This window comes from Siphateles boraxobius, unplaced genomic scaffold, assembly GCF_051911475.1.
Source record: "Siphateles boraxobius isolate OS27281-9 unplaced genomic scaffold, OSU_SipBor_1 37, whole genome shotgun sequence".
Classification (NCBI taxonomy): domain Eukaryota; kingdom Metazoa; phylum Chordata; class Actinopteri; order Cypriniformes; family Leuciscidae; genus Siphateles; species Siphateles boraxobius.
In genome coordinates this window covers 1604759-1748937 of record NW_027508997.1, presented here as the reverse complement: position 1 = coordinate 1748937, position 144179 = coordinate 1604759, and the positions used below count along the sequence as shown (strand labels likewise).

The window sequence follows — 144179 nt, the reverse complement described above, 5'->3', positions numbered from 1 at the left end:
TTTGTCTTGGCAAAGTTAAAGTACGATTAACTGAAAGAGAAATACAAATAAATTAAGCATAATAAAATATTTTTAAAAATTAATAAAAATTACAAAAGGGCATAACAAAATTACTACAACTTACTCTAAAATGAAAATGAAAACTAAAAATATAAGCTAATTCGAAATATTAATACTAATACTAAAAGAACACTGTAAAACACAGCCAGTATTAGAAGAAAATATCAAGAAGATATATCGAAATAAAAAGTCAAGTCTGAGAAATGAAGCCACGATTACCTTTACTTTTTGACTTTGCAGTGAATGAAGGAGACCGCTGTGGACTGACGGCTATATCAGTGTCCTTTTGTCCTTCTGATGGATGACACTCCAGCCGGGGCTGCTGTCAATCAAACCTCTCCCTTGAGCTGCGTGAGGTCACTGCTGCAGGTGCTCACGCCTCAGGCTATAGCAAAACTCAGGGGCTTCAGAAAGAAAGAAAGAAATGACACACACACCTACCTGTGTGAAGCCTGAATCCTAGAAGACAACTACAAAAATAAGAGAGCCTTGAAGTCCTACCTATTTCCTAAACCCATCCATGAAATATGAATTTTGCTTTAGATTATCATTATAATCAACGAAACTTGTCATTTATTCACCCTCATGTCATTTTTGAACCTGTACGTCTTTCTTTCTTCCATGAAACACAGAGGGAGATATTTTGTCCAAGTTGCTTTTTTGACCTATTTTTATTTAACAAAGTTCAGATATTTGTACTAGAAAACAATACAGAAATAATCAGTTATATTATCTTTTTTTAGCAGAGTATGATTCTAGCAGAAGGTAGGCAACATAAATTTACTTCTTACAGTACTCGACTACTAAGATACTTCACAGACACGAATATAGTTCAACCCAGGTGCGGGAGTTTTATTAGATCAGAAGCACTGGAGAAACAGGCAAGCATGGGAAAAATCAGAAGAGTTAACACAGGTAATAGACAGTCTTAGATAAATCACTTATCTTTATATCTTCCAGGCAACAAGAGACACAGGTAAGTCCTCTGAGGAGCAAAAGGTCAGTATAAGTAGCCTATCATATTTCAAGGCCAGAAAACAGAAGACTGTAAAAGAGCAGTACACACACACACACACACACACACACACACACACACACACACACACACACACACACACACACACACACACACACCGACAGTATGTCCAAAAATACATCCTGGTTGCAGTTTATTTCAATAGTCCACTTTAGACATTCTATATAAGTAACTTTGCAACTACATGTCAACTAACTATCATTAATTTGCAACTACATGTCTACTACCTCTCACTAGAGTATTAGTAGACTGTTAGGCTGTGTGTCCACCAAAGCGTTTTTTCACGCAGCTGGCGTAAAATTCCAATTGTTTTCAATGGGAGCGCCGCGTTTTTTAAACGCCATGAGCGTAACGAGGCGCTGAGCGTGTATTTAACGCTCAAGCGCTGAGCGCCCGGCGTTTTTTACTGGTCGCCGAGAGTTGAAAAATGTTCAACTTTGGGTAAAACGCTGCGCTCATCACTGTCACTTTTTACACAGCCGTCCAATCACAGTGGAGGAGGGGCGGGACAAATACCACACGACCAACTGTCACAACATTCTTTCTGTACAACGACGTCAACCAGCAGAGCTAACCGAACAAAATGGATGAAAAATAATTTTTTTGTATGAAACAAAATTATCTGCGAAATCAGTTACAAGTAAATTGTGCTGCGGATATTCTGTATCATAGCAACGAATCGTCTCAACTGAAAAAACGCAGCGCTGCCAAAACGCTATCAAGCGCCCACAGCTAGGCGTTTTCAGTAGAGCGTCCAGCGTTTTCTGCCGGCTAAAAACGCTTTGGTGGACACACGGCCTTAGGTTAGGGTTTGTAGAATAATTTGACCTGTAGTTACTTATAGTCCCTTAGAATGTCTGGTAGCATCAAAATAAATGATGTAGTAGTAAAGCAGTGTATTAAGCACACAGTCTATACTATAATGACTGCTATTGACATGTAGTTGCAAAGTTACTTATAGTTAGTGGTATGTCTAAAGTGGATTATCGAAATAACGTGTTACTATAAGTCTCTTGCAAGTTTTCCTCTATATTCTTGCAATGCCCCATTTAATTTAAAATGGATGTATTGACAGCGTTCTCAGATGCACGTACACATTATAGGCTCCTTTACTCAAGGTTTACTTTTACATTAGAGTTGCTGTAAATCAGGTCTATCAGTCCACCTCTCCTGTCTCTGTTATTGGAGATGGCTGCAAGTCAAACTTTCCTGAGCAGTGTGGTCACTTGTGGGATACTCCATCATTAAAGAACAGATTAACTTTAATTTGCTGACTGTTTTACGATGGCAACCTGTGGAATTCAACTTGGCCCAACACTTTACACGTTCTTAAAGCACTCGACTTCTCTCCGCTCCTGGAGAAAGAGTGCTTCTCTTTTACAGAGAACATGTGTGTGAATACAAGCCACTGAAGGTTGGTCTGGATAACTCACTCATGAAAGGATCTTGACGTTTTTATACTCACCCTTAAAACATAATCTCCCCAGGTAAAATGAGTTATATGACAGTCCCATGAAATGAACGAGTGTGAGAGCAGATGAGTAAACCTATAAATGAATAAATAAATAAATAAAAAGATGAGCGTCACAGCATCTGTGGAACTGTATGTTTGTTGAGCAGCAAATCATCATATTACATTGATTTCTGAAGGATCATGTGACACTGAAGACTGGAGTAAAAATGCTAGAAAATTCAGCTTTACCATCACATGAATAGTTTATATTACAAACATTTATTTTAAATTGTAAAAATATTTCAATATTGGTGTATTTTTTATTAAATAAATGCAGCTTTGCAGAGCATAAGAACGTCTCGGTTACGTATGTAACCCTGGTTCCCTGATAGGGAACTCGAGCTGCGTCAAGCTGTGGGAACGCCTCTGCGTGTGTGCGTCATGAAGCACGTATGGAATCAGTCCAATGGAGAGACGGAACGTCATAGGCGGGTGACGTCATCGACCAGGAAACTATAAAGCACCCCCAAAACACAAGCGCGACAGCTTCTGATAGGCCTGAAGGAAGCGCTAACGTGCATGCTGGGAGTATGGCAAAACGATGCAGCGTCTCGTTCCCTATCAGGGAACCAGGGTTACATACGTAACCGAGACGTTCCCTTTCAAGGGAAATCGAGCTGCGTCAAGCTGTGGGAATGCCAATACCCACGTCGCCATAGGAGCAAATGACCTTCATGTGGGAACTAGCGCACAGAGGACGAGAGCACCTGGGCCCCAGGAGTGGAACTTAAGTCCAATTCATAGAACTTAACAAATGTATGCAGTGAGGACCACCTAGCCGCATCACAAACATCACTTAGCGATACTCCTGACAACAATGCTTTAGAAGCAGCCATACTCCTAGTAGAGTGGGCTCGTACAGCCAAAGGTGAAGGCTGACCAGCCGACTCATAAGCAAGTGAGATGGCCTCAACCACCCACTTGCTCATTCTCTGTTTAGACGCGGGACACCCTTTCCTGGGTGGTCCAAAGCACACAAATAACTGTTATGATTTCTTCCACAGGGCAGCTCTGTGGACATAAGCGTCTAACCCCCTAACCGGGCAGAGAAGGTTAGGTTTCTCCTGATCTGATGACACAAAAGGAGGAGGATAGAAAGCCTGCAGCACTGTAGGTCTGACAGCATTAGTAGGGACCTTAGGGACATAACCTGGTCTAGGGTATAGAAAAGCCTTAACCATACCAGGCGAAAACTCCAGGCACGAGGGTGCAACCGACAGGGGCTGCAAATCTTCGATTCTCTTAAGTGAGGAGATTGCAAGCAGAAAAATAGTTTTATACGTGAGAAATTTCTCAGAAACTTCCTCAATAGGTTCAAAGGGGGCCAAAGAAAGGCCCTCTAGTACAATGGCCAAATCCCAAGTCGGCACCCTCGTACGAACTGCAGGCCTCAGCCTCAAAGTGCCACGAAGGAAGCGAGTTATAAGTGGGTGTCTCCCAAGAGAAACTCCACTGAAAGGGACATGGTAAGCAGCTAGTGCCGCCACATACACCTTTAGTGTGGAGGGGGATAACCCTGCAGAGAAACGCTCCTGCAGAAACTCCAGCACTGCACCCACTGGGCCGTTAACTGGGTCCTGCCGTGTTCTGCACACCAAGAAGTGAAAAGTTTCCACTTCAGGGCATATAACTTCCTCGTGGACGGAGCTCTGGAGTGAAGAATGGTCTCAACAACCTCGGTTGAGAGACCAGAGTTCATGAGCTGGGCCCCCTCAGAGGCCAAGCCCACAATACTGGGCGGGGGTGAAATATCATGCTGCCCGCCTGAGAGAGTAGATCCCTCCTGACCGGGAGCTCCAAGGGAGAGCCGTCCAGGAGAGAAATCAGGTCCGCAAACCATACTTGGGCCGGCCAGAACGGGGCTGCTAATAGTAGGCTGACCCCGATCCCGGCGAACCCTCTCCAGAACTCCAGGTAGCAGAGCAATCGGGGGAAAGGCCAACAGACGTGACCTCGGCCACGGCTGCACCACCAGAGGGGCTGGATGGCTGATGGAAAACCACAGATGACAATGCGTGGTCTCCTTGGAAGCGAATAGGTCCACCTCGGCGCGACCGAAACTCAACCAAAGGAGCTCCACCACCTCGGGATGGAGTTTCCAATCCCCCGGCCTCGGCCCCTGTCTCGACAGGGAGTCTGCTACCAAATTCAAATACCCAGGAAGATACATTGCTCTCAGAAATAGTAACCTCCCTTGGGACCACAGGAGGATCTGACGGGCCAACTTGTAAAGCCGGCGAAACCGCAGGCCCCCCTGTTGATTTATATAAGAGACCACCGATGTGTTGTCTGACTGAACTAACACATGATGACCTCTCAGGTCTGCTAGGAAGTGTTTCAGAGCCTGGAACACCGCCAACATCTCTAGACGATTTATAAGCCGTGATAGATGATGGTCCTGCGATAGCCCTTGGGCTGGACGACCACTCGTGATCGCCCCCCACCCTGTGAGGGAAGCATCCGTCGTTAGCGTTACGCGACGAGAAAGAGCCCCCAACACAGGCCCTTTGAATAGGAACCAGGTTTCTTTCCACATGACCAGAGCACGAAGGCAGCGCCGAGTGACTTTGATCGTGCGGAGGGGATTTCCCCTCGGGGAGAATCCCTTGGTCCGGAGCCACCACTGCAGTGGTCTCATGTACAACAGGCCGCAAGGTATAACGTTGGACGCTGCTGCCATCAGACCCAACAGTCTCTGAAACTGTTTTACAGTGAGTAGCTGGCCTAGCTTTACTTGTTTCATAGCTGAAAGAATCGAAGCGATGCGGGTCGGAGAAAGTCGCGCCCGCATCGAGATCGAATCCCAAATGACACCCAGAAAAGTAGTCTTCTGAGAAGGAGATAATACACTTTTCTTTGCGTTCAGCCTCAACCACAACTTTCTCATATGAGCGAGAACAACATCTCGATGCTGAACCGCCATCTGCTCTGTCTGAGCTAAAATCAACCAATCGTCGATGTAATTGAGGATACGAATGCCCTGAAACCTCAGGGGCGCTAAAGCTGCATCCATGAATTTCTTGAAAGTGCGGGGAGATAAAGCTAGGCCAAATGGAAGAAACTTGTACTGGTATGCCTCGCCCCCGAAGGCGAACCTCAGGAACTTCCTGTGTTGTGGAAGGATGGAAATATGGAAATACGCGTCCTTCAGATCTATCGTGACAAACCAGTCCTCGGATCTGATTTGTGACACGATCTGCTTGATAGTGAGCATCTTGAATTTTAGCTTCCCTACCGAGCGATTCAACAGGCGCAGATCTAAAATTGGACGCAACCCCCCATCCTTCTTTGGAACGATGAAATATCGGCTGTAAAAACCTGACTCCAACCTGGGAGGAGGAACCCGTTCTGTAGCCCCCTTTTGAAGGAGCGCTTTCACCTCTTGTTCCATTACCAGAGCCTGCTCGGGGCCCACCACTGTGGGCAGAACCCCTCTGAATTTTGGTGGACGACACCTGAATTGGATAGTATAACCCTTTTTTACTGTGTGCAGAACCCACTGAGATATTTTTGGAAGGCTTTTCCACTCTGCCAGAAATACTACTAAGGGTACCAGTCTCTCGAGACTGGCCTCTAGTGTAACTTGAGCAGCAAACACAGCGCCCTGTAACGGCGCACCGGCAGGGAACGACTGGCTTAACTGCTCTGAGACCCTCCTCAGAGGGGGCGAGCGTCCCTCGGGAAAGCGCTCGCTGGGACCATCTGTGCCCCGGCATGAAGGCGGGGTTGGCAGAACGGGCCCCTGAGGGCACCGAAGAAGAGCGGGCACCGTGTAATGCGGTGAACACCTCTCTCCCGCGGCAGGGACCACCCTCAGCACTTCCTCTTTCCCAAAGCCTTAGCCATAATAACTGTCCTCAGATCGCTGCCGACTGTTTCTTCTCTTCCTGAAATCTATCTATGACAGTATTTACAGAATCACCAAAAAGACCATTAGGAGAGAGCGGAGCGTCCAAAAGAAAAGCTTTGTCTTTTTCTTTCATACCAGAGAGATTTAACCATAGATGCCTATCTGCGGCCACCAGGGCTGCCATAGTACGGCCCATTAGCTTGGCCGACTCCTTGGTGGCGCGCAGAGATAAATCTGCAGCCTGACGCAGTTCGCGAACTACGTCAGTGCTGACCTCTTGAGTGTCACTCACATCCTTTAATAAGTCAGCCTGGTATGCCTGCAAGATGGACATCGTGTGCAGGCACGCCGAGGCTTGACCGGCCGCCGAATATGCCTTACCCACTAAAGCTGACGTACTTCTAAGAGGCTTAGAGGGTAAAAGGGGTGCTTTAAAAGAAGATGCAGCTTCAGCAGAAAGATGACTAGCAAGCGCCTCTTCTGCTTTGGGCATCGCCCCATAACCATGAGATTTAGCCCCCACAATGTTTGAATACGTGGAAGTTTGAGGGCTAAAAACACGATAAGAGACCGGCTTTTTCCACGATCTCGAAACCTCTGTGTGGAGATCAGGGAAGAAGGGCAAGCACCGGCGTGGAGGTTGAGAACGGGAAGGCAAAAATCTTTCATCTAATTTAGATTTTTCTCTAGACTCCTGCCTAACAGCTGGCCACTCGATGCTTAATTTAGAAACAGCACGAGTGAGTACCTCCATAAGCTCCTCACTTTCGGGAGAGCGAGATGGCGAATCATCGACATCTCCCGCATCCAGACTAACAACATCCAGATCCTCAGAACTGGATAGTTGCAATACTGGGGTCTCAGTTCGGGGGGAAGAAACCGCAGAGCGTGCTTCCGAACCCGAGACTGAGGCACTGGATCTAACAGGTAAGGGCTGAGATAGGGCAGAGCCCGTCTCAAGCCCCGCTGTTAGATCCATCTGCGATCCCCACGAATGACGTCGCCGCTCAGCCTCGGCATAAGCGGGACCCGATCCGCGGGGATCGCGAACCGAACCACTCTCCTCAAAGAGTGATCGGCGGGAGCGGAGCGTTCTAAGAGGCAAACTCCCCCTCGAGAGCTGACTGGGCATGCTGCACTCCCAAACAAACAACACATAAGCTGTGTGTATCCCCGCTCGTTAAATAGCGCGAGCAGGGAGGAACACACTTTTTAAATTATTGTTCGCTCGCCATTGTCTCTCAATATAATATATATATATATATATAGTTTTTTGAAATAGTGAAACTCCTGCTTAGTGACAGACAAAAACACTTGAGACAGATCCACATATAGCGCTTACTGAAGGCAAAGAAGCTGTCGCGCTTGTGTTTTGGGGGTGCTTTATAGTTTCCTGGTCGATGACGTCACCCGCCTATGACGTTCCGTCTCTCCATTGGACTGATTCCATACGTGCTTCATGACGCACACACGCAGAGGCGTTCCCACAGCTTGACGCAGCTCGAGTTCCCTTGAAAGGGAAACCTCTTTACAAGTCACCTTTATTTATATAGCTCTTTTACAAGATTGTTTCAAAGCAGCTTTACAGTGATAACAGGAAAATAATGCAACAAAGTTTGTTTCGGCTGTACAGATCTAGAAGAAAATAGTGTCATAAGTAAGTTCAGTGGTGGTTCATTTCTGTTGAAAAAAAGTTATTAATTTAGTTAATTTATCTATGCAGCCGCTCTGGAGAAAACAGTGATGTCATCGTTCAGTTCAGTTCTCATATAAAGATATCAATGCAGGCAGACCAATACTGTTGAGTATTAAGTGTCTCCAAATAAGCAAGCCAAAAGCCAAAGGTGACAGTGGCAAGGAACCAAAGCCCCATCAGGTGACAGAATGTAAAAACCTTGTGAGAAACCAGGCTCAGTCTCCTCTGGCCAACGAACGGACGGTGTATGATTATGATTCAGGAAGCATTACAGGTCAGAATTCAGATTGGATCGGAACATTCAGAAGATTTATCCAGTTCCATCTTTAAAAATGCAATTTTCAAAATGACTTTATTCATCAAATGATTCTGCCAATGTAATCTCTACAATCTGTTTATTGCAATCACAGATATTGTGCCCAATTCTGTGGAAACAAATGATCCTTCTCCTGCACTAAACAAACTTTTTGATTCTGCAAAATCACGAATAAACCAATGCAAAAAATGTCACGCCTGAGAAATACAGTGTACATCCCATGAATACATTTTCATAACCACTAAAAACAGCAGCCAAACCCAATTTTTTTTCTATGTGGTCACCAAAAATAGAAATGTTATTATCATTTACTCACCATTATGTGTTTTCAAGCACATATGATTTCTTCCTTCTGTTCTTAAGGCAACAGATGGCAGTGTTTGAAAATAAAATTATTTTCCGCTGATAATCTTTCCTTTTCATATCAGCTATTCAAACATTGTCAGATATGCAAAATAAAGACACACTGTCCAAGCTTTGACGTCAATGAGGTTACACTTTATTTTAAAGTGACAGTTACATTGTACTTACTCAAATAAGTACTGAATAATATTAATTAATTACATGTACTTACTATAGAGTTACGGTTACGGTTTGGTTTAGGGTTAGTTACTTGTAATTATGCATAATTTACTGTTATTACTATAGTACTTGTAGTGATGTGTAACTACGTCCCCTTAAAATAAAGTGTTACCATAAATGACCAAATGAGATGCTGCAAGATTGACTATACAAAAGTGTGAATGATAATTTGATGCTATGGAAGTCTTAAGACTGCTATAGCTTGATGTAAAGAAGAGCCTGTCATTTTTCATATGGTTTCAGAGGACTTGGAACATGTCACATGCACTATATTTATGATGCTTTTATGATGTTTTTTTTTTTTTTTGTAGCTTGATTGTCTTGGTCACTTTCAAGAGCAGACAATCTCCTTTTGTCTTTCACTTAAGAAAGAAAGTCATGTGGGTTTTGGACAACATGAGGGTGATTAAATGATGATGACAGACTTTTCATCTACTCTAGCAATGCTGATACGGTGTACAGTATATACTGTAATAGTATATAAGCCCCACATACCCTCTTAAAAGATAAACAAAGGGGAAATAATGTATTAGTAGTGACTAGCTGAGAAACATGATCGGACATGGTTCTCCACACACAGAAACACACACGGTTTATACATTAACAATCTGCATTGCACATTGTGTTGATGCCCTTGGCTTGTGTAGACATCTCATTGACATATCAGAGATGTTTGGCTTTGTTCATGCTCAGATGTGGTTTTGAACAAAGAGGATTGTGGGTAATGCCGGGCCTAACCACAGGAACGGGTGGACAGGTTTACTTTATGGGACGCCTTCCTTTCACTGCATGACACTTACAGCACTAATAAAATCAGAAAAATCGCCTCCACATGAGAGTAACATAACATAAGAGTAAACCAATACTTCTCAGACCTGTGGAAATAATTACGGTGGAAAAGGGCGGCCTTCAAGGGTTTGCCCTTTTTAATATTAAAGCCCAGTATTTGGACACTTAGAAGCAACATGAAATCAAAATTGACTTTCTTAATAAAAAGAAAAATGTGACTCCACCTCTGAACGACTTCTCAAACATCAGATTAAGGAGGTTAAATTGTTTGCAATAGAGAGCTGCAGTCCTGACATCAAAACCCCAAAGACTAATGCTATGAAGTGGTTCCCTCTGGATTTTCCAACAGGTTTTTATAATGAGGTTTTTCAATTTATGAGTAAAATACGGTCTGTGGTAAACATAACTTGACAATACTTGGACGTTCTTGAGGGAACCAGTGGCAAATTAGTCTTCCAGGTTTTGACGTCATCCCTGCATCACTCTATTGGCAAAAATTGGAATAATGTGCACAATAAAATCAGGAGTGCATTTTCGTGTTGACAATCAAACCATTATGTATACTTTTTAGTGGATATACTATATAAATATAAGTACACTGAAAGAAAGATGTGCTATAGTGTGTAAAGAAGCGTTTTTCTGTGAGAAAATGTTTGTGTGAGTCTCTCAGAGGTGCTGAAGGGATTCGGGAATGTTTTTAGGTAAAGAGAAATGTTCTTTGATGTCTGAAATCCCATATCTGTGGTTTTGTTAGTGAATAAAGCTCAGAGACTCAATCAGACAACCAGCATGGGAAACCCCTCATGACAGGAGACCAAACACACACACACACACACACACACACACACACACACACACACACACACACACACACACACACACACACACACACACACACACACACACACACACACACACACACACACACACACACACACACACACACACACACACACACACACAAGACAACTCCTACACACATACCAATTACTTCAACAAAATATTTTGAAGAACATGGGTAACCAAACAGTTGATGGGCCCAAATGCTATGGAAGTCAATGGGGTACATGAACTGTTAGGTTTAAGACATTCTTCAAAATATCTTAATTATGAAGCAGCAGTAAAGTTTTGTTCTTGGGTTACAGTAAGTGTATATTTTCACAAGAACAATCCACACTATACACCCAAACAAAACGTCTTATACACAGTATACACACCCAGGAAAATACCTTGTGCATGATATCAGATGCTGGTGGCTTGAAGGCTGTGATGCTTGCCAACGTGTGTGTTTTCTTGTGTTCATCACTCACTGTCTCAGCTTCACATATGACAACAGATTCCTGTTTACCTTTCACTCCCACTGCTGCAGTTCCTGTTGTTTGTGACCTGTCCTTTATTGCCTCACGAATACAGGTACACCTTATCACCGAACGCTCCTTTCTTCTGCCCTTTCACATTCTCTCTGAGCGGCATCTCTGTCTGTCGCTATGGTTGTGTTTGGAGGCCTTTGTGTTTCATTTGGACGGTTGCATTCATGTAGCTGGATGAGAGAGAATAAGAGATAAACAATGAGAAAAAAAATGACATGGAAAAATTGAGAAACATATTGAAGATAAAAGCATTGCATTAAGGAGTAGAGATGAAAACAGTTATCAAGATCTGTTACTTAAAAGAACATTGCTGTGCAACACGCCATGAGCAAAATCTTTTGGTGTCATTTTGTTTTCACTCCTATGGCAAGCCATTTTAGCTTAAAATGTTCCCAGCGTTACTTGTCATAATTGCATTTTTACTAAGAATTAAATTAGAGAGCTCTACAATTCAAAACAATTATGATTAGAGAGCTCTCTAATTCAATTATTACTAGTAGCAATTCCCATTACTATGGAAGCTTGTTTCTGCCACAGAAGGTAATTATGACCTTTTTATCTCACAATTCTGACTTCTTTTCTCTCGTAATTGCGAGTTATAAAGTCATAAAGTAATTTTGATTTATGAAGTCAGAATTGTGAGATATAAACTCGCAATTCTGAGAAAAAGGTCAGTCTTTTTTTTAATAATTTTGACTTTATAACTCACAATTTCGAGTTTATATCTCACAATTCTGAGAAAATAAATCATAGATATAGACTTGCGAGAAAAAAGTCAGAGGTGTGAGATAAAGTTGCAGTTATCTTTTAAATTGTTTTAAAGCAAGCTTCCATAGAGAACTCCACAATTAAATTTTTACTAGTCATATGTCTCCATTGATTTCTATTCATTTTTAAAAGCTCTACAATTGAATTTTTTAATAGTAAGAATTCCAATTCAAGAGCTCTCTGATCCAATTCTTAGTAAAAATGCAATTGCATAGCTCTCTAATTGATTTTTTTCTAGTAAAAAACATATTAAAGATATGTATAACTGCAGAGCGCTGTTATTGAATTATAGAGCTCTGCAACTGCATTCTTACTAGTCACAACTGAATTAGAGAGCTCTCTAATTTTATTCTTACTAATGCAATTACGACAACACAGCGAACATTTTAAGCTAAAACGGCTTGCCATACACTTCTGATAAAAGGCTTAAACACATAGCAAAAATGTTCTTCATCAGAATTTTTTGTCTTGTTTTCAAGTACAAATATCTGAGCATTCTTATTTACTTGAGAAGCAAAATTACTTTGTAAAAGTATCAAAAAAAAGTTTATGCCTAAAACATGAAAAAACATCTGCCAGTAAAATGTAATTCAAAGGGAAAACTAGATTATTTGTACTGAAAATATATTTTTATAAATTTAGTTTTGTACTGGAAAACGAGACAAAAATACTTAAAATATATATATATATTTTTTTGTTGCAGTATTTATAGCAAAGCAGCTCACTGGGTTTTTGCAACAGAGCTTGTTTGTTTGTTTATATGACATTACATCAGAAAGTAGCTATTTATTTATTTCTACACCCTCGCTGGTATGCATAGAGGCCGAGGAGGACATGATGGATCAAAACCATAATGACATCACTATATGGAAGTGCTTTGAAGGGGATAAGGGCACAGGGACGTCCAGAGAGGACAATGTTAGCATTATTATGTCCACTGGACCTGTATCTACTGCATTCAAGATTCAAGGCAAGACAAGATAAGCATCAATTTCCTCTTACACGCTGGTTTACAGTCCGAGAAACTCCGACTCATGCTGATCAAAGCAAACGGCTGAGACCCACACTCACTGCATAACACATCATAACATCACACACGTACGAGAGAAGTATTTTTGTAAACATCCTTATCGAAATCTTACAGATCATGTATATAGTTCAAAGTCTTGGGCCAGCGATATCATATTTGCAACAATTATTTTGGTTGTATTTAAAGGTAGGGTACAATTTTTTATAAACACTTTTTGTTACACAGGTTTAAACTCTCTTCACATCCTGATAGCAATCAATATTAAAAGTGGTCTAAATATTAAAACATGTATATATCGTCTGTGGAAGTCTCAGTACCAAAAAATGTTCGTCCAATCATTGCATGCGGTCCGAATGCAATGATATGACGCACCCTGCTCGCACAGACATCACACGTCATCAGCACATTCGAGGCTATGCAGAGTTGTACACAGACAGTCACCGAGAGCCATAAACAAACAGCAGCCGCTTTATACAGTTCCTCCTGAACCAAAACAGCAAGCTTATGCTGAGTTCACGCCATGTCGTGACCATATTTACAGATTTATGTGTTCAACAGTCAACACTATCAACGTGGAAATGAATCTGGAGCAGTCAGGTGGTACAACCAGAGCTCTGTAAGTTGTTCACATTCATTTTTGAAATGTATGTGCTTTGAGACATGAGGCAGTTTAACGCTGTCTCTCATCTCTTGACACTTTATAGATTCTGCTGTGTTGCGTTCATGTGTTTTGAAGGAGGCATGGCTTTGGAGACGCTCTAAAGGGAGGGTGGGATCTTATGCTTTCAAAGTTAGCTTGCTATTGCATTTTAACATGACATTCTGAGATTTCACTCTGTGTAAGAAAGTAAATTTCATGAAACCTGCAATAACATGTCCTCATCATATTTTAGTCCAAATTAAAAGAAAGTCTCATTCTTATTACTGTAATGCAATATATATATATATATTGATTTAAATTTACAAAATCTTTGTATAATAGTACTGTAAAGCAGTTTAAAAATACTATATGTATATCTAATGAAAATCACCATTGAGAATCGATTATTATAAAATTAATTAATTAAAAATATTTTAAAAATGTCACTTATAAAACAAGAAAATGGAAACAATATCAATAGGGTGACGTGTGACAATGTTTTAGTGAGATTCACACAGGGGTCAAATACAGCACTTAATGCTTGTGTTATAGCGCTTCCTGCTGGTAACATCACATCTCTTCTTTGTAACAGGACAGTGTCTCCCTGTGGGAAGTTTATGTTAAACACAATGTTAAACGGCAATGTCACTTTATGGACGAATCTCGCAAAGATATCTCTAGGTCATGTTATGTTCTGATTTTGTGGTAAATCTAAAAAAAAAAAACAGGATTTGTGCCATTCATTTGTTTAGATGGTTGACTCAAAAACCTAATCAAACCATCTCATATTTTATAACATTGATAAAACATTGTATTTAGGCTAATCTTGATCAGATTTTACATTCTCTGGCTTACTCATAAAAAAGGTCTGTTTGTTGTAGTTATTTTTGTATCTCTCCCTGTATCTCACTTCCTCTCCCACATCTTGTGCAAGCTGTAGGGGAAAGACAGTGTGGTACAGTCTGACTTTACCTCACAGCGTCATTGCCAGCGATGAGGGCTCGAACCCTGATGCTATCTTGCCCTGTTCTCATCAACACGCGTTTCTTGTGTAGGCCTACATCCCAAAAAATGCACATGGATTCCAGATACTCTCAACATAACTAGCATGGTCAACATTAAAATTAATATAACAATGAAAAAAATAAATGTCTTTTTTATTTTTTACCTTGAGCTTTTGTAAAGTAATTATGCAAACTGATGCACCATATTATGCCTAAATGTCCAAAACCTCGATAATTGCATGCCAATAATGGGTATTTTATGTTGATCATTTTGAGGTTTTTGAGGTTTTCTGGAAGTCAGTCATTTGACGCAAGAGGGCGCTAGTGGCTAATGGTTCAAACTAAGATGGATTTCTTTATTGTTTATAATGAAGAACATGGATAAAAGTACAAAACACATAATAAAAGGTATACAGTTTAATGCGGATTAAAAATATAACTATTTATATGTTTTAAATTGGTGTTTGATAAAAAAAAAATCAGTCCTTGTGCATTCATATTTTTGCTAAGACGCAGAGTATACATACGAGTCTTAAAGGGTCCCTTTAAAAGAAATCTATAAGTGACCGCCAGCGATTTTACAAATTCTACAGACAGAGCGATGTATTAGCTCATGGATATTAATTTGTTCACCTTTTTCCTTTTTCTAGATTAAATGCTTCGAGAATTTGATCTCGTAACTATATTAAGAATAATATTCTAGACATTTACCAAAGAAGGATTGGCAAATTCACTGACAAGCCTAAATCAATGTCCGCCAATCAGCCAGCGAGGGGCGGGGTTTTCTACCGTCAGCGCGAAAGTGGGCGGGGTTGATTTGTACACAGCCCCATACAGGTACTGTATCACATGCGCTTCGCCCAAACACAATAGTTGTTTCACACTGGGACGCACATTGGACAAGCTCAGTCACATAGCGGATCTCATTATTTCCCTCGCCTCTCTGGATATGTCTAAACTGCACGTCTGATAATGTTTGGGAGAAAAACACCTGGATCAGGTGTGCTGAGCGCAGCTGCAGGAATGGACCGGGGAAGGACAGGAGAGAGGCTGCAGGCAGCGCTGGCCGGACTGCAGGAACTGCATCTCCTCCGGGACAAACAGAGTGCCATGGTGCACTGGGCTCTGACCCTGAACAGAGAAGAGTCCGATTCATCAAAACATGAGAACGTGAGCACAGAAGAGCTGAGACTGGAGGCAACACTTACTCTGCTAAAACAACAGCTGGTAAGACATCTTATAAAAGACAAGGTGACAATAATTTTATGAAAGTATGTGGTTCATTTTGATCACAATTGTATACAGTGGGTAACTACGGAGTAAAAAACAAGTTATGACAGGCAATTGTGGGCAACAAAAATGTAGGCTATATGCAAGTATAAATACATATTTATTTTTAAATTTTCATTTAATAATTATAATAAAAAACACTAAGATTGGGCTTTGTGTTTTCCAGCTGGCTCACAATTGTGCCCCTTGATATGTTTACATGTGAGTTAAAACAAACATTTTAATATAAAAATAATCAATAATCGACAATTTATATATAATATGCATCATATATTATCTGTATTATGCTTTAACAGCTTTTATTTGGCTTTGACAAAGATATCATCTTAGAGAAGCAAACTGGATTAAACAGCTATTCTTGTCTAGTCCATTCTAGTCATATGACTATTTACACCAGCCAGTAAAAAATGTCCACGACATCAAGACAGTCTGCACTTTCATTTATAACTGACAAAATCATGTAAAAAACATTAACTGCTAGTTGAAAACACTTCAGACATACATTTTAGTTACAAATATGGGAACATATCTGATATGATAATTTTGGATGAATATGTAGATAGACCTACCAGATGTTTTCTGTGATTTAGTCAGATCTTTTACATTATTTTGTGTATTTTTCTAGCAGCAAATAAGAATCTTTGCATAAAGCCTACATTCCTGTGTGCTCTTACTGTAGGGGGGATTCATTGGTGTATTTTGTGCATGGTTTGGCAGTAGGCTTGATGACTGAATCCAGTGCTGAATCACAAGCTCAGCTGGGGGTCATAGTGAGGGGTCATAAATCAAGGGCTCTGAGGGGGGCCAGTCCGTTTCTGATGATTAACCCAATTTAATGAGAATGGCAACAGAGGAACTGTAGCTCGGTCGGCGACACAGATTTGACCCCACAGCCGATGCATGTTTGAAAGGTTTGGACTTTTGTTGAACCCTTCTAAAACTCGATAGTCAAAGTGACTCTGGTCTATAGACATATAAGAGACTGGCATTAGTGCTCTTACACCATTTAAATTAATTACAAAATTATTATTTTTTTCCAAAGCACAGGGAAATTGCACAGTTGATATCATCTGCAATAAGTGCTTTGCCAATGTAGATGTGTGCAGATTCTGATATTCTGTTTGTAAATCCACTCCCTTAAATTAACAGAAAACTAAACAAAATAGCAGTTAATTTTGATTTCCAGAAAAATATATATTTTTAAAAGTCATGAAAATATTTATATTGAATTAAATCGTTCTTGTTATGCTCTGCTCTGAATTATTTCATCAGCCTATAAATTGCTTATTGTGAATACTCTAAAAAGAAAAGATTCATTAGTCAAATCTCTTGGAACCCTGAGAAGACATCTGGCGGATCTAACTTCATATTTATCCAAATGTCAGTTCCCAGATGCAACAAACCCCCTTAAGTTAAGAAAACCCTTAGTTATAACATTTAGGGTATGATCACTAAGGATTTTCTGATTTTAAGTGGTTTGTTGCAACCGGTTTCATTATCCACACAACTATAGTTTACAATTATACCCTCAGATAAAATTGGATTAGTGTTCCTCATTGTTCTCTTTCACTAACCGGTAAGTACAAAGACGATAGATTAAAGTATGCGTTGTCAGAGTTTGGCAAAGGTGTGACCCTTTACTTTGCAAAGATGGTTTACTGTCAACCATTATAGATGTTCTGTATTTGGCATGTAATTTCCTCTTGGACCCATACATTTGGTTTACACAATAGTTGTGCTCCTCTGCAGGAGAGAGTTTAGTAATCTTACAGCACTTCCCCCAGGCTACCCTTTATCCTTGCCTAGTTAATAGTCAACCGCTCTCCTTTTTTATTTGCTTCCTCTTTCTGTTTTTTTTTCTCTCCTCTGGTCTACATCGTATAACAGCAGGAGTCATATCAGCCATTAAATGTCTGGAAGCATTTAGTTTTCAATGTTCTTCTGTGGTTAGTTTGGAATGAGTATGACTAGTAGCTTAACAAAGAACACTTTAGTTAGTTCTTTTGTACATGACTTACAGATTATTAAACTTCATTGTTCTCGAACTTTCTGCTTAGTATTTGTTACATGAAAAACTGTTGAATTTATATACAACTCTGCTCATGTGGTTCATAAATGTGCTAAAATTGCATGATGTATTAGATGTCTTGTATGTAATGTTGAATGATATGTGTTGTATTTGCAGTTGCAGTCAGGATGCAGTTGCAGCAGTTGTGTTGCATGCTAACATGTTGAGACTGATATATGTGAATGTGTGTTGTACCTGCAGACACGTCTACGCAGACAGGATGTGGGATTGAAGACTCATCTCCAGCAACTAGACCAACAGATCAATGAGCTGAAACTGGATGTGTGTAAAGCATCCACTGAACACCTAGAGAGTGACAGCAGACCCAGTTCAGGTGACTAACACACCCATTCACATAGCACATACTTCCTTTTCCATTTTATGGTGAAGAGTGTAATTTCTCTTCCATTTATAACACCAAACAAACATGACAAGCTTCCCCTTTAAAAAAATGTACACCAGCTTCCAACATTTCATTGCAGACCTAAATGACAACATCAATCATTTTTTTGGTACTCTGCATTGCATCTAATATTGCTAATTTCTACTTCCAGGGTTCTACGAGCTCAGTGATGGTGGTTCAGGCTCACTGTCCAACTCTTGCACCTCTGTTTACAGTGAGAGTCTCTCCTCTTCATCTCAAACCAGTCTGCTTCCACTTCTCTCCAACTCCTATGTGCCACATGGCCGTAATGGTTCTAGACAGACTGGTGTGTCTCGACGTTGTTCTGCTGATGAGAGCACTGGCCAGTCTGATGCACCACGTTCAGGAGTGAAGCTCGGTAGCAGTTGCATAAGAACAGCAACCGCTCGAGCAGCAAGGCAAAGACCTGTTTCCACAGGTGAGCATGAAAATGTGTTCTTAGGGTAAAGTATGTGCAAAGTACTATGGCATGTACCATCAGAATACGTTGTTTCTTATTGTAGTCACTATAGTCATAACCAGTTTAACTTTTGAAATGTAAAGTATCTTGATGCAATTTGTCTTGTGTTCTTCTTTCAGGGGACCTCGACCGAATAATCGCACCTGGTTTTAGCTCCTTCAAATCCACTGATGTGAAGAGCTCTAAACCCTGTGCTAGCCTTCAGAACCCCTCAGTAGACCCCAAATACCAGAGTAACCTGGTGTCTAGCAATGGGACAGAAGTGTACTGTTACCCCAGTCCACTGCATGCTGTGGCCCTACAAAGTCCCATCTTCAGTTGCACCGGAGATCAGGGAAGTGCATTAACACTTGATGGAATGCCTGAAGTTAGTCTTGAAGAGGAAACCCAAAACTCAATCGAAGGGTTCACAAGCTCCAGGTCTGCTGGATACATTAACAAGATACTACAGCGAAGCTCCAGTAAGATAAACCTGTTAAACGACATAAGAAGAAATTATACCGTTAGCAGTATACAGGAGCAAAGACCCAGATCCCAGGAAATGACCTATGGACAGCTCAACGTTCCTCAACTGCTGGGATCCTTTCAACAAATAACAATAACCTTAGAAAATGCACCGGAGACTGGAAAAACATCTTCAGCACTTAACAGCAATCAGCAACAGAGGGACGCACCTATTTTGGAGCCCAATTTCAAAGCAATTGTGGTCCAGACGTCATGCCATGGCACACACTCAACACCTTCCATGGATCTCCAAAATAATTTCTTTCCCATAAGGAATGCTACAGGCAAGACTGCTGCCGAGTCTGACAATGGTCATTCAGAAAAGGGGAGTGGACATTTTCCCAAGGAGTCATCTATGGTCCCAAAGCTAGTAGAGAGTAGATCAAGTTTTGCATTCAGAAGAGAGGACGGTAGAGCTTCTTTTGATGAAAAGGGTGTTACACCTCCATCAGAGTTTGTCCATGCACAGTTTGTTCCTGCAGGGTCTCAGAGGGTGAAAGTGCGTCAGGCAGACAAGAAAACTAAATCTGTAAAACTGAGAAAGAAGAGCTCAGAAAAATCTTCAAAGAAACAGCAGCAAAAACACTTGTCTCGAGAGTTCTGCACCAAAACCCGAGCTGATTTAAAGCAGTCCAGCACATGCAAAGGGAAAGTGACAAATCTGGAAGAGTCCCAGATAAATTCTTGCTCAGATTGCAGTTGTAATGAACATTTCAACTCACACCACACCCAAAACAACCCTCACCTTCAACAGAGTCAAACCTCGAAGTCCACAAAGTCCCGTAAAGCCCCTGAACCTGTGCACCTTCCTCTGGATCAAGCCAAAAAGAAACCGAGTTCTCGGAAATGGCCTTCCGCTTCTGAGATCCCGTTGCCCCAAACTCTCCACACCCAGAGATCCAAAGAAGTCTTGAACTCTCGAAAGGTGTCCATGGTAAGGAGTGTTAGTGCCAGACCTCGCTCAGGTATTTGGGGCTGTCCTCCACGGGCCCTTCCTCACTCGCTCTCCACCTCCTCTTACTTCAGTTACTTAGAATCTAGATATCCAGCAGCGCCAATCTCCAGACGCTGTCCTCCTCATTGTGAGTCAGAGTTCTCTGAGTATTCTGCCGAGTGTGCGTCGCTCTTTCACTCTACTATCGCAGCAAGCAGTGATGGAGAGATGAGCAACTACACCACAAACCGTTTTGGGGACAGCGAGTCCAGCCAGGGCTCTCAGACGGCCTCAGACTCGGACAGCAGTCTCTCGCTGGATGAGGAGGACCTGTTGGAGGAGGAAGAGGGAGATGAAGGGGGTTTAGTGTGGGCTCAGGCAGCGATGGGGACCACGGCTGCAGGGTTTTCTCTTCAGCAACAGCATCGCTCAGAACCAGCACCCTGCCGTATCAAAGCTTCCAGAGCACTGAAGAAGAAGATCCGCCGGTTTCAGCCAGCGTCACTCAAGGTTATGACTTTGGTGTAGCTTCATTAAGGTTTCAGGTGGATTATGTCAAGTAAACCTTTAGCTTCACCTGAAATTTGGGACGCACTTGAAGCCCTTTTTACCAATCTTAGAACTGGTCATGGTTCATTTGCACCTGTAATCTAAACAACTTGTAACTCGTAAGAGTATTTGGAGACTTCAAATCCAATAATGTCACATGTATTAATTTCCACAACTAATCACTGAGCTCCAACTAACTTAAACCCAAAACACTATCACAACTATCACAAGACTTGAGCGAATCAGTCATATTTTTTTTGCTGAAAAAATTGGGCTTCTCGACAACACAAACATCCTCTGTTGATATGTATAGCAAATGTACACTGTAAATAAGGTATTTGAATATCTTGTAATCAAATATGAAAACTGATTTTGGTACATAGCTGTACTTTATGTAATTCAATAAAAATCTGTTGCTTTTTCCACGTTAATTTCAGCTATGCGTATTATTTTTTAACGGAGTTTCCCTTTACTTTCTTGTCCATATTGTCTATGTTAAAATTATAGCGCAAGTAAAACATAGGAGCATAACTTTCAGTATTAAGTGGACATACCAGATAAGCATCCAAGAGTCCATTGTCCCACCTCAGAGTGTGCTTGTATCTGTGCAAGCTTTTTATCCATGCAAGATCAGATCCATATACACCAGCCAGGAGTTCTATTGCTTTCAATTAATCTCTGATTGCTATGGCTTTATCTGAAAAAGGTGAGAGCTTTGAGGCTGCAAGTCTGTTAAGGAGGTGAAAAAATAGTTAAAGCAACAATCAATGAATGATGAGCATTAAAACCAAGAGAAGAATAGATGTCAGACATCAAAGAGTAGACAAAATCTCTATATCGCATTCTTTTGCACTGTCTTAGAATCTCTATTAAAATTATTGTAGTGTCACAGAGGTTGGAATGGGGTTTTTTGGTTTCTGAATATACTCAACACAGGTGAAGACCAGATGGTCCTTGGGCCCCTGGATGCGTTTTGTCTTTGCTAGTCTGGGTTGAAAGGAGCTTAACTCTCTTAACAGACTCTAGAATGTCATCAACTTTTACTTACAATTTACTACACTGCTTGGTCTTATCACCATGACAATACACACACACGCACGCACGCACACACGCACGCACGCACACACACACACACACACACACACACACACACACACACACACACACACACACACACACACACACACACACACACACACACACACACACCTTCAACACAATTGACCACTGTTTCTGGCTCTGGGAAGGGGATTTATATAGGAAGCATAATTTACAGTGCCTGTTTAGCGAGCACTGCATTGAAATTCCTCTTTATTTAGAAAAAAATATCAACTTTAATCAAGTTCAGCTATTAAATGCAACAGAAAATTTTGAAACATTAATGATAGTTCTTGCAAAAAAAAAAAGTAATTTCTTCTAAGTCCATAGCATCATAACCCCCCCAAATCACTTGTAATAATTGTGATTGTGTCAGACAAAGTTGCATCTGCGTCTGAGAACATCAGGCAAATCACGAGATTATAGAGAGCACAGGTCACTCTGTTTTTTTTTGGCACTGGGTCAAGGCCAGCAAGCCTGACCCTGTGTTTGCATTCACCTTCACCAGCTGTCTTGCTGGATCATCTCACACTCCCTGACGCCTAGTCACCAGGTTCAACATAGAGGTCATGACCACACACAAACCTTTCTTTCCCAGCTTGGCCTCAAGCCTTGACCTTCCTTTGCTTTTAGTTGACTAAATTAATTGCATTGAAATGGCTTAATTTACCCCTTGTTTTAAATTACTGCATGATTGCATGATACTATACCTGCATGCCTTTGTCATTGCGCTGTTTAACATGCCCATTAACATGCCCATTTACCATGCCACAATCACATAATATCTTATGAAGCCGTCCTATTCAACACAAAAGCATGCATAAACAGCTTTGAAATCTTTTGTTTCAGAATATATTTACATGCATGACCTTACACCAATTATGTTTAATTACTTGAGAATTAATGTAAAGGTCACGTTAACGCCTTAAATATTGTTCTTTTATCGGATAAAAAATAAACGGTCTAAGCAAAACCTGATTGACACACCTAGATGTTTGTGTATTACTGCAATTTCGCTCTGCATACTTGTGAGCGTTGTGATCAAAACTGGAGAGAAATGAACCTCAAATTCAGCTTGCTTCTGACATATAAAACAATCATCAAAAGGAGGCTCAATGTAGTAAACTTGGATGAATATCAACAATGCTTGGTAGAGAGAGAGAGAAGCCAGAATAAAGACAGGTGTATGGCATGAATAACAAACCTAAAGCAAGTTAGACATGCAGGACAAAAGATCCAGAAACCGACAGACGGCTGGAGTAGTTGTGAGTTTTGGTTATCCACAGGAGGCATATTACTCTGAAGGGTTACTGCTGTTATTAGGGATCTCATTATGGCTCAAGTCTTCCATGCACAGTCAACACCCACTGGGACTCTAGCCTCCTCTGACCTGGACAGCCTTTGAAAGATTTATCCACATGGATGACTTGGTGGTTTCGACATTAAGAATGATTCCTTAGAGGTGATTTTGATACTCATGTTTAAATAAAATTATACCATACAAGAGTTGGATATTTAAAGATGCACAATTCTTAAACAACTGCCAAAGTATTAGTATAGTATTAGTAATAGTATAAGTAAATGGTAATAGCATTAGTATAGGTATTATACACCATGTAACACAAATCCGTTTTCTGTAGAACTGTATCACTGTATTTGGTATCACTATTTGCTGATACTACTGTGTTGTGTTTAGTTTAAAAGTGTGCTTCTAGCCGCTCTTTGTCAATGTCACATCTCTAATGCAATGTTAACGTGACAGACAAGTGAAACAGGGTTTTTAATGGGGGATGAGAGATTGAGAGAAACCACAAAGGAACAGTGGCCATCCAACAGACGGGTGATAATTAAAGCCAGGATGGAGGGAGGGAGAAAAGCAGAGAGGATAGGGGGGATGCAAGGGTCTCTGCTTTCTTTTAGTGATGAGGTAATCCTCAGTCCAAACACACGGTTGCCCACTGTCATCTGTGTCACAATTCACTGAGCTGTCCCCCTGTTCAACAGATGTCCCCCTCTAGCAATGCTACAAGTCTCTCTCCATTCACTCGGCCTGTAATTTGGTGCATGCACAGAGCATGAAACTTGGTCATTGTTGTTTTGCAGCAAAGCTTAACAAGAAGACATTTTCATACAGTTCTGAAAACCTTTTCATACGTAGATGGATTTCCAGGAATAGGGGTCTGAAATAAGGTTTGTATTGAATGTGTTGACAATGAGAAACGCTTCAGGTGACCTCTCTGAAAACCAACACGCATACACATGCTAAACCTGCCAACGCCTTTGTGTTATGTTTTAAACCTCATAATTTAGCCAAACATATCATGGATTCAATATCTTAAAGGACAATTCAGAACAAAAATGAACCTAGAGGTGAATAACGCACAGGTACCGAGTCGACCGTTCTCTTGGATGCGTTTTCATGATAATCGAATATGCCCAGTTTTATCTTTAATTTTAGTTTTACCACAGATTAGCTTATAACACTAGTATATAGGGCATAGAATAAGTCAAAATAAAAATCCCTAGTTAATACCACTAAAAAGGCTCAAAATAGCCCCACACTAATGCGTAAGCATAATGAGGGTCCCTATACCTGCAAACCAAAGCATTGAGAACTGTGTAGGTGTACAGACAGTTTAATAAGGAGATAGGTTATAAAGACAGTACACTTCGCGTATACAGGCAGGAGCCATCTTTGGAAAACAGTCTGAACGCCGTGCTACGTGCTGGTCGATAGTCACAGTTCAGCTCACGTAGCACGGCGTTCGTGGTTCGATTCAAAACAGTTATTTTAAATTGTAATGATGTTTAAATTGTATTTTTAAACGTAGGCTACATATCCATATGTAAATGCAGCTTTGGTGAGCATAAGAGACTTTTGAAAAAATGTAAAACATCTCACTGACCCGATAAATTTTAATGGTAGTGCAGGTGTTATGTAGTGATCCAAAATCGTACACAAATAAACATGATCATGAAATATAAATTCAGTCAAGTGTGTTCAAGCTTTTGACTGGCAGTGTTTATGGCCGCAAAGTAATGTAAAGTAATCACTGTGGAAAGCTGACCACAGAGTGCTCATTTCCTTACTACACAGACGCACATACACACTTCTAATAGCCAGACCTGCTCATCAGGCTGGTGTCCTGACTCCATTCACATTCATGAGTTCAGGGGTTCCTGTCCCTGCCTGCGTCCATTCATATGTACAGTAACCAGAAGGACAAAGGGTACGACCGCCCCTCCCCCCGATTGTGTGTTTGTGTGTGGGGTTGTGTGATACCAGAGAATGGGGGCTGAGATTAGGGAGACACAAGACACAAGAAAGTACATTGTAAGAAATATTGTACTAAAAATGTAAGTATGGTCTGTGTTTGTGTATGAAGACTGAACAGCAATGATGGCAAATGCAACTAAATACACTGCTTATTGTTCTCTCAGGCTCTTATAGGAATGTTGCAGGTACAAGTTAAGCTCTAATGACAGCATTTGATCAATTCCCAGAAAAACTGCACATTTTAAAGCAAAAATCAAGGCTATGTTTATGTACAATGGAAGTTAACAGGGACCAGCATTACAGTGGGTTCAAAAGGAGAACTGTGAAGTTTATTTGTTTGAGCAGCAACGTTGTCTAAATCTCCTTTTGAGACGTGGCTACTTTTCTAAGCAGATGAACATCTGGTTGTGCTTTACTTGGCCATGTAAATAGTCTTGTTCTACACTCTCATAAGGCTACGTCTACATTAATCCGGAAATATTTAAAAACAGTGTTTTTGTTTCAAAATTCTCCCGTTCACTAAGTGTTTTCCAAAAGTTGCTCATCCACACTGAAACTGAAAATGCTTTAATGCACATGCATAAAACATAATAAAAGCTCACGAGATGATACCCAGAGAGCAGACGAAATAAACTTCTCACGCTATTCTTCTTGCATGATTGTTTTTTTAGCAAAATATCCCACCGCTAACTGTTGCGTCCAGGTTGCATTCAAAACCGTATGGTCTAAAATGCAACTTTGCTGTAGGATAGCAATTGCAAGTGCATTTTCTGTCATCTTTTCAGGAATGCAAAATTTTTTGAAACTGTGAATATTTCGATGTTCATTGCGGCCATTTACATAGATTGTAAGTGCCTTACTCTAAAACTGTGGGATGAGGCAACATTATTTTTTTTGGTAATCATTATTACAACACAAATGCCACCGGTTACACACGGAACACAAACACATCTCTCACCAACAGGGTATTGTTGTAAAGATGCAATGTTTATGTGCATGAATGCATGCATGTGGTCTTCCTCTTTCCTTGCCTGTAAATATGGCGTTTAGTAGTGAGGAAGTTGAGTATTATGTCAGAGCACATCCTCCGTTGTCAACAGCTCCAGACAGGTGGTGTTCTCCCCCAGGCAGCAGCCGTCCCAGGCTCCTAACCCTCTTACTGCCCTGGAAGGAGCTCCAAACAACCTCCAGATGTTTCTCCACCACTTCCTTTAAGCCTTTTAAGAATAACAGGAAATGGATTAACTAACCAGCTCTATTCACATGCCAATGTTCAGTAGTGGTCAGATTACTTCCCAGGATCACCTATAATCCCTGCTCAGTCACTCCTTGGGAACTGTCTAGTCAGGAATCCATATATCTAACATTTACAATTATAAATGTTACACTCTCACAATTGTCTAGTTAGGCTTAGAAACTACAGGATGCAAGACTGGTGTGCTTGCATCTTCAAAATGTCTTAAATGTTATGTTAGATCTAGTCAGATCTGATTTTAATTTTCAAATGTATTTCATGTATTAAGAGCGAATATAGCACCTGAGCATTTAATTCTGCATATTTTATAAATGGCAGATAGAATAAGGAAAGCAATATTCTTTCTAGAGAGCATTTGATTGGACAGAAATTTAAATGCCCATCAGTGCAACATGAGTCATCATTATCTGTGGTCTGTTTTCTTACAGGGTTAGTTCTCCCAAAAATGAAAATTCTGTCTGTATTTATTCACCCTCACGTTGTTCCAACCCTGTAAGACTTTCCTTCATCTTCGGAACACGAATTAAGATATTTTTGATGAAATCTGAGAGGTAACTCACTCCTCCATATGGCTGCTAGGTAATTGCATCTGCCGGCCCAGAAAAGTTAGTAAAGACATTGTTAAAATAGTCCAAGTGACTACAGTGGCTCAACCTTAAGTTTACAAAACGACGAGAATACTTTTTGTGTTTTTTTGCGCACAAATGGTATTCTCGTCGCTTGATGAACTTAAGGTTGAGCCACTGTAGTCACTTGGACTATTTAAACAATGTCTTTACTAACTTTTCTGGGCCGGCAGATGCAATTACCTGGCAGCCTATGAAGGATGTGAAGAATTTTCATTTTTGGGTAAACTATCCCTTTAAGTAGAAAAATGTGTTTATCTGATAAAAATCCACTTTGTGGCTTACTTTTCAAAATGTACATATAACATTACACTACCGTTCCGCAAAGATGCATTAAATTGCTCAAAAGCAACAGTAAAGACATGCATAATGTTACAAAAGATTTCTATTTCAAATAAATTATGTTCTTTTGAATCTATTCATCAAAGACTCCTGAAAACTATAAATAAACTCAAAACTAATAGACATGGATTAGAAACCACAAAACTCCAATTTTGATATCATGGGGTCTTGAAATAACTACATATTTACATTTTTGAAGAGAATGTGATTGGTACGCATGCCATGATGCTAAGGAGGTTGTTGGCTGTTCATCTTCTGTAGGATGAGTTACACACCTAAGTTTAATACATATAGTTAGACATGTTTTAATCCTCATCCTTGTGTATGTGCAATAATAATAGTGATTCTTGCCTTGAGTTCAGAAAGCCTTTTCCACAGCTGTTGTGGGAAACAGAATGAGGTTTATGTGCTGGCGATGACCACATCAAAGACCCTGTAGAAGAACAGATGGTCTTTCCTGTCATCCTAACCACGTAAGGTCTCCAGATAACAGAATACTCAGAGGAAATAAAGGATATGCCCCAGAGAACTGTGGTTTAACAAAATCATTCTGCGCCACACCGGTTGATGAATTCGAACTGTCTCTGAGGTAATATGGGGAACTGAAGAGGAACAATTAGGATTTCCTCCCAAGCTTCAGTCAGGATTTCCTCTGAAACTTCCCACCACTAATGAACGTGTCACAGACGTAGCAACAGTCCGGGTAAAGTCGTTGCTCTGTCAGGAGATTTTTTTGTTTTGTTTTTGTTTTTAAAAGCATCTTTAAAGTCATGCCTGACAAAGAGAGACACTGTTTTTATTGAAGCTTCAACACTCCTGGTTACATCCACAACACTTCAGCAGACAATAAGCTCAGACTCAGCAGGAGGCGTCTTTTCATCTCTCTTGAGGAGAAGCGCCTCGGTTAGACACCTCTCTCCTCCCTTCCTGTATCTCCTCCTGCACGTGTGAGAGCGTTTGCCTGGGCACAAGTCATAAAACCATTGGAAGTGCTGTTATGATGACCGCATGAAAGACAACTCGAGTCCTAATGGACTTTGGGGCTTGTCACCTATGAACAAAGCTTTTCTGGTGAAAATAAAGTGTCGGAATTAAAAATTGACATTGTATTTGTAATTGCTACTTTGCAAAAACAAAACAAAAAAACCTTTCACAAAATAATGTGAATTTGGAAACGACTGCAAAAGTGGAATAAGTTATTCTTCATCACAAAATAATTTTTTTTTAGACTCCTGCACCTTTTTTAGGGTCTTTATCACCCTGTTTGGATTAGAACAAATTAAAAACAATGAAAGGAAGGAGTGTATAGAAATACAAGCACCGTATAAAGGTCCTAGATAATGTAATTTTCACAACTATCAAAACGTTTTTTTGTTTTGTTTTGTCCGTATGTTGTTAACCTGACTGAGGTCTATTGGGGTTGGTTGGTAAAGATATGTCCTTCGTGTCAAGTCCTTACTTTTGTCCCTTTCAATGGAACATTACCACTCAATATCCATGTTTATGTTTAATAAATGGAGAAAGCAAATCGTAATTCATATGCAACACAAGCTGTTGAGAGTTTCAAATGCCAGGGAGGTGAATAACCGCTAACAGGAATCTTATCATTCTAGATCATTCAAGATCATAAGCAATATTTACACATAACTCTCATAATAACCCACACATTATATTTGATGATTATACTGATACCACCATAAAATGATAAGATCATAAAATTATGTGCAATTTACTGGTATGGTGCGCCGTGCTATTCAACATAAAATACAACGTGACAAACATGAGGTCAATAAAACACAATAGACAGATATACACTAAAGAACCACATTTATAAACATATTTCATTTAAATGGAATGACGCGACATCTTACTGTTACTGTTCATAATTTGTTTCTTCAGCACCACTTCGAGAATGATTTCTGAAGGATCATGTGACACTGAAGACTGGAGTAATAATGCTAAAAATTCAGCTTTTTTATCACGGAAATAAATAACATTTTAAAATATATTAAATTTGAATATTACTATTTAAAATTGTAATATTTTCCAATATTACAGTTTTCAATGTTTTTTTAATAAAAAAATTCAGCCTTGGTGAGCATATAGACTTCTTTCAATAAAAAAAAACACATGTATGTAATATGTAAAACAGTATATATGTAAAACATAATTTTTAGCATCATACTTCCTGTGTTAATTTGCAAGCACTCTATGCAGTTTAGAGGATACAAAAAGGGTAAAAAACAAACAAACATGGCAACAATAAATGAAGTTTGTGAAACAAATCTTCATCCCTACCAATGATAAAATAGAACTTATGCCATCCTCAAAAGCTCTCAGAGCAAATAGTGTTTCACTGCCATTTCAGCTTGAGTTGAATCCGAGTTCCTCCCACTCCTTCAGACAGCACTGAGCATCATTACTCGATTACTCGAAGGGGAAAAAAAGAGCAAATTCTATTTATCACCTTCAAGGAATAAGTGAACCAAAACAGCTTGACCTACAAGCTCATTGCTCAAACTTTAGGGAATATCCAATTAAATGTTATACGTGGTGTTCTATGTTTAGTGCTTGTTATAGAGGAAAACATCATCTCCTCTGGGTCACAGGTCTCTCTCTAGAATTGGTTTTCAGTATCTCACTGGGGGAGTGCAGCATGAGTGGGCATCTTCTTACCAAAACTGGAGCGTGTTGGTACATGCCCTGATTTTGGGCTCTTGCTGGCTGTTTAGGATCCCACTTCTGTCATTACCTCATCTCCCAAAAAACAGAAGCACTGTGAAAGAGGAAAGGCACAACTTGGCATATATTCAGATTCACAGGGAGAACATGGCTGCTGCTCATCCTGTTAACAATCATGCTGTGACATGACTTTCCCCTGTTAATTGAATATTTTACAATATTTTACACTGTTAATTGTAGATGACAATTGGACTTTGATGACAAACAAATTATATTATGCTAATGTGAACTTGTTAATGATGTCACTTCCTTTTCAATATGTAATTTAAAATGACATTTCACTATTGTTATAAGGTAGGCTACAGTAAATAAGGGTTAAAGGGAAATAAATAAATTCAGGAATCTATCATTATTTTTGAGAAATGTGTAAAAGAATATATCTTTGCACAATTTTGAATTAATTCAAGTTATTAAAAAATATTTTAAATTGAATTCCTATGACTGATTATACAGAAATGCATAGTCTTATATTTTACCCCATATATATTTTATTTCAATAAGTTTTTAGTTCATTATGAATTAATACATTATTTAAGCTTGCAAAAAAACAAAAAAAACAAATACTACCCCGTTCATATGCAGTAGTGGCCCAAAGTGATGTCTTTTCACATTTTTCACCCTTTATTCAAATATTAGAATTTTTTTTATTTTATGATTTTGTAAGTATTTTGTATCATGTTGAGCTTGGAGTCAATCGTTTTAGTTGTGATAACACAATGAAACATGTCAAATTGTGCGGGAATTTTTGGACAAGCTATCATACAAAGAAATTATGAACACATGCAAAAACACGAGAGAACCAACGCAATATTAATAACTGATTGTGTTGTTATAGTCAATGTATGCCTTTTCCTGTGAGTCTTTTGTTTTTATGCCTGTTTTTTGCATGATCATTTTGACAGATAAATACCATAACCAAGTTTAGTGTTTTGTTCTTCCCTCATATTTTAAATAATAAAAAAACATCAAACATTTGCCTTATATTTTGATGGTTTGATTGTACATTTATGGTCATTAAAAACAAATATCCCCTTCCGGAGATCACTCTTGGCAACTATGTTCACTATGGCTGTCTATATTTAATGTCAAAATATTTAAATATTTAAAGCAATTATGTTTTGACGGTGATAAAATCCTGATCTAAATAGAAAACACTGCAGAAGTCTAATGTTACTATAGTCACTCACCCGAAAACAAAATTTCTGTTTGCAAGTGGCGAAAGAAATACACCCAGACCAAAGCATTGCACCCGGGAACAATACAAGTGGACACCATAATAACTAAACGTTTGGTTATTACTAACTATACTAACTAACTATGGTTATTACTAACTAACTAAATACTACTAACTAAAAGTAGTATTTCCTACAAAAACAAGGCGGTTTATAGCAGACTAGTGGTGCATTATGGGTGTTGAAGTTTTTTTGCCCCAAAATAATTAATAAATAATAATATATATTTTTTAAAGAAATATTCAACACAGCTCTTTTTCCATATAACGACGATTAGTTATTGTAGTGAACATGACAGCATACTGATTTGGAGCAACATGAGGGTGAGCAAATAATGATTTCATTTTGCCTAAAAAAATACTTTTGAAGACACAAATTCAAAAACTGCAGGTATGATAGGTAGCTCAGAGACTAGCTAGCTTAATGAGTTTATTGCATGTGTTTTTATCCTCCACTAGCCTATATCTGTTCATCTTTTTCTTTGCTAACGTCATTTTGCACTAAAGTGAGTGTTTGAAGACAGATTGATAAGTTCGTATTTGACTTTTTCATTATGTCCCATAAATTCCTGAGGAGATAACATTTTGTGGATACTTTGCTCTGGCCATAAAATCCCATAAGACATTGCCATTAGCACAGTGTTGGTTGACATGAGGCATGCGACAGCTGATTGATGGATGTTAAAAACACGACACACTGGAGCAGTTGCAAAATGAGAACGGCGAGAAAAAGAGAGACAGAGAGAGTTAAATAGAGACAATCCACACTCTCTTAGCCGCGGATAAGACGTCTTTGTTCTCTGTTGACAGTAAAACACGTGAAAGACTTGAAGAGCTGCATGGGTGGGAGATTCAAAACATGCCGGCAAATCTCCCATCATCCCCTCAAAACAAAACCTCATTAGAATTACGCATCACATCTGCTGCTACACATTAATCCAGCTCAGACGGGATTCTCTCACAAAACTCTGTTGTGATTTGAAGAAAATTTTGTGGTATTATGATAATTACCCGATTTTTGTTTTATCTGAGTTATATGGAAGCGTTGCTTGCCTGTGCAAAACCCGCAGCCACAATTCTGAGGTGCTCTGAGTTGTTGTTAACTTGTTGAGAGGTTGTTGCTAGGCAGTTTGTGGTTTCTAGGTGCATGTTTTACTGTCTTCCAGGCAAAAATTGTAAGTTCGATCACTTATAGAGTTGTAGCAACCTTTCACACAAGCCACAATTTGAGGTATCGTTCATGTCTAGCACAAAGTTTGTGAGATGAATTACAGTAGTGGCCAAAAGTGAAAGATTTAGTTTTTGTTTTTAATGACCCTACAAGTTTGATCAAACCATTAAAATATGTTATATATAATATTTTATTTATATATATATTAAAAATTTTAAATATGAGGGAAGAAGATATTTAACATCTTTGCTCAAATTTAAAATATTAGTTGAGCGTATAGGACATGATTGTACTATCAAGTCTATCTAACAAAAATAATATGGCAAACTACAGCTAGGTTTTATTTTTCCATGCAAGAATTGCATAGAAAAACAAGAAGGTCACAGGAAAAGCATACGTTGACTATAACAACATAATCAGATATTAATATTTTGTTGGTTCTCTCTTGTTTTTGCGTGTGTTCATTAATTCCTTTGTATGACAGCCTGGCCAAAAATTATGTTCACAAAATTTGGCATTACGTTATCACAAATAAATCACAACTGCACAATATCTTTAACAAATGTTTGAAAATATTTGAATAATGGGTGAAGATATATATTTTCCTAAAGGCCAGACATCACTTTTGATCACATGAAAAAGTTTACAACTTAGAAGTGATGGACAGTAAAGTAGTTTTACTCCATTATTGTACTCAATAATCTGTACTTTATCAGAGTATTTTTATTTCGGGATTTTTTTTTTACTTCTCTACATTCCAATATCTTACTTTTTATTCCACTTAATTTCATAAAACATATTCCTCATTATTACAAACTAAAGAAATCGACATCCAATACTCAACCTGAGACAAAATAGCAATGTCCGATTCGTGAATGAGACATTCTTTCCAAAGAACCTGTAGAATTGGTTCACAAATCCCGAATCTGACGGATCCGCTTGCAGTAAATTATCTGGTCAAAATTGATTATTACAAATGAAAATCATGACTATCTTCTATTTTTGAACTGTGTAAATATGCTGTGAAAGTGTATAATAATACATAATGTATGATAAGTTTTGGTAATAAAATGAAAAATGAACAAACTTATTTTCTTAAAGTATATATCAGCTATTTGAACGTACTGAAGCCTGGTCCTCGTAGTCAATAATGGATCCGATGCTCCCAAGGGAACATTTATTCACGACTTCCCTTTTCCGATAGCTTTCTATGCATGCACGACACGTTGACTTCCTGTATCATATGTCTTAAGAGCGATTAAACATTTTTTATTGCTCTATCTATGATACAGTGAAATGAATCCTCAAAGGTTATAATAAAGGTTTATTGAGGAACATGAACAGGTGCAGAACAGCTGTGGAATAGGTTCTCTTAACTCAGAAAAGGTTCTAAAACACATAAGGACACACAATGAAATTAGCTGACCATAAAACATACACGATTTCTGCACACAACACAATACCCTCACCTAAGACATTCATGGAGAAGACCTTCATTATCATAGGCATTTCCATATGCATTTATGTTTATATAAATATTAGCAATGGTATAATATACATACACCAGTTTGATTAGAAGGCTTCAATGTATTTATGACTTTAGAAACTATGCACTTAAAGGTATAATTCACAGCAACACACACACACACACACACACACACACACACACACACACACACACACACACACACACACACACACACACACACACACACACACACACACACACACACACACACACACACACACACACACACACACACACACACACACACACACACACACACACACACACACGTTGAATTTAAATGTTTTATGGAGACTTAGACATACTGATTAAGATTGTTGTTATTCTAGGATCATTTTTATTTTAGGGACAAAAAACAGACAATTTTCATAATATCATCTTTTGTTTTCCACGGATGAGAGAAAATGTGTTGTTGTTTGTGGAATTTGAAATCACACTTGAAAATGTTTGATTGTCACTAATTTGATCAAAAAATATCAAACCAAGTGGCATCTGCAAATAATTGATTCAAAGTATTTAAATATTTTGAATATTTTCTTTATATAATTTTAAAACTAATATTTTAATATTAAATGTTTTACTAGAAAAGTCTAATCGTGTTATATTTCATTCTAAAATTTAACTTATTTTGATATTTTGTTATGTAATGCAATGACATTCAAAAACTTTTAATTAAGAACATCTCGTACAAGAGCTTTTTGTGGCCACTGTATTCTAACTAATATTTACATTCTGCATAAAAAGGTTGATTTGAATATCCTGCACTTGATTAATGTTAAACTTAGGTGTTAACAAAATGATTATGCAACAATGTCCTCAATCTACCAAGAATGCATCCAAAGCTTTATTGCCATTGTTCTTTGTGTATTGCTGTTTGTGTGAGTGAGCAGTTAGTTAACACACCGGTTAAGCCACACATCTGGACTCAATTATGCTTCATTAGACAGAGTCTATCCATCATCACATGCAGCGGTTAATGGCTCTTGGATTACAGTGTGTGTGTATGACTTAGCACTGTAGCACACACACCCTCAATGAAAGTCATTTCCCATGGAACTCAATGTAAACAGTAATCCTACCGGATCTCAGCAGGATGGCGTCAAAGCGTCTCCCCAGCATGACCTGGCATCAGCCCATCTAAACTCTACCAGTCTGCTAGAGTCATCGGAAAATAAATATCAATGGGCATGATCAATAGAATGGACAATAAATCAGGCATTTAAAATATATGTTGCTGTTCATCTACAAACCAACATGAGCTCTATATGAGCTTATCATCCAGCAAATGGAAATTCACCCAACATTGATCTCATCTCCATGTGGGGATACCGATTCATATGAACCACGTCTGCTTACAGGCACTTAATCATTAAGATTCAACATTGAACATATTGCAAAAATGTATTATTACTCTTATCATGTGGTCTTTAATGGGCAGAATAGCAAATTATTGACATGTTCAGTTGTTATACATTGTTTGGATTTACACTGCTTGGATTTAAATAGGCAAATGCTTAATCTATGACTGGATCTTTATTGCAGTGATTATTATGTTTCTAGCATGTTATATGTTTGGCAACAGTTCTTCTTACCCTAATTGATGGAGTGTGTAGCTTTTCATTTCTTAAACAACCATGTGACACATGATGGTCATATTCCAGGATGACGATGTCAAGATTCATCAGGCTTAAATTGTGAAAGAATGGTTGTGAAGGAGCATGAAGAATCATTTTCACACATGAACTGATGCTCCTCTGAGTCCACAGCTTTGGGATGTGCTGGAGGAGACTTTACAGAGTGATGGACTCTTGCATTGTCAATACAAGATCTTGACCAAAAATTGATGCACCTCTTGATGGCAATAACATCACAACATTAAATAATTTCAGCAAAAGTAACAGTGTTACTACAGTTATGTTTGACATTGAAAAACGAATTTCACCAACCAAACTGTTAGTTTAAGTAGATGTCAACTACATTTGAAAACTAGTCAACTAATCATCTTAAGGAAGCCCCATGTAATTATGTTTCAAAAGTAGCTTACTGAAGCACAAAGGAATGGATCAGAATGCAAGGGATTGTTAAAGTACCCCTGTGGTGAAAATCAATCTTTTAATGTTGTTTATACGTCTATGTGGTGTTTTTAATATGCTTTAAGACAAACCATGTGCAAATTCATGTCAACACCATTGCTATTTTCTGTTTTTTCTCCATACTTCTAGTATTTTCTCCATAAAACTGCAGTGAACGCGGTTTGAAATCGCTGGTGTTTCTGACGTCACAAACTACCTTGTAACCAATCAGGATAACGTGTGATCGTCAACGAGTGGATCTCTGAGCTGGTGTGAGTGAGTGGAGGCAGGGCTAATTTGCATATTCATAAAATCGTGAATACTAATGCGGGCAAGGGTGAAGAGTGAAGACATTTTTTTTTCAAGGAAAAAGTTTTAAATATGTAATTTTGGTGATAAAAGATGAGTTTTAAGGGATACATTTGACTACAGGAGGACTTTAAACGTTAGAGAGTTTTCAACTTGACTTTTTAAAGCCATCTTAACACAACGCTTCTGATGGTGCTAGACACAAAGGCCAAAGGTTTTTAAGGGATGTTTCTTAACATGGAGGTTTTCAGAGAAGGAAAGTAAAATACAAATAGATTTATTTAAACAACCAGTTACCTTACTAATTGACTATTCAGTTGTTGAACAACTATAACATATTAGTCGACCATGACCCATCCCTAATTGGTATATAAATGGACTTTGCAGGTTATTTCAGAAAAACTAAATATGTTAACATAATTTGTAAAACAAGAAAAAAGAAAAAAAAGAAAAAAAAAGAAAACGAATTAAATTAATCAAACGAGAGAAACAACACATCCAAAATAAAGTTCGTAGTCAAAACAAAAATAATTGCATGTATGGTATTTGTATATAAAATAATTATATTTCACTTGCATATGGAAAATGAAAGGCACCCCAGGTATTTTTCTGAACACTAGCGTTATCATGTAAAATGCTGGTAAGAGTAGTAATTTCCTCCACAGCATTACTGCACATCCTGTTCTCACCTGTACTCACCCTCCATTAGTCTTCAGTGGTCAGTCAGACGACGGTCCAGACAGCAGGTGACTCATCTGAGGAAACTATACCTCACAGTAATAAAAACCAGACAGAGGTCAAAACTGTGTCACATCCTGAGGGCGAAGGGCACATCAGGTCAGTTATACTTCAGTGTTTCAGAATCATGTCAGTCTGGCTGATGGTCATCCTTACTTACAACACAACACAACACAGCACACGCACACGCACACGCACACGCCTATTTAATGCATATTTAATTTGAGTGATATAAATTAAGCTTCTAGGTCAAATTTACTTTATTTCTGTAAGTGTTTTTTTGTTTGTTTACCATGAGAAATATCCTTAAAACAAGATCAATTTAAAAAAAAATTCATGGTGTATGTTTATAAGTGTAAGTTTTATTTCTCTTACTACACTGGCAGTTTTTCTTGTCCTAAGCATGAAAAAGGCATTTTTTTTGTTTTTATCTTCTTACAAAAAGAGAAAAAACTAAATTGTGAATTGGGTATGAAAAATAATATTGGCCTACAACTTAATTTTAAGAAATGCATACCTTCTGAATATTCAATATTCTTAAAACTGGTTGAAAAGTTTGTTATAAACTTCATCAGTACTCAATGAACAGACTCACAGCCTCATGTGCTTGAAATGAAACATGGTATCTACCCTGACTGAAGTCTATAGAGGTGCGCGCAGGTTTGAGCAGATTTCATCCGTCAGCATGTGAAGTTCCACATCAAGTGCATTTCAGACTTGTTCTACCTTACACCTGCCCTGCGGGAGGGAACTTTGTCGAGGGTAAAGAGCACTGACCTCACAGGGTGGGGTTTGGCTGTAAAATCCTGTGATGACCTCAGACGAGTACCTGCAGGGTGTAGTGGGAGTTCAGGTCACAGGGTCACGAGGGAAGAGCTCTCATTCATCAACTTCCTGCAGTCTTTCTCAACATGGGTTTCCATTGTAGGGTCACAGCCTATCACACACACACGTGGATACAAGCACTCAAGCACTGATGGATGGATAACAAAAATGATGTGATTGATAAGGCAAACGTTTGATGTTTAATGTATCAGTCAATGAAAATTAATGGCTAATTATGTACAACATAACACCCCTCTATACTTGTAGACAGTGCCGTTTCATCTGTGAGATGGAAGTTGTGTGTAGCCGACAGAAAAAGTCTTACTTGACTGAGGGGGAGTGTAAAGACACAGAATGAGCAGACAGGTGTGTGACAACTGTGCTAGAGTAGAAGCAAATATATAATGCAGAAATTCAATGTTTTATGAGGGTAATCAGACATTTTAATCTTTAGCATTGTGCATTTTATTCTATTACTTGCAACAATAGTTACTTTACTTTTGGCCACGTGGACTTAAACTCTGCTCCCAACACTTTTCACACTCTAACTAGGTTTTTTTTGTGTGTGTGTGTCCAAGCGTCTAATTTGTTTAATTTTTGTCGAACACATTTTTGCTGTGTTTTCCCCTAAACCATAATAAACAAATGTGCAGCCACATCTCAAATCAACTTTTATTTTGTGATGGAAATGACCACATTTTAAACATTAAATGAAAAAGGTCAACTTCTTGTCTTGCTATGGCTAATTTCAAAGCTAGTATTTTTTATTTACACTATAAATTCAATTAAACAAATATTCTTTTCCCTCTTTTTTGCATAATTTTGCATATTTTAAATCATTTGAATAAATGACTTTTACACTTGAGATCACCACATTTTTAAACATATTGATGGTTTTTTTTTTAGATGACAGATGATGATTTTCATATTTTAAGCTACAAAAAGGTCTGTGTCAAGGGTAGAATAATCGGTAATCAACATTATAATCTATATAATAATAGATCATCAACATCCATATTATTATAAGGGATTTTCATATCTACACATAAAAGGCTTGAAAAAACAGCAAAAAAGTCATGATTTAATTTTTTGTTATATTTTTGTTCAAATAAAAATCAACCACTGTGACATAAAAGTGCTTAATAATTATAATAATAATAATTATTATTATATAATATTTCCCCAAACTCTCAAGTCTGTGCATTAATGTCTCATTCACTTTTCATACATCTGGCATATTCTTACATCACAAATATAAGCAGGTACAGTCAAAATTTTGACAGCATTGCATGCAATTGGATTTTGGAGAACACCGTTCTTACTGTGACAGTCATTAGAGCTAGAGTAAAAACAGGCCAGAAAGAGACTGACAGCTGATTAACCTCGACTCACCCGCTGTTATTGCAATTCCATCTGCTGGATGTTGGTGTATTAGGGAAACCGTGATGCTAAAATCTCACTATTTCTTCATGTAATATTCAAAGGAGATTTAAACAAGCCAGAGACCTTAAGAAAGGAGACATAAACAAACCAATACAGTATTTTGTTCATCCAGGTTTGTGTAGACATCCATATTCATGAACAGCTTTGTTCTCGCATGCATATGAAGCGCAGTAGTTCACATTAGGTTACAAAATCGTTTACAGAGACATTGGCATTCATAAATTTCTACTGAACAAAGAACTTAGTTTTCCACAAATTGTAGGCACTGCATTTACATGTTACAGTGAATCTAAGCATGGCACTACGCTTCAACTCTTGCCTTTGTAAGTGCACTGAAGCTTTTATTCAAAAGGTGTTTGGAATCACAGCTTGTCCCCTCAGTGGGAACCCCTGTCCAAACAGTCAGAGGACAAATCCCCTCACTTCCTGCACCATAAGGCACATTCTCCACGGTAACCCACAATGGAGGCTTTAGAGGAGCACATTTACAGAGTGCTAAAGGCTAATACAGTCTAGCCTAAAAGGATAAAGAATGCTGAGAATTAGGTGTGAGCAGACCAAAATCTAGATCAAGGAAGCAATTATATGACATGTTAACATTTAGGACACATTTTGCTCTATATTTTCTCATTACTGTATATCTTCACTGTCACGTAAAGCAATCGATAAAGCACAATGTCTACCAGTTTTTACCTACTTTTTAAAATCATTATTAAAAAAATCCTTGAAACAAAATACATTTACTTGAAAAGAAACATTGCATAAGATAAGGACTTTAAAATAAATTGATTTTAGTTAATTCAAATTTAACTTTATTGAATTAATTTTCATTTATTTAAATATGAGTGTACATGGAAAGATTTACTTTGAAACAATTTACACTCAGAAACTGCATGAAGAAACAGCATTTAACATGGAATTAAATGTGTCATTTTAGAAAGACTGAAAGTACTTCCTTGTAAAATGCACTCCCTGACCCTATAACCCTTTCCAACTTTGAATTTTTTAGTGTATTTTGTCTTACTGCAATAGCATAAATTTAGTTTAAAAAAATAGCATTTAAAAAACGAGTTAAGTTATAAATGAGTAAACATTGCCTAACAGTGCAGTAAGACAAAATACACCATACAATTGGAAAACTATGTATCTAAAGTATATTTATCTTGTTTTAACTAAAAAACAAGTTAAAAAAAATCTAAAATGTTTAGTATTTTAAGGTTTGATTTTACTTTTTCTACAATGAAAAGGTTTGCATAGTAATCAGTGCACCAAGCTCTCATTAGCCTAGCTCAACTGTAGCCTAATAGTTTTAGTGGATTTGGTCACTTTAGTACAGTTTATTTATATCCGACGATGCAAAATCCTGTACATGCTTGCTTTAATCTGGCCTGATTTAGAATAAATGCTCAGCTTAAGGTGAGATATCCTGTAGCCCAACGTGTCAGGAGCATTAGCTACCATACACAGGTAACAAACCGTTAATGAGATCATTTTTAAATGGCAACATGAGGTCAGTTTTGTAGACACAAGCAAAAACACTCATTAAATCATCCACAGCTCTTTACAGCATACATCTCTCACCTGGCTATAAACTGGGCGCTAACTGGCTGCTAACGTTTTCTTCCAGGAAAGATAAACCGAGGTGATTGCAGAGGTGAATACCCTTTTAAGTGGAAACAGCAAGGGTTCAGTCACTGGTGGACATGTCGAATGTTTTTTTTTTATATTCCTCAGTTGATTGATTCTTCAGAGTTTTTAAGTGACCTCTTCACTCTGATTATGTGATATCTATCTGTCTTCATGCACAGCTGAGTTTGTGTACAGCTGCCATAAATAATCTGCAATAGTTGTCCTGCTAAATACCAAAAGATGGTAAACTGTGCCCTTTGAGCCCCTGTGGCTTATACCATCGGCCACTTTACTTGCTACACCTGTTCAACTGCTCGGTAATGCAAATATCTAACCTACCAATCACAGGGCAGCAACTCAATACATTTAGACATGTAGCCATGGTCAAGACGATCTGCTGAAGTTCAAACTGAGCATCAGATTGAGGAACATGCCTTGTTGATGCCAGAGTTCAGAGAAGCTATATGCCTGATGAAGGTCATTAGACCGAAACATTGGTAATATAATTTTGATACTCGTTTGCAAGTATTGATAGTGTACGGAATTTCCTTGTTTTTCTTATAGTTCAGAGAACTATATCAGAGAATATAGCAGATATATTTGGTCTGCTTTTCTTCTCTGGTATCAGAGAAGAAAAACCATACTGGTTCCGCTGATAGAAAGGCAACAGTAACCCAAATATGCACTCGTTTCAACCGAGGTCTGCAGAAGAGCATCTCTGAACTCTCAACACATCAAACCTTGATACAGAAGCAGAAAACACACCGGCGCCACTCCTGTCAGATAAGAACAGGAAACTGAATCCACAGTTCACACACGCTCACCAAAATTGGACAATAGAAAATTATAAAAACGTTGCTTGGTCTGATGAGTCTCGATTTCTGCTGCAACATTCATATGCTAGGGTCAGAATGAAAGCATTGACCCATCCTGCCTTGTATCAATGCTTCAGGCTGCTGCTGGTGTAATGGTCCGAGGGATTTTTCTTGGCACACTTTTGGCCCCTTAGAACCAGTTGAGGACCATTTCAACACCACAGCCTGAGTAGTGTTGCTGAACATGTCCATCTCTTTATGACCACAGTGTACCCATCTTCTGATGGCTACTTCCAGCAGGATAACACACAATGTCACAAAGCTCAAATCATCTCAAACTAGTTTCTTGAACATGACAATGAGTTCACTATTCTCAAATGGCCTCCACAGTCACCAGATCTCAATCCAATAGGGCACCATTTTGCAGCCGTCAAATCTGCAGCAACTGTGTGATGGTATCATGTCAATAGGTACCAAAATCTCTGAGGAATGTTTCCAGCACCTTGTTGAATCTATGTCATGAAAAATTAAGAAAGTTCCGAAAGCAAAAATAGGTCCAACCCAGTACTAGCAAGGTGTACCTAATATAAAGTGGCCTGTGAGTGTGTTAAAAAGCAAAACTCAAATAAAGTGAACTCAGATTATTTGTGTGACTATTTGTATTAGTGCTGGCTATATATGCTGGCCTTTTTAGCAGGGAAATATCAATCTAAAAATGCTAAGGGGCAAGGATTGTTGAGTTCAAGTAGGCTTGAGATATGGACCCAGAGAAGTGACCCCATCTGGCTGAAGGATATATTATTGTCAACTGTTTTAGTCATGTATAGAGGCTTAACCATGTTTGGGTTACTAGGGAAATGATCTCTCGTGTCATAACGTATAAGCCTCTTGTTTTACAGGTCACCCTTGGTCCAGTCTCACTAATTAAAGATGCATGCCGTAATTTAAAACAGCAATAAAAGTCTAATCATGGACATCAGATAAAATCAAAACAAGAACCAATTGCGTCTCAGCTATATCCGTTTCTTATTCTTTTGTGATTCTACAAGCTTTTCTGTTACAAGATGAGCTGCACAGTCAGTTCTGCTTTATGGAAGTGACAAAGTGATTTGGTTTGAGTTTAATTTGTGTTAGTAGCTGTTTGCATCTTCCACATTCAGAATAATCAATAGCACTCAAAATATTTCCTGAGTACTTCATTGAAAAGTGCAGTCTAATAATTTATTATGTGTTCAGCAACTATATATTTAAGTGTTGTTTCCATCTTTCTATATGCTGCATAGCAAAACCTGCAATCATCCAGTAAACACACATAACTCTCTTCGTTAGTTGTACAACTATATACTGTATTTTTTTTTAAAATATTAAACAATTTATTGCCTTATTCACAGTAATTGTTAAATGTTATTGCCAGTGTGGATTGTAAAACATTTATTAGTATGAAAGCCTATTTCAAAACCACATTATGGGAAAGAAAATGTAAAGCAGAAAGTTATATGAAGTACTAACAAAATAGTTATATATACAGAGTACCATTCAAAAGGGGTCGGTAAGATTTTTCAAAACGTGAAAGACGTCTGTCATGCTCTCCAAGATTGCATATTTGATTATAAAAAAAAACCTATTAAAATATATTTAATATATATATTTAAATATATATCTGTTATTCCTGTGATGCAAAGCTGAATTTTCAGCATCATTAGTCCAGTCATCAGTGTCACATGATCCTTCAGAAATTATTCATGCTGATTTGCTGATCAAAAAAACATTTATCATTATTATCAATGCTGAAACAGTTGTGCTGCTTAATTTTTGTGGCAACTGTGATACAATGCCCCCCCACCCCCCACAGAGTTCTTTGATGAAAAGAAAGTTCAAACCCATTTATTTAGAATATAATTCTTTTGTAACAGTATAAATGTCTTTACTGGCACTTTTGATCTATATAGGGTGTCCTTGCTGATTCCAAAAAAATGATGGGACTTTATTTATTTATTTATTTATTTATTTATTTATTGTTGAGTGGAAACAGGATTGGAAACTGAAACTGGACAAGACTGGAAAATAAATAACTTTTTACTGATTTAAATCAAGTTTTTTTGTTCCTGTTTTCAAGTGCAAATCTGCAATCTTCTCATCGAATTACAACTCACAGAAATAACTAGACTTTTAGATCACAGTCAGAAGGATCTCTCCTGCAGTGCCACATTATCATCATCTGCTCCTTAAACACACAGCCACATACCAAAGCAGTGTTATCAGATGACCCCACACTGAGGTGCAAAGGACAAACATGACAGCTCTTCACCCCCTCAGAGAGAAAACAAGCCAACTGACAAACCAGAAACCTGCGTTAGGGAATCTGGAGATAATCAGCTCAGCAAGCGGTTTGAGTGAGTCACAAAACGTTTTGGACCCTGTTTACACACGTACTTAAAAGTACAGTAAAGTGGGACATTTCTGCACCACTAGTGGTACCAAACAGAATAAAAAACAATAAACCCAACACGTAGTTCTACTCCAAATTCAGGCTATAGGTTTATTATATTCTAAATTTAATTTAGCAACATTGACACTGTTATTGAACTGAACTGAATCAACATTTAACTGACTCAAAGTGAACACAGAAGACCCTGTTGTCTTCTGTATAGCTGCTTATATGAACTGAACTAATTTCATAATTGATGAGCTTCACAGTTATTGAACTGAACTGAATCAACATTTTAGAGCTGAAGAATTGAATTCTGCTTGTATCATTAATCATTTGTTCCTGTTTATTACTGTGAAGCTGCTTTAAAACAATCTGTACAAAAACAAGATGACAGATATATTGCACACTTTACCTTTAACCGCAGGCCTGTGCGTGACACTGTATCACTTCTACTATGGGTTTCAGGCAGAAATAATTTCTGGACTCTTATCTCAGTACTGGAAACAAGTCAACAAGTAGAAACAGGACATAAAGTCATCAGTCAAAGAAGAATATGTTAAAAACACATAACAGATCATCTGTGTTGAGGTTAAGACCCATTCAGTGAGACGATAAGATTCTCATCCGGTCATACAGTCAGCATTCACAGACTTGAGTTATGAATATTATAGAGAACACTGGAGTTCGGGAATGTGGGTTATGCTCCATGAGTTCTGACTCGAACGGGATGAAACTCTTTCTGCATCGCTGACTGTGAAAAGTTCACATGACGCAGTGACATTTCATTGGCATGGCCCTATTTGTCTCTTATGAATCGTGTGGATTTGTGATGTTACGCAAACCTGTTGTTGATTTCTCAGTCTGTTCTTCCGAAACTAACAATGCAGTGATGAAAGTCTAATGATTTTGTGGTATATGACACAAAACCAGTTAAAAAAATATCTCTGATGTCTAAACTAAATCTAAACATTTTAAACATATATGCTATGATGTTATTTTGCATTTAATCCAATTTTGCATAATATTTTAACACCAGTCAGTCAGTCTGATCAAATAATGAGGAACTTAAAAAACTCATTACATCTGTTCTCACTGGAGATTTCAAGCACATTGCATTGTGGGATACAGTGTGCTCTGTCGTAGGCTACTTTATATCGTACTATATACTGCAGAAATAGTATTCTGAGCATAGCCAATGTCTGATTGAACCTCATGTTTATTGAACCTCTGTCAACAGCTCCAGATCACACCTGAACTGTAAGGTCAATGTAGGTTCACAATTCACCGCATATGAAAGAGTTGGAAAGAGACTTAGAGAGAGATGTGTATTAATAAATATAGAGGAATTCTACAGTATGGCATCTGCATATCCATATATATAAATAAGCAGCAACACATGCAGATATTAAGATGGATACAGACAGAAACACAACAGAATGAGTGCACATGAGAGAGCGGTGTCTGTTGAGCTGGTTTGCTTTGGAAAATAAACACCATCTTTATGACTTTTTATGATCTGTTTGCTCTGTCCTGCTAATCCAGGTCAACATTTGACAGATAACACACAACACATACATACCTTCCAGCTATCAAGAAAGACAGACAGACAAACGCACACACACACGCGCACACACATATGCGCACACACACACGCACACAGTGTGTTTTCATGTTTCCATAGAAAATGTTTTTTATATTGTACAAACTCTATATTCTTTCCCCTTAAACTAGCCCTACCCATCACAGAAAACTGTCTGCAATTTTACATTTTCAAAATGTAAGCTGTTTTCCTCATTAGGACCAAAAAAATGTCCCCACAAGGACAAGGTTCTCTTACGAGAGGTTCTCTCGTATTGCGTAAGTTTAGCTTACGCTACGGGAAAGATTTATCTTCTCGAGATATTGAAGCCAAATAATTATCCTTAATTTTGTATTCATTGTCAACGCAGTGCAGCAGCTAGCAGACCTAGAGCAGGCCATCTCGCGTGCTCATTGGCTGCCCTGCGGGCAACTGCTGCAGCCTACCAGTGAGCCCGGCGTGACGTCACGCCCAATGTAGGACGCCTGCGCCTTCATAGCGTCACAGCCCGCCGGAATGGGCGTGGCTTAGCGTATAAAAGTAGGGGCTGTAGGCTGACTTCCCTGATTTTTCGTCTCTTCAGCGAGCTCTTCGCATCGCTGGATCTGAGAGAAGCCACCGCCGCCGTCGAACAGCGAACAGCCAGCTTAGGACAGCGCTGAGGAAGCCGGCCGTCTTCGCCACCTTCAGCCATCCGTGCGAGCTACACTATCCGGCGACGTATCCTTTACCTTGCTAACCTATTCTCACCGACTGTTTCCTTCAATGTTGCCGCCGTGCAGCTTCAGCAAGCAGGCCCGCTCCATTCCTGCCGGAACTTCACTCGGAACTGACGAAATCATGGAATGCACCATTCTCCTCGAGACTTCAGTCCCAGGCCTCCGCGTCGCTCTCCCAAGTGGACGGCGCCGCCGAGAAAGGGTACACGGCTATTCCCCCTGTGGAAGAGGTGGTCGCAGCGCACCTTTGCCCGCCCTCCGCGAGATGGCGGTCACGGTCAGCCCTCCCGTCAAAATTCTGCAGAGCCACTTCCGCCTTGGTCGGCCGCGCATATGCCCCCTCCGGCCAGGCCGCGTCTGCTGTGCTACAGATCCTGCAAGCCGACCTCCTCCGTGAATGGGATGAGAAGGGCCGGGATCCAGCTGTGGTTACAGACCGAGAAGTGAGAAGTGCGACGGATCTCACTCTCCGCGCCACTAAAACCGCAGCTCAAGCCATTGGACGAGCCATGGCCGCGTTGACTGTAACAGAGAGGCACTTCTGGTTGACGCTCGCGGATTTGAGGGGAACTGAGCGAGCCACCTTCCTGAACGCGCCGCTCTCCCCCACTGGTCTCTTCGGCCCAGCGGTGAACGGGATCGTTGAGCGTTTTTCTGAGGTACAGAAGACCACGCAGGCCATGAACCTCTTCCTGCCGCGACGCTCGAGCTCCGCTACAGGCCGCTCTCGCGAGAGACAAAGCCAGCCTCCTGTGCGAGCAAGTGCCCAGCGTCCAGCACAGCCTCAGCCTTCGCAGCGACGTCAGGGCGGCCGCCCTAGGTCGCGCTCAGACAGCCGTCACAGACCGCCGCCCCCCAGAGGGCCTCGGCAGAAGATCACGCTGAAGTCTGAGCACGCGAAGCCCTCCTAACAAAGAGAGAGAAAAGACGCGCGTGTCCCGCTGCGGCCGGACCGCCGTCAAAGTTTATTTCCCTGTCAGTCCCCTTCAAACAGGCTACTGCAGTGGTTCATTTAGCAGCCAACGAGCCGGTTTGTTCACCCTCTCGCCTGCACACAAACGCCGTTTTCACGGCGACCCAGAGAAATCTCAAAAAGAGTATAATGTCTGGTCCGGCTCACGCCGTCGGTGTTTTAAGTGTAGTGAAAGTGCCCACACCCCAGTGTTCACCCCTACACACAAGCACTTTGAATCTCGTGTCACTCACAGAGCACACTCTCATAAAGCGCAGGAAAGCCGCTCGAGTGTTAAATGTAAGAAATTTGTCCACAGGTCTGTGCCCACTATCTGCCCGCTCTGTTACACAATCAAAAAAGCAGGTTATGAATGTAAGTCTCGTGCCCGCCAGAGAGCGTTCACGCTTGCTAACACAAACCTCCCCCTGGGCTCCGCCCGCGCGTTTAAGTGTTATCACAAAACGCAGGGCATTAATAAGACGCTCCCCATCCATTATGATCGGTGCGTCAAATACACTTGTAAGTCTCGTGCCCGCGCTCACGCTTACAGCAAGCTTTTCCGCCCGGAGCGCTGCTCGCACGTCGAAAAAAGAATGTTCCCCATCCCTTATGATTGGGACATCTCACATAAATCAACCGGTTTCGGCTTTCAGCGAGCAGCCATTGCCCAGAACCGAGAGCGCGTGCGCCGCGCTTTCGGCTCCGGTTCAGTTCACAAGCCCGCAAATGGCGCCGATCTGAACCCGGAGGCCATTCGCCCCATAGCGGCTCACATAGCTGCGGGGGAAACTATCCCAGGGATTTCAGAATGGGTGCTGAGCACAATAAAGGAGGGCTATACACTTCAATTCATTCGCCGTCCCCCGCGCTTTCAAGCCCGGACCGCGACGATAGTGAATGCGGAAGTAGCACACCTACTTCACGCAGAAATAGCAAAGCTGCTGTGCAAAGGGGCTATAGAAAAGGTACCGCCTTCTTTGAGCAAGTCAGGTTTTTACAGCCGATATTTTCTCGTACCAAAGAAGGACGGAGCCTTCAGACCTATCCTAGATCTGAGACATTTGAACAAAGTGCTTGCGAAAAGACCGTTCAAAATGCTTACAACCAGGAAAATCCTCGCGCACGCTCGTCCGAGGGACTGGTTTATTTCTCTAGATCTGAAGGATGCCAATTTTCAGATTCAGATAATACCCCGTCAAAGGCAATTTTTGAGATTCGCCTTCGACGGTCAGGTATATCAATACACCGTCCTGCCGTTCGGCCTGTCCCTAGCACCCTGTACATTTACGAAGTGCATGGACGCGGCGCTCGCCCCCCTGAGAAGTCAGGGGCTGCGAATAATGAACTATCTGGACGATTGGCTGATATTGGCACAGTCAGAGACAAAACTGCTATCTCACAGAACAGTGCTTCTCAGTCACCTGGAAAGCTTTGGTCTCAGGGTCAACTGGACCAAGAGCTCATTACTGCCCAGCCAGTCAATTTCCTTTTTAGGAATAGAACTGGACTCGGTGACCATGACGGCTCGTTTATCGAAACAGCGCACGCGCCGTGTTCGCCACCTAGCCGCATCTTTCCAGATAGGCAGCTTTCTCCCTTTGAAAACATTTCAAAGGATGTTGGGCTGTATGGCATCAGCTGCAGCGGTGCTTCAGCTGGCCCTACTGCGCATGCGCCCGCTCCAACGCTGGTTGAATGCTCGCGCGTCCCGCCGAGCCTGGGTTTCAGGCGGCCAGAAAATCAGAGTGACTCAGACCTGCATAGCGGCTCTGCAGCCCTGGTTAGCAGCCGACTGGTACCAGCAGGGAGTGATGATGGGAACCATCTCTTATCGGAAAGTAATTTCGACAGACGCGTCCAACTCGGGTTGGGGCGCGCTGTTCGAGGGCAGACCGGTCTTCGGCCAGTGGTCAGACCAAGAGAAGTATTTTCACATAAACTGTCTGGAAATGATAGCGGTCGAGAACGTGCTGAAGGGCTTCCTCCCGTTCATACAGGACCAACATGTTCTTGTTCGCTCGGACAACATGTCTGTGGTATCCTATTTAAACCATCAGGGCGGTGTCAGATCCAGAAATCTCTGCAATCTGACGTAACGCCTCCTTATTTGGTCTCAGATGCACCTGCGTTCGCTGAGAGCAGCGCATGTGCCTGGCCATTTGAACGACGGCCCAGACAAACTGTCCAGGGACAATGTTCCCCCAGGGGAATGGTCCCTGCACCCCCAAACAGTCCAGAAGCTGTGGTGCCTATTCGGCAGAGTGGAAGTCGACCTATTTGCGTCAAAAGACAATGCTCAATGCCCGACGTTCTTCTCGAAGGATGAGGACGCGCTGGCCCAGGTTGGCCCAGCCTCTCGCTATATGCTTTCCCTCCGGTCTCTCTGTTACCACAGGTGATCAAGAGAATCAGGGAAACGCGCCATTCGGTGCTCCTCATAGCCCCGCGTTGGGAGAATCAGATTTGGTTCCCGGAACTAGCACGGTTGTCACTTACAGCTGCGTGGCCGATTCCGGTGAGGGCAGATCTCCTCTCTCAGGCTCACGGCGCGATCTGGCATCCCCATCCAGAGCGCTGGTCTCTGCACGCATGGTTGATCAACGGGTACTCGTTGCCCTGTCAGAAGGATTGATGAACACGATCACGCAGTCTATAGCTCCTTCCAAGAGAAGGCTCTACGCGTCTAAATGGTCGGTGTTCTCCGGATGGTGCACCGACAGAGGTCTGGACCCACGGACATGCGGGTTGGCGCATCTGCTCACCTTCCTACAAGAGCTGTTTGATAAGGGGAGTTACCCATCCACACTCAAAGTATACGTGGCAGCGTTCGCAGAATCGACGCACGGCCAGTCACTGGGAAGACATGAGTTGGTCATCCGCTTCCTTAGAGGAGCTAGAAGGATGAACCCGCCGCGCCCCCCATCGGTTCCTATGTGGGATCTTTCATTGGTCCTCGAGGCCCTGAAAGCCTTTCCATTTGAACCACTAGACTCCGTGGGGTTGAAATATCTATCACTGAAAACCGTCTTTCTGACTGCACTGTCGCCAGTAAAACGTGCGGGGGACCTGCATGCGCTGTCTGTCAGCGCGTCGTGTCTTGAGTTTGGGCCGAATTACTCTAAAGTCATCCACAGACCTAGGCATGGCTATGTTCCTAAAGTGATGGGTACTCCATTCAGAGCGCAAGTTATTTCGCTGTCAGCTCTGCCAACATCTGACAGCGAAAGTGAGGTGAATCTCCTCTGCCCTGTCAGGGCGCTGAGATTTTACAATACGCGCTCCGCCTCCTTCAGGCGTTCAGAACAGCTTTTTGTTTCGTTTGGTGGGCGCACCAAGGGTCTCGCCTCCTCGAAACAGAGCCTGTCCAGATGGATAGTGGACGCTATAGCATCTGCTGACGCGTCAAGAGGTCTGCAATGCCCTCTGGGCATCAGGGCTCATTCCACGAGAGGCGTGGCCTCGTCGTGGGCGTGGTCCAGTGGGATTTCTATCCATGACATATGTGTAGCGGCGGGCTGGAGCTCTCCGTCTACCTTTGTCAGGTTTTATAACCTAGAAGTTCCTGCCTTGCAGGCTAAACTTTTGTCAGTTTGAAGGAGAGGTGTATTCTGCCCAGATCTTCCTGCTCAGATAGCTCTCACGTGACTCAGCGCTCCTGGTTAAGCTGCACTAGTAGGGTATGTGCCATGTGCCTATACAGACCGGCGCGCTGCTCTGTATTCCCTATGTGTGCTTATGTACAAGTGATGGCCCGCGTGGCTGGCCACCTTATTTTTTCCACTTATGGGGTTCACCTGAAAATTCGGGTTCTCATGGTGGATGCTTGGCGCGCACGGCGTTGACAAAGTGTTCCCGTAGCGTAAGCTAAACTTACGCAATATGAGAGAACCTCTCGTAAGAGAACGATACTCGGTTACTAAACGTAACCTCGGTTCTCTCTAGAGAGGGAACGAGTATTGTGTAACCGGCCGTGCTCGCGCCACGAGCGGCTTCGCTTCAGTCGGTGAAAAACCAGGGAAGTCAGCCTACAGCCCCTACTTAGATACGCTAAGCCATGCCCATTCCGGCGGGCTGTGACGCTATGAAGGCGCGGGCGCCCTTCATTGGGTGTGACGTCACGCCGGGCTCACTGGTAGGCTGCAGCAGTTGCCCGCAGGGCAGTCAATGAGCACGCGAGATGGCCTGCTCTAGGTCTGCTAGCTGCTGCACTGCGTTGACAATGAATACAAAATTAAGGATAATTTTTTGGCTTCAATATCTCGAGAAGATTAATCTTTCCCGTAGCGTAAGCTAAACTTACGCAATACTCGTTCCCTCGTAGAGGTTACGTTTAGTAACCGAGTATCGGTTTTGGATATTGCCATCTTTGTGGGGACATTTTGTATAAATCTCATCCTCAGTTTCTCATCCTCACATCCTCATAATGTAGAGTTTACCTGGACACACACACACACACACACACACACACACACACACACACACACACACACACACACACACACACACACTTATAAGTGATCAATTTGGAATACTCTACATTGGCAGCAAAATAGTGCTTGAGACTCATCACAAATCACAGTTGTTTACAAGGGTTGCTACGCTATTTATCTAACATTTACAGAGAACAAAAAAAATGTATTAAATGAATTTGATTTATAATCAACATTTTACCATTTTATCTGTCATCGTGGATGAAGTGTGTTCACTTTAGGTAAGAGAGAGAGAGAGAGAGAGAGAGAGAGAGAGAGAGAGAGAGAGAGAGAGAGAGAGAGAGAGAGAGAGAGAGAGAGAACAAAAGGCTATATTTGCTAAGGGTTATTACATTCCCTGCTGGTCAGCATGAGTTTAATTAAAGACAGGACTGTTTATAGCCCAACCTACAAAGTCACACAGGAGGCACAGAATTGATCGCTGTCTGGCACCACACACCCACACACACACACTCTTATGTCATCAATACACAGCATCGACAGGAGAGAGCGTCTCTGCGTCAGGTTTTGCCTAAAAAGTAGGCCTAATAGTAACCTGAAAATTGCTTAAAATACATGCAAATTTTTGCGATTTCTGTGAGGGTTTAATCCCTAGCTCATTGTTGAAACAACTGAAGTCGATGGAAATTCCCCACCATGACAGAAAAACTCATGTGTTTATGGTCTGGAAAGCTGTGAAGCTGCTGCCAAGTTTCTCCCATCACAATGCTTAGCTTGCTAAACATCTATTAGCACGAGCCGTCATTCGCTTGTAATATTGCAAAATATAATCCAAGATAAATATATGTAATGGGTCGGACTGTTTGCTGAAACATCATCACAAGATTCCATTGTGATGGGGTTTTTGAAAGTAAAATCCATCTGTTTTTAAACACACAATTCTATTTTATATCACAATTTAGCTAATGGTGATTTATACTTCTACAGATAGTTACTACTTCAGTGTCTCTGCTGCCCTTTATGGCAGTTTTATGAGTTGTGATTTACCATCCCCATTCATGCATTATTGATTTTTAATTTTATATCAAGGTCAAATTATGGTCATAGGCAGATCCATTGATTTATTACAGAGAGGTACAATCATTGTAGTGGATTCTTATTTGCACAAACTATAAGACAGACAGAGCTTGATATGTGTAGTGACACCAGCAAATACACACAATGCGACACTGTGGCCCTCTAGCGGAGAAATACAGTATCAAAACCAATCCTAAACAGTATGCACTACCTTTTGAAGTTTTGAAAAATAAATCTACATTTTGAAGTTTTGAAAAATAAATCTACATGCTTATGTTGTAATTTTAGGAATCGTTTCGTTAAAGTTATTCAGAACTAACGTTGTAAAAATATTTGCATCATGCCTAACAGAATGGGAATAAACAACAGTCAGCCACTGCTCCATGAGGGGGTGAATGTTTGTTCATGAAACTGGGGGTTCATTTTGAGATTTTTTACCATCTGTCATTTTATCAGACCGGATGGAATGTTTTAGAATCAGACAAATCAGCGTAATACTGCAAAACGTCACCGAGCTAATCAAATCCATCACTAATACTTACTGAGAAAAAAAAAAAAATACTTACTGAGGTTTGTGCTGTGAAATTCCCTCCAAAATTATGTCACTTCCTTATGGATGATGCCATCAAATATCTAGCCTTTTAAATATTATATTACAAAAGACTTAAGAGGATGGAAAGTGATATTAAGGACACAGGAAAAACCTGGTTAATTGTAGGCTATTATATCACATCACGTCATCCAAAATTATTTAAAAATTCACTCAATTTATTGTGATTTTATGATGAAAGTAAACTAATATGATTTTCACCGTTTAAAATGATGAGTGTAATATTTTTTTATTTGATCAGCAAATAGTGGTGGTTACATATTCAGTTCTTCCTTAATAATTATTAAAACATACTGAATGTTCCTTAACAACGACTATATTCTGTTACACAAAATAAAAGTATTGTTTATAATAATGCTGGATAATAAAAGCTGCAGTTCGGCACTCTTCCCATATTCACGGAAAAGCTGGAAATGTAAGGTAATTTTAATATGCTTTCCAGCCATGGAGAAAAATCATGGAAATGTTAAATGAAAAAATGTAAATATGTGGATATTTATTTAAGTAAAACGATAAATGGTCAAAAAGTGTCAACCCTGTAGGCCCAGTTGAAGAATTATAAAAAAGAAATGGTTCATAAACATTGACAGCCACTACTAACATGAGAGAGAAACAGAGGAAGTAGACATAATGTATTTCCCCATCTTTTATTCAAACCTGTCGCTGTAGTTGATCATGGTGTTTAATGAGAATGTTTTCATCTGAATTCGTCTTGATTTGGAATACCGTAATTCAATGAACGAGCTTCACATGAAGCCTAGTGTAGGCTACTGTAGTGTGCAGTAAGAAATACGTCACAATAAGACGTCAGATTTGATTGAGGATGAAATAAAATAAAAACATGTAGACTACTACTCTTTTAGAGCCTGTTCTCTTATGCCTTTGCTTTTACTTAGAGTTGCTCATTGAAACATTTTCATTTACTGTAGAAATACAATTGAAATTCAATAAATTGGCAGTGTGAGTATCAGCTCTTTAAAAAAAAAGTCAAATGCAGTTAATTTTTTTAACCTTAAATTTGTATTCTATTATTTAAATGTACAATATACTAGGGACATCAGCATTGATTCAACAGTTAAATTGGCTTCAGAAAGCTTAGAGGTGAAATGTGTCAGTTCTGCACCACTGGTTTGAGAAGCCAATAACTACTTTGGCTGAACCAACCCAGCCAACAAAAATATGTTCTAAGAATGTTTTGCTAATGTTCTGATTAAGTTATGAAAACGTTATTTCTGAAAGCTCTCAAAACGTTTAAATCGTTCAGTTTTTTTAAAAAGTGAACGTCAGAGAAAACATTAAAGGGATGTTCTCTCTGTTTTATCATTTTGCAAGTATTATGTGAACGTTAATTTTGATTTTTTTTAAGTAGAAACGTTTGAAAGATAGATTGTTTCAGAAAAACCCTCCATGAATACATATGAGATACATATTTTTTTGTGCTAATGTTTAAATGACATTATTAAAGACCAGATTACTTTGAAATAATATTCTATTAACGTTCTCAGAAGAATGTTTGTTCAAAACTTTAAGAGAACCTTGCCAGAACATTGTGAGAACATTCCCTGTTAGCTGGAAATGATATCTGGAGTGTTTTACACCAGTCAAAAAATTTTTTTTTTCAATTATGTTTGGTGCTGCTATTGGCCCAGAAATTACACGCTTCACCTTTAATTTTACAGATGCTTTAGAGGCTGGTACAGTAGTAAAGGGTGAATACATGGATATGTACAATGGATTACATTTCTTTGAATGCATTCAAAACTTACATGAACAGGTACAAAGAAACAGACACACACACACACACACACACACACACACAGTGTAGCATCTACAATCCCTCCCTGAACAAAAGTGACGCAAACAGAGGAGTCTTTACTGGAACACTGAATTAAACGGATTATGACTGCAAATGTACAAAGGTTCAGATGATCAGACCTGCATGAACAGGATTTTCCAAGATATGCAAGAAGAACAAAGAACAAAAAGACAAAGACTCATTTCTGGAAGAGGGAAAATGAAAACAGCAGAGACAAAGAGAACAAAGTATTGCGAATTTTGAAGATATATCTGAAATGCTTGGACCCTCCGTTTATTACAAACTGACATCATATGATAATATTGCAGCATGGAAGTTTTCTGGCTATAGTTTTAGCAAGAAACAACAGAAGATTAGCAAACAGCTGTATGATACATCATGTGAGTGTATGTAGATGTTGTGCATCCTGGTTAGAAGAGTTTGGCTTTCTTCTTCAGTTCATTGCGTTTCCACAGAGGTAACCTGTCGAATTCCTTAATTTCCATCCCAAAGATTTCAAAGAACATCTCTGGAGACAGGTGGCGCTAGAAATGCAGGTGAAAATGAATTAAAAGTATAAATATCACCTAGAGCATCTTGATTATATCATAATGTGGTGTTTTGTGATACATATGCTGTGAGCAATTACCTCTAGTCGGGTTCTGTCCACATCTCTGGGCAATTTGGAGCGACCGCGGCTGGTTATCTTCAGCATTTCATATGGATATACCTTTAAAGGACACATATCAATCAGTGCAAAAATGCACAAACTCGTTTTAATTGTTTGAAATGTAGTCTAGGGTCAAATAAATCAGAAAAGCATAAAGGCCCGTTCACACCAAGAATGATAACTATAAAGATGATAACTATTAGCGTCCACACCAGCTGACAATATCGTACTGTTTATTGTAATCACGCTCTGCAGTTCTGCCTACTGCCACTTTAAATGCTCAATGGATTCTGATTGGCTACCATGTTTTTATCATTCATCAGCTACAAAAAATCGTTCTGAAAATGATTCCAATGAAATCGGCTGTGTCCCAATTCAGAGGCTGCATACCTATGTTAAAAGTGTAATTTGGCAATGTCTCTCTCAAAAAAAATCCTGTCGTCAATGGCGCGCAATGAATTCTGGGGTAAGCAAGGCCGCGAAGGATCCATCTGTTGCATCCTTCATGTCACAGGAAACGAAAAAACGCATATTGAAGCTGCATTTGGAGGAGTCTTCAAACTGGGACAGCCTTCGTCGTGCAGCAGTGACGCCATCCGCCTTTAAATGCGCCCACTCTGAAATGGGACGCAGCTACAGTTTCTCTGTGCCATTATAGTTGTGGTGTAGTCTGCATTGTTTATCCTTTTGATCTTTCGTTGAATTTTTTTTAATTTTTATCTCACCTTTCATTGAAGTAAAGGAATTGAAAGTTGGGGGATAATCACATTATGAAATAAATGTTTTTCTCTAAAAAATATTGGCCACAATTATTGGCACCCCTAGAATTGTTTATGAGTAAAATATCTCTGAATTATATTCCCATTAATATTTTAATTATTTAGCACACCAGGGTGACTAGGAACATGAAATTGTCTAGCTATGCCTTCTTGCACATCAGACTTCATATAGTTCTGATGTGCGGCAAAAGATTGTTGAGCTTCACAAAATACAATAAATTGGCTGTAAGAAAATAGCTAAAGAATTGAAAATTCCCATTTCCACCATCAGGGCAATAATGAAGAAGTTCCAATCAACTAAAGATGTCATTTAGTTGTGTCTATATTGTCTAAATTTGGTGAAAACAGGGATAAAAAGTACCCCATGCCTACAGTTAAATATACTGCTGGATCTTATATGTTGTGGGCATATTTTTTTTTCCTGGAGGTCCTGGACATCTTGTTCAGATACATGGTATTATGGATTCTAGCAAATACCAACAAATAAAAAATCAAAACCTGACGGCCTCTGCTAGAAATGCTATAATGGGCCGTGGTTGGATCTTCCATCAGGACAACGGTCCAAAACAAACACCAGAATCAACACAAAAATGGGTAACTGAGCACAAAATGAAGCTTCTGCCATGACCGTCCCAGTCCCCTAAACTGAACCCTATAGAAAATGAGTGGGCTGAACTGAAGAGAAGCACCACCAACAACATGAACTTGTGAATCTGAAGGATCTGGAGAGATTCTACAGGAGGAATGGTCTCTGATCTCTTGTCAGGTGTTCTCCAAACTCATGGCTACATAAAGTCTATATCTTTATCGTTATAGCTATCCTCCTTCTTGTGGACGGGCCTTAAATCCGGCTGTAGAGTACCATTACATCCAAGTACTTCCTTGGATGTAAAGGAACCTAATAAGTGAACTCGTATTCAATACCAGATAATGTTTTAATAGATTAATATTTTACACTTGCTTTTGGTTCCAGCATGTTAGGCATAGACACTCCTCTGTCCATTCTAGTGGCTGTACGGTGGCCATCATGCATGGCCTAGAAACAAATTATAGACAGAGTGAGAACATGAAGCTACTTTAATGAGCCATGACAACTGTTTCTTTCAATTTTATGTTTATGTTGTTTGAATGAGTATGAGCATATAGAAGATATTTTTTTTAAAGAATAGGGTACAACCGGCTTCTGCGCTATACTTTGAATTAATATGATGTTTTTTTACAATGTTGTAGATTTAAGTAGAAATGAGATTTGCTAAAATCATTGAATATATTTTGAGACAAAGGTCTTGTTAATGATTTTCAGTTTTGTTCAAAGTAAATAAAACAACAGTTTTTTAAAACAACGGAAGAATATGTAAAAGTATGGTATTTGGGGTAAAATGCGCCACTGCTGTTGAGGTGAAAGGCACAATAATTAACATATAATAAACAGCTGGCTGACTTTTCCATTTGTTGACATGACATGGTTAGATTCAGATGGTAAATATCATATATTCGGTTGCCTGTCCACCTTAGAGATAATCAACATATTTATAATGAAACCATCATATTTAAAAAAATTATATTTATCATATCATACAATAAAATATCATTTATTGTTACTACTTTACATCTGTATTAAATTATTATGGGATCTTCTGCAATGCTTTCAGAATATTTACTTTTTCAAATAATTTTGTTTCTATAAGTTTAAAATATATTTCCATATTACCATATTTTAATAACAGTATATTTATTGAACAAAAATTAATTCTTTAATTTATCAAAATAAACAGAAAACAGTACAAACTTTGCTAAAGTGATTGTTTTGAACAAGTATTAACTTAGAAATGATTAAAAACATTATTTTAACTAAAGTATTTGTATAAATAATGTGCGCCTTTTACCCCGTGTGTGGGGTAAAAGGCCCACCTTGCCCCCTTGTTCATTTATAAGATATTTAAACACAATAAACCACTTTTATGATTTATTTCACACAAAATCTGTTGCTCCATAAATGTCCACATCTTTTTCTGCAGTCATACACTATGAGAGTAGTGAAAAGCAAATTTTTCTTAAGGTGTGCCTTTAGCCCCGTTGTACCCTATTTTACATATCAGTTATAAGAAAGCAATAAGGATAAATGAAAACGCAGAGTGATTCCAAGAGGTAATCATATGTACGTACCTGAAACTCTGTAAAGAAGAAAATAAAAAAGATTTGTTTTTATTTTCATTCATTAAAATGACCAATATGAGAAAAACTTTATCCATATGCATTTATACTTCCATAATACATAGACCATTGACCAATACATATTTGACTATAATTTGCTCACAATACATGTTCCTATATGTAATTTAAGTTAAATTAAATAAAGAGACAGATAAACTAACCTCTCATCCCACCGCACACGTCCCCATAACTGTTATACTGAGTAAAATCAGTCGACTGAGGCTGGAGGAAAAACACACACACTTTAAAAACAGACAAAATGGGTTGAATACACTGTAAAAAGTTACTTTTTTTTGTTACTTTCCATTTGAGAAATTTATTAGCCGTTTCTGAGAAACTAAATTTCACACCAATCAAAGTATACAAACTTAAATAGTATTTTCTTGTAAAAAGTACTCCAATAATCTGTTTTATTTACAACTTTAAATATAATTTAACAGTTAATAATTTTACAGTGTAATATCTCTTTAATCAATATATCATATTACATCTTATTAGGATTAATAACAGATTCCTCAAAAGAAAGGATCTTACCCGATGCAGTCCATTCCGACCGTATCCAGGCAGAGAGCCTGATTTAGACGGTGAACTTTGATCTGCAATTGTAATAACATAGTATACATTCACCATGAAAAAATTGGGTCCAGTAATATAATGTACAGTGGGGGAAATAAGTATTTGACCCCTTGCTGATTTTGCAGGTTTGCCCACTTACAAAGAATGCAACGATCTATAATTTTAATCATATTTACATTCTAACAGTGAAAGACAGAATCCCAAAGAAAATTCCAGAAAATCACATCATATGAATTTATAAAAATTGATAACCATCTGATGAGGAAAAACAAGTATATGACCCCCTACCAAACAGCAAGTATTCTGGCTCCTACAAGCCAGTTAGTCTTTCTTTAAGACACAGCCCCAATCCCAACCAATTATCTACATCAAATACACCTGCCTCACCTCGTTACCTGTATAAAAGACACCTGTCAACACCCAAACAACCAGCATCCAACATCACCACCATGGGCAAGACCAAAGAGTTTTCTACGGACATCAGGGACAAGATTGTTGATCTGCATAAGGCTGGGATGGGCTACAAGAGAATCGGAAAGCAACTTGGAGAGAAAAGATCAACTGTCGGTGCAGTTATCAGGAAATGGAAGAACCGCCAACCTCCCTCGGTCTGGGCCTCCACACAAGATCTCGCCTCGTGGGGTGTCCCTGATCATGTGAACGGTGAGGAATCATCCCAAAACCACAAGGGGGGAACTGATGAATCAACTGAAGGCAGCTGGGACCACAGTTACAAAAGAAACGGTTGGTAACACACTACGCCGTCATGGATTGAAATCCTGCAGCGCACTCAAGGTCCCCCTGCTCAAGAAGAAACATGTACAGGCCCGCATGAAGTTCGCCATTCACCACCTGGACGACTCAGAAGAGGCCTGGAAGAAGGTGATGTGGTCAGATGAGACCAAAATAGAAGTTTTTGGCCTCAACTCAACTCGTCGTGTTTGGAGGGCAAAGAACACCGATTACAACCCAAAGAACACCATCCCCACCGTCAAGCATGGTGGTGGCAACATCATCCTTTGGGGGTGCTTTTCAGCCAAGGGGACGGGACAACTCCATCGTATTGAGGGGAGGATGGACGTGGCCATGTATCGTGGAATTCTTGACCAACATCTCCTTCCCTCAGTGAGAGAGCTGAAGATGGGTCGAGGATGGGTGTTTCAGCACGACAACGAACCTAAGCACACCGCCAAAGCAACAAAAGAGTGGCTGAAGAAGAAGCACATCAAGGTTCTGGAGTGGCCTAGCCAGTCTACAGACCTGTATCCAATTGAAAATCTTTGGAGGGAGCTTAAAATTTGAGTTGCCAGGCGACAACGTCGGAACCTGAAAGATTTGGAGGCTGTCTGCAGGGAGGAGTGGGCCAACATCCCTGCCGAAATGTGCACAAACCTTGTCACCAACTATAAAAAGCGTTTGACATCTGTGCTGGCCAATAAGGGCTTTTCTACAAAATATTAACATGCTTTTTGTCCAGGGGGTCAAATACTTGTTTTTCCTCATCAGATGGTTATCAATTTAAATAAATTCATATGATGTGATTTTCTGGAATTTTCTTTGGGATTCTGTCTTTCACTGTTAGAATGTACATATGATTAAAATTATAGATCGTTGCATTCTTTGTAAGTGGGCAAACCTGCAAAATCAGCAAGGGGTCAAATACTTATTTCCCATACTCTGTATATGTACATATCACATATATATTATTATTTTTAAATGTATTTTTAAATATATGTAGCATACATTTCATTCCATTAATCCTGACTCCTTAAATTCAAATTCTGCATCCTGTTTACTACCTCAATTAAAATTCAGGAATTCACTTGGAATTGTATATAAATTTTCAGTTCAATTCTGAATGGCTCGCAAACCCTGTTTGTCAATTATGAAGAACGTCAAGATCCAGAACATGAATGTCTAGTCTGCAATCTATTGTACTGAGGAGCATTACTGCTTCCATGCTCGTAGCGTTGTGCCGATTGACTCCGTTCATGACTCTCTCGGATCTTCTCTTTCTCCATCTCCTCTTTAAGGATCATTTTCCCCAAACCAGATTGGATCTGGAATCAGAAACATGAAGCCATTTAGACAGGAACAAGTTCTAGAGCTGCTCTTTGTGTTGTATCATTCTTTCAGTTCCTGACCTTGTTGAGATGTTCCTCCTGAATCTGTCTGCGTTTCTGAAGCTCCTCCTCATCCTCCTCTCTTGACCTTCTCCACCCGTCTGTTCCTGAGCAGCACAAAGACAATAAAAACACCTTAGTAGGACACAGTCACACACACAAACACCTGAAATCAAGGATGGAGGGGAGAGCTAATGTAAAAGACAGAGTAAAGCCAGTCTATGCCATAAATTCTGCATTCTTTAATCTGTTTTTATATAAAGGAAACACATTTTACAATAGGTATTTATACTTCCTGATAGAACAGACATGAAATGATCACTTGTGTATTACACCAAGACAGACGATTACACAGTTAACACATGGACAGAAAGACAACACAAACGTTTGAAGTCAGTCTCAGTATTCGGTTTTAAAACTTTTTAACGTTACACTATTTTTTTTAAATGCCAATCCAGCACCAAAAGCTGTTTAATGTGATAATACAATCATTTGAAACACAATGATGAACAATAAACAAACTTTACAATACTGCAAGAAAAAAGTACTCTATATAAGATTTCAATTTGATATTGAATATTAAACTATTAATCAGGAAGAAGCAACTTGCTACTTACTAGCATTTACTGCATCTATGTCTGCATCTATCTACATGTTAATAAATCTGCTTTAAATCTTGAGGGCAAGGTTGTAGTTCCCACAGTACCTAGGGCAGCATGGGAGATCGGCAAGGACCAGCAGTCTGTCTCTATCATTGCTGGGTAGTCTGGACCAGGGGCGTACGCTGAGGGGAATTTGGCCGATTTGATGATGTCATCAGCAGACTTGCTCTGGGCTGCAAAGGCAGCTGAATCTAGATCAATAAACCGGGGGAGCTGGACCATCAGTGTGGCTACACCAACATCTAACCAACAGATAGCAGAAAAACCACCTGCTGCAAGCCATATGTGGCATAAGAGTTTAAGGCCTCTCCTCATTTACATTCACAATGCTACTATAGAGACTATGGGTTGTTTGCTTGGATGCTAAACATGCACATCTATATCCTAAATCACTCAGCCAAAATAAGCCATGCAGGAATCTGACAAACAATCACTGGCTTCAGAACACATTGCATGGAGGCAGCGGGATCTGACCTGATGAATCTATCTCCGAATGACTATACTTTAAAGGGGTCATATCACAAAGAATCAGGTATAGTAGTAATCAGAAGTAAAAATGCCCTCTTGTTCTAAATTTACTCACATCAGACCAATTAAAGGTGCAGTAAGCGATTTCTGAGAAATGCTGTTGAAAGTGGATCGGACCGAGGACCAAGACACATTTGTAGCCAATCAGCAGTAAGGGTTGTGTCCACTCTTTTGGGTGGCTGTGTTGCATAGCGTGTACGTGAATGTGGGGGCAGAGCGTTCAAGATAGGGGTGTGATCCTTTTGGGTAGGGGTGAGTTTTGGTGATTTCAAATGTCTATCTATCTGTCTATCTGTCTGTCTGTGTGTAGCACCTGCCGCTCTGCATGTGACTCCAAATGATCCTAACATTAGAAACAAGCGGCTGAAGTTTGTTTCTAACAAGATCCCTGATCATTTTATGCTGATCTTAATATAATTTGGACACACTTTTCAGTGCAGATTGTCTTGGGATGGAGAAAAACAAACTACATTGGACTCCACAGAAAACCTGCACGTGCAAAAGCATTTGATCTCATTTCACATGCGGAAAATGCATTTGCATACAAGAACAACAGCAAAAACTAAAAATAAATTGTGTCAACTTATAATGTTTTGGTACCGATATTATACAGTACTAGTATTATAAGTGGACCTCAGAGAGAGAAAAAAACAATATTGTGTGATATGAACCATTTAAATACCAATAAACTTTAAATACCAATAAAGATTTGGCCTATTTATTTACTTTTTTCAATGCTTGGTGAAAAACAATACTAGAGTTTTAGCAACAAGCTGTCAATGTAATCATTATTTTTTTAAATAACAGATGTTACTTACATGACTTAACATGTTTGGTAATACGGGGTCACTAAATAAATTAGCAGATACTAACTTATGCAGATCTAACATAAAAATCGTGTTTTTTGTGTGCAAGTTTTGTTATTGATGAATATGAATGAAAGCTCATCAGGCACTCATCAGAAGACGCTTTAACGATGATTGATTGATCGGTTGGTTGATTGATATTTATAGTGAAATGAGCTCAGTTGAGAAGACTTCAAACAATACTTACATGTTAACATTGAGGTGGTGTTAAATGGCACACAAGCAGATATTAATGAGGTGGAGGGACTCACAGTTTCCAAACAAAAACAGACAAACAAAACATACAATTATGAAAAAAGTGACATACAAACCATACACAATCATGGCGTGAAATATTCTGAAATTCCATGACCTTAAGATTTTTTCTCAATTAGAATTTTCGACCCTAGCTGAGGTTACCACTGAACTGTTAAGATTTGTTTCTTCATCGATAAGGCCGTAGAAATGACCTGCTGTTGTGAGCCAAGCAGCATTAAAGGGAACATGAACGTGCCTGTATATTCAGTATCCTCTTTTAAATGTCATGCAGATGCTGAATAAGATTGTGTAAACTGACCTGAACAGTAAACAGAACAGCTAGTTGCTCCGCATGAGTGCTTTAATGCTTGCAATGATAGAACTGTCTAGCCATTTTAAATAAGAAATTTAATTAAGTAAAAATAGGCAAGCATTTTAAGAACTAGTACACTCAGATGCAATCTTCACAATGCGATGCTTAAAAACAGTGATTCCCAACCAGGGGTGCACATTCCTCAGAGGGTGCTTAAACATTGCTTAAACAGCTGTGTTAAACTTTTAAGTCTTCATCCTACAAGTTACATCTTCTCATAAAAAAATGTACCAATGACAGTGTATTTTCCCTTGTGTGATATTTTCTACTTGAGCTTCAATAGCATTTCAATTTCATCATACAAAGAGTGCATATTACTTTAAATTTGTTAAATGTTCTACCCAAGTTTCACTTTATTATTAGGTCTTTCTCAGATAATCTTTTTCTTATCTTCTCAAACTCCTCAAACAAACAAATTAGCTCAGGAGTCTCGCTGAAAGAAAAAAGAGGATAGGAACATGGCTAGAAAGTGATAGTTAAGGTTTGTGACAGGTATGATAGTACCTTAAAGGGATAGTTCACCCAAAAATGAAAATTCTGTCATTAATTACTCACCCTCATGTCGTTCCAAACCCGTAAGACATTCGTTCATCTTTAGAAAGGTAGGAAAGACATGAACACGCGTCGGAAATGTATTCTCATCGCTTCATAAAATTAAGGTTGAACCACTGTTGTCACATGGACTATTTTAACGATGTCTTTCCTACCTTTCTAGGCCTTCAAAGTGTTAATTAAATAGCTGTCAATGGAGCCCCCCTGAGCCATCGGATTTCATCAAAAATATCTTAATTTTTGTTCCAAAGATGAACGAAGTTCTTAAGGGTTTGGAACGACATGAGGGTGAATAATTAATGACTGAATTTTCTTTTTTGGATTAACTATCCCTTTAAGATGGGGCTGTGTGGGTCCATATATCAAAAATTGGTTGGGAAACACTGCTTTAGTATTATAAATCAATAGGCATGTGTCCAAATCTAATTTCCTATCATTCATCAATGTAAAAGTTAATGTGTTGACCTCAAAGATTCTGAATGACTATACCATGCTGTTTGTAGATAGGCGGTTTTCTGTAGATGTTTACTCCTTGATCTGAAAGAAAGGAAAAATTAAATGTTTTAAATTTTAATTCTTGATATCAGAGTTACTGGGTTTTAAAAAAGAATAAACAAAAGCAATAACACATACAAAATGCACCAACGAACAATAAAGTCTGAGAAACTGACAACTGCATTACGTAAACATTGGATTTTCTATAACCAAATTAACATATGACACAAGATCTTTACGTTTTCTGAACAAAAATGTGAGTGCTGTTAGCTTGTGCAGACTTTTCGTTTCTAGTTTAACTGGCACTTTAAGACAGAAAGATAACCAGATATCGAAAATGTAATGAATTGTGAAAGTGTGCTTAAACACAGGGGCATGCTGGGATTGACACACAGAGGGCCTCTGGAAGAATCCCAACAGTACCTGGCAGGTGAAAATGTTTAGGGGTCAGAGGGAGAGGAGGGGTGCTGGACCCTGGGGAACTCCGACCACTGGACGGCTCAGTGCCTCCAATCAGAAACAGGGTCAGAGGTCAATAGGGAGAACAGTTCAAATTAGGGCTGGGCGAAACAGCTAAAAACAACATTCTTCAGCCATTTGACAATAATTCATATTTAATGTGTATGTGTGTGTGTGTGTATGTATATGTATATAGCCTCAATTTGACCCAAAATGTTTAATGAACAAAGTAAAACGCAGTATTAAAAAAATAAGTTAAAAACTAAATTAAGGCATGTTTACACGCTCTTTTAATAAATAAATATAAGAAAGATGATTTGATCGTTTATATGCACTTATATATTATATGCACAAATGTAACAATGTCTAGTGATAGATAACATTTACATACATATACACTAATGGTCAAAAGTTTGGAATAATTAAGATTGCTTTGTCCTTGCGGGATAAAAAGTGTTAATTTAAACCTTTTTTAAATTCCCCAAATGATTAAATAGTAGTGGTTTCCACAAGTCCTAGTTTTTAGAGGGGATTTGGAAATCTTTTCTCTATGCTAAAACTAAATTGGGACACTGAGGGGGGAGGGGCATATTAGAAAGCTGTAAATAATCCATAAAATACATTTTGATTTGATAAAATATATAATTGAGTCTTATGAAGACAGCAGACGGATGGACGCCCCAGACAGGGTTCATATCTCACCGGGTCTGTGGAAGTGCTGTGGTGAGCGGGCCATGGGTGTGTAACTGTGGCGGCTGTAAATGGGAGAGCCGATGGAGCCCTGACTCGTCGATCTGTGGAGGATACGTTCTCTCATGTCATAATAACCCTGAGAAAAAAAACATGCAGGAAACATACACTGTTAAAAAAAACACCATTCTTACAATTGAAAACATAAATATTCTCCACAATTTATTATGATGTAATAATTTTATTTTTGCCTGCATGCAAAATAAAAACCCAAAATCTGACTTACCTCAGGAATCGGTGTGGGTGACCTGGTCTGAAACAAAATAAATAAATAAATGCATACAATAAAACTTTTGTGAAGAAATTCACATTGTAACTGGGGACACTAATAAAGCTATGGGAGCAAATCTTTAACAAAAACAAAACAAACAAATAACGGTCAGGAACATATCTGGGTCAATTTTTATCCCAAAGTCAAAGGAAAGAATAGAGAAGTTATATTTTGCTTTAAGAAAAATCAATCAATCAATCAATCAATCAATCAATCAATCAATCAATCAATCAATCAATCAATCAATCAATCAATCAATCAATCAATCAATCAATCAATCAATCAATATCTATCTATCTATCTATCTATCTATCTATCTATCTATCTATCTATCTATCTATCTATCTATCTATCTATCTATCTATCTATCTATCTATCATTAAATCAGAAATGGGACTGTTAGTCCACATACAGTGTGCCATTTAAGTCAGCACCAATAACATGAGAATGAGTGGAACAGGTCATGTGAATAACTTACTCTGTCGTCTGGCATGGGTGAACACTCTCTCCTGGAGCTCTGCAGCTGTTAACAGAGAGGTGTTGTGTTGGGATAATAAACTCCAGGTTAATGTCAAATAAAGGACTACTGTAAGTGAATAAAAATCACTTATACACAAGTACAAAAATGTATTAGTCTGTGTTCAATACTGCACTCTGAGAGCTCTGTTTCAAACCCTAGTGAGCTGCATCGCTATTTACTACCTACATAATATGTACCTTATAAGGCAGCATCCTATAATATCCTATGATAATTTCATCAGCTGAATGAAATGGAAAGGGGACCTATTATGCCCGTTTACGTAGTGATTTTGTTCTTGGGCTCTAAAAGAATAGGTGTTCATGCTTTTCATACTGTGTATGCCTTGGGTGGGAATTATTTAAAAGAGGAATATTGTGTCTTGTTCTTTCCCGCAAGAAAACACAAGACTACAATGGAGGCATTTCAGGGAGATCAGAAATAGTGACACTGATATAGAGAATAACCTCCGCTGGAGTGACTTTGTGTGTTGTAACTTTTCAGACCTTTTTCATGCTCAAACAGCAACATTACACACAGAAGAAAGTTGAAAATGTAAAAAAACATAATAAGAACCCTTTAAGTATATATATGTATATGTATATATATATATATATATATATATATATATATATATATATATATACAGTGCTGGTCAGAATTATTTGCCCCTTTGGTAGATATGATCAAAGATGGCTGTAAAAAAATAAATCTGTATGGTTTATCCTTTTGATATTTTATCTAAAAAAAAAAAATCAAAAATCTAACCTTTTATTGAAGAAAAATAATTGAAAATGGGGGGAAATATGAATTAAATGTTTTTCTCCAAAACACACTGGGAACAATTATTTGCCCCATTTTATTAAACACCTTTTGCAATCTCATTTTTTTCAAGATAACAGCTCTGAGTTTTCTTCTATAATGCCTGATGAGTTTTGAGTTTTGTTTCTGATGAGAAACAAACAAACAAAAAAAGCTTTTTTGGTAGCAAACACTTGGGGTTGGGGTTGGTGCACACAGGGATAAAAAAGTAGCCAATGCGTAAAATGAAATACTCTGCTGTATCTTTAATGCTGTGGGCCTAATTTTCTGCCAGAGGTCCTGGACATCTTGTTCAGATACATGGCATCATGGATTCGATCAAATACCAACAGATAAAAAATCAAAACCTGACTGCCGCTGCTAGAAATCTTGTAACGGGCCGTGTTTGGATCTTCCAGGACAGTGATTCAAAAACAAACATCAAAATCAAAACAAAAATGGGTAACTGAGCACAAAACCATGCATGCAATGGCCATCCCAGTCCCTGACCTGAACCCAATAGAAAATGAGTGGGCTGAACTGAAGAGAAGCACCACCAACAACATGAACTTGTGAGTTTGAAGGATCTGGAGAGATTCTGTATGGAGGAATGGTCTCTGATCTCTTATCAGTTGTTCTCCAAACTCATCAGGCATTATGGAAAACTCACAGCTGTTATCTTGGAAAAAGGAGATTGCAAAATTATATTTAATAAATTGTATTTAATAACAGGGGGCAAATAATTGTTCTTATGCTGTTATGCTGCTGTAATTTGCCTATAATTTGCAGTTGGTCTTTTGTACCAGTCTTCTCATCAGGAGCATTACAACCTATGATGCTGTCTAGACAGAAAGCACTCTATGGTTTGGAACAGAGCTTCTTTTTGACTTATTTGTACCTCTCCCACACTCTCTCCCTCCTCTGACTCCTCCAGTGTGGTGGTGTAAAGTGGCTCATAGTGGATTAAATCTGGACGCTCAATGTCATAAATGGCTTTGACTTTGGGAATGGCTGCTAAATCCCTGTAATCAAGGATCTCATTGTCTACTTTTGCCTAGAGGGAAACACAAGCACACACAGGGAGTCACACATATATGAATTTCTACACGATAGCAGTGAAAATATTAAGTTCTACAAACATCTCTACCAGGCCAATCAAAGGGCAAAATCATGAGAATTTGAATAATAAAAGAAGAAGCAATAAGCCATGAGGTTGTATGTTATAGTGATTTTATCACGGTTATTGCTTTAATAAGTTAACTGTTATTTATATTTCAACACTGCTGTCGGAATTCACAATGACAGAAAAGAAAGCTATCTATCAGGACTTCTTATCTATTTTAACATCCAGAAAACTACAGGACAACTCAAAAAAGCCAATTTATTACATTGTAAAGTCCAATAAAATGCACAATAATTATAGATATTTGTTGAGTAATCAGAATTAAAAGTACTTACTCTACTGGCCAAAAGTTTGAGGTCGGTACATTTTTTTAATGATTTTGATCTAATAATTTTCAGTGAAACATTATTACTATATATATTTTTTTAATTTATTTATTTATTTATGTTATTTATTCCTGTGATGCAAAGCTTTTTTGATAAACAGAAAATTCAAAAGAACAGCTTTTATTTGAAATAGAACTCTTTTGTAACACACGTTTTTACAGTCACTTTTGATGTAAAATAATTGCTTTTGATATATATATATATTTATATATATCAAAAGTTAGAAAAAAGAAAAAAAATGCGGTCAACATAAATAGCTTTATATAAAAAAATAAACTATGGCATGCATGATATATGCACATATATCAACTCACACAATGATGAACTAATGCACTTACATATATGGTGTGTCCCGGTGAGCTAGGTATGCTTGAACCAGGTCTGGAACATATACTCTCGGTCGACGAGCGCATCGGCTGTGGAGCAAACCAAAAAAAAAATAATAATAATATATATATATATATATTCAACATAAGCTTTAAATAAGAACGGCAGCAGAGAGAATTATAAAAAAAAAATATTTCATTTGCATCTAAACAGCTAACCATCAGTTCGTAATGATTAGTATGATCCATGATTGTACATAATCTTGGCCTAATGTATTCTTTCTGACTTTGACTTAATTACATTAATCAGCTGACTGACTTTCTGCGCCCTGATTGGCCTTATATATTTTACTGTACACTATAAAAGTGTATATTATAGTGTATCTCTTTAAAACATGTGCAACAGTCACAAACTGTGTTAATGTTGTAAAGAGATACACTATAATATACACTTTTATAGTGTACACAGTAATATATATAAGGCCAATCAGGGTGCAGAAAGTCAGTCAGCTGAACAATGCTATGACTCACTTATTGTGAGACATAACCAACAAGGCATCTTCAACAAATCTGAAATGAGTGCAACATAAATATATTAGAAAAACATTTATCCAAATTTTTCAAATGTTATAAGAAAACCCTTGGCTAAAACTAAAACTTTGAACCTTAACTAAAACTAAATCTTTTTTTAAAAAACATTTATGTTAATTGAAATAAAGCTGAAATAAAGTAAGATAAAATAAAATAAAATATAAATACTAGTTAAAAAACATAAATTATTAATATAGCACTAACATTATTAACTGGAAAAAAATCAAAACTAAAACCAACTAAAACTAAAACTGAAATAAATATCTAATAAACCTAAATAGCAATATTTAAAAATAAATGAATAAATTAAAATGACAAAAGCACATAAGAATATTATTAAAAGTTAAACTAAAACAACAAGTCGAGAGCAGTGTGTTTTGACCTATATATTATGAAGGCCAGAACTAAATGATGACAGAACCTTTAAAACAAACCTAAAACAAATGAAATCATTCATTTGCCTTCCACACAATGAATGCCAATGGTGATTTCATGTTTCCAATGGCGGGACATGTCATGGCATCTGATATTGCTCAGCACTGAAATGCAGCATGCGTGATTACAGCTGCTTGGCTGGATCTGAGGCCTATTTACTAAAACTGGAGCACAATAACAAGACCGAAGGAATGCGAGGTTACACCAATATCCAACTTTTATCTTACTAATCGACTAAACAGAATAACTGGGATCTGTTCTGCGGTATCAGCGTCTATGAGATGGAATAAACCAAATGTTAATGATGGTTAATGCCTTAAACAGAGCAGGCGGCTTGAGCGCTGCAGTGTACTGCCAGTGAGGAGCACTGCAACCCTCCACCTCCAGGTCATGCGATGCCATGCCGCAGCTGACAGAGACTACAGTACCTGCCTTTCTGTTTTGCTGAGTAGAGCTAGAGATGCAGGCAATAGCTGTGGAGGAAGACACAGGGGTTTGGTTGGACATCATACAAGGTTCTGAATCACCTAGCCTATAGTGGTGTTCCCTGAACGATTGTTTGAGCGACAAGTCTAATTGAAGAAAACAGCCTGAAGGAGAAAGTACAACCTCAAAGCTAGCAATGAGATATTATCTGCTTACTTTCAGAAAAGAGTCAGCAGAGAAGAACACACAGACAACAACTATACAGGACGAACATGTAAATACTGGATACAAAAGTGACATGGAAAAAGGGCCGTACCCGCTGTCTCTCCTCGCCTCTAGTTGAATGTTTACAGCCTGGATGCCAAACTGTTGATCCTGCATAAACAATGAAACAGAAGGTAAAATAATCCAAAGACTTCCAGGCTAAGAGGCCACATTTGGAGTGAAGTCATGGATACATGCATGCAACGCATATAAAGAAGAATTAAAATTAATATGTACATGATTTTTAGGTGAGGTGACCTTTACTGTTGGCCAACTACTATTTTTTTTTAATGAAAGATGATAATCTCAATTTCTAGAGCATGGTGGCCATATATATATATATATATATATATATATTTTTTTTTAATAAGTTAATACTTAAGTTAAAATAATACTTAATAAATAAGTTAAATGTATCAAATGTGACAAAGACACTTAAAATGTCACAAAAGATTTCTATTTCAAATAAATGCATATCTTTTTAACTTTCTATTCATCAAAGGATAAAAAAACTAAAATATTAAGCTGCACAACTGTTTTCAACATTGATATTAATAATAATACATGTGACACTGAAGACAGAAGTAATGATAATGACAATTCAGATTTGCATTACATTAATAAATTATACTTTAAAATATATTCAAACAGAAAACTGTTATTTTTAATTGTAATAATATTTAATAATTTGACCAAATATTTGAAGCCATGGTGACAAGAGAAGATCAAAAATTAACCCCAGAATTTTAAATGGTATTGCATTTTGTAGTGTATCATTATCTTCCACCATTCTCTAGATACTATACAAAATACAATATAAATACATAATACAATACAGTATAAATAAAAAATACAGATATCAAAATGAATGTGTAAGTATAATTATAATAAATACATTTGGTTAAACATAGTCCACCAAATAAGTAGCATATCACATTGATGCTTCAAAAAGTTCATAAAGAGATTGTAAAACTAATCCATATGAATTGAGCAGTTTAGTCAAAAATTTCTGAAGAGACTCGATAGCTTTGTATGATAAACAGATTTAATTTAATCTTTTATTGAAATATAAACATTAATCAGCAGACAAAAACAGAAGCTCAACCGAACCTGCTTGATACGTGAGAACAAACCTCATTGGTTCTTGCTGAAGCTCAAACGTGATGCGTAACACGAGAATGAACCTCATTGGTTCTCGCACGTCAAGTGAACATGACGTGTGAACTGATGAATGTTTTATATGTGAATAAAAGTCTAAATTAAATATGTTCACTAAATAAACCGATCTGGTCTCTTCAGAATTTTTTGTTTTTACGATAGTTTTACAATCTCTTTATGAACTTTTTGAAGCGTCAAAGTGGTAGTCACGTAGCTGTCAATGGAGGGACAGAAATCTCTCAGATTTCATCAAAAAGATCTTCATTTGTGTTCTGAAGATGAATGAAAGTCTTACAGGTTTGGAACGACATGAGGGAGAGTAATTAATGACTTTTCATTCAAAAAGAACACAAATTAATTTTCAGTTTTGGGTAAACTATCCCCTTAAATCTTATGTTCTGAGAAATTAATAAAAATTAAGTGTGTTTTGCTGAAAACAAGAAAAAATATCTGCCAGTGGATTAAGAAAAATAATTAAGCTGTATTTTTTCTTAACCCACTGGCAGATCTTTTTCGTGTGTGTTTCAAATCACTTAATTTTGAAGAAATAAAAAAAACATACTTAACATCTAAGTAATGTTGCTTCTCAAAAATGTTTAGATATTTGTACTGGGGAAAAAAAGACAAAATAATGAGGAAGAACATCATTTTTTACAGTGTTGAACCAGACAAGTCGAATTGTAAAAAATAAATGTTACTAAATTGACAAAGGTTCCTCCTGCAGAACAAATACATCTTCTATGTGCTGTCTGTAAAGGCTCAGACTCACCTTGCAGGTACATCTCCTCTCCTTCTGTAAACATCTGGTTACACCTGCTACAGCGAGCACAGCTGGGGTGGTAGTGCTTGTCCCCTGCCTGTGGAGAAACACACACGTCACTATATCCATTCGCTTAAAGTTGAACTGTACGAACAACCATAAAGTCAGATAACTCAAACTGTTACAGAGAAACTGATGCTTTGCATGTGTATCATGTGAGACGACATATTTTATTCAAATGACCAGAACCAATGAGCTTATCAAATATAATACAGAAAGGTTCTGTGTTCTCTCTTTACAGCGCAGACATCATCTGAAAACCTTTTAACTATATTCATACACAAAAATCAGTCTTAAGCGAGACTTACACTGACTGTGTAGTATTTTGTGATCTCAAACTACTCAAAGTCCTTCATACTCCAGAGCGGCGATGCACAAGCACATCCCATTATAACAAACAGGAGAAGCTTAAAGTGTGAAAAGAAAAGGCAAGTGTCTCTCTAACAGCCAATCAGATTTAATTAGCCAGATGAAATTTGCTGTTGCAATCGTCTGCTCTGAGCATGTTGTGAAACTGTAGACATTATCTGTGAGAGATCGGATGTGTGTAACATGCTTTTGTGCAGCAGGTCTGTGTCACAATCAGTGTCTTTGGGTAACACTTTCATTTGATAGACCCCTTCAGATATTCTGTTGAATATAAGGGTGCGTTCACACTTGTAGTTCGGTTCGATTGGTTTGTTTGGTCCGGACCCGCTTAGCGTTCAGATTGGCATTTTAACACAGAACCTAAAAGCATACAAGGCTAAATGCGCTTGTTGTATGTGCGTAGCCTAAGGTATTTTGACCAGCTGAGAACTCGTGAAGGGCTAAAATGTGTAAAGGCGTCAAAACAGCGCTAGGAATTCCAGGTGCCTCGGTCCGTTTGTTTGGCCCGCACCGAGGTTCAGCGTTCACACTTATTCAAATGAACCGTATTAACAGAGCAATTGCACCAGCAAACCTTCCAAGTGTGAACACACACATTCTCATTAGAGGATTAGTAGAGTATTAGTAGACCGTCTGCTTAATATCTGCTAACTCTTTATTCTGATGCTTACCAACAGACATTCTACTGAGTAACTTTGCAACTACATAACAGCCTAATAATAATCAACCAATTCTCTATTGGGAGTTATTTGACATGTAAGGTGCAACGTTACTTCTAGTCAACTTTAACAGTCTAAAGGCGAACATCAAAATAAAGTGCAACCATCTTTTGTTGTGGGACATAAATGTGATAACTATACTGTTCATGTTGCATAAGATCTAAAAGAGTGATTCTCAAATGCTGGGTTAGGACACCAAAATGGGTCACAGGTCTGCTCTGAAAAATATTTAAAAGAAAATATGACCTAGACTACATTAAATACTTGGAGCACAGATAAGGTTTGTGCTGTTCAGAAAGGGTTTCATGCAGGGAATTATTGGCTGATGACTGGATGAAAGTACTGAATACAACAAACAAAACAATTTTAGTACTGTGGTGGTTTGTCTGTTTGATGAACACAATATTCTTTCCTGTGTTGACATCTTTCCTGTTCAAACAGGAAGTTGGACATATTCTGAGGTTGTTATTTGCTTAAGATTTTATAAGCAATAAAGATATTATTGTTTTAAACATATAATGGCTACAGTTAAACTGCTTACTGTTGAAGAATTAAATCTGTGGTATAGGTGATTATAATCAACAGGATATTCTTATTCTAAAGGACATTTTATTGAAGAAAATTTGTATATGTCTCTACAAAGAAGATGTGTAGTATTAATATTTTTGGTGTATTCTCTTGGAATAGAAAGACTGTTAGTTTTAAATGTGAATATCTGTGAATTTTGTTATAAATCACCTCAAAGCCAGTATTATTTATATACTATTATAGTATATATTTTATATTTTGAATCAGCTTTTATATTTTCAGTTTTCATCCCTATGTTGTGAGATACTACAAGGATAGTAATGCCAGAAATATTTGATCGTGTGGGGACATTTTCTGGCCCCCAAGAGGAAAACAACTTATGAATCATCCGTAATGATATTTTTTGAAAATAAAAAAATGCAGAAAGTTTTCTGCGATGGGTAGGTTTAGGGGTAGGTGTGGAACATGGAACATAAACATGAAAACCCACGAGTGTCTCTGTGTGTGTGTGTGTGTGTGTGTGTGTGTGTGTGTGTGTGTGTGTGTGTGTCTGTGTGTGTGTGTGTGTGTGTGTGTGTGTGTGTGTGTGTGTGTGTGTGTGTGTTTTCATACCTCCAGAACTTTCCCTGTGATGAACTGCTGACACGCCTCACATTGCACTCCAAACTGAACCTGATAATCTTGCTCACAGTAGGGGGCGCCGTCTCTGTGCACATATAGAGAAACAACCAATGCATGAAGTCACCCAACATTTTGGATGGATTGGATGGATTTTGTGTGTGAATGTGTCTTACTTGCTGATGTATTCTCCAGTCAATACTTTTGCACAGGCCTTGCATTTAAAACAGCCCAAATGCCACTGATTCTCGAGAGCCAACAGAGCCTGACCATTCTTAATATCTCTGCCACAGCCTGCACAACCTAAACACAAGAAAAACTGATTTGCTAAAAAAACAAAACCCACAAACTCTGGATGTGGTTGTATGCTTCTCAAAGCCTGAGCTTGATCCATATATATATATATATATATATATATATATATAACACAATTTTGTTCTAGCTTGGGACATTATTTTTGTGCCAAAATATTTTTATACTTTAACTTATTCCACTGTCTTGACCACCATGCTGTGAATCAGCATTTTCTTAACACACATTTATATGTTTGCTATTGTTTTCTTCTTCACATTTTACTTTTTACTTTATAAATAAAATAAGATATTTGGCTTTAGTAGCCAAGCTTATAGACTTAAGAGAAGATAATAGTTAATTATTGATCATAGTATGTGGATCCTGGCCAAAAAGCCCCCAAACACTCAGAATCAGGGAACAAGGATAGATGGAGGGTCTGAATAATTTACTGTTTCACATGTAAATTCGTGCCAGTGCATCTCTAAGTGGTTTTACAATCACTTTCTTTCCCATTAAAGTTATAGGTTAATGTTGTGTGGATGCGATGTCTCTGTGTGGCTGTTTGTACTCTTACTGTAGTTAATTTACACTGACGGTATTTGTATTTCTTTCATAAGTTTAAATGTTTGACCATTAAGGAAGTTGTGATTAAATAAGCTGCTTTATAAAGGTTATGGAAGTTACATAATAAGAATTTTGATTTTCCCCATTATTCTCTTTGGTGATTTACAGATTTTTACTTAAATGTAGCAGAATGTTAGATTAAATTAATTAAAAAATAATGCAAAAATTCAAGTTAACATAACAAATACTACCAATAATATATAATCCCTCCCACCCAAATGGGATTGAGCGGAGTGTCTTTTTACACTAAGTGCAAAGAACCTGCCTTGTCAGCAGAGGCCATTTACAGTACACTAACTCCGCCTACTGACGTCTGATTGGACCAGACAAAATAACGGTAGACGTTTGATTGTCAACAGTAGCAATAGTGTAAGGGTAAGGCACGTAATAAAAAAAAATAAAAGTGTCTAATGCGTGTTTAACAATAAAGTGTTTATTGGTTAGGGGTAGGTTTAGGGAGGGCTGCATCCATTTAAATAAATATAATCATTTACACTATGCTATTAATGCATACTGTTTGATGTACAACAACACTGAGGTGCAAATATCTTCCACTATTTATAAGTATCTAACTACTATTTACACTTTTTGTAAAGAAAATAGGCCTACTGCTATTTTTACATAGTGTAAATAGCATATATCGCTAAGAAAATGCTGCTATTTTCACTTAGCATAAATATAATCTAGTTTAAATAACATATATCACTATTAGCACAGTGTAAATAGCGCTGCCTAAATAATTTGACTTCAAATATAGTGTTATGAAAAAAAAAAAAAAATTTTTAAAAAAAATGTGCCTGGCATGAAAAAAAATGCCAGTGCCTGGCATGTTCTCGACTGGTTTTGTGACATTGACTCACTGCTGGGTCCGACGACGTCTTTGGTGTGTCCTGGAGACATGGGCTCTGCACAGTACTGACACAGACAGTCCTTGCCATTGAATGTCACTCTGTCTCCAGCAGGAAATGGTCTCCTGTAGGTCACGAAATATACGACCCCTGTTAAAACTCCTGCCAGTGTTGGGCTTAACATAAACCACAATGTCAGTGACTGTATAATGTCTAGTGTGTGAGTGGGTTTTTCTTCGGCTTACTTGCAGATTGTGCACACAAAGCATGCTGGGTGGTAGGTCTTTCCGAGCGCGGTCACCACCTCCCCCTCCACAAACTCTCCACAGATGTTACAGCGGGTGCCGTGGATGCGCTGGTAGTCCAGAGTGCACAGATAATCTCCATTCTTCATGAAGAATCCACCCTGAGCCAGATCGCAGCCACATACTACAGAAAAACACACACAACCGTTTAAATGATGGTTTTTATAATAATAATAATAATAAATATTAATCAAATTATTATGGTGTGTAATGTAGATGCATGTACAGGACTGAGATGGAATGGCAGTCTGTGTGTGTGTTTGTGTTTGTGTGTGTGTGTATGTATATATATTATAAAAAAAACAAATAAATGCTCTTTCGAACTTTCTATTTATTAAAATTCTATATATACTTTCTATATATTTTTTTTTTGCATGGTATAAGAAAATATTAAGAAAATATAACTGTTTTCGACACTAAAAATAATAATACATTTTTCTAGAGTAGCAAATCAGCAATTAGAGTGATTTCTGAAGGATCATGTGGCACTGAAGACTGGAGTAATGATGTCCTCACAGGATATACTGTATATATATATTATTTTTTGGAACAATAGTTGGTGAGTGAAATTTTTAGGTTGAACCTTGATTTTTTTTATGGGTTATAATGGCTTCTTTGTGAGACATTTCTCTTCTTGTAACATGATAATGCAGCATAATTGGCGCACTAGGAATAGAAGTGTAAAAATAAGCTTCAGTGGAGGACAATGGCCAAACCATGATCTTGAGAAAACACAATAGTCAGAAACCTTGAAATGTCTAATCTGAACTAACAGGCTCTCTGAAACACATTTAGAGCTCATTGTGTTTCATTTTAAGCTCTTAAGAGCTCCTTCAGCCACTTTCTGTTTTGGAGTCTTATTGTCCAAACCATCTTTCATGGCTTTCCGCACCTCATCCTGGGTTCCCGCGGGGTGAACCAAGGCCGTGACTAATGCAGGATGTGCGATTTACTGAGAGAATAAATGAGTGGAAGTATAATAGATGTGTACAATGTGTATGTAGTGCATAGTAAGGCTCGGCAGTGCTGTGAAGTAACAGATTTCAGTGATTCTCAAAGCCTTCTTGACAATCCGCTCCGATAAAATGAGTTTATGCACCGAGAAACTTCTGCAGGGGCCGTATGAGGACAACGCCACCCTACGCTAGTCTCATGGATAAAGCGAGAGAAATTTTCATTATAAATATGCAAATTGCATGTATTCTATTAATAATGAAAACTATTCATAGAAAATACTTTTTACTGTAAAAAAAGTTAGGTGCAACTTTAACATGTAAAACAGTGCCAAAAAGTACACATTTATTTATAAAAAAAAAAACAGTATTCATCCCAATATCCTTAAATTAACCTGTAGCTCAACAACGCAACCAATATCAATCTTTGGGGAATAAACAACATGACCGCATCTCCTTTGAAAATGTGGAAATCAGCACTGAATCTTTTGATCTGATGAATAAATGAATAAATAATGGACTTGGCAACAGCGTCCTTTGACACTTTTCCTACAATCTGACTTTCATCTCTGGACGACCCAGACACAAAAGAATTCATTAACTCTCATTCAATGGGATGAGTTGAGCTTATCTTTGATTTAGCATTAAAATTACATGTGTTTACATAGATTTAAGAAGTAGGCCTATAAGAACGATTATCTAAAAATTAGCTAAATATAAACACCAAAAATAGATATGCAATTGGAAAATTTTAATGCATGAACTTAACTTTCTGTGATTTTATTTATTATCATTTCACAAGTTAAAAATGCCCTAAAATGTACATTTTATTTTCCAAAAAACACTTTCTTAATACATGTTGGTCTTGAGTGTAGGTTGCCTATAAATGAAGAATAGAATGATGTAGTTGTCTGTATGCTGCTCTGGACTGATTAGATTAGATAAACTGATTATTATTACACAGATTTACAGTAGTAATGACATAATCCCTGCAGGGTGGTGAACACAAAGTAGATGATTAGCTCTTAAACATATTATCTGGCCAGATCACTACAGGTCATGTGCAAATTCAATTCAAATATTTGTGAGGTTCGATCCAAAGTCATCCAAAAAGAGTTTAATCTCTCATATTCATTTTCACCTTTCATATTTAAAATTCATAATCTGTAAAACCACTAGTCTAAAAGAGTATTTCTCGTAGATGTATTAAGAAGTCAGCGAGGTCAGAGAGAATGACATGAACTCAGATATTAAATATTGAAAACATATTTGAGATATTTTGCATTAAACATTTGCATAAAAAATATGCAAAATTAACAAGTAACACTACTTTTTAAGTGAAACAATTTAGTATTTAATAATGCTAATAATTGTAATATTTTTAAAAGTATTCTACAACCAACATTGCCAACTGCTTCATGGTAACTGAAACAAAAGCATTTAATAAATTAAAAATGATCTTTCATTTCATTGTTCCATCTTGTTGGTATGATTAATGTTGCGTTTGCACCATGTCCCAATTACTGTGATACGAGATGACAACCTGTGACGTTCTGCTGTTCATGTCCTTGGACTCGGAATTATGCTTTTCTATGGAAACACTATCAATGCCAAAATGAATCTGCACTGGTCAAGTAGTACAAGTCAGAGCTGTTCGTCTAGTTTTGTAGAGTTGGAACAGTAAAAAAACAGCTGCCAACACCTGTCCAGCATACAACATTTGGTCACACTTTAGATTAAGGACCAATTCTCACTATTAACTATGACTTTTGCCTCAATAAACTCAAAATCACTGCTTATTAATAGTTAGTAAGGTAGTTGTTAAGTTTAGGTATTGTGTGGGATTAAGGGATGTAGAATATAGTCATGCAGAATAAGGCATTAATATGTGCTTTAAGTACCAAAAAACAGCCAATATCCTACAATATGCATGTTAATAAACGACTAGTTAATAGTGAGAATTGGGTCCTAAACTAGTGTTACCCAACATTTAAATCACGTTTTGGTCACTACATAATTCCCATAGTTCCATTTGTGTTATTTCATAGATTTGATGACTATTTTTCTGAACTGTGAGAAATTGTAATTATAAAGAATAATCATGTCCAAATCTTTGACTGGAAGTGTATATAGGGACAAGGCTACTTGCATGAATGAATCCCCAAAATTGTCATGTGCTACATGTACTACATCACTTAGATTCACACTGCATTCACACAGCAGATCTGACATCATCATAATGCTGATTTCTCTAACTGAAGTGGTACAGCAGGACAGAGAGAAAGTCTCTGGGTTAACTGGATCACAGCTGAGCTCAGTCATGACAGGATTTACTTTTTACTGTAGGTAGGAGTGTAAATATTAACAGTGTTGTGCAAGTTACTTCCAAACTGTAATACATTATATATTACTTGTTACTGGTATTTAAAAGTAATTCATTACCTTACAATATTACTGTCTCAGAATTGTAATGCGTTACATTACTCCTGTATTACTTTTGAGTTACTTTCACCAAAATAACTATACAGAAGTAGAACTTAACATTCTAAAATGATTAGGGCTGTAACTATATGCGATATGAAACCGAAATCGCGACACTCAGATCCACGAACCTGCAGAATGGCGACACACCCCTTCCAACTCCCAGCGTTATCCATACCGTCCAGATCCAATGCTACCACATCTTTAAATTACTATTAGCCTAGTATTATTTGAAGTTAACTTAACATTATAAAATATGTAGACCTACACCACAAAGCTAGTTGAGGATAAATTATTTAAAATTTGGGAATTCCAGCGTTATGGACATGACATTTGCAGACTTGCAGTCAAAACTTATATATAAATTCTCAGAAAATGCATTAATACCAAAATATTGAAACGTCTGTTTATCCATAGGCTCCTCCCAGAAAGGAGTCCAGACATTAGAAAAATATCAGTCTACACATGCGTTTTATATTTAATATTAGGGAAATCGACAGTCATGTGTGACAAAAAAAAATCTTTAACTTTTAGGAGGCAACGATTTTTTTTGTTGTAATTCTGTAAATTACACTGCGCAAATCTAATGAAGAAGGGTTGGCTCTCCACAGAACATAAAATATTCATTTTAATTTATTTTTCGTGTTCGCATTTATGAGGAAAAAATGTTAGAGACGTGACAGTTCTCCGTTACGGACGCGACCGCTCTGAAGCGGCACTAACAAGACTGCTTTAAAACTTTCACAGACACCTTACACAGAAGACACGAAGCCTTTCTTTAAAGTGAATTTCGTTTTGAATTAATTGTACGGACCTTAAAAATATATCTATATTGAAATGTCTACTTGTAAACAGAACAATTCAAAACGAAAGAAAACAGACTGCTCTCTGCTTATGAAATGAAATGTGCATTTCTCTCTGGTGCATTCACTAGGCTACTGCGAAGATCGCGAGGCAGCATCGTCAACTTCATCTTGACTTTATTAATAAACAATCAACATGTCTCCTTGCTATATTTGACATATGCATAATCATTGCTTTTGCCGGTTCTTTGTGACCGCTTTTAGGTGCTTTATCGGCAGCGCCGCCGCCCTTACATGAACGCGTCACCACCGCATCAAAAACATGATTGCGTGATGAAAACATGAAAAATACCACATAAACATAGCCTAACTGTTTAGAAAGAAAACACAGAACGAATAGCCTAATGCGCATGCGTCCATCTCGCGAATGTAGTCTTCTTCATGCCATCTTCACCATTAGCCGCTTTTCCTCTGGCCAGCGCGAGCACAGAGGCCGAAATCATACCTCACGGCACTCCTGTAAAAAATAAATCGCTAAACAAATATATCAGACGCTGCCATTTAGTCTTTAATTACAGACTTGGACACCACACGCGGCTATTGACTGACCACGAACAGGTAATTTAGCAAAATTGCATCTTTCATTCGTTAATGTCTGGCGGTCTTGCTGTTTTTTTTTACAATTAAAACTAAAAGTCTGTTGTAACGCAAGCCTTACCGAACATGTACCGAGTAAAATATTACTGAAAATTGATTAGTAATGCCTTACACTACTGCGTTACAGCAAAACGTAATATGTTACTGTAATGCATTACTTTTGTAACGCGTTACTCCCAACACTGAATATTAATCGATTCGTATCGATGCATCGATTATACAGCCGACGATTCGATGCATCGATGCGTCCGCAAGAGTATCGATTAATGTGTTTGTTTTGTCGCCTGTCTATTTTCAGCATCCGCTCATATCCGTACAAACGATTGTTGTTATGCACTGGGCTAACGTTAGTTAGTCACCGACCGAACTAAACTGCCAGTGTGAATGCACCCTCAGTCACTTAGTCGGCGAATGCCAAGCAGTTACTAACGTAAACAAACAGGCGCTAACGTGTACAAAAGGCTAACGTTACTTCAACAGCTTACTTGAAAAGTCTAGGGTGCTTTCACACCAACTCGGAACGGAACGGGCACGGTTCGCATGAAAAATCGCTAATTATGTAAACGCTGTCTGTCATGCGGACCCGGGTTCGCACTGGGGTACCAAACCCGAGACTGCCTGGAGGAGATGCGCTGAGTTCGGTTGCACTCGAACCATGCTGCGGCTCGCGTGAATGAAAGCATCACGGACTCGGGTGCGCACTTGTTCAGGAAGTAAGTGACCTTTGCATGCTTTTTAGCTGATTATGATGTATTTAGTTAAATAAAACACATGTAAGGGATGATAGTGTTGATAATTTACCTTGGATAAGAGCGAGAGTGAGTCTGCAGTGTATTCGCACACACATAGCGCGTGGACTCAGGGCACAACATAAATGGAAATCCACTGTCTCCTGCGTTTGCACTCAGCAAAAAGGAAAATGCGACAGACAGTAAACCGGTGTTGTTCACTCAGCTGTGCATAATAGCACCAAATAAAAAACACAATATATTGACCCGCGTTCTGTTTTCTATCATGCGTCGTGCACGTTTGCGATGACGTAAGATGCGCGGAAACACACCAGGGTTCGAGAGAATCAAGTTTTGAACTGTATGCAGTAACTGTTATTTGCCGTTCTATTTGCAGTGCATTGAGCACAACATACACATTATGTGAATAAAATACTGTTCCTGTATTCTCAATAAAAGGCAAATTATAAACATTTTTGTTGATTTATCTGAAACTTAATAGATATCATGTAAAAATATTTATTATTGAATCGTATCGAATCGAATCGTAACGAGGGGAATTCGGAAGTATCGAAAATAATCGAATCGTTGGCTTAAGAAATCGGTATCGAATCCAATCGTCATGTAGGCTCCGATTTACACCCCTAACTGTAGGACTCTATTATATCCAGGTCTGCATCAAGTGCTACTGACAAAATATTCCACATAATCTTGAGTGTTTTGCTAAAAGCTGATAGATTTGGTGGGCTTCTTAAACAATGGCTGTGAAGTGACATGGTAAATCTGGATATGACGGTTCAGCAGTGAGAGAATTAAAAAAGACAGTCTGGGGATCTGGGCATCACCTAATGGTCTGAAAAGTAAAAAAAATTAAAAAAGGCTTATATTACACAATACTTGTAGTCTTTAATGGAATATAGCAAACCGAGTTGATAAAAAAAATATTTATTATCCATATATATTTTTGTATAATTATTTTTTAAGGTTAACATTTATGAATTAGAGCATGGCATACCCCAGGACACTACTGAAATCGCGGAACATTTCATGTTAACTACTGCCATTTCAACAGTGACCAACTGTTGTTGCTGACCTCACCAGTCCCTATAGAGTTAATGATATTTAGACTACACTCACAAGTGGGAAGAGTTTGTTCTTAAGACTTAGATTCTGAAAAACACATGCTAAATAGGTCAAGCTGGAACTCATTTATAACACCCTTAACAATTACTCGGTGATCCTGAATTCTGACTGGAGAGGTGAGTCATAGAGGATTCAGCAAACCAGAACGGCAGCATCTCAGACAGAGAGGATTTGACTATGAGTATGCAACCAAAAGCTCGAAACCTGCCAAACACGTCAATCTCATAAAAATGTTTTGTACCATTGAAATTTTCTGCATTGTGATATTTTCATGACAGCTAAGCACATTTCCCCCATATAGAATATATACTGTATGTATCATATGCATGTATGAATTTATTATGCCCCATTTACGCCAGGTATTAGTGAGTTTTGGTTGGTAGGGAGACTCTACTTGTCGGCACGGCTTTCCATGTTTTCACTGTTATAGTGTAGGGGGCGCTATGAGAGCTTCTGAAAGAGTACAATCTCCTGAATGATCAAAAGACATGTGAAGAAGAAGCAGAAACAAGTGATTACGTAAAAGTAAAAGCAAGTTAAGTAAAATAACGTGATCATCATTATTAAAGAGCATATAAATCAAAACTGCCTAATGTTACCGAATGAAATGTCGACCCAGGACGAGGTTTAGGACTGTGGTGGTGTTTTGGCTTTGGTGGTGTTGATGGACTAGATCTACTCCATCTATGTTTTGATCATCATTCTAAATCTGATCCGGACGTAGTCTTTGACAAAAACACGTTTTTCACAGCTATTTGCTCAAAATGTTGCTTTTTTTAATGAAACTTGCCCACATTCAAGTGTTAATAAAAAAAGCTTTTAAACCAACTAAAAAAACCTGTATTATAGCTTAATGTAGAGGCCCTGTCATATTGCATGTTCAGTTTTTCATACAACAAAATAACCTGGGAGACATTAACATTTTGTGAAAATGATCAAAAATGCTGGCAACTTAAAAAAAAAAGTTAAATTAATGCCAGGTGTAAACAGGGCCTTAGTCATATTGCAGATTTTTTTTAAATGTTTTTAGATGTATCGCTTTTTTTTAATTGCAAATTTCATTTGCTTTCAGTTCAAAAGCTAAACTACAGTATACACTACAGCACAGTATAAACCTCTCCTTTTCCACAGACTAATAGATTATGTATTTGAATATTGCATACATATCATAATTCGTTTGTACAGCAGACATCTATTCCTCATTCAGAACTGGTCTTCATGGCACTGAATGTCTTGCATGTAACAGATATCATGCTTTGTATATGTGCATAAGTGACACGGATTCACACACTCACCTTTGCACGTGAAGCACTTGATGTGGAAGTGTTTGGCCTGCACTCGTAACACCTCTCCCTTGCACACCTCTCCACATTTAGCACAGCGTATCAGAGGCTTCTCCGTCTGGTGGTGAGATTCCTGTGTATGGGCCACTGCATAGAAAAAAAAGAAAAGAAAAAAAAAGTTGTCATGGTCTGTAACATACCTACAGGGTGACAGTGCAAGTACAGGTGGAATATGAGATGCATATAGAGCTACTGCATGCAAAATACATTTAATTCTACTATTCTGTTCAGTAACACAGTCCATTTTGTGGACACATTGCTTTTCATTACAAAATCAAGCTTAAGTACACAACCTTTCACAATTATGGGATTAGAAAATATTCCATTCATCAAGGATGCATTAAATTGATCAAAGGTGACAGTTAAGATTTATAGTGTAACAAAAAGATACAAATTTTAAAATAATGCTGACATTTCTATTCATCAAAACATCCTGAAAAAAAGTATCACAGTTTCCACAAAAATATTAAGCAGCACAACTGTTTTCAACATTGATAATAATCAGAAATGTTTTTTGGCAGCAACTCATCATTATTAGAATGATTTCTGAAGGATCATGTGACACTGAAGACTGGAGTAAAGATGCTGAAAAAACAGCTTTGCCTCACAGGAATAAATTAAATTTTTAAAATATATTCAAATAGACAACCGTTATTTTAAATTGTAATAACATTTCACAATATTACTGTTTTTACTGTATTTTTGATCAAATAAATGAAGCCTTGGTGAGCAAAAGTAGACTTCTTTCAAAAACATAAATAAATCTTGCTGACCCGAAACTTTTGAATGGTAGTGTACATCAAAAAACAATGATCACTGCACCCTAAACTCATCATGAAATGGCATATAAAACAGGATTTTCAGCAAGAAATCAAATTGCAATCAGTGCCGAAATGTGAAAGTCAGACTGTATAGATGCACGTCTCTAGTTCCTTTAGTATTCAGCAGATCATGTACCTTAAAATATCCCTTATATAAAAACATAACCACCTCACCTCAGATGTCCTTGAAACCTGATTATCAATTCAGCACTGAACAATACGGCAAGAACGAGCATTTCTTATTCCTTTAGAGACACACAAAGCTTTTACTATTATTGATCTGCATTTGTTTTCCATTAATTTTGCATTAGTTTTGAGCTTCACTTTATCCAAAACATCCTATACAATTGTGAGTGTTTGTAAAATGTGAGCGGCGGCTTTAAAGGAATAGATCCTGCAAAAAACACAGAATAATGACTTTCATTATTTACTCACCCTCATGTCATTTTAAAGGGGTGGTAAAATGCCCTTTTCATAAGATGTAAAATAAATCTCTGATTTCCCCAGAGTGTGTGTGTGTGAAATTTTAGCACAAAATACCCCACAGATATTTTTATATAGCATGTTAAAGTTGTCACCGTTTTGTGCCTGGCCCTTTAAATGCAAATGAGCTGCCTCAGAGGGCGGGGTTTCAAGAGCTCTTGTGTGTTAGCAGAGCAATTACCTCACGCAGACACACTAAAATGACAGAAACTGTTCTGCCTTTAATGTTAAAACATGGTCAGACAAAAATGGAGAGACTCAAGAAGTGACAACATGTAGAATGCAACAGGACGTCTCTGAATGGTTAGTTGATGAATTTATGTTGCTGATGTGGAGTTAACTATCTTCAATTAGCATATTCTGTCATGATAATCTATAAATCACTCGTATAGGAACTGTTGTGAGATGCACACAGAGTGACTTTTTATTGCATGTGAAAAGAAGGATGCTAAAGTTTGAGCTGACTCACATATGTACTCTTATACAACAACTTTTCCTCTTCTCAACATGGACTGCGTGTTCCCGGGGGCGGGGTTTATGTACATTTTAGGGTTGCTGATGTCACTAACCCGGGAGGAATGTCGTGTAGTCCCTACCAGCCGTTTGTTGTAGTCCTTTTCTTTAAAAGCAAATATCTCCCTTTGCTTTGAACTTTGAGCGTGTTAACTTTGCAGATGTTGTTTATGCTCAAACAGCAACATTACACACTAACTAAAGTTAGAAAAGTGAAATCGTGTTTTACCACCCCTTAAAACACATTTGAATTGCCATCCATCCATCCGTCCATCTGACCCTGGACCACAAAACTAGTCATAAGTCGTACAGGTATATTTGTGGCGATATCCAACAATACATTGTATGGGTCAAAATTATCGATTTTTATTTTATGCCAAAAATCATTAGGATATTAGGTAAAGATCATGTTCCATGAAGATATTTAGTAAATCCGTAAATATATCAATTTTTTTTGTGTCTGAGTGGACACAGCAACAATGAGGACTTCATTTGGACAACTTTAAAGGCGGTTTTCTCAACATTATTTACATTTTTTTGGACCCTCAGATTCCAGATTTTCAAATAGTTGTATTTCAGCCAAATATTGTCCTATCAAATCATACATCAATGGAAAGCTTATTTATTCAGCTTACATGTGATATATGCATCTAAATAAAAAAAAATAAACCTTATGTCTGGTTTTGTGGTCCAGGGTTATTTACATATATATATATATATAAAACCACAAAACAGAATGTGAGCTAAGTAGTATGTCTGAATACATACTACTTAGTGTGAAAAGCCCCAGGATGACTTACTACTTCAAATAATGATTTAAATACTCACAATTTGGATGATCTGTTCCTCTAAAGTCACGATGAAACAAAAGCAGCTTTTTCTTTTGTATTGTGACAGATCTGAAAGTGAGCTTGGAGTCGATTTACGGGGTTTACAAATGATTGTTCTGTATACGTCATCAGAAAGAAATATTTTGTCATCATGTAAAATTTTGACATATTGATGAAAAATTAGGTAAAAACCATGACGGATGGATGAATTGGTCACAATAAGATCAATAACATGCATTTCGAAAAGATGTGAAATTTCATTTCATACTGACAAAGACCTTTTTTTGCCAGCAGTACTGTAGCTGCAAATGAAGAATATAGCAGTGCACCCAACAACCTTCTCAAAAATCTCTGAATTAAGGAAGCATCTCTTAAGATTCCACCCCATCATTCCCTCTCTCCACGGTGTCTACACTAATCCAGAAGGAGCGACTCATTCTGTCTCGAAGTGTTGAAGATCAAACACAGACAGTCCCTGCGCTATTGAATCAGCATCACAGGGAAGGGCTGGGTGTGTGTGCATGCATGTTGGATTGTACGAGTCTCGAGGGAGATTCATTTTGCAGACGCAGACTTTTTTCATACATACTTATGCGTCGACTCTCTTCCCCTGCCCCCATTTCCAAACCCTCTTCACCTTCACATCACGGGCTAAACAAAGCACTGGAAAGTGGGATCAGAGCCATATCTCTCACTCTCAGAGCTGAAGCATCATTATCCATTATAAAAATATTCAGCAAATCAGTGAAAGTACATTTAAAAACATTAAAAAGTGGAAGTACAGTGAAAATAAAATGTAAACCAAGTGGTCTTAAATGTTTCCTCGCTTTTATATGACTACAACAAAATTAGACAAGAACAATGACTTAATATATGGATAGTTCACCCAAAGATGAAAATTGTGTCATGATTTACTCACCCTAAAGTTGTTCCAAAGCTGTATGACTTTCTTTCTTCTGCTGAACACAAAATATATTTTGAAGAATATGGGTAACCAAACAGTTGATCAGCCCCATTGACTTCCGTAGTATGGGGTGGGGAAATACCATGGAAGTTAATGGCTACAATCAACTGTCTGGTTACCATCATTCTTCAAAATATCTTGTTTTGTGTTCAGCTGAAGAGAGTAAATCATACAGCTTCGGAACAACTTGAGGACGAGTAAATCATGACAATTTTCATCTTTGAGTGAACTATCCCTTTAAGATTTGAGGTCTTATTTAGTTCTTGCTTCAAACAAGACAATATCTGTAATAGAGTAAAAACAAAACAAAAAAAACACTTAACGTAAAGAGAAACAAGATTATTTCTCAGTGGGTTCACTGACAGATATAGTTTCTTGTTTTAAGCATAAACTCACTTATTTTGATATATTTTTCAGAAAGCAAGACTTAATATCTTAAAGGGTTAGTTCACCCAAAAATGAAAATTAAGTCATTAATTACTCACCCCCATGCTGTACCAACCCCGTAAGACCTTCGTTCATCTTCGGAACACAAATGAAGATATTTTTGATTAAATCTGAGAGGTGGATCACTGCTACATAGGCTGCCAGAGGGAATGAAACTTGACGGCCCAGAAAGTCATTAAAGAACATGTTTAAATATTCCATGTCCCTACAGTGGCTCAACTATAAGTTTATCAAGCGACGAGACTACTTTTTTTCCGAAAAAAAACCATAAATAACGACTTTATTCGACTATTCCTTTTCTTCCTTGTGGGCCTGAGACGAGAGTTCAAGAGATTTCCACGACGCATGCGCGAGAACCTAAACAAGAAGTATTAGAAGAAGAACATCTTCTTCTCAGTTCTCGCGCATGAATCGTGGAAATCTCTTGAGCTTCTAACGCTAGACGCTAGTCTAGCGTTAGAAGCTCATTTGAAACATTGCAGCGGCTAATTTAAGAAAATGACAGCTCCGAAGAGACTCCGCTTTAGTTTGAGGTAACGTTAGTGCTAACAATAATAAAGAAAGATGATGATCATCATCACCTTATCTGTTACCACTGAAATGTAGATGTAATGTATTTCTACAGTATTACTACTGTATTTAAGCACTGTATGACACAAGTTGCAACTTACTGTCATTCTTTTTGGTGAAATGGTCCCACACACTACGTTTCTTTGCACGCTTCATCCTGTCGTCTGCCCTGGCTCTAACCTCCAGTGTTTAAGCCTGTAGCGTTTACTTTTCGCAAACCTTGTGAGCGCGCAAACCCAAACGCTGTGACCTCGCGCCAAATGTTTTTATTGGTTTATTAAGTACAAACAGGCGAGTTATGAAAAATTGAGTGTGAGGGATTTGTTCACTTCACACAAAAATATCTTGGAATGAGATGGCTAACTGTAGTAGCGTTTAGTCCACTGTCTATAATAGCCTAATTTAGAATCACTTTTTTTTTTAACCGACTACCGACAACTTTGATCGGTTAACGTTGAGATGGTCAACCATCGGTCAAACGGTAATCGGTTAGCATCCCTAGTGCACATCATTATTTATGTGCTCTAATCTGATTTAATCTTTAATCAAAATAACTTGCGAGGGCGGGACAACCTGTCCCTCACATGAGATCCACCAATAGCAAACCACAACCATCCAATCAATTCCTGATGGACAAAATCAAACCCCGGTTTAACTTGGATATACATCAGGGAAGAAAATACTAATGCAACTTCCATTTCATGCTAATTTTAAGAATGTTTAGATATTTGTAATGGAAGACTAGACAATACAGATTTAGAAGATCTTTTTTTGTTGTGTAGGGCATTGCTAGGGTCTCTACAATGTACATCTCTAGAATTTGGTCTCTAGATATTGCCCAGGTCCTAATGGAAGCCAGTAAAAATTACATTATATAACAGTTCTCATAGTCTACAAGCCATATTAATCACTCACTAATGCAAATAAAAACTGTACTGAGGGATCTTGCATGCACAGAAAAAGAGAATGAGATTTGTAAGAAAGTGGGAGAGTAGATGACAGCTACCGTACTTCAAACTCTTTGTGAAGCTTTATAAAACACTTCCTCTAGGCATTTGCTGATTAAGCTCTGAAGTGGCACAACAAGATTAAGTGGTCCGGTCAGAACAGTTAACCTCCAGCTCTGAGAGCCCAGCATTAATCATCTTACTTAAGCTCGATGGACTCGCTCTCTGCTGTCTTGACTGGGGTGATGCGGGATTAGTGTATGTATGCAATTCATCTCATTAGAGTTTTGCATTGCCATACTGCTAAGCTAATGGCAAAATCCTCTAATAAACTATTTTTACCAATACTTACAAAATTTGCTTGGATTAATCTATAATTTTGGATTTGTATTTTCTCAATTGCATTACATGATTGGCTTCTCTATGACAGGTACATGCAATGCCGCCTTTGGACATAAAAAACCATGGTATTAACATTAAATATACCATGTTTTTTGGACAATAGCATTATGGTAATTCCATGGTGTTCTTTGAAGAACTTAAATTCCGAAGTACAAAACAAAAAAAACTGTATAATGTTTTTGAAAAGTCTTCTGCTCACCAAGGCTGCATTTATTTTATCAAAAATACAATAAAAAGTTATTTTTGTGAAATATTATAAGAATTTAAAATAACTGTTTTCTATTTTAATACATTTTAATATGTAATTTACTCCTGTTATGGCAAAGCTTAATTTTCAGTATTACTCCAATCTTCAGTGTCACATGATCATCATTCTAATATGCTGATTTGCTGCTCAAGAAACATTTCTGATTATTATCAATGTTGAAAACAGTTGTGCTGCTTCATATTTTTGTGGAAATATGTGGAAACCCTGATTCCAACCCATGGAAAAATTTCAGGATTCTTTGATGAATAGAAATAATTAGAAACTTTTGTTGTATTATATTGTATATGTTCATGGCTTTAATGCATCTTTGCTGGATACAAGTATTAATTTATTTTAAAAAATCTTTGAATAGTAATATGAACAATGTAATGAAATAGTACCATCTGTTCTCACAATGTCACCAATATGGGAGTGCAAGGAACAAACAATGAAAAATGTGAATAATAAAATGCAACTAACCATATAATCATTCATAGAAATGATAGCAAAATAAATGCACAAATTAAATGGTAGAAGTTGGGGAAGTTTTGCTGATTGTGTGTCAAATCAAAACATTGGTGTAAATTTATCTTTCACTTAGTAGGAACTGCCCAAATTAGACAGATGCCACCATGGGCAAGTTGTGTAACATGAATAAAAGTGCACAAGGTAAAATAATTATGGGTAACACTTTATTTTACAGTGTCATTGTTACATATGTTACATGTAGTTACTATAGTAATAACTATATATTATGCATAATTACATGCAACTAACCCTAAAAGAAGCCAAACCCTAATCCTCCTAACCCTATAGTAAGTGTTACTTAATATTACTCAGTCCTTAAAAGAATAATTGCAGTGTAACAAAGACACCTTAAAATAAAGTGTAACCTAATTATGAATTTTTCTTTGAAGGACATTTTTGTTTACTTTTACATGATGATTTTATTTTAAACTTCAGCAAAGTATTTTCTTGCCACTTATATAAAGTCACAGTGACATCACCATGATCATACCTTGGTAGTAAAAAAATACGTATGTTTTCAAGGAACATCCCAAGGTAACACTTTATTTCTGTGGGCCAGTATAGAGATTCTACTAACTATAAGTAACTTTGCAACAACTTGTCAACTAGCAGTCATTAGAGTATTAGTAGTCTGTCTGCTTAATATCTGCTAACTCTTTTTTTTAATGCTCCCCAACAGACATTTACTGACTATAAGTAACTTTGCAACTACATGCCAACTTATTCTACTAACCCGAACCCTAAACTAACAGTCTACTAATACTCTGGTGAGAGATAGTTGACATGTAGTTGCAAAGTTACTTATAGTTATTAGAATGTCCAAAGAGGACAATTGAAATAAAGTAACCCAATACTGTAGTATCATAATATTGCATACTCTCAAATTACTGTAAATCAATACTGAAAGGATATGCATCTATGAGGACAAATCTTAAAATTAATGTGGCTCAATTGCATGTAAATGTTTGTGCTAACAAAGATGCATTTTCCCTCTGTAGTATTGGGAAAAGATCTTAATAAATGTCCCATTCTTGAATATAGTCAAAGACACAATGCAGGAAATGAACAGAAACTGTGCGTCTCTGCAGATGAACTGCAGCAGGGATGAGGCATCTTTAAACCGAAAGAGGCCACTGCAGGCGAGACACAACAATGGACTCTACCTTTCTGTCAGCGTTGCTATGGCGACGGCTGCGGGCTTCGCGTGTGTACCTCACGGTTCTGCATCCCATTTAAAACTGCAACAGCTGAAACAATGGCGATGACAGGAGACATGCCGCTAACTCAGTCCCACAACGAAATGACCGACAGCTCTGATCCAATAACCTGTGGACCTGAGAGGTACGACTGCAGCACAAAGGACGCTATCTATTATATACCAGTTCCTGTGATTCAAATAGCTCAAACACAACGGCTAAATCGAAACAGCCTGGACATAAACAAAGATTATCAACCTATGCTTAACAAACGAACCACAAAATACCATGTCAGAATCCCCTTTACAAAAGTGAGATCCAACCTGCATCTCTGCAGAGAAAGCATGATGGGTCTGATAGCGGTGAAAGAACAGAATGTAATGAACAAATTCACACTTATCATAAACCTCTCGAAAGACATAAAAGTGTCTGTTTTCTGAGATTATAATGGACTATTTACTCTTAAAAGTGTGCAACGTGACCACACTAAGATATAAAGAATTAAAGATGGTCAGTAACTCTCTCTCTGTCTCTCTCACTCTCACTCTCACACACACACACACACACACACACACACACACACACACACACACACACACACACACACACACACACACACACACACACACACACACACACACACAATTACCTTTCTTCTTGACCATGACCATCAGTGATAAGTGGATATGAATCAATAGCCAGCCCTGGTGGAGTCGTATCCAGTGAGAATCAACGGCGCATTCAAAAAACTAAGCAAAAATCCAGTTAACTAATACAGAGAATCAAGAGGAAAAAGGAAAATGTTAGTAAGAGAAAGCTTAAATGTCTCCTAAAACAACAGAGGCAGCCCGGCGTGTGCCTGCTCCCCTGTACCCCTCTGTTCTGTTCTCCTCCTCCTTCTGCCCCCACCCCTTGTCCCATCCCCCTTTTCTGTCTCATTAATCCGAGGACTCGCCCATCTTCCTCTGCAGTCTGGAAGTTACCGGCTCTGCCAAGCAGAATTTATGATTGTAGCAGCCAATTTGGCTTGATTAAGCGACAAGCATTCAAAATGTTCATATCAAACGGGGTAAAAAACATTTTTTAAAGGTAATGAGGTTCATATGTATTAAAATATATATAAAAAAATATTTAAACAAATACTAACATTGAATAAAAATATTACTAGTAAAGTGTGTGATTTCTTTGCCATTAACATCAGTAAATGGAATTTAAAAAAAATAGTAATAATAGTGTTTTTTTCCCAAACACTCACTGCCTGCTATTGGTTGAACAAACTCACACCCTAGGTTGAGCCAATGTTACTGTCCCGGGATGGTCGGGATGCTCAAACTGATAAGGCTGTCAATACCTTTACAAGCACACCAGAAAACTGCTGTTTTCTGCTAAAACCCTGGAATGAGCAGTTTTCTTAAATGCATGAAATCATAGCCAGAGTTATCACAGTGTTGACCTTTTTCAGAGGATTCAATATGAAAATGGCTTCTGCATTTCATTTTTTAAATGTCATACATTTCACTGAAAAGTCTCATTAAAAAAAACAATTTGTTTTAAAGCAAATAAAAAAAAAATATTAAAATGAAATACACGATACGCTGCTGTGAGTATGTAAGACATGCTACACAAATAGGATTTATTAATTACCATAGCAGAGGTGGAGCTGGGGAAGATGAAGGGTTTTAGATTAATTTTGAAAAAGTCTTCAAACCGCTATAGTGAAAGGTAACCGGCCATTTAAATATTGAGCAGCAAGCTCATTGGCTGCACATCCGATGTGAACCAATCAGCTCGTGCCAAGAAGTTAACGCTGTAAATATCATCAGTTTGCGGCATCTAGAGATCATGACAGAACTAGGCATACATGCTACAAAACGCATGTGCTCAGCACATCCTGCTACTCATAAAATAACTAAACTGCAATGTCAACATCTTTGCTGAGAAAGGCCAGCTGTGCCACCTTCACCTGAAACATCCTTAGATCACACAGGTTTGTCTGGGATCATGGCAGCAGACAGGACATGATCTTGTTTAATCCACTATAAATATCCCCGTGATTAAGCTGTGACAATCCTATTACTAGAGACAACAGTTGTCTGAGTTACACTCACTCTCAAAGAACTACATGAGCAGAAAATCGTCTATTCTATTCTGTGGACGAAAACACTCCACCGAGTTCACTCTATTCAAAAATAGCTGTAAATTCTGACAAAATAAATACATGAACAAATTGCAAGCAACATATAAATTCCAAATATTTCACTATTTTGAAGTTTTACATGTGACTGATTCTTTTTAGACAGATCTTAAAGGACTTCATTTTGTCCTTCATACATGCATGAATGGGTTTATCAGAAAGGGGTTTATTTTGAATGGGTTTATCAGAAATAGCTGACACCACAATAATAGAACAGCAAAAACCACTCAAACAACATAGCAGCATGATACACAAAATAAAGAAATGAGCCGAAATGTGTATACTTTATGATCACAATTTAGCATGATCAAAAAAATTTCCATGTACAAAAAATTTTACAAGCTCAAACACAAAGCAGAATGCACATTTCTGCTTGTCAATATCTAGTTAAGTGACACTGTAAACCCTAATCAAACCTTAACCCTAATTAAAATAATGAATTGGTTTGAGTAAGCGGGTGAACTTAAATTAAACAAATTAGTTCAATCAAATTAACTTTTATGAGTATTTAGAATTTTTCTTCTGAGTTCTCAAAACAGACACACCTTAAGTAATCTGAATTGTTTCATTGTTTTAAATTTATGAACTTGTTTCTTTCAATTTAAACAAATTAAAATTTAACTGAAACTGGGCTGGGATTTTTATTTCCCAGCATGCTTTGCCATGACACTTGAAAGGGAGAGTAAACACTCTCCCATGCATTGCGTAACCACCAATTAAACAAGTTAGGATTTACATGCAGCAATATACTGTATATAAATATATATTGCATTCAGCAATTATATGCTATCAAAGCATCGTGTTACCAATTAAACAAGTCAGCATTTATATGCAGCAATATATATGTATATTTAATTGCCTTCAGCAATTGCTATGCTATCAAAGCATTGCGTTACCAATAAAACAAGTTAGCATTTACATGCAGCAATATACTGTAACGCAACGGTTTGATAGCATAGCAATTCCTGAATGAGTACACCATTATGGTAACCCCCCAAAATCCCAACATAACAGAAGCTATTCTAAATTAGCATAGCAAAACATTAAACACTAAATCTCCCACTTAACATTAATCTTGCACAAAAAACCCACAAGCCACAAACTTTTAATTGGAACAATTTAATCTCCCTTTCGAGTGTCATGCCAAAGCTTTCTGGGTAAAAGAAATCCCAGCCCAGTTTCAGTTAAATTTAAGTTTGCTTAAATTAAAAGAAACAAGTTCACAAAACTCAAAACAATGAAACAATTCAGATTTGCTGCTTAATATTTTTGTGGAAACTGATATATTTTGGATATAGTCTGGATCAGAGGTAACGTGAGGATCATCAACCTGAGGTGACAGCGTGACCTCACAACACATCCTTGAATGGGCGATCTGTTGTTGTGGCATCTAAGGTTGAGTCTGGATCAGAGGTAATCTGAGAATCATCAACCTGAGGTGGCAGCGTGACGTCACAACACATCCTTGACATGCTTCGAAGCATCAATGAACGCTTTTCCGTACGCAAAAACGTACTTGACCTAATCATAGACTGGTTTAGTGCGGACACATTTCTAAAAACTAAATACTCTGGAGAACTAAATTTATGCGAAGCGTTAATGTGTCACTCAACTGGTTAAGTTTTGCATTAGCAATGCCATGGGCTTGATTCCCAGAGAACAGTAGGTCAAGTTTTGGGGAAAAAGCATCTGCCAAAATGCATTAATGTAATGGAAGATGTATAGTTATATTAATAATATCTGCTGTAGATTCAATTTGCATGATGTCAACATAACTTTCAGCATCAGATAGGATGGACTAAAACATTCAGCATATTATGTTCATTATATTGATCATCATATTTAAATTTGTGCAATGATTAGTAAAAATGTTTTTAACAATAGATGACTAAATCTAGCAGCCAGGGGCCTATTCTGAGGTCCTGGTGCATCTATCTGCTCCATTCATAATCCAGCCCTGCATCTTATTTCTAATTATCAAATTTTTAAATTGTTTCACATGCATCAAACTCTGTGCAATTTGTTTGAATCACCGTGCAATTGCACTGCACTGTTAAATAATTACAACTCATGGTTATTTACATAAGAGCACTTTCATTGATTTGTCAAGCCCTTATCTTTTCCAATAACACTGCTCCACAATTACTGACGCTCTGCCCTTCTCAGATGACCCTGTAAAAGCTCTTAGTTCCCCACAGTAATGTCCGGAAGTAAACTCTTCCAAGTGGATCTATATGGTACATTTTGGAATGCCAGGGGAAATGCAACTTAAAAAATAAAATAAACAAATATGCAGTTAAACAGAACACAGACATCTCGAGAGTTGCTTTACTTTTAAATTGGTACGTTGTTAAAGCATTCAAATAAATGTACATTTAGCTGTGCACCTGGTTGTGTCATTTTTACTATTCTCTTCAAGTGACATGAACACAATTGAAACCCTAATTTTGGGGTTGATATAAGATTTTTGAAATGTTTTAATGAGGTCTCATGTGCATCAAAAATACAGTAAAAAAGTTATGTGAAATATTATTACTATTTATAATAACTGTTTTCTATTTGAATCTATATAAACGTAATTTATTCCTGTGAGCAAAGCTGAATTTTCAGCATCATTATTCCAGTCTTCAGTGTCACATGATCCTTCAGAAATAAGTATAATATGCTGATTTGCTGCTCAAGAAACATTTCTTATGTTGAAAACAGCAGCTTAACATTTTTGTGGAAAGCATACATTTTTATCAGGATTCTTTGATTAATAGAAAGACTCAAATATTATAAATGTCTCTACTGCCACTTTTGATCAATTTAGTTAATCCTTGCTGATTTTTTTTTTGTTGGTAACTACAATAAGGTCTCATTAATTAAAAACTTTAGTTAATATGAACTAAGAATAAACAATACTTATACAGCGTTTATTAATCAAAAGCTGTATTTGTTAATATTAGTAATTTCACTATTAACTAACATTAACTAACAATGAATGAAATACTGTAACAAATGTATTGCTCATTGTTAGTTCATTTTAGTTTAATTAACTAATGTTAACTAACGAAATTTACTAATGTTAACAAACGAGCCCTTATTGTAACGTAAAAAAAAAGTTTTTATTTAAAAAAAACAAAACCACAAAATCTTACTGACCCCCAACTTTTGAACAGCAATGCAAGTAAAAGCTTCTTCTTTCAAGCCAAATTAAGTTCCTTTCCCACAAAATCGCTGTAATCTGTTTGTGTAAATCTTTACCCAAACAAGAGTTTACAAGCAAATCCCAAGAAATCTGAAGACTGCTGATGGAGGAAATCTGACATGCTGGATCTGTCCGATGGTCTAATACGAGTAAAGCCTTTTCCGTAGATTCAAGCATCCTTGTAGAAGTTTCAAGTTACATAAAACTCATTTTCGAAAAGCAGTAACCATCATTTTTTGACATTAGTGTACTGATTAATAAATTGCATAATGCTCTTTCCTCCTCATATACACACACACTCACAAAAGTTTGATGTGTCAAGATGTTTCCTTGAATTTAGATGAGCACTACCTCTTGATTAGCATAATTAATTGCTAACATCCCATTGAAAGCATGTAATCCCTTTTTAGCAACTGATACGTAAATGGATTTTTTGGAAGATGTTGGAATATTCATAAAAAATATTTTCCATATGAAATTATATGAATACTAATTAGATCATGTTGGCGACAAAGACACAACATTACTAGGACCAGTGTTGGATAAGCATAAATTATTCTTGAACTGACCAGTGTTTAAAGGGAGATTATATTAAAAACATACATTTTAACATTAGACGTTAAATTCTGATGTTATCTCCACTATTGTTTTATATGTTTATTTGATAGCACTTTATTTTAGTCCTTTTCCGCATGTACTTACTATGTAGGCTACTTATTACAGTGATTACAATAACCGGTTAATAACTAGGTACTAACCTAAACCCATGTAGTTGCCTTACACACATACTGTAAAATAAAGTGCAATCAATTGTTCTAGTCTATATCTAGTCTACAGTATTTATAGTAACTAATTACATAAATAAATAAAAAATTAAGAGTAATCCCTTACTTTACTTATTCAAGGGAAAAGTACCTACATTACAGTAATTCAATTACTTGGTGATGCATTACATCTAGTACACTAGAACAACACTGACTAAAGTTTCCTAAGAATTAACAATTGAACTTTACAATTACAATTGCTCAGTTGATCATGGGTCTAAATTTTAAAACAAATCTAATACTGTCTCCTTTGTAACAGTAATATGCAATGAACAAGAGGTGTGCGGTGCTATGTTTGAAGCACAATATAAAGCGCAGCGCACTACTGTTCGTACCGGGTGTCAGGCTCTCGCTCAGGTAGTAGTCGTCAGGGTTGATAAACGGCAGCTGTTGCATCATGGACTGTTTGGGAATGAGGTACAGCACTTCTGCCACACGTCCATCCTCTATTACAGACATGCGTTTGACGGAGTTTGTGCGTTTGATCCGGGTGCGATCCACCTGCTGACTGCGTCCCGAGCCGCACAGTTTCCCCAGGCTGTTCAAAGTGGGAAGGGAAGGCATGGCTGTGGTGCACAGTAAGTCCTTAAAAACACACAAACTTGGCCAAAAATGCTTTAGGATTTAGTCTTCTCCATAACGGACTCAATATCCAGATGAAATGATGACCGGAAAGCACTTTGACCCAGCGGTCAGCTTCCACGTTCCAGCAGGCGAGTCTGCAGAGAGCGCCAAACTCCAACCAAAACCCTTTGACCTTCAGATTAACAAATCTTAAATCTTCAATTAAATGCTTACTCGTCACAATTTAGCGGTTGCCAGATTCAATGCTCCTACTTCTGTCTCAGGTGAAGACCACAGGTGAACCCCAATCCAGAGTGGAAAGTAAGAAGTGGCTGGAATAGCTCCTTTCCTTCTCCTAAGCGGATTAATCCTGACGTCTACCCACCGATTATCTCTTGGACGGGGGTTTGCCGACGCCACCAGAGCTGCTGCACAAGCTCCTTGCTCAGAGCAGTTTAACAACACAACTAAAAATACCCTGATCTTGATCCAAATCAAGAATGGTCATCTTTGAGACAATTAGCAAGCCCTTATTTGAACAGCTCGATTCTTTTTTTTTAGAAACTCCAGTCCATTTTCTATTAATACAATTAAAATGTATTGCACAAGATTAGCTGAAAACAGATACTCAGGGAGATTAGTTATAATCCCACAAACTCCTTTAAATCTTTAAATCACAGGATTTTATAATTCAGCCAAAGAAAAGCGCCGTCAGAATGAAACAATCTGAAGTAACAACGATAAAAAAAAGGATTATGATCATGGCAGCAATAATCAAAATGTTAATTCTTTATATATGCTCGCAGAGTCTGTAATCTTGAGCAATACATTTTGTGATATACTATTATTAATATAAAGGCAGCTGTTTGGCAAAACTCAAAAAAAATAATCAGACTGTTGTGGTTTAATTAATGTCTTATGAAGATGAAATTAGAGGTGTAATAACTGATACAAGTTCATAAATCCCACCCAAACCTCTCTATTTGTTCCCTAACCTCTGGAGGAAATGGGTATAACAAATGGCCATAAATAAACACAGACAAAAGACATTTTCTGATTAAAATCATTAAAATAAAAGAGGAAACAAGAAACAGCAGTTATTTATTATAATATTTTTCTAGAGAATGTATTTAAAATGTCCAGCTAAGAATATAAGGGATTGCTGAGTTTCACACTGCTTTTCATTTATTTTGACCTTCATCAAATATTGTAACTACTGCTAAATGTCCCATTGTGCTGCCTGGTGAATCTTGATTATGGGTTTTTGGGCTTTCTGCCAATTTTCTGGGTGGTAAGTAGAGTTGGCATCTAGCCAATGGAAAAAAAAAAATCTAATAATTAAACAAATTACATAAATATTAAAAAAAAAATTATTGAAAAGAATAGTAAATAAAATTAATTATAATATTAATATAGACTGACATTATGACATTAACATTAAGATATAATGATAATATAAAGATATTAAAAAAAAATTATAAAATAATAAAGTAAATAAATTGTAATATATATTAAATAATACACAATGTATCCAGAGCACATAACCTTTTGTAACACCCACATCCAGACAACGACTAGATCTCATAAAAAAGATCATTAATTGAGACAGACATTAATTATAAATCAAACATTGTTTAGTAATGTAATGCTGTTTGAAGAGCAGTGTTGGGGAAGTTACTTTTAAAAGCAATTCATGACAATATTGTGTTACTCCCTAAAAAAAGTAACTAATTGCTCTACTTTACTTTTTATGTAAAGTAATCCATTACATTACTTTTGGATTATTTTTTCTCACCTGGGCTGGCCTTGCTCGTTTGTTTTTTTAATAACAAAAAAACAAAAACAAAAAAAAGTTCTATTTTGGCAAATGTAAAGGCAATTTCACCCCAAAAGTGAAATGAATGAGCTTCGGGATGAAGAAAATGCAAATTCACGCATGTACAGTAGCTCAAACAAACCTTTCAGATATTTTGTAGAAAATGTAAAAGTAATGCATTACTTTATCAATTACTTGAAAAAGGTAATCTGATTACGTAACTTGTAATGTCGAAGAGTGCTTTAGTCGCTGTCATTGACTGACCGAGATAATTCACCAAATGATGACAAATCATGGAGAAAAGCCCTAACCTACTGCCTTTATGCAATTACAGAGTAAAGAATGAGATTTAAGAGACATGTGCTGCTCTGCAGACCCCGCAGAGGGTCTTTCTGCACTCAGATGCATTAGAGAGACCGTGGCTCAGCAGTTTATACTTATTAAACACACACAGGCTCTGTTCCAAAACCTACAAAGATGTATATGCTAGCAATATTTTAAGAAAGGTTATACAGAATAGTAATTACCTTTCATTTCTAAGATAACTTATTTTGGACAAACTGCTGCATCATACTTATCCTTTAAAGTGAAGGTTATAAGATAAATAATAAAAAAAAAATTTAAATCTGGAGACACACACACACACACACACACACACACACACACACACACACACACACACACACACACACACACACACACACACACACACACACACACACACACACACACACACACACACACACACACACACACACACACACACACACACACACACACACACACACACACACACACACACACTTTATTTGGTAACTTTTTTAATAAATCAATCTATTTGAAGTTTTTCTATTCAATGCATTTTTTTGCTCTAAGTATCATGCCATTATCTTGGCAACATACCAGGTCACTAGGTATTTGGAAACGAGCATCAAAGGGTGAAGATGCTGATAGAATTTATAACAGACTGAGGCAGATTAGAATTATGCATGTAATCTTTAAACTGTCAAATGTTGAACATATTTTACATGTCAACAGAAAATGAGATTTTAAAGGGAGGGGTGAAGAAAGATGTAAAGAGATGGGTTTAGAGTGACAGAGAGAGAGAGAGAGAGAGAGAGAGAGAGGGATGAACTTGCGTTTCTCATGATCTTCCTCTGCTTCTGAGTGATATAGGGCTTCATGAATAATAGAGCTCGACTGTCTCCGTTAAATGAAGCTCTCTTCCGATCTCTCTCAAGGCCCTTTCACATGACCCATGCACTGCTTTGACCTCAACAGGAAAAGTTGAAAATGGCAATTTTTCAAGATTTTTAGGTAGAAAGATAGTGGGAAATGTACCATAAATGCTAAAAACATTTGTGCTTACAGCAAATCAAATCCATGCTTTGATACATGGAAGAAAGGAACAAAAAAAACTTGCTGAACATTGAACTTTACTGACCGGGTGCTCTTGGTGAATTTAAATGAATTCAAGAAAGGGTTTCAATGCATTAGACAATGTTGACGTGAAACAGTGAAAGGGCCTTCAGGCTGAGTGGTTGACCGATATGGGGTTTCAGCAGCAGAAGACAATATACAGAGCTTATTTAGCCAATCTGAAACTCTGTATGTCCATGGTTTAGTGTATTTGGGACTGCTGGCATAAGATTTGACGTGTCTTTGGAGAACGAAGATTCGGAAAGAGGTTCACTTACAACACCTTTAATTACCGCAAATTAAACTGGACATTGCTAGAATTTAAAGGGCACCTATTATGCCCCTTTTTACAAGATATAATATTGGTCTCGGGTGTCCCCAGAATGTACCCCACAGTTAATTTATTATAACCATTTGAAAATGTCATTTTTGGGGCCTGGTTTAAAAAGAGCTGTTTTGGTGTGTACCACCTTAAATGTAAATGAGCTGCATATCCCCGCCCTGCCTTTGGATGAGGGCGTAACTTGCAAACCTATGGCAATAAACAGTCGGTAGAAGCAGAATGGCTGAGAATGACAGACCCGCTGTTTCGTATGGCATTCAGCCGTACATGTTTGAACCGGAATCAGACCCAGATGATGAAGAGACTCCGGCAGAAGAAACACAAATGAGAATGGACCAGGACGTCTCGGAATGGTTATTTGGTATGTACTTATATAGTGTTGTAATTGCGCCCCCTTTGCAATTATGGATGTGCAACACACACACAGACACACACAAACTGTGATAACGTTGGCGCAATTTTTTGAAACTACAAACACAAATACTGTGATAACGTTTGCTACGTACAAATGAAATTACATTTATGTGATGTTTCTGTCTGCACGCCAATATCCCTCGTTTTACAGCTTCGTGTCGATGTGCTGGCCTTTGTATAAAAATAGCAATTTTGATGTCTTGTTTTTACAGAAAACATGCACAGTTTTTAATACAATATCTTTAAAAAATATATTTATAAACGTGTGGTTACATACTATACAAACAAGGTTTGAATTATATACACAGACATCCTACGACGACGACAACAACTTTAGACGCATTTGTTGTTGAATTGGCTGACATCGACTGAAATTACTATTTGCTCAAAAATCATAAAATACACTTACTTCTGCTGGAGGTGACGTTGGATCGCGAACAGCAGGCAACGATCCGCACTTGAGGATTAACTTTGAAGCACTACCTGCTTTGAATTGACCCTCGTTCACAAAACAGTCAGTCAGAAAATGATTCGTGCCAACAAACGTATTTTGGGAGTTTTAGTGGCGCCTTTCCTTCGTAAATAAAATCCATCCACTGCGTTTTCAGTGGCTCTGATGTCGGAATAAAGTGAAAACTGCTATGTACATTATTACATCCCACAACAGAACACTTATGTTTCTTAGGAGACATTTTCGACAAGGCAGCACAAATCGTCAGAACACCGGCTGTCGTTGAGACAATGGAGGATGGCGTACAGATCACCGAGGGCGGGGTCTATGCCAAAACCACAGTGTCAATCAAACCGTCGGTGGGGCTTGCTCAATTCTACGTCACACTGAGCCGAATCTCAGTACGGTTCGGCTCGGCGCCGCACGGTTCGCTTTTCCACTGAGTGGTACGACTCGGCTCGGCGCGGCGCGGTTCGGTTCGCTTTAGCTCGGTTGCTTTTCCACTGCAGTTAGTACCGCTTCAAAGTGGCAGGGATTATGACTGATCGTTACAGTTTATCCGCTCCTCGGCAACTAACAAGAGGAACGTCTGCACTTCTCGTCCACTGACCACGATTCAGCCATTTCTTTTTTGGAAGTTTTTTTTCTCCAAGCAAGTCAAACAAGTAGTTTTAAAACATTGGAGGCTGTTACTGGCTATTTAAATCTAGCGGGTTTGATGTCTCGCAAATACATGACGCTGGTAGTGACGATTCTGTCTGTCTGACCAATCAGTGATCTACAGTGCTTCCACGTCACATTTTAGTATCGGTACGGTACGCTTGGAACCTCAACAGAGGTGGTACCATTTAAAGCGAGCCGAAGCGAGCCGTACCATACCGTACCATGCAGTGGAAAGCGCCACAAGTGAGCCGTGCCGAGCCGTACCGTACCATGCAGTGGAAAAGCGGCAAAGCGTGCCGTACCGAACCGAACCGTACCGTACCATGCATTGGAAAAGCGCCATTAGAACAGCTCGTTCTGAGACAGTGCTTATGATTTATTGAGATTGTAAAAAAAAACACTGGGTGGATTTTTATCATTCTAGGGTGGTTTTGCTCACACACTGCCAACACACATTTATGTTCAAACACCATGTAAAAGTGAATTTTGCATAATAGGTAGCCTACCCTTTAACACCATTTTAGACCATTTACATAACAGTCACTATAAATATGCATTACTTATCATTATCATTTATTATTATCAATGTTGAAAACAATTATTTTTTCAGGATTCTGTGATGAACAGAAAGTTCAAAAGAACAGTATTTATCTGAAATCGAAATCCTTGAGGCACAGATAATTTAATTTTAATTTAATTTTAATATTATCATAGTTGCTAATTTTGTGTTGCATTAATGTTGCATTCTTTATCATCAAAATATTAAAAATATTAAAAATTAAAAAGAAACAATGGTGTGATTTAGTTTGATTGATGGGAATCTACACTGCAACAGCCTATATCACGGCCTTACAAAAGAACGTTAGGCTACGTACGTGACATACAACTAAGCCGCTCAACAGTTACCGCGCATTTTTGAAAGCTGTTTCAAAACGAGTTTTCGCCGGCTTACTCGCTTCAGTTCCTTCTGAGAGGAATGATACTTTGATGAGGAGGTTCTGCTCAGAGAAACGCTTCCTCCCGCTGTACTGGGACTGGACAGAGGACAGCGCTGCTTCCACTCAAAGTATCTGTTAGAGTGTATTTGCGTGCGTGTGTATGTGTGTGTGTGTGTGTGTGTGTCATGGCAATGCATATCCCTCTGTTGACGGCTTTAAAATGCAATATTTGAGAGATGCTTCTAGTGTTACATCTAATATGTTGTGTAGTCGAGTGTTTTATAGATATTCATAACATTGCTTCTGTGTGATGTGGTGTAGGCTAGGCTACCTGGTCATATTGCTGTTGGTTTTATGTTTAATGTGATGATTACGTGCTGCGCGACTAGAGTTATATATTATATAATAATATATATTACTATAAATATACATACTGCAGGCTAAAAATAATTGTGCCCCCCCATACATTTCATATGCCCCCCTTAAGACTGAGGTCTGGCGACGGGTCTGCACAGGGCAACTTTTTGGGCAATGTTGCCGTCGATGGGCAACCAGATGAGACACAGGGTCCACGACCAATCTAAATTATCCAGATAGAAATGTATTGCCCATTTTCAATGGGAAAGTGCCCAAGCAACAATCGCTCGGCAAGATTGCCCAGCAACATTGCTCAAAAAGTTGCCCTGTGTATCATCACCTTTAGACTCTACTCAACTGATACTCAAACTCTGAAAACATCTTAAACATGCCTCAAACAACACACATGAACTTTGCATAGAAACCGCAAAAAGACTGAAGAGTTTAACATGCTCTTGAGTACCGAAATCATTCATCCACTGATATCAGTTGGGATAGTTCACTCAAAAAATAAAAAATTGTCATCATCATTTACTCATCCTCAAATTGCTCCAAACCTGTATGAATCTCTTTTTTCTGATGAACACAAAATAATATATTTTGAGGAATGTCATAAACCAGACAGTTCACGGGCCACATTGACTATATTTCTTTTCCATAATATGGAAGTCAATGAAGCCCATCAACTGTTTGGTTACCCATATACTTCAAAATATCTTGTTTTTGTGTTCAGCATAAGAAAGAAATTCAAACAGGTTTGGAACAACTTGAGGACGATTAAATGATGACAAAATCTTCATTTTAGGTGACCCCCTTAAAGCATCTCCTGTGATATAAAAAGACCACAATGAAAGAATGGGCAGGACAACATGTCCTCTTCATATATGTTTTAGATACAATCTACGTTAATGTTTTATCATTCAGATTTGTATTTTTCCTTTCACTCACTCCCATTGAATTCCTTGTTCTCCACACAAACGGGACAGACGAGTTTGCAGTTTCTTATGAGAAGTGGACCATACAGCAAATTAGCTTAGCACAAACTAACACAAGGTACAGTGGGAATAAATGTCTCTGCTGCAGAGCAAAGCACGCCAGTTCACCTCACGAAAACTGATCCAGCTCCAGCGCACATATCAGAGACAACTCTCTAACAAAGGAAAACAATGAACACAAACCAAGCGTAAACACAAAGCCCCCAAGCCTCCTATAGAGATAAACACATAAATCACACAGAGCAAGACACTGGGAAGTCTGAGACAGTGCTTACCATCAAGTCCGAAGCAGGAGGTAATTTTTTGGGCGTAGTTGCACAGTCCATCGTAAGGAGGCTGTTTTTGCTGGTGCACTGCACTCTTATCCCCCATCTCTACTGACAAGCATATACACACTCTCACCCTTTCAACCTCACACACTCACAGGACAGCCCCGGCAGGACATTCTGAAGCTGCGTCCTAATCAATTATTCACATTCGCACAGGGCAACATGCACACACACACGCACACAACAGACTCGTTTGCCCTCGCACACACACTCACGAAAGTGCTGAGGCGGTGTGTCCTCACTGCATGCGTTCTGGTGTCCGGACTGGGAGGAAGCGGAGGAGGAGACTCAGGTTACCGCGGTACCGGTTGCCAAGGATAGGCCGGTGATGCCGCAGTCTAACAGGTAGAAGTCTGATGTCCTGGTGCAGAGGCAGGGCGGGGCATTTACGGGACGCTGTCTGAAAACAGAGACCACACACACACACACACACACATCCAGTTTGTTGTTTAAGAAATACTCTCCCCTAGTTGGCCTGCATTATTCAGCAAGGTTTGTCAATCACTGTGTCTGATATGGAAGTCAGTTTCTGTCACAGTTGATCAAAATTGTGATTAGAAATTGTTCTGTTATAATAATGAGCTATTAAGTCATTATTGTGAGTTAGTGTCTCGTAGTATTTTTGAGAAATCATTATTATGAGGTTTCTCATTATTAGCAGATATGAAGTCATAACAGGAATGTTTCTCATTATTATAAAATACTAAGGTTTAATATCCCATTATTATTTTCTGAACCACATATTTTGTCAGATGGGATGAAAAACAGCTTCTGTAGCCTGTAATAGCGATCAACTGATTTTTTTTTTCCATGGCTGATACTGTTATCTAGGGTGGAATGTTGATATAATGCTAATAATGCGGGTCAGTAAGATTTTTACTCTCTTCTTTTATTAAGATGCATTTAATTGATGAAAACTTAAACATTGTTACAAAAGATTTCTATTTCAAATAAAAGCTGACTTTCTATTCATTTAAAAATCCTGAAAAGAAAAATAATTACAGTTTCCTCCAAAAGATTAAGCAGCACAACTGTTTTCAACAATGATAATACTAAATGTTTCTTGGGCATATTAGAATGAATACCGATGGATCTTGTCATGTGACACTGAAGACTGGAGTAATGATGCTGAAAATTAATTACATTTGAAAATATATTAAAATAGAAAAGTTATTTTAAATTGTAATAATACTTTATTATTTTTAATGTATTTTTGATCAGAGCTACTTGTGGTCCGGGCCAACCCAACACTTCATCACAACTTCTCCATTCAGCTAGGCTCGTCATCCGTAACTCCATCAAGGTCAGCTAGGAACCTTGGGGTTGTAATTGATGATCAGTTGAAATTCACAGACCACATTGCTAGAACTGCCCGGTCCTGCAGATTTGCCTTGCACAACATTAGGAGGATCAGGCCCTTCCTTACAGAGCATGCTACACAACTCCTTGTCCAAGCACTTGTTTTATCCAGACTGGACTATTGTAATGCTCTCCTGGCTGGTCTTCCAGCTTGCTCTGTCAAACCTATACAATTGATCCAGAATGCTGCAGCCAGAGTAGTCTTTAATGTGTCAAAGAGAGCACACGTCACTTCTCTCCTCAATAAATTGCACTGGTTGCCAGAACGCTCGCATTAAATTCAAGGCACTGACGTTTGCCTACAGAACAACCACTGGCACTGCTCCCTCTTACCTAAACCCATTACTTCAGACTTATGTGCCATCCAGAAACTTGCGCTCTGCTAGCGAATGTCGTTTTGTGGTACCATCTCAAAGAGGCACAAAATCTCTTTCTCGGACCTTTACCATGACTGTTCCCTGTTGGTGGAATGATCTGCCTAACTCAACCAGAGTTTCTGAGTCAGTAGCCACTTTCAAGAAACTGCTGAAGACGTATCTTTTTCAGCAGCACTTGATTCAGTAATACTAACACTTTATCTTCTATTCTATTTAAAAAAAAACAAAAAAACATTGCACTAAAGTTAAACTGAGAGGGGTTATAGCACTTATGTTTTGTTGTCCTACTGTTAGTTTAACTGCTTCTATTGTTCTCATTTGTAAGTCGCTTTGGATAAAAGCGTCTGCTAAATGAATAAATGTAAATGATCAAATAAATGTAGCCTTGGTGAGCATAAGAGACTTATTTAAAACAAATCTTACAACCCCAAACATTTTTTTTTAAACGGCTTCCAGTGAAGATGTGAAACTAATTAGGATTAGATTAGCAGGATTACTAATTAGCAGGATTAGATTTAAGCTTAAACCACTCTTTAAAATAAGATCACAAAAAAGTTTTGGTTCATTTGAATCTTTAAATATACATATTTTATGTCACCTTTAATAAAAGTGGTTACACTTTAGTTTAGGGTCCAATTCTCAATATTAACTTGCTTATTTACATGCATATTCCTAAGATATTGGCTGTTTGTTAGTAATCATAAAGCACATATAAATGCCTTATTCTGCATGGCCATATTCTACATCCCTTAATCCTACACAATACCTAAATTTAAACACTACAAAACTACCTTACTAACTATTAATAAGCAATACATTAGGAGTTTATTGAGGCAAAAGTTGTAGTTAATAGTGAATGTGTACCCGATACTAAAGTGTTACCATAAAAGCGAACCTTTACTTAATTTTAAAGTGAACATGTAATGTTTTAAGAATGTTTAGATTTTTTTTTTTACTAAAAAATAACTACTGATTTATCAATACTAGAGTTTTTGGAGTCAGGCTCTTTGCTTATAAGATCAGTTTGATTATGGTTTCCCATATGAGGAGATACTACGAAAGTATGATAAGAAAGTGATTGCTTGGATTGGTGGTGAGCTGCTTCACTCCTTCACACACCTCACTTGGGAACATCGCTCAATAACACACACTGATATATTGATTTACCTATGAGAGCAACAGCATTAAAACGACAAAATGCTGATATGTGGGAAACGAAACCACTTGGAAATTCTGCAAACCTCAGATCCATTAAACACTGCACCATTAATATGCTATTATGTGTATTTAATGGTTAAGTGTTGTCATAACCTAAGTGTCTGTGCACAAATCAAACCCATGACTTTGGGGTTGGTTGCACAATGCATCAGAAAACATAGAAAATACACTTATTTTAGGCCAGAACTACACAGATATGCTAATCCTCATCTAGACAACAAGATAATGACCACATTTAGAGTCCAATATCAGAAAACCAAAAAAACTAACAACACATTCACACTATGCATTTTGTAGCCAAGGCTACACCATCTGCTTCTACAGCAACTGTCTTTTAAATATAAGCATGCTGTTAGAAATAAACACTTTAGCGAAAAAGTGTGACTAATAGCCCCTGTCTGCTATACAAATGTGAGCCCTAGTCTGGCGCCATCTGTTGGTTAACTAAAGAAAGTTTTGTTATTGCTCTTCCTACATACAGTATTGGTGTTGTACTTTTTGAATTCATGAAATGTATTGTAATTTTACATCTTCACAAAGAAAAAAAAAAACCTTTTCTGAAAACAATAAATTATGACAGACTTTCAGATCCTTATTGAGTTGCAGCAATTATTATGCTGTATATTATGGATGAGACAGTTCCCTTGAAGATGGAAACAGATTTTCACACTGCATATTAACAACGAGCCTGATAATAAGTGCTTAAAGATTAGTTCACCCAAAACTAAAAATGCAAGCATGTTCACTTGACGTGCGAGAACCAGTGAGGTTCATTTTTCGTGTTACGCAGCACATTTGAGCTTCAGCAAGAACCAATGAGGTTCATTCTCGTGTTACGCAGCACGTCTGATCTTCAGCAAGAACCAATGAGGTTCATTCTCGTGTTACGCAGCACGTCTGATCTTCAGCAAGAACCAATGAGGTTCATTCTCGTGTTACGCAGCACGTTTGAACTTCAGCAAGAACCAATGAGGTTCATTCTTGTGTTACGCAGCACGTTTGAGCTTCAGCAAGAACCAATGAGGTTCATTCTCGTGTTACGCAGCACGTCTGATCTTCAGCAAGAACCAATGAGGTTCATTCTCGTGTTACGCAGCACGTTTGAGCTTCGGTAAGAACCAATGAGGTTCATTCTTGTGTTACGCAGCACGTTTGAGCTTCAGCAAGAACCAATGAGGTTCATTCTCGTGTTACGCAGCACGTTTGAGCTTCAGCAAGAACCAATGAGGTTCATTCTCATGTTGCACAGCACATTTCAGCTTCAGCAAGAACCAATGAGGTTCATTCTCGGGTTACGCAGCACGTCTGAGCTTCAGCAAGAACCAATGAGGTTCATTCTCGTGCTACGCAACACGTTTGAGCTTCAGCAAGAACCAATGACGTTTGTTTCAGGTTCGGTTAAGCTTATGTTTGCTGATCAATGTTTATTTGTGAATAAAAGCCTAAACAAAATCTGTTCATCACATAAAGCGATCGAGTCTCTTCAGAAAATTAGATGAAACCTCACTCAATTCATATGGATTAGTTTTACGATCTCTTTATGAACTTTTTGAAGTGTCTAAGTGCTTATTGCGTAGCTTCCAATGGCTACGCAAATGGATGAGAAAGCTCTCAGATTTCATCAAAAAGATGAACATGGTCCTGCAGGAAAGACGCTTCACATGTCTCTATAAGAGGCTAAGCTTGATTGCAATAAGTATAATGATGGCACTTTTAAGCACTGTAAATAATAATAACAAGAACAACAACAACATTAGGCTAGTCTATGGTTAGCAAAAACTCATTCTAAAATATTTGGTAAAGCTATTATATAGGCTATTATACATATTAGGCCTAATGTCAAACTTAAGATATCAAAACATGTCAGCAACTAAAACGTGACTTTTACAGTAAGACAAGTAGAAGGCAACATAAATTAAAGTTAATCGAATGGGAACAATATACAAATATGTTCCCATTTTTTTTTTGTTTAATCCTTTTATTACATGGTTTAAAGGTCACCATGGAATCAAAATGAACTAAATACATCAGTGCACATTAATGTTTGCCTTCGTAATAATTTTTTTCGAACTTTTTTAATTGTGAAACAACTTTTTTTGGGGCAGTTGTGAAGATAATCCCTCTTCCTTTTTAACCCCTCCTGTTATAAAAGGCCTACTTTTCACAATCCAATCAATTTACGACAAATACAATCAAATACCAATCTACATTGTGCTGGGTTGAATATTCAATCTCACTCATAAATATGTCATATCAGAGAAGTGAGTTGTATCATGTTGACTTTGACCTGTTCACTGGTTGTGAATACATTCATACAACTAACCGGTTGTGAGCGCTACTGTTTGGGTGTCATCTCTTGGCAGGTTGGGGTTTTCTGGTGGAAACAGTTTCACTGGCCACAACACAATCTATAGTGTTGTGAGTGAAAATGTACAGGAATAAAGGTCCCAACTTGGCCCATGGGTCATCTGCAGCAGCCTGAGAGATTTTTAAAAGAGAAAATAAATTGGCCAGCCAGTGAGAAGTGAAATTCATTGTTTGAACTGACCGGGTGTTGCCATCTTGTAACAGCTAAATACACCAGCTCCACTAAGTTCTTTTCTTCAGTCACCACAAACGTCATCACTGTCAGAGTTAAACAAGAGTTCAGAAAATCACACTTCCCTACTATAGTGATGAAAAACAGTATGTGACAAAAGTAGTATGTCTGAATTCACAGTACTCATAAGAAAGTAAGCAAAAAGTACCCGGATGACCTACTACTTCCGGCAAGATTGTGAAGTGTGCATACTTCAGTGAAGATGGACACTTTACTATCCCATGAGGCCACAGGAGAGGATTTGTGAAAGGCAGTGAAGAGACGCAACTGATGCTGGCAGGTCACATGATAATGTGTGCATCCGGATTACATTCATACTACACACATTCATACTATATGGAACGTACATTCAGAGATTACTATTCAAAATACGTACCGACTCAAGAGAGTATGGGATTTCGGAGGCAGCCTAGATGGCTACTGGAAGACACACACATCTCATCTGAATCTCCTGAAATGAAATATTAGCAATATACAATAATCCAAAAACATTCTATTTAGTCAGAATAAACTCTACTGCAAAACGAATTCAAAACAAATTCGAAGAAAGCAAAATGTTTTAATTGGGACGGAGTGAAATGAGTTGAAGTAAGCCACAGTACAGAGCAAACCTCATTGCAGAGATTTCCTGGCTCAGCAGAATCAAGCAACTGAGATCACATGACATTGCATCCTGAAAATGGTAACCTAACCGGTTAACAACTTTGTTCTTCTAAAAAATGTCACACTGTGACACCATGGCAGTGACACTCAAATTCAACAGAAGATATGTCCTGACACTTCTGACATGTGAGCTACATCTGTACAAGAAATGGGAATACATCAGTCAAGCAGAACAGTGATAGGGTCTAAGCAGATGAATTACATATTTAGAGAGAGATAGAGAAAACTTTACAAGAGAAAGCCAAGAATCTTTTTAAACCGATGGAATACATTGCCTTACAACTTTTTTTTTTTTTTAAATAGACACCATTAAAACAAAGGCGTTTAGCTCAAAACCAAGACAGCAGAGGTTATAGGCTATAACCAAATACTGCATTTAAAATAAGGCATTACAATATCACAAATATCATAAGCAAAAGTAGAGAGAAAAAACCTGAATGGGGGGGGGGGGATATGCTTTCCTCTGCTGCATATTATCAAATATGACCCGCATGCATTTCACACCAGACTTCACTACTGTTATAACTGTACATTTGTATATACACAGTTCAGAACTTGGTATGAAATGTGCATGATCAAGAATAAAAAAAAAAACATTATTTTTTCTTTCTCTCTGAAACAGACATGCTGCTCATACATGACGAGACATCCTTTGGTTTTTAAAGAAAATAAAATTAAAAAGACAGACATTTAGCTTTTCTGCACATGTAAATTGGATAAATAGACACTAGTGTGCAATTCTTGGAAATAAATGCAAACCTTTACGTGACGCAGCTTTAAACATACACTTGTATTATGGATGGAAAAATGCAAGGTAACGATTGAGATACATAAATCTGAACCCTGTAAAGATAGTTAAATAAAGCCACGAAGCCAAGGCAGCCAGCTCTCCAAAAAAAAAAAAAAAAAAAAACCCAACCCTATTTCAAGCTGTGCCCCTTCTTTGCCAAATGTACACAGTGTGCATTAAGCTCAGAATGTCCTTTACAAAGAGCAGGAGGAGATGAAGAGAGCAGCCTGATGAATAACACTATTGCTGGTATAATTACACAATGTCACATATTGCAAAAGTATAATTTTAAAGATCCCTTATGAGAAAGCAGATAAACTCTAAAGTAGTTTTAAAAGGAATTTTTCACCTAAAAACGAACATTTTGTCATCATTTAATCACCCTAATGTTGTTCTGAACCATTACATTTCTCACTTTTCCAGTATCATAAAAGTGATCCATATGACTTGTGCCCCATGTTCCAAACCTTTCAAAATCGCACAATATCTTTGTGCCAGACCATATCGAAATTTTAAATTTTCGAAAAAATAAATATTCTGTCGTCATTTATTCTCACCCTAAAGTTGCTCCAAACCTGCATGAGTTTCTTTGCTCTGTTGAACAAAAAAGATGATATGTTGAAGAATATCAATAACCAAACAGTTGCTGGTCCCCATTGACTTCCATTATATTTATTTATTTTTCATACTAAGTGAAGTCAATGGGGGCCATCAAACGTCTGGTTATCAACATTCTTCAAAAATATATATATTTTGTGTACAACAGAACAAAGAAATTCATGCAGGTTTAGAGCAACTTGAGGGTGAGTAAATGATGACAGAATTTTTATTTTTGGGTGAACTATCCCTTTAAGACTTAAATGTTTCCCTCTTAGTTCACACAAATCTAATCACAATGGCTTCAGACGACTGCACAAGTTACATGCACGCTTTTATGGTACTTTTTGCATACATTCTCATTCATATTTACTGCACGGAAAATTATGTGATCGAACATTCTACCAATTCAAGGAACAAAATCTTTTGAGTTTTTACGAGTATTTTAGGTGAACTACTCATTTAAAACTATTTTTTAAATCAATAATAAATACATGATGATACGGGATGAAGGACACAGCTACAGTCTAGCTGGCACCAAGGCACACACACATAACATGTCAAGTTAAACAACTAAAATGGTTTAGGAACACTGTCGGGAACATAAATGATGAACAGCTCTCTGGAAATGCACCAGTGAAAACTGGTTTGAGTGCAAAATGTGCCCAGTCTCAAATCAATCCAGTCCGCATTGCTTCCGGTTCGCTTAAAAAGAAAAGTGTCGGCACACACTACCGGAAAGAAAAAGAAAAAGAGAGGACTTGTTTAAAAACGTTGCCCGTTGTCTAGTTCTCCAATTATTTAAAAACAGCTAGACTTTGAATCCTGAGTTATTGCAATGTTTCATTACAAATTAACTTTGACATTTGTATCCATACTATTTTTCTCAAAAGAACAGAGAACAGACGACAGTATCTTTGATACTGCAAATGACAAACAATAATCAATAATTAAATATTTCATTTCATTTCACTATTTGAATCAAATTTAAGTCAATTTCTTTTTTTCTACTTTTGAACATAATTTTTTGGCATTACCATTCTTTCGTTCGGAAGTTACAGTTTCTTTTCTTTACATATGAATGCCACATGGGCTGTTCCACGAGAGTCACAATCTCTTTTCAAAATTCTCCTCTCCGGTGCCTTTAAAACAGAACGCTCAGTCATAGTTATGGAAACATCCCAGAGATAACACGAATGAAGCATCCTTGAATGCGAGTCCTGCCGCAGGCAGCAGTTTGCGCCAAGGGATGAGTACAGTTGGCTTTGTCGTTCCTGTGTCATCCGCCCCCATTCGTCTGTTTATTCATCCGTTTGTGTCCGGCACACAACTGAGATAATCAGGGGGAAGTGGAGGCGGACGCATGGAACTTCACAAAAGCGATAGCCGCGAGCTCTTTGCAGAATTCCTCCAGAACAATAACCCCCTCGAGCAAAGTCACATGATCAACGCTGTAAGACAAAGTAGAACCTCTTTATCACAGGCATTGCCACACATTTCAAAATTCCATTTCAAATTCACAAGCTTGTGTTTCGATTCATTTCAGATCTCGATTTGATTCAATATTTATTCATTTAGATACATACAGTATCAGGTGAATTACATGTAAATGTTCCCAAAGGGGGAAATAAATCTCTCTGAACTGACACTGGAGACAGGTTAAAGGAATCAACAACAAAAAAAGACCAAAAATATAGAATCTTGGGATTTAAGAATCAATATCAGTTCATCAAAATGAGAATTGATTAAAACTAAAAAAAAAATTGATTGAAATCAATATATTTTTACCCAGTGCTACTGTACGATATATACCTGTATATATATATATATATATATATATATAACACAATTATTGGCAAAAGGAATTTTGGTTATTTGGATAATTCCTTACCGACACACTACCACAAAAGATATAAATAACTTGTTTAAAGCCATTTTTTTCTTGGAAAATACTAACGTGCCTAAGATTTTTCACAGAACTGTATAGATATACTGTACATAAATATTTATATATGCTGAATATAAATAGTATATTAAACATGATACAATCAATTTATAAATGGTCTGTTTCAATGATTTAAAAAAAACAAAAAACACTTTCACTGTAGGGCCCTCTATGGCATTTTATGCATTCATGTTGGAAAATGTAATCTTTGCTCATCATGATTTTTGAGCAAATACACATACATAAATACATGCAAGCCTTACCTCATCCCCTCTGGCTCAAGTCCCAGCAGTCTCTTCCTCACCAGGAGGAGTTTAGGGGTGAACTCAGGGATACGGTGAGTTCGCAACATCAGATCGCCAACCACCTGATCAAACCATCAACACAAACAGTGGGTTAAACAGTACTTGAGGTTTCTAAATGTAAAAAAATAACAATAATAATTCGAACACTTATCCAGTCATTCAAACTACCCAACAAAAATGCCAGTCATATAGCGCTACACTTAATGACACATAAAGCCTAATGTCCATTAAAGCCTAATGTCCATTAAAATGGCTAGGTTTGCTCCTTGGAGACTGCAGAGCTAGGATCATTTTGATTGCCACTAATTGTGTTTAAAATAGGGATTCAGTGTGGAGAACAGCAGACGTACCCTGACAATGACTGAGAAGAGAGACCTGCAGCCCGGCGCCAGGTTAATGTACGGGTCCAGCAGGAACTCATGAAGATGAGCATGAGGCAGGAGAGACAGCTTAGACAACACAGACGTCACCTGCAGGTTTACATCATACGGCTGGATGGAGACAGTGAAACAAAGACAGACATCAGCCAAAGATAGTTTTAATAAAAATGCATAATTTTACATATGTATTATTTATGTAAAGAAAGTGAATGAGCAATCTAAAATGAAAAAAAAAACACCATTCAAGTGTTATAGAAGCACTGTATTTCAAGTCTTCTGATGAAGCAATACGAATGTATCTAGATTTGGGTTATAGTGCACAAGTCGTATGTTCAACTTTTGTGGTGTTTTTTGTCACGTTGAGAGCTATCACACATCAGTTCTCATACCTGATCGAGGATTCGCCCCATTCTGTCAAACAACACTTTGAGGAAATGTCCTTCAAAAAAAGGACTGTCCAGATTACACTTCTCAAAGGGTTTTGGACTGCTGCGCCAGTCCCACTTCTGACAAACTCCACAATAGTCCCGAAACTGTCAACATGCAACCAAATATGATGTCAATGTTAGTATGTTGTTCTGCTTGCTCAAACAAACAGCAAATTTTATAGGGCGATAGAGACTTGTTACTCATTTTATTCTATAATTTATTATTATAAATATTATAATACTTGTAATGCACTTTTTTTGGGGCCAATTTCACAATTTGGCAATTATTTTATTTATTTAAAAATAAACCTTATTCATATAGCACCTTCATAAAGTTCTTTACACAATAAAAAAAAATACAATCAAATATCAGTTGCAACATCCCATCCAATAAAAACAAATACATCAAACATAAGAGGAAATCAAATACAATCAAAGGAATATAATACAACATCTGTAAACTGTCAAATCCCATAAATGAGTAAAACAAAATATATACACAACTCAAAAAATAAATAAATCAAGTAAAAAAATAAATAATACAAATATATGCTGTATAAGCAATACCAGTGTGTCACTCAAAAGTGTCTGGGTTATGAAATTAAATAAATGTATATGTACTTAATTTTATCTTAATGCATCTGTCAACTAAAGCTATTGAATATATTGAATATTCACCACATTTTGTTCAATTTATTTTATTTCTTCCTTACCTGTCTGTGTGCATCTCTCAAGTAGGTGTCATAGCCTGTGCCCTCAACCTGATAGGATGATTTTGCCTCATCAGGCACCAAACACAGGAAACTACAGGGGGAGAACGCAGAATTATTATATGGGAAGTTAATATTTATCACAAAATGATGAATCTGGCATATCACAACAGAGGGTATCCTGCGGTACCTGTTAACTATTTTGTGAACCTCCGTCTTCCCATCAGGCTTTGCATGTTCTGTGCTTGGTGGCGGAGAGCAGCTTAACCAATCAGGGCTAGAGAGTCTGTTTTCAGGTGAAAGATCTGAGAACAGCGGGTCTTCTTCCAGATCTCTGGGGAAACAAAACAAATCAATTTAATTAGACTATTACATGTATACTACATCTCACAGAAATATCTGTTTATGATCTTTGAAGATTTACAAGAGATGACCCAAGAACAAAAAAAAAGGAACTGTAGTATAAAGCATCACTACAGCTAGATTTTAAAGGAACAAATATGTATAACTACTGTAGTGCAACACCACCATTATATAGTCCCATTTATAATGAGTGATAATGGATTTATGCCTGGCACATTTTTGATTACTCAGACCCATTACTTAAAATGCCTCATTAACGGATAGCGAGGCAAACAGTAAGGCTTACGACCAATATTATTTGGTGGAAGAATTGTTTATTCAGATTCTTATTAAGAATAAATGGAACTATTTATTGAACATTGTCTTGCTGTTGTCAGTTTTATAAGTGCAATAAGCAACACTCCTCTGCACTTTGTGATTCAGCACAATATCAGAATCAGTTTAATTGTATTAATGTGTCCATATTTTTAACAGAGGAATGAAATGTTGTTGTATGAGGCATTTATTTAAAGGTGGTGTGTGTAATTTGTCTGTTGTCAAACAGGTTTCCCCACTCTCCTTGTTTGCCATTGATCGACAAACAGGCAGTGCTGTCCTAAATTCAATGCATTGGTTTTGAAAATGTTGCACTGCAAGCTAAAACAAGCAGAACCTTTTTTTTTTATTGCCACAGATACCGACCCAGTGTTTCACTTTTTTAGGGGAAGTCACCCCAAATTATGTTTTCTGCATATTAAGATCAAAAAGTATTTTTAATATCATAATATGCATTTATTATGTGATATAAAAATATCACACTTTACCTTTAATTACTAATTAATTAGTATAATTATACAGCAACCAATCGAAACACATTTCAAAAATATTACTTTGATTGACTTGCATTTAAGTTTTATTCATTCACAAATTGCAGTGCATTTATGGTCTTGCATGTTCTAGAAGCATGCAGACGCATTGATCAGAATGATCTGGAAGTTTAGCAGCAGTGGAGACACCAGCTCTTACACGGCATCATGTGGTTGGCCGTTCTCCATGTGCTCGCGGTCCTCTCGTTCCTCCGGCTGTTTGTTCTCCATGTAGTTGCGCTCTTCCAAGCAGCGCAGCACCAGGTTCTGTAAAATGTGCTGACATGGTTTCTGCAGCAGATGCTCAAAGAGCCGTAGAGTCATGATGCTTATCTACAAACAGACATAGAAACAGAACTTCATGAACATAAACCTTAAGAATTGCTGCAGTAAATCTAGAATGCATTACATCCAATGACTGTGTACGACTTCTCGTTTAATATATAGTGCCGACACTCGTCTTTTATTCTAGTCTTTAAAGTACAGTACAATTAACATATGGAACCACAGAAGCTTTGCTAGATCAGGGGTTCCCAACTTTTTCATCAGCTTTTAATCTCTATAATACATTTCTCATACTTTTTGAACAAACATTTCCAAGACATCACTATAGAAATTAGTATTTCCAGTTACTATGTAAGACTTTACAACTTTCCATGATTTTTGCAGTTCTGGAAATCACCATTTTAAAAATCCAAATTGGTAGGAACATGCGTTAGAATTGAAGAAGCGTTCTAACCATTCAATAAATAAATTAAGGATGCACCGATATGAACATTTTGGCAGATACTGATAACTGATAATTCTTTATATTTGAAAGCCGATAACCAATATATTGGCCGATAAATCTAAATACACATTTTTATATAATTTTTGAGAGCTAATTACAAAAACAAAAGTCTCACCATTAAAAGCCATATCCCAAGCACACAATTATAATCTTCTCATTATAATTGTATATAGTCTACATGACAGTACATATTGCCCTGTATTTTCCTTATTTGAAGTGATTCCAATCATATTTCAAGCAGTTCAAAACCATCATGGCGAACAGTGCGCATCTGAAGAGTCTCAGCTGAAGGAAATAATCCCTTGTTTATCGCTTCGATATATCGGCCAAATTTTCTTATTAGGCCGATAACGAAAACATTATAAATGAACACAATACCGGCCAATACCGTGGTGGCCGATATATTGTGCATCCCTAAAATAAATAAAAGCTATATTGAATATACAATATACTAGATTCTAATTTAATAATAACAATAAATACATAAATATTTTGTATTTTAATGTTTGTCCCTGCCTTTAGTAGCTCACAAAACCTTTAGATCATCTGGTTGAAATGCATCGATTAATGCACTCATGGTAGCCAGGGTTACCTCATCTGACAAGTGGTCACAATGTTCTATGAGTCTGTGTCTCAGGGGATGCTGGGTAATGCCAGCAAGTGTCTCTGGCCCCGTTCCCTCTCCCAACAGGAAGTAAATGGTCTCCTGAAGTAGGGCTTCTGACGTCACCTGTCTGATGATCCTGTTTAACAGGGCTGTGGAAGTCAGAATTCCAACCTCTGAGCTGGAATGCGACAAAAATTAAAAGAACGTGAAAGCTTGAGAAAGAAAACTTTTCGGTTCAATTCGTAGCTTTGGGGTGTAGGTGCAATTTCAAAGTCTGTGAGACTAGTAAACAAACCCGAGATAGCTTACATACTTACGTTTGCATCAGCTGAGGCTCCATTACAGTAACAAAGAACCGCTCTCTCACGGTCCGGGCCAGAATTGCAGCAGCCGTCTAATGTTACAGAGGAGTAAAACACAAAAATGTTACAAAACACACAGTTCAATATGTGAATTGATATATCTGATATGGAAAAACATTTTTATTTATATATTTTCTTGCCATTTGTAGATGGATTTTGAGCATGATTCAACATTTAACCATCTTTTGGTTTTTGATTAAATTGTTTTTACCTTCTGAGCCTCTTTGATGAGCTGATCACAATAGTCCAGCCATGACAGGAAGGAAATAAGGGCACGTTTGCCCACAAAAGCAGCAGCATCCTCCTTTAGATTATACACATCCAGCCTACAAATACACACACTCTCAATAAACATTCAAAACAGTTTCACGCATCTCTGGGCAATAGAGCAAATGTTCACAATAAATGTGTGATGATTTTGCTGGTAATAAAAATGTATCATTAATATCGCATTCCATATAACAGAGATGTTTTTTATTTAAATTAAATGTATAAAAATATTGAAAATAAACAACATTTTGTATTTAGTTAAAATATTATGAATAATATTATATTGTACATGGAATCCAGTTGTTAAAGTAGTAGAGTAGTTTAAAAAAATACTGGAGTTTAGAAACCAGTGAAAACATTTTGAATGTAACTGGTAAGAATGGCTGTTTGGGCAAAATGTAATAAAAAAAAAAAATATATATATAATATAATATATATATATATATATATATATATATATATATATATAAAAAAAAAAATAATAATAATAATAATAATAATAATAATTCGCTGTCAGGAGGAAACCTTGTATGTCCACAACTGCTACTTTTCAGAAAATGGAAAAAAAAGCTGTATTTTTTAAATAATTAAACTGTGTTGTAAAGGTTGATATTGTGGCTTTATATATCACTTGCATGCGTCATAATATTATTTAATACCTAAACTGAGTTACAGTTACAGTGTCAGACATACGTGTTTTGTTCATCATTAAAACGGCCGCATCTAAGGTAGTGAGTGCATCGCATTCAACTTACAGAAAATAAAGTTTACTGTAGCTATGTGGGCGCTCAGTTATATATATATATATATATATATATATATAGTCATATATATAGTGTTTCTAGAGTAAAGAAAATGCTGTCTTTATTTACCCTTGCATTGCAAAAAAGCAGAGACTGTCCAAACTGGTTGTGGCACAGGCTGGTGGAATTCCGAGGTTTGACTGACAGTTTGAGGAATCAATGGAGTTACAAGGTTTAATCCCAAGCTCTTTTTAATTATTTTCATTGGTTAACTATTGGCAAAACCCACAGACGGATATAAATGGTGACCAATAGTAATAAAAAAATAAAATAAAAATAAAATATGGAGATACGAGGTTTCTGCCTGACAACAACGATATTTATAAATGTAAAAAAATCCATTCATTTTGCAAGTGTTAGCAATGCAATATAGGAATTGGATTATCATGTACCCCCAGTTTACAGACTCCACAGTTTCAATATCTAGAGGGTCCATGGACTGGGGGAGGGCCCGGTAGAACTGTGCCAGCCGGTCCGTGAGGAGTTGACTGAGCTCGGTGTTCTCTGTGAGGCATTGGGCTGCAGCTGGCTCCGGCAAACTGACTATCAGCATGAGACCTTCACATGCCTTCACCACAATACGCCCATCCTGGGAAAGAGAAAAGGTCAGTTAACACACATACAATCAAATTCATCAGGATGGCGGGTTTAGAGACAGAGAGACGCACTTACTGGACTCTTAGTGAGGTTAAGCAAGGAGCTGACTAGGTTGTAGTTGTCGTTGTTTGGCAGTGTAGTGTGGACTGAGGACGGACTTGCTTCCCCTGGGCTTGTGGCTTGAGCTGCTGCACCTTCCTGTGCAGAAGTGACCAGACTGGGATTTTGGTTTTTATTCTGTCCTGTATCTGGAGAAGATGGATCTTTCGCCAAATCAGCTCCACCACCTTTAGCAGCATCCAACTTTTTATTCTTATTCTGCAGAAACACATGGAGAAATTCAAATGTTAGATATAGCCGTGTGTCGGAAGCGTGTCTTACTATATGCTGCCTACACAGACGGAGGCCATCTTGAAAAGTCAAACTACCAAACACATCCCCCAACACTCACTTCCAGGAAGAAGTTGACGAGGTATGGGTCCTGCTTAAGTTTAGCACAGACGGTACACAGAAACTGGATCTCTTCGTTCTCTGTAGGAGCAGCCAGAACCTCTCCGCAAAGGCGGACCAGTTTCTGAGGATACATCATGGATGGTCGGTTAAACATTGAAGGAATTTTTCTATGTTTACAGTGTGAAGACAGTAATTCTTATCACCTGTACAGGTCTGTGCACGTTGATGTGAGGCAGGAGTGGTTGCCGAATTCGACCCAACAGTTTGGTGTAGAAACTCAAAACCTGCTGTTTCATTCCAGGAGGGCACTAAGGAAGAGCACACAGGGGGAAAAAGACAGAAAGAAAACCCTTGCTTTACGGGTACATTGATCAAGATCAAAGAATCACAGGTATTAAAATAACAATCGTTTAACTTACACTACCGTTCAAAAGTTTGGGGTCTTTTTTAATGTTTGAAGGAAGTTTCTTACGCTCATTATGACAGTACAATTGTGAAATAGTAATACTATTTAAATTAAATTCAATGTTTTATTCCTGTAATTTAATTAGAAAGATCAAAAGAACATTAAATTGGAAATATCAATCTTTTGAAACATGATAAATGTCTTTACTGTCACTTTTGAATAATTTAATGCATCCTTGTTGAATAAAAGTAATAATTTCTTTCTTTCAAAAGAAAAAAAAAAGCAAATCAACCCAAACTTTTGAACGGAAGTGCGCGTCAAAACTCGACTGGCCGCACATAAATTTTACTCTTTGCTTTCTTCTCAAATCTAGTGAACTGACTGCATAGGAAGCAATTTTAGGCATTATAAGTACATAGGCAGTTTTAAAGGTTAGGCTAACTCTCCTGAAACAAACTGTTGAGTGTGTGAGCATTACAAATCTATCACTGAGATTTAGTTTGAGTAAAGAGGCTGCCTAAGAAAGTTTTGAAACGAATCCTTATTCTAAACATAAAAACATTTGAATAACATTCCTAATATTTACAAGTCATACTATAAAACTTCAATTACGCAGTTGACAGACACCAGTGAAAAGCGCTACTTGTAACTAAAACACTGACATCTGCTTTGCCTAGTGTGTAGAGCGTCTCCAGGATCTTGTGGTGGAGAAGATACTCCATACAGGGTCCCGTCTCTCCTGACTCTCTCTCCCTCTCCTCCTGGGTCAGAATATCCAGCATCTGCTCCAGATGGGAGGGAATGTTGGTGTCTGTCACTGGGGCTTTGTCATCTACAAAAACATGAACAGAAGATGACATAAGGTTCTTTGGTAATAAAGCACAACAAGCGAGATTGACTATCACTGCAGGTGATCTCTTACCTGAGGTTTCTATGTAATAATGTGTGATAGCCTTCCAATGATAGACAAAGTCCTCTTGCAATGGCAGTGATGGTGCAAGCTGAAAAAACAAAAACGAACTATCATAAAAATAAAATGCCTAGTTCCTACTATATGATTATGCACTTTACAGCAACATAATGCATACACCATTACAACCCAAAAGTATTTGGACACTTAAGTTAAAAACAAAAATCAACTGTCCTCTGCAAACAAAGAAAGAAAACGCATGTGTAACTTTATAATGGATATGTGCATTAGCTCTTGAGGTGACAGCAGCCTAATAAACCTGTTGTAGTCATCAATAATAGTCAAACAACCAATGACAAAGGAAAATCACTCACTGATCTTGACTGAATAACTTTAATAGCCTTAATAAGGATTCATCTATATTTAATGTGTACACTGTACAATAAGACTGTGCAAATTTTTGTTGTAAGCTATTCCATATCTGAATATCACCTTCCCGAAAAACGTAAAACACTGTTAAACACTTGTTCTTGCATTGCTTTGCTGACTGTTTACTTGTCTTGTGTAATTGTTTTGAGAACCTTTTTCTTACATCAGATAACCTAGTAGTAATCTTCGATAAAAGTATGGATAATTGTGACATTTCACTGAAATTAGACTTAGATCATATTGCCCACCAAAATTTGTGTTAAATAATCGAGATTTCAATATAGACCAAAAAGAATCGTGATTATATATCTATTGTTTAAAACTTTGTGAAAAAAATTGCATGTAAAGAGGGTTTGTGCTACCCTACTTTAAAATAAGTGCTAATTCAATTGATATTTTGACATTATTTTAATTTGATATTTTAATGTATTAAATGACATTCAAAAAAATATTAATTATTGTTAATGTGAATTAAGTATTTAAATGTTTTTATGCATGTACATTAATACAATGGAATGCATGTAAGTTATATACGGCTGTAAACAAAGCGGCTGTCAACTATGACACGCATACGAATCAAAACTAATGTACGATTGTCTTAATATTATTTTTATTATACACACACATGCATTTAGATACTACCATGTAAAAATGTGAAGACAATCGTACATTCATTTGTATTCGTACGCGTGTCCTAGTAACAGCCGTTTTGTTTACATCCTGCAAATGACCCGCTAGCATGCTAAATGACTAACTATCAAGGATTAACCTAATGTAACTTACATTTCACATTATACAGGCATTAGCTCTCCTAAAATGTGATAATTAGTTCTTTTTAAATTGATTAAAATCCCGAGAGGCTCGCATACATGAAGACCTTTAACCGAACAATCCACGAATTGCGCAAGATTTAGCACAGCTGCTAAAATACACAGCAAACAAAAGCTGAAAATGTACAGACCAATAATAAAAACACAATAATCCACAATCGAGCGGATGCACACCCTTAAACACGCATGGGGAGATTGTTAAAACAGTTTTAGAGGTTTTGTCTGTCATGTGTTATGTACTACATTAGCTGTTAGCTAGCAGGCCTTCAACACACTGACCGACTCACACTTTCCCATTTCACTAGACAAACAGTCATTTAAATGTGGTCAGATAAGTTAGTTTTAAAAGCTCTCACCGCCTCGACGGCGTGCTGCAGGATGGAGGTAAATTTGGAGAACATGTTGTTTTTGGACAGGAGGAGTTTTCTGGAGATCTCCTCTCTCTTCCCTCCTTTGCTAGTCCTGCGGTGATCCAGATTGAACACTCACACTAAAACGCACTGGACTACATATATACCGATAACGCGATAGTGTGTGTTTACATGTCAACACACACTGTAACGTAGGTAAAGAAAATCAAGAACAGCTACACTGAGAAAATAATGTAGGTTTGTCTTTTTAAGGCCACGGTGGCACTTTCATTGCGCTAGAAGAAACGGTGAGATCACTGGTGTCTTCTGCTAGCGCACATCAGACGCCGGCAAAACTGAAATACTGAAAGAAAGAAAAATGATCAGCCGATATTCAATTAAATGTTTTACCGACACTTTATTTTATATGGTGTTTTAAAAGCTTTGACGATCTTTCAAAAAAGCTGAATCAAATTAAAATTTAAATAGAAACAGGACCGATCGAGGCATTGCACAGTTCTCTGAAAATATCACATACATTTCAAAACGGTGTATTTTGTTGTTATAATAATAATAATAATAGTAATCATAATATTAATAATCAAGAGGATAACAATACAATCAAAAGGACTCTTATTGAATCAAGGACTCATACTTTTGCACTATCTGTAAATCATAAACTAGATTATATAATATATATTAAAGGCTCGCTTAAACAAAATGTATGAAGTATTGGTTTATTTTAGTTTTGCAATTGACAGGAATACTTTGGAATGCATACATTTTAATTGTGCCCCAAGTGCCCAAATATATATTTTTTGTACAGTCTATAGTTAGACAATATAAAGGCTTTGGGAAAATGTTAACATTTAAGGTAGTGCAATGATTAACATTTGTAACAGCAGAGAATGTCGAAGTTAGACGGGCTCTGGTAACAGTAGCAGTAATAATAATAATAATAATAATGATAATAATAATAATAATAATAATAAGAAGAAGAAGAAGAAGAAGAAGAAATCCAAAGTACTCTTATTTTAAAATCTGTAAATCAAAGTTAACGAGATTATTATTATTATTATTAATAAAACATTTTAAAGGCTCGTTTAAAATAAAACATTTGCAATTGGCAGGAAAACGTTGGAATTCATGCATTTTAATGGTGCCCAAATTCTAATGGTGAAAGGAAGGACTCTTATGCTGAAGGTGTTCCCGTGTGAGTGTTGTGCTGCTGCTGATGTCTGTGCTGTTCTTCTCAGCAGCTGCTGCGCACTCTTAAACACAAATATGTCCGCGGTGCCTGACGGCAAAAAGCTGGTCCGGAGCCCGAGCGGACTTCGCATGGTACCGGAAAACGGCGCTTTCAACAGTCCCTTTTCCCTGGATGAGCCGCAGTGGGTTCCGGATAAAGAGGTAATGCATTTTGATCACAGATGAAGATTTAGATGCTGCTGAAGCTGTGGTGGTCGGTCTGTCTCTGTTTTTTGGCATTGTCTGCTCCTCAAGGCAACAAGAGCCAGTAGGAAATATTTAGCAAATTTCCCAAATGGTGTTACAAAAAAAAAAGGCTAGTCTTGGATCATTTGAACAGATATTATCTCAGGTGCATGGAAATCCATGCATGTCTGTGCTTTATAGAGTGTGTATGCGAGCAAACATCCACGACTGTGGACAAAAACACTGGACAACAACTCTTATATGTGTTATTGATTGATTTTTGGGGCATGTGCTATGAAACAAACTTTCTTCAATGATTCTGTATGGCGTAAAAGCAAGAGACTGTCAAATGATGAGCCACGCCCATTCATTATGTTATGCTGAGGTATGCAGAAACAACTGCATAATCTTATATCTGTACGACATATTCCGTGTTATTCTCGCATTAAATTTAAAGTAAGAAACAACTGTCCAAGAAATTCCCTGCAAACTTAGCCTGCTAACAGGAATGTTTTACAATACTGTGAACTAATACTAATTGACTTAAAAAGATTTGGTTATGGGAGTAGATCTTATCGAAACTGTTCTATATATTGCATGTTAATAAATTATACAGCTGAGCTTATGATATGTAGGGCTTTATTGGTAAGATTACTTATTAAAGGTATAGTTAACCCAAGAATTACAAATCTGTCATTAATTACTCACCCTCATGTTTTTCCAAACCCGTAAGACTTTCAACTACCACTTTAACGCTTCCAAAAGTTTATAAAGAGATCGTAAAACTAATCCATATGATTTGAGTGGTTTTGTCCAAATTTTCTGAAGAGACACTATCGCTTAATATGATGAACAGATTGAATTTAGGCTTTTATTCACATATAAACATTCATCAGCTCACACATCAGTTGTGGTAAAGGGAAGCTCAAGCATGATCACTTGACGTGCGAGAACCAATGATGTTCATTCTTGGGTTACACAGCACGTTTGAGCTTCAGCAAGAACCAATGATGTTCATTCTTGTGTTACGCAGCACGTTTGAGCTTCAGCGAGAACCAATGATGTTCATTCTTGTGTTACGCAGTACGTTTGAGCTTCAGCGAGAACCAATGATGTTCATTCTTGTGTTACACAGCACGTTTGAGCTTCGGTAAGAACCAATGATGTTCATTCTTGTGTTACGCAGCACGTTTGAGCTTCGGTAAGAACCAATTATGTTCATTCTTGTGTTACGCAGCACGTTTGAGCTTCGGTAAGAACCAATGAGCGCATTAAGCGGGTTCAGTTGAACGTCTGTTGATGTTCGCTGATTAATGTTGAAAATGTGAATAAAAGCCTAATTTTAAACTGTTCATCATATAAAGCGACTGAGTCTCTTCAGAAAATGAAGAACTGCTCCATTCATATGGATTAGATTTACAATCTCTTTATTATAGTTTTGAAGCATCAAATTGGTAGTTGCGTAGCTGTCAATGGAGGGACAGACATCTTCCAGATTTCATCAAAAAGATCTTCATTTGTGTTCCAAAGGTGAATGAAAGACTTATGAGTTTGGAACGACATGAGGGCGAGTAATTAAGACAGACATTTTATTTTTGGGTGAACTAACCTTTAAGTGCTTAGACATGAAACTGTGGTCAGACCTGAACTGTTTTCTTTGACTCAAACAGGCTACTTCTGGTTTACTGTGGCCGCTGTCAGATAACATTACCATAAATCCCTGTGTATTTTGCCTTAAAGGTTTTGACCTTGATTGTATTGCTGCTACACCCAGATATGAGAACAAAATTCAGCTAAAGTCTCTAGGGTGTTCTGCCACACTTTCCTAATGAAATGCCATCAACTTTTGCAGCAGATAGAGTTATACAGGAACCTGTTCTTCCCTATATGTGTGTATTAATAAAGAGCCTTTAAAAAATCATGTTTCATTTGTGTCCTCTCTTAGTGCTCCAGATGTATGCAGTGTGACACTAAGTTTGACTTCATTACCAGGAAGGTAAGCATGTGGACTCATCTTGTGTCAAGATCAATTTTTTACTAGTGCTGTACAATTAATCATATCGCAATTGCGATGTCAAGCCTATGCGATTATATGACATAAATTAATGCATGCGTGGACATGACCACCCATTCTCTCTGAGAGTTGTTTGCCCATTTTCTACAATTTTCTACACCGCTAATACAAAGAAGACCAGTCAGTTTCAGTTTAGGCAGTGGCACGTGTGGCGCGTATGGTTACTTGGTGACTTTTTCCGGTGTGCAGCGCGGAGAACAGGTAAAGATGGACGCCGAGCAGACGGACACTGAACTGGTGGCCAGAACAAATTCTACCTCTGTTATATGGTGATATTTTGGCTATAAGATAACCGACACTGAGCAGAGAGAGCAGGGCCGCCAACTCTCACTCATTCAGTGTGAGACTCACGCAATTGACACTTTTCACACGCCACACATCCATTTTCTCACGCAGAGAAAACCCGCAAAGCAAATGGTGCGTTCAAGTCCTCCTGTGTAGTTCGTACGTACGAGGTGGGAAGTTGTGTTTACAACGTGAGGTGCGTTCAAGTCAGTTTCGTCGGAGCAAGATTGCGGTGTACCTTTTAATGAATTACAGGAAAATACAGCAAGGTTTGTCAACTCTGCTTATAGAAAATGAAGAACAAAGAATGCGCATCAGGTGTGTTTTTCTTTTCATGTTTTTAATTTTAATGCCTCATAATAACGATCAATGTTTTTCTACCGCGGAAAGAGGTCAAAAACAACTGGAGAACAATATCACGTAACGTTACATTTACCCAAGGAAAGCCATTTGATAGCACGTTAGTTGGCTAGACAAATTATATATAGAGAGAGGAGTATTTAGCTAAATATGTGCACTATATTAAATATTTATTATATTTTTACTTGTATCATTAAAATATTGCAACATTGTTATCATAGCCTAGTAAAAACCACAATATATTTACTTTGATTTGTTATTTTTAACCTTTAATAATAATACCAGCTGACAGGGCTCTTGTCAAATATAAAAAAAAAAAAAAATTTCTTGAGAAAAATTAACATGCATCTACTGTACCTAATATTTATCCAAATTAATCAATATTGAATTAAAATTGGAATCAAATCACAACATTTGAATTGAAATTGTGAAATTTGTGTCAAGCAAAAATAAAAACAATAGCCTGCCAGTCATTGTCACATGTTGTCACAAAATTCTGTTTAGTTACCAAATGTTTTGACAATCCCAATACACATCCTGACCTGCACACCCCCTTTTTGCCTGGAAATAATGTTCAAAATATCTTATTTTAATGAGCATACTTGTTCTTATTTATTGTTCTATTTATTTTATACTATTGTTCTATTGAGACAATAACAAGTTTGCAGTAATGCAAAGATGTCATTATTTAATTTTGTGCAATTAAACACTGTGCATTTAAGTTGTTATTGCGAGTTTGAGTTGAGAAATACACATTTCAGCATTATTACTAATCTGTGTGTGCATTTTCCTTGAGAACCAAGCAAGTTGACTCATGAAACCATTTATTATATCGCAATCGCATATTGCAATTGCAATATTGACCTCAATAATCGCAATATGACATTTTTCCCAAATCGTGCAGCCCTATTTCATACAGAGTTATGAATGTTCGCACATACAGGACAATGGAAGGTGCTGTATTGTTGCTTATAGAGACACCCTTTATGAGTGTCTTCCTTTCAGTTTGATTTGTTCCCAAGTGTCTTTGTGTTTAGTTTCGCAATAGTATGTAATTGCAAGTTTCCCTTCCTGTTTCCCGTTTTCTCTTTTTCTGCTGCCCTGTTACTGACTGTTCTTTTAGTGTGTTTATATCTGTGTCTTTGTGGTTATGTGACAATATAGAATTTTAAGCCCTAACAGAACACTTTCATGTAAATTAAAAACAATGTTTTTAAAAAAAAAAATGTTTTAGTTCACATCCTTTCCCTGAAATTAAAACAAATAACTATATTGTAATATACTGTTACCATGATATAAAATTACTCATGCCATGATTTTGGTCATAACACGTACCATAGCTTGTGTGCATGTAGATTGCCATTTAACAATTATCTTTGTTAACAGATAATTCAACAATTATCTTAATTGAATAATCGGGTCTCTTATGATCGCCAAGGCTGCATTTATTTTATTAAAAATATTAAAAAACAGTAATATTTTTGAAATATTATTTCAATTTAATATCACTGTCTTCTATTTGGATATATTTAAAAATTTAAACATCACTTTTCTAGCTTTAGTTAGTGTGTAATGTTGCCGTTTGAGCATAAACAACATCTGCAAAGTTACAACGCTCAAAGTTCAAAGCAAAGGGAGATATTTGCTTTTAAAGAAAAGGACTACAACAAACGGCTGGTAGGGACTACATGACATTCCTCCCGGGTTAGTGACATCAGCAACCCTAAAATGTAGATAAATCCCGCCCCCGGGAACACGCAGTCCATGTTGAGAAGAGGAAAAGTTGTTGTATAAGAGTACATATGTGAGTCAGCTCAAACTTTAGCATCCTTCTTTTCACATGCAATAAAAAGTCTCTCTGTGTGCATCTCACAACAGTTCCTATACGAGCGATTTATAGATTATCATGACAGAATTGAAGATAGTTAACTCCACATCAGCAACATAAATTCATCAACTAACCATTCAGAGACGTCCTGTTGCATTCTACATGTTGTCACTTCTTAAGTCTCTCCATCTTTGTCTGACTCTGTTTTAACATTAAAGGCAGAACCGTTTCTGTCATTTTAGTGTGTCTGCGTGAGGTAATCGCAGCTGCTAACACACAAGAGCTCTTGAAACCCCGCCCTCTGAGGCAGCTCATTTGCATTTAAAGGGCCAGGCACAAAACGGTGCGTTTTTGCTAACCCTCAAAAAGTGACAACTTTAACATGCTATATAAAAATATCTGTCGGGTATTTTGTGCTAAAACTTCACACACACACACTCTGGGGACATCAGAGATTTATTTTACATCTTGTGAAAAGGGCATTTTACCACCCCTTTAATTTATTCCTATGATGCACAGCTGAATTTTCAGCATCATTACTCCACTCTTCAGCGTCACATGATCCTTCAGAAATAATCTAATATGCTGATTTGCTGCTCAGAATTTTTTTTTAATTATTATTATCAATGTTGAAAACAGTTGTGTACAATTGTTTTTCAGGATTCTTTGATGAATAGAAAGTTCAAAAGTACGTCATTTATTTTTTTAAATTTAGCTTTGACATCACAGAAATAAATTACATTTTATAATAGAAAAGGTAATTAAATTAATAGAAACTGGTCATAATAATTCACAATATTTTATATATATATATATGTGTGTGTATATATATATTGAAAAAAATCAAATACATACAGCCTTGGTGAGCATAAGAAACTTCTTTAAAAAAAAACTTTAAAAAAATCTTACCGATCTCAAACTTTTGAATGACAGTGTCCGTATATTTGTTAATTTGACAGTTAACAATGATATATATATATATATATATATATATATATATATATATATATATATATATATATTTGCTTTACTATTTTGTAGCTATTGTGTGTTTGATGGAATTGCAATGGATTTAAAGCAATAAGTGTTTCCTCTTTGTATGTCAGCATCACTGCCGGCGCTGCGGTCGGTGTTTCTGCGATAAATGCTGCAGTCAGAAAGTGTCTCTGCCCAGGATGTGTTTTGTGGATCCGGTGAGGCAGTGTGCGGAGTGCAGCCTCATTTCACAGAAAGAGGTGGAGTTTTACGACAAACAGCTTAAAGTGCTCACTGCCGGTGGGTTGAACAAACACGCACTCAAATGCTTTTAGCTCAAGACCACTGACACGATTATTCCCACTTTTGCATTCATAGACTCACTTTTCAAAGTTTATGATGTTGCTATTATAGGCCATGGAGATCGAATGTATGTTACATAACTCCTGTACACGGACTTAATGAGTAATCCTTTACCTGAGACTCAACTTTACTGCTGCTGGAAATAGAATTTAGCTACTCTGTGTTTGCATGAGTGTGTGTTTGGCAAAGACTGTTCTGATGGAATCAGGAAAAATACACAGTTCTGTGATCACAACTAGGGATGCAGTACTGTATATCAATTATATATGGGCCGAGCCAATATTGAATATGTAATTTTGCATGCTCATTTGGCCTGTTTTAATATTTGAATCACCTTTGCTTTCATCTATAACACACCTAATGTTCAAGTTTAAAAACACAAATAATTCAGCAACATTGTTAAATATTAATATTCGTCAATATTACTGTTTTGGCCATACTGACACTGTTAAATAAGAACTCAACTTAGCTGAATGATGACATCACTGTTTTCTGCAGAGCTGCTTTTTAGCGGAATTGAACTCATTACATAATTGATGTACTTTAGACAGTTATCGAGCTGAAATGAATCAACACTGAGTTGATTTCAACTGAATGACTGTTTGCTTTAAAACAATCTGTATTGTATAAATCGATATATATATATATATATATATATATATATATATATATATAATATATATATGGAATATTTAGCACATCTCAAAATGGTAATGCAGTTTCATACTGTATATTATAATATTGTCATACCCAAGTTCACTTGAAGCATGTAAAACACTTGATTTTCTTTTTTTTTTTGGTGTTTTGATTTATTCACTCTGAAATAATCTGCTTATCAGTATCAGCCAGAATTTTAATATCGGTGCTTTCCTAAAATGTTTCCTTAATAGCACTCGTTAAAAAGTTTGGGGTCAGTAAGAATTTTCTTTTGGAAGGAATAAATACTTTTATTCAGCAGGGATGGAATCCCACAAAAATATTAACCAGCACAACTGTTTTCAACACTGATAATAATAAGAAATGTTTCTTGAGCATCAAATCTGCTTACTAGAATGATTTCTGAAGGATGATGTGACACTGAAGACTGAGGTAATGATGCTGAAATTTCAGCTTTGCATCACCGGAATAAATTACATTTTAAAATAAATTCAAATAGAAAATGGCTATTTTAAATTATAATTATTTTACAATATTACTGTTTTTAATTTATTTTTGTATCAAATAAATCTAGCCTAGGTGAGAATAAGGGACTTCTCTTATGCTTGTGTTCAAAATCTTTAAAGTATTACGACCCCAAACTTTTTGAATGCTAGTGTACATCACCCAGATTTTTATCTGGATGTAATTGACTTTAGAGCCGTCTTATAATGCAAGTCTTACAGTCTGTTTTGAATCTGAAAACACTGATGTTTGAAGATGTTTATTGTTGCAGTGTGACTAAAGAAAATGGCTACTTGGAATTTTGGTACTGTAAACGCTGAGATCTTTAATTTATGTGGAAAATGCTGTCAAATACACCAATAAGTATTTACACTGACAACCTTACAGCCTTTTTCCTGTATTGTAGGAGGAACTTTCGGGATCAAAGTGGGTTCCTCAGAGAAATCAGAGACCATGGTCTGCCGCTTGTCCAATAATCACAGGTATGCGTGTAAGCACCCACAAAATTGACTTCTTTAGATGTGATGTAGCATATCTTAAAGGGATAGTTCACACAAAAAGTAAAATTCTGTCATTTACTCACCCTCAAGTTGTTACAAAACTTTCTTTGTTCTGCTGTACACAAAGGAAGATATTTGGAAGAATGTTTGTAACCAAGCAGATCTCACCCCGCATTGACTACCATAGTAGGAAAAAAATACTATGGTAATCCATGGGGATCGAGAATTGCTTGGTTAAAAAGATTCTTCGAAATATCTTCCTTTGTGTACAGCAGAACAAAGAAATGTATACAGGTTTGTAACAACTTGAAGGTGATGACAGAATTTAAATTTTCGGATGAACTATACCTTAAAGTCTATTTTTTTATTGCTCTTTTAGATATCTCTTCCTAGACGGTGACAGTCATTTTGAGGTGGAGCTGTCTCGCATTTCCAGTATGCAGGTGTTGACTGAGGGGTCGACTCCGGGAGGTGAGGCTTTGAGGAGAAACCTGTCAGAGCTATATAAACAATTATTGATTTTTGAGACTATTCATTAGAAACTAGGTAAATGTAAGGACTGTAAAGAAGAGTAAAGTTTTGTGATCTTAGCACATTTGGTAGCATTGAGTACAGCATTTGAGGATGCTAAAACCTCTCTAAAAAGTTAAATAATAATCACAAAAAAAATTGTGATTATTTAAAACAAATTAAAATAACTGTTATATATATTAATATTTATAATTTATTTTATTTTGTTGCAAAGCAAAGCTGGATTGTCAGCATCATTACTCCGGTCTTCAGTGTCACATGATCCTTCAGAAATCATTGTAAAATACTGATTTGCTGCTCAAGAAACATTTCTGATTATTATCAATGTTGAAAACGGTTGTGCTGCTTGAAGGTGCAGTAAGCAAATTCTGAGAAACAGTAATATTTTAAATTGACACCCAAACAAACACACCCCTCCCTTTATTGCTCCACCCCCAAAACAACAAACACACTATGCAACACAGGCAACCACTAACAGCTGGTGCATCACACAGCTCGAACAAGTATGGATGAATCACCGGTGAATCAACAACAACAACAGCATACATGAGCAATATCACACAATATACAGGAGCTCTATATCATCATGGCTGAGATTTGCCTATGGCTGAATATAAATATATATATCTGGAGCTCACATCTCCGAAAATGTTTAAACAAATATTCAAATAGGAGCTATATTTATGTACAAGTTGCATATTTGAGGTCTAAATAACTACATTCTCACCTAAAAAAAACTTGAAAAGGCTCTCAGCCAATCACATTCGAGAACCCGAACACGCCCCCTACTGCTGATTGGCTACAGGTGTGTTGTGCTGCTCCGTGGATCCGTCCAATCCAATTAGTTTTTTCTCTTATTTACACAGCTAGGACTATGTTATAAACACATTTTTTTCAGCACACACACAGAACAGACATCTTGCAAATATTCACAAAATTGTTTGATTGATTTAAATTTTCAACAGCATTTCTCAGAAATCGCTTGCTGCACCATTAATATTTTTTGGAAAGCGTGATACTTTTTTCCCCAGGATCTTTTGATGAATAGAACATTCAAAAGAACAGGATGTAATTGATATATAAATCTTTTATAATAATTAAAATGTCTTTACGGTCACTTTTTATCAATTTAATGCATCCTTGATGAAGAAGTATTAGTTTATTTAAATAACAACTTTAAAAAAATGTGTTTCTTTGCTAATCAATACGTCAAGGTAAACTTAATAGTTATCCTCAATAAACTAGTCTGTTGTTGTTGAACAAACTTGTTGGCCATCCTGACCAATTTTGAATTAGTATGCAGAGTGCTGTCTTACTATAACATTGTCATAAATTACTTAAAATGAACGTCTTTTCCGGATTAATCCCAGATGCAGATAACATCGTGTAATACAAATCAATAAAGATTTTTACTACCTCCATTATGTTTCAAAAGAATGTGAAGATTTAGCAGTGATCATATCCTGGGGTTTATTTTTAAATATTAATTCTTGCATGTTCATATAAAGGGATATGATCATGAGCTGAGAATTATTCTGTTACGTCATACAGTACGTTAGACAGGCAGCATGGCCTTATGTGATATACAGCGATTTCTTTAAAGCTTCACATATTAAGACACGTGAAGCTTCAAATAGTCACATGACTACATGAATGCTGGACTGATTTCTGCTTTAACTGAATGCTGATGGCTATTAACATCGCACTGTAGTACTGAGTGAACGGACATTTTTACACTATACAGTTTCCCAAAGTAGTTTTTCACTGTTACACTTAAATCACACTTAAAAATGTCATTGCATTAGTTATAAAGTATCAAACCTTTTCTGCTCAAGCTTTTCTTTGGACTAACTTCACATTCCCGAGACACTTTTTTTTTTTTTGCCATCATTGGCTTTACTGTATTGGCTGTACTGATTCCAAAGGTGATTTTTAATGGATGTATAAAGTTGGTTCACTGTAGGTTTAAACGTAAATGACAATTGTTTTGACATTTTGTAACCAATGCAAAAACTCATGGGGCCCTATCATACAGTCGGTGCAATGCAGCGCCAGGTGCGACGCAAGTGTTTTTTGCTAGTTTCAGCCCGACAGTTATCATTTGCACGTCCTGCGCCACGTTGTTTAAATAGCAAATGCATTTACGCCCATTTGTGCGCCCATGGTCGGGCTGGTCTAAAAACGAGGTGTATTCAGGCACATTGTTGGTGCGTTGCTATTTTTAGGCAACTGAAATAGACTGCTCTTTTAAATAACAAAAAAATATTGGCTTCAGACCAGGTTTCAGTTGGTCAATGGCACAATATTTTTTTTGTCATTTAAAGAGCGCGTTAGAAATGTGCGCCTATAGGCGGGTCCACAACACGCTTGCACTCTGCTTATTAAACACACAGGGACACACAGCAGCACACAAACCAGCCACATATTAAAAATAAATGAATTACAATGTAAAATATTAGTGTTTACATAAAGATCTGGTGGAATCTGGCTTGTCTCTTAGATTTTCTGCCCACGTGCTTTAACCTCACGCACGAGCAGATCCGTTTCCTCGCAAGAGAAGCGTTCAGTTTTTCCACTTGCAAATTCCACCATGTAAATAGCGAATCCGCCATGGCGCGAGCGCAACTGGCTTTCAAAGGGAATGGGAGATGAGACTCTGATTGGTTTATTTCATGTTACTCCCAAAACACAGCCATTACTCATTAAGAGAATAGAGACAACCCTTTTAGCCCATGCGCCGGGTGCACCAACCATTTATCCCATCGTTAAACTAGACTAGCAAAAGTGGATTCAGACACGCCGTGAGTGCACTTGTGCCCTGTGCTTTGATCATGCGCTTAGATCGTTAAAATAGGGCCCTTAGACATTTAAAGCATGACTTGCATGTCCAAATACTTGTGGGGCCAATTTATGTACATCTACTTGCAGTGTGATGCATATACCTAAATCTTTTTCTGTTGGTTTATATTTCTTTCCTTTTAACGTTCTCTTCTTTTCTTGAATTTCCTTGTTCTCTGCATTAAGAGAAAGATATATGCTCTTACACGAGCTTGCTGGACAATCAAATATCTGAAGGTCAGCGTCCCTCTATCTCTCCTTGCTGTCCATTTTATTTTTCCTTGTCTAAAATGTGTGCCATTTAGTTTGTTTTCCTTGTTGTAACAGTCATATGATATAAGTAACCTTGCATGCACTCATTTCCTGTGACCTCGATGTCAAAGCAAGGCAGTCTCATGAAAGGCTGCATGTGCATGTTTATTGTGACAGTGTGATAGTCCCTCAGACTTCAGCACCATTTTTCTGTCGTTATGCGAGTCCCAAATCTAATTTGTGCATGTACAAATTACAACGATTAACTACATAAGGAACTTTTGTCATGGCAAACTCTGAAAGTTGCCTTGACAAAGAATTGTCGAATACCATCACTGACCTTTGACCTGTTTTAGGGGGTTCTCTCCGTGCCAATGGCATGGTGCTTCAGTACAAGCCACCAGGATCTCAGAACCTTCAGGATCTCTACATGGACACTGCTGATGACAAGCGCATCGCATCTGCCTGGCTTGTAGCCATGCACAAAGTAGGTGTGAGTGAAAGTATACACTGTTAAAAAAAAAAAAAAAAAAAAAATTATTTATTAATTGATTTTTGTAATTGGATTAAAAATGTTTCATGCAAGGAGTAAAAAAAAAAAACACAAACTCTCTCTCTCTCTCTCTCTCTCTCTCTCTCTCTCTCTCTATATATATATATATATATATATATATTTATTTGTTTGTTTATTTATTTAATAAATTATATTTATAACCCTAATCGCATCTAACATAAAAGTTTGTCTTTACATAATATGTGTGTATATATATTATGACTATTATATTTATATATGTGTGTGTACGTGCTTGCGTGTGCATATCTGTGTGTGTGTATATATATATATATATATATATATATACACATACACATACTATACACACACATATATATATACACACACACACAGATATGCACACGCGAGCGCGTAATTAAAAAGTTTTTAATCAATTATTTGAAAGGGACAGCTTGAACTGATATAAGAAAGTGAATCAAAATTACCTTCTAATTATTTTCTTTAACTAAAGCCTAAATAAGAGGTGCTGTTGAAATGATAATGGGAATCACGATTTTGGTTAATTTTATATTGCTAGCAAAATCATTAAGTACTACATAAGTCAAGCCTTAGGTATATTCTATTTGAATGGGAACAAAATCTATTTGTCATACTTATGTTTTAATAATATATTTTGACTCGGTTGTGAAACTTAATAATAATGTCATCATAGCAGGACTTCCAGTAATAAAGCCACCATGTTAAGCACCACAATTTCACCCTGCCATAGTTACTATGATACTGTGTTTTCTGAGTTTCTGGATTTCAGGACTCCTCTGTGTTATAGTAATATTATGTTTGCTGTTCCTTGCTTGTCTAGGCTGCCAAACTGTTGTATGAGTCAAAGGACCAGTAAAATGACAATGGGAACAGCACGGAGAGGGTTGGACAGAACAAGAACAAGGAGAGAGAGAGACAGAGAGAGAGAGAAACCAAGTATTATATGTTATTAATTTGTACATGTACTCTAAGATGCTTGTATGATTTCTATTCAATATTTTACTTCTACTCCCTGTTGAGACAGACCAGATTTACTTACAACTTCTCCGTCTGTGCCAAGGGGAGGACCAAGTTTTCCGACGATTCTCGTGCAATATGGACATGTATGATAATATATAAACGCACCATTTAACAGATGCTTTAAGTGTAGTCTCGCGTATCAAAGTTTTGTAAACAAAATATATTTTGTCAGATATTCTTATTTTAACACAAAAAGCTGTGCATCTACTTTTTACTGCCCGAGTATTTACAATATGTTGTGTCTTTTTTCTTTCTTAACATATTTGAAACACTTTTGGAATTGTTTTCCTACACTACAGAATGATGTTTGAGGTCTTCATTTGTTGTAACGTGTTTGGGTCTGCTGAGCAAGATTTCTCTTTTTTTAGAAAACTGAAATTAGATCAGCCAGATTGCCTGGACTCATTTAAAACTTTGTTCTAGGTCATCAGGTTTTGTTTGCTAATTTTCGATTTATAATGTACACCAAATAAACATCTTTAATCCACAGCTGACCAGTTAATGTCTGTGCTAATTTACTTTCCAGAACTGTTTTTACTTAAAGGGATAGTTCACCCAAAAATAAAAATTCTGTCATTAATTACTGTTCCAAATCCATAATACTTTCGTTCATCTTCAGAACACAAATGAAGATCTTTTTGGTGAAATCAGAGCTTTCTTTACGTGCGAGAACCAATGAGGTTCATTCTCGTGTTACGCAGCACGTTTGAGCTTCAGCAAGAACCAATGAGATTTGTTCTCACGTATCAAGCCTTTTTGGTTGAGCTTCTGTTTATGTTTGCTTATCAGTATTTAAATGTGAATAAAAGTCTAAATTAAATCTGTTCATCATATACAGCAATCATGTCTTTTCAGTAAATTTGGACTAAACTGCTCCATTCATATGGATTAGATTTACGATCTTTTATGAACTTTTTGAAGCTTCAAAGTGGTAGTTGCGTAGCTGTCAATCGAGGGACAGAAATCTCTCAGATTTCATCAAAAAATATCTTCATTTGTGTTCTGAAGATGAATGAAAGTCTTATTGGTTTGGAACGACATGAGAGTGTGTAATTAATGACAGAATTTTCATTTTTGGGTAAACTATACCTTTAATTCTTCTTTACACATTTGAGCAGAAACCATTTTGGACAAAATGGATTAAAAATGCAAATAACCTTCCAAGATAAACTGGACACCAGTCACTGAATTGTTGTTCTTGCTGAAACATTCGTACTGTTGCAAAATGCATTCTGCTTCACACACTATTGAAAGATGGTGTCAGCATACAGTACGCTGGTATGGTTTCTGTACAGCCATGATCTTTGCTCTGATGATGAGCCGCTGCCCTCTTGTGTTCAGTACACAGCTGCACAAGACATTCATTCAGTGTTAATCTGCCACGAGAAACCAAACAGTGAGTAACCAAAGCATTATCAAGCCACTACACTATTAGATATAACACAGATATTGTATGTGAAAGAGGATTTGCTGAATAGATAAATTTGGTTGTCATAAAATGATAAATGGAACACCATGTGGTCTTGTGGACGGACATGCAGTGGAATATTTGGGACAAGGCCTATCAACCTTTTTATAATCATCACTCATTGCCACAGGTTCAAAATCAAGGTCCAAGGCAATTTTCCACATTGTAAATTAATTTCTGGTCATTTTCAGTTTTTCAAACTAAACTAAACCAATCTCTCTTTTTGTTGTTCTTGTTGGTTATTGCCAGGTGCAGCGCAGCAAGGCTAATGTTTGAGGCTTGTGTTGATGCTAATTTGAGCTGTTAATGGA

The 144179-nt window shown here is 37.5% G+C and overlaps 4 protein-coding genes and 1 long non-coding RNA gene across 15 annotated transcripts; 2 read left to right on the top strand and 3 right to left on the bottom strand.

Moving 5' to 3' along the window:
• The first annotated feature begins 15400 nt into the window (after window positions 1-15400).
• dact2 (dishevelled-binding antagonist of beta-catenin 2) lies at window positions 15401-21314 on the top strand. 2 transcript variants are annotated; one of them, XM_077196904.1, is made up of 4 exons: window positions 15401-15905; window positions 18214-18346; window positions 18567-18854; window positions 19016-21314. In XM_077196904.1, exons 1-4 carry the CDS (start codon window positions 15627-15629, stop codon window positions 20860-20862), a joined length of 2547 nt encoding a protein of 848 aa, XP_077053019.1. In that variant the 5' UTR covers window positions 15401-15626; the 3' UTR covers window positions 20863-21314. The 2 variants fall into 2 exon arrangements, with proteins under 2 accessions (XP_077053019.1, XP_077053020.1); XM_077196905.1 differs by having other exon boundaries at window positions 15404-15881.
• Window positions 21315-34784: 13470 nt separating this feature from the next.
• LOC143703087 (uncharacterized) lies at window positions 34785-53772 on the bottom strand. 2 transcript variants are annotated; one of them, XR_013190720.1, is made up of 5 exons: window positions 53742-53772; window positions 39490-39603; window positions 38102-38209; window positions 37224-37349; window positions 34785-35308 (listed from the first exon to the last, which is right to left on the bottom strand). It is a non-coding gene; the product is annotated as an uncharacterized LOC143703087 (long non-coding RNA). The 2 variants fall into 2 exon arrangements; XR_013190721.1 differs by having other exon boundaries at window positions 37234-37349.
• A 644-nt stretch (window positions 53773-54416) lies between these two features.
• Window positions 54417-109109, bottom strand: ablim1a (actin binding LIM protein 1a). Of its 8 annotated transcripts, none has more exons than XR_013190682.1 (23): window positions 108787-109094; window positions 86348-86482; window positions 78228-78411; window positions 77995-78107; window positions 76393-76519; window positions 76211-76304; window positions 73932-74019; window positions 72057-72115; window positions 70301-70378; window positions 69352-69507; window positions 67614-67658; window positions 67091-67117; window positions 66817-66943; window positions 66079-66162; window positions 65650-65697; window positions 62649-62777; window positions 61964-62049; window positions 61771-61879; window positions 59778-59839; window positions 59401-59465; window positions 57991-58065; window positions 56230-56310; window positions 54417-56125 (listed from the first exon to the last, which is right to left on the bottom strand). XR_013190682.1 is itself a non-coding variant. In XM_077196937.1 (23 exons), the coding sequence occupies exons 1-23, from the start codon at window positions 101113-101115 to the stop codon at window positions 56012-56014; spliced, it is 2253 nt and encodes a 750-aa protein (XP_077053052.1). In that variant the 5' UTR covers window positions 101116-101217; the 3' UTR covers window positions 55426-56011. The 8 variants fall into 8 exon arrangements, 2 of the variants coding, with proteins under 2 accessions (XP_077053052.1, XP_077053051.1); XR_013190685.1 differs by lacking the exon at window positions 108787-109094 and adding an exon at window positions 94993-95250; XM_077196937.1 differs by lacking the exons at window positions 66079-66162; window positions 108787-109094 and adding exons at window positions 59196-59203; window positions 100887-101217 and having other exon boundaries at window positions 55426-56125; window positions 59405-59465; window positions 62649-62795.
• Window positions 109110-114932: 5823 nt separating this feature from the next.
• Window positions 114933-128584, bottom strand: fhip2a (FHF complex subunit HOOK interacting protein 2). The gene is made up of 17 exons (XM_077196930.1): window positions 128233-128584; window positions 126630-126708; window positions 126370-126539; window positions 125505-125609; window positions 125300-125422; window positions 124924-125166; window positions 124644-124840; window positions 123390-123504; window positions 123134-123210; window positions 122802-122994; window positions 121580-121752; window positions 120402-120545; window positions 120215-120305; window positions 119463-119606; window positions 119044-119184; window positions 118652-118755; window positions 114933-117894 (listed from the first exon to the last, which is right to left on the bottom strand). Exons 1-17 carry the CDS (start codon window positions 128275-128277, stop codon window positions 117783-117785), a joined length of 2256 nt encoding a protein of 751 aa, XP_077053045.1. The 5' UTR covers window positions 128278-128584; the 3' UTR covers window positions 114933-117782.
• An 842-nt stretch (window positions 128585-129426) lies between these two features.
• Window positions 129427-142889, top strand: zfyve21 (zinc finger, FYVE domain containing 21). 2 transcript variants are annotated; one of them, XM_077196945.1, is made up of 8 exons: window positions 129465-129636; window positions 131606-131656; window positions 135314-135482; window positions 137113-137188; window positions 137586-137677; window positions 140762-140812; window positions 141184-141314; window positions 142201-142889. In XM_077196945.1, the coding sequence occupies exons 1-8, from the start codon at window positions 129511-129513 to the stop codon at window positions 142234-142236; spliced, it is 732 nt and encodes a 243-aa protein (XP_077053060.1). In that variant the 5' UTR covers window positions 129465-129510; the 3' UTR covers window positions 142237-142889. The 2 variants fall into 2 exon arrangements, with proteins under 2 accessions (XP_077053059.1, XP_077053060.1); XM_077196944.1 differs by lacking the exon at window positions 140762-140812 and having other exon boundaries at window positions 129427-129636.
• Window positions 142890-144179: the final 1290 nt, after the last annotated feature.

Bases quoted from the DNA above. Each gene is read 5' to 3' on its own strand.
- ablim1a (XM_077196937.1), bottom strand. From the start codon at position 101,115: ATGCCTTCCCTTCCCACTTTGAACAGCCTGGGGAAACTGTGCGGCTCG. The intron at 86,483-100,886 runs GTACGAACAGTA...TTTTCTATGCAG, and splicing joins GAGCGAGAGCCTGACACCCG to TGGCCCATACACAGGAATCT. The intron at 59,840-61,770 runs GTAATGCTCCTC...TTACAATTGCAG, and splicing joins ACGCTACGAGCATGGAAGCA to ATCAAAGTTCACCGTCTAAA.
- zfyve21 (XM_077196945.1), top strand. From the start codon at position 129,511: ATGTCCGCGGTGCCTGACGGCAAAAAGCTGGTCCGGAGCCCGAGCGGA. The intron at 129,637-131,605 runs GTAATGCATTTT...GTCCTCTCTTAG, and splicing joins AGTGGGTTCCGGATAAAGAG to TGCTCCAGATGTATGCAGTG. The intron at 141,315-142,200 runs GTAGGTGTGAGT...TTGCTTGTCTAG, and splicing joins GGCTTGTAGCCATGCACAAA to GCTGCCAAACTGTTGTATGA.
- fhip2a (XM_077196930.1), bottom strand. From the start codon at position 128,277: ATGTTCTCCAAATTTACCTCCATCCTGCAGCACGCCGTCGAGGCG. The intron at 125,610-126,369 runs GTCAGTGTTTTA...GCTCTTCCTTAG, and splicing joins ACACACTAGGCAAAGCAGAT to TGCCCTCCTGGAATGAAACA. The intron at 123,211-123,389 runs GTAAAAACAATT...CTGTAACATTAG, and splicing joins TCATCAAAGAGGCTCAGAAG to ACGGCTGCTGCAATTCTGGC.
- dact2 (XM_077196904.1), top strand. From the start codon at position 15,627: ATGTTTGGGAGAAAAACACCTGGATCAGGTGTGCTGAGCGCAGCTGCA. The intron at 15,906-18,213 runs GTGACAATAATT...TTGTACCTGCAG, and splicing joins GACATCTTATAAAAGACAAG to ACACGTCTACGCAGACAGGA. The intron at 18,855-19,015 runs GTGAGCATGAAA...TTCTTCTTTCAG, and splicing joins GCAAAGACCTGTTTCCACAG to GGGACCTCGACCGAATAATC.